The 144,179-nt window shown below is 43.2% G+C and overlaps 1 protein-coding gene across 2 annotated transcripts; it reads left to right on the top strand.

Moving 5' to 3' along the window:
* The first annotated feature begins 771 nt into the window (after nt 1-771).
* On the top strand, nt 772-75,415 carry LOC149464754 (V-set domain-containing T-cell activation inhibitor 1-like). Of its 2 annotated transcripts, XM_089674198.1 has the most exons (8): nt 777-873; nt 28,394-28,559; nt 44,163-44,258; nt 44,383-44,452; nt 55,689-55,771; nt 58,096-58,431; nt 61,166-61,291; nt 75,149-75,415. In XM_089674198.1, exons 3-8 carry the CDS (start codon nt 44,243-44,245, stop codon nt 75,151-75,153), a joined length of 636 nt encoding a protein of 211 aa, XP_089530324.1. In that variant the 5' UTR covers nt 777-873; nt 28,394-28,559; nt 44,163-44,242; the 3' UTR covers nt 75,154-75,415. The 2 variants fall into 2 exon arrangements, with proteins under 2 accessions (XP_089530323.1, XP_089530324.1); XM_089674197.1 differs by lacking the exon at nt 28,394-28,559 and having other exon boundaries at nt 772-873.
* Nucleotides 75,416-144,179: the final 68,764 nt, after the last annotated feature.

Genomic DNA, 144,179 nt, shown 5'->3' on the forward strand with positions numbered 1-144,179 from the left:
CTTCCACTGATACCAATGATGGGGCACTATTCCTCCCACTGACGCCAATGATGGGGCACTATTCCTCCCACTGACGCCAATGATGGGACACTATTCCTCCCACTGACGCCAATGATGGGGCACTATTCCTCCCACTGACGCCAATGATGGGGCACTATTCCTCCCACTGATGCCAATGATGGGGCACTATTCCTCCCACTGATACCAATGATGGGGCACTATTCCTCCCACTGATACCAATGATGGGGCACTATTCCTCCCACTGATACCAATGATGGGGCACTATTCCTCCCACTGATACCAATGATGGGGCACTATTCCTCCCACTGATACCAATGATGGGGCACTATTCTTTCCACTGACACCAATGATGGGACACTATTCCTCCCACTGATAGCAATGATGGGGCACTATTCCACCCACTGACACCAATGATGGGGCACTATTCCTCCCCCACAGACACCAATGATGGTACACTATTCCTCCCACTGATACCAACAATGGGACACTGTTCATCCCACTGACATCAGTGATGGGGCGCTAGTCCTCCCACTGCAAAATTACAGTTATGAAGTAGCAACGAAAATAATTTTATGGTTTGGGGGTCACCACAACATGAGGAACTGTATTAAGGGGTCGCGGCATTAGAAAGGTTGAGAACCACTGCTATAGAGACTCAGGTCTGAAGAAGGAACCAGCTCTGAAATGCAATACCTTCAGCTCCTACTCTGCTTTCCAAGCCTCGTTTTTGATACACAGACACTTCCTAGGTTTTACTTCCTCATCCTATAGACAGAGTTTGCTGCTGCACGGCTGGATGTCTCACCTGGATCTTATTATACCACAAGATGAGTCTTTTTAACTATTTATATTGTAAGTGCAATTTATCTATTGTTCACTAATACATTGTCTATACTGCACTTAGACGCGCCTTCCTCTCTTTTTCATGTTTAATGCATTAGAGCATTAAACATGAAATTCATTCTTGAAATGCATTCTTCCACTCTAAGAAGAGCTGCCTCAGTGTTACTGCTCCCATCCATCCCTGATATCCATCTGGCACCTTTATCCTACAACTACAGAGGTTGGTCTCTAACAAGCACGTCCTATAAAATATACACTTTCTGTTTGCAAAATACAACTTTCTTTGTACACCTGCTATGATAAATGCTATTTTACATATTACCTTTCTGGTTTAATGTTGTGTGCCTTTTAGACATTATTTGCAGATATGGGAGGTAGTCTGAAGATCTGCTGACTTATGTCGTTGGCATGAAAAACTGATTTAAAGAGCTAGTGGATCTTTATTAATTTAGAACAATATCCTTCTATAATATTGCCCGTGCCATGTATGAATGCTGATTCACCCCGCACGGCTACATGGTAATTGTCTGCGAGCGATATCCGTCTGTAATATCTCCCGTGCCATGTATGAATGCTGATTCACCCCGCACGGCTACATGGTAATTGTCTGCGAGCGATATCCGTCTGTAATATCTCCCGTGCCATGTATGAATGCTGATTCACCCCGCACGGCTACATGGTAAATGTCTGCGAGCGATATCCGTCTGTAATATCTCCCGTGCCATGTATGAATGCTGATTCACCCCGCACGGCTACATGGTAAATGTCTGCGAGCGATATCCGTCTGTAATATCTCCCGTGCCATGTATGAATGCTGATTCACCCCGCACTTCTACATGGTAATTGTCTGCGAGCGATATCCGTCTGTAATATCGCCCGTGCCATGTATGAATGCTGATTCACCCCGCACTTCTACATGGTAATTGTCTGCGAGCGATATCCGTCTGTAATATCGCCCGTGCCATGTATGAATGCTGATTCACCCCGCACGGCTACATGGTAATTGTCTGCGAGCGATATCCGTCTGTAATATCGCCCGTGCCATGTATGAATGCTGATTCACCCCGCACTTCTACATGGTAATTGTCTGCGAGCGATATCCGTCTGTAATATCGCCCGTGCCATGTATGAATGCTGATTCACCCCGCACGGCTACATGGTAATTGTCTGCGAGCGATATCCGTCTGTAATATCGCCCGTGCCATGTATGAATGCTGATTCACCCCCACTGCTACATGGTAAATGTCTGCGAGCGATATCTGTCTGTAATATCGCCCGTGCCATGTATGAATGCTGATTCACCCCGCACGGCTACATGGTAATTGTCTGCGAGCGATATCCGTCTGTAATATCGCCCGTGCCATGTATGAATGCTGATTCACCCCGCACTGCTACATGGTAATTGTCTGCGAACGATATCCGTCTGTAATATCTCCTGTGCCATGTATGAATGCTGATTCACCCCGCACTTCTACATGGTAATTGTCTGCGAGCGATATCCGTCTGTAATATCTCCCGTGCCATGTATGAATGCTGATTCACCCCGCACTTCTACATGGTAATTGTCTGCGAGCGATATCCGTCTGTAATATCACCCGTGCCATGTATGAATGCTGATTCACCCCGCACTTCTACATGGTAAATGTCTGCGAGCGATATCCGTCTGTAATATCTCCCGTGCCATGTATGAATGCTGATTCACCCCGCACTTCTACATGGTAATTGTCTGCGAGCGATATCCGTCTGTAATATCGCCCGTGCCATGTATGAATGCTGATTCACCCCGCACTTCTACATGGTAATTGTCTGCGAGCGATATCCGTCTGTAATATCTCCCGTGCCATGTATGAATGCTGATTCACCCCGCACGGCTACATGGTAATTGTCTGCGAGCGATATCCGTCTGTAATATCTCCCGTACCATGTATGAATGCTGATTCACCCCGCACTTCTACATGGTAATTGTCTGCGAGCGATATCCGTCTGTAATATCGCCCGTGCCATGTATGAATGCTGATTCACCCCGCACGGCTACATGGTAATTGTCTGCGAGCGATATCCGTCTGTAATATCGCCCGTGCCATGTATGAATGCTGATTCACCCCCACTGCTACATGGTAAATGTCTGCGAGCGATATCTGTCTGTAATATCGCCCGTGCCATGTATGAATGCTGATTCACCCCGCACGGCTACATGGTAATTGTCTGCGAGCGATATCCGTCTGTAATATCGCCCGTGCCATGTATGAATGCTGATTCACCCCGCACTGCTACATGGTAATTGTCTGCGAACGATATCCGTCTGTAATATCTCCCGTGCCATGTATGAATGCTGATTCACCCCGCACTGCTACATGGTAATTGTCTGCGAACGATATCCGTCTGTAATATCTCCTGTGCCATGTATGAATGCTGATTCACCCCGCACTTCTACATGGTAATTGTCTGCGAGCGATATCCGTCTGTAATATCTCCCGTGCCATGTATGAATGCTGATTCACCCCGCACTTCTACATGGTAATTGTCTGCGAGCGATATCCGTCTGTAATATCGCCCGTGCCATGTATGAATGCTGATTCACCCCGCACTTCTACATGGTAATTGTCTGCGAGCGATATCCGTCTGTAATATCGCCCGTGCCATGTATGAATGCTGATTCACCCCGCACTTCTACATGGTAATTGTCTGCGAGCGATATCCGTCTGTAATATCGCCCGTGCCATGTATGAATGCTGATTCACCTCGCACTGCTACATGGTAAATGTCTGCGAGCGATATCCATCTGTAATATCGCCCGTGCCATGTATGAATGCTGATTCACCCCGCACTTCTACATGGTAATTGTCTGCGAGCGATATCCATCTGTAATATCGCCCGTGCCATGTATGAATGCTGATTCACCCCGCACGGCTACATGGTAATTGTCTGCGAGCGATATCCGTCTGTAATATCGCCCGTGCCATGTATGAATGCTGATTCACCCCGCACTGCTACATGGTAAATGTCTGCGAGCGATATCCGTCTGTAATATTGCCCGTGCCATGTATGAATGCTGATTCACCCCGCACTGCTACATGGTAATTGTCTGCGAGCGATATCCGTCTGTAATATCGCCCGTGCCATGTATGAATGCTGATTCACCCCGCACGGCTACATGGTAATTGTCTGCGAGCGATATCCGTCTGTAATATCGCCCGTGCCATGTATGAATGCTGATTCACCCCGCACTTCTACATGGTAATTGTCTGCGAGCGATATCCGTCTGTAATATCTCCCGTGCCATGTATGAATGCTGATTCACCCCGCACTGCTACATGGTAATTGTCTGCGAGCGATATCCGTCTGTAATATCGCCCGTGCCATGTATGAATGCTGATTCACCCCGCATGGCTACATGGTAATTGTCTGCGAACGATATCCGTCTGTAATATCTCCCGTGCCATGTATGAATGCTGATTCACCCCGCACGGCTACATGGTAATTTTCTGCGAGCGATATCCGTCTGTAATATCTCCCGTGCCATGTATGAATGCTGATTCACCCCGCACTTCTACATGGTAATTGTCTGCGAGCGATATCCGTCTGTAATATCGCCCGTGCCATGTATGAATGCTGATTCACCCCGCACTTCTACATGGTAATTGTCTGCGAGCGATATCCGTCTGAAATATCGCCCGTGCCATGTATGAATGCTGATTTACCTCGCACTGCTACATGGTAAATGTCTGCGAGCGATATCCGTCTGTAATATCGCCCGTGCCATGTATGAATGCTGATTCACCCCGCACTTCTACATGGTAATTGTCTGCGAGCGATATCCGTCTGTAATATCGCCCGTGCCATGTATGAATGCTGATTCACCCCGCACGGCTACATGGTAATTGTCTGCGAGCGATATCCGTCTGTAATATCGCCCGTGCCATGTATGAATGCTGATTCACCCCGCACTGCTACATGGTAAATGTCTGCGAGCGATATCCGTCTGTAATATCGCCCGTGCCATGTATGAATGCTGATTCACCCCGCACTTCTACATGGTAATTGTCTGCGAGCGATATCCGTCTGTAATATCTCCCGTGCCATGTATGAATGCTGATTCACCCCGCACTTCTACATGGTAATTGTCTGCGAGCGATATCCGTCTGTAATATCGCCCGTGCCATGTATGAATGCTGATTCACCCCGCACTGCTACATGGTAATTGTCTGCGAACGATATCCGTCTGTAATATCTCCCGTGCCATGTATGAATGCTGATTCACCCCGCACGGCTACATGGTAATTGTCTGCGAGCGATATCCGTCTGTAATATCTCCCGTGCCATGTATGAATGCTGATTCACCCCGCACGGCTACATGGTAATTGTCTGCGAGCGATATCCGTCTGTAATATCTCCCGTGCCATGTATGAATGCTGATTCACCCCGCACTTCTACATGGTAATTGTCTGCGAGCGATATCCGTCTGTAATATCTCCCGTGCCATGTATGAATGCTGATTCACCCCGCACTTCTACATGGTAATTGTCTGCGAGCGATATCCGTCTGTAATATCGCCCGTGCCATGTATGAATGCTGATTCACCCCGCACGGCTACATGGTAATTGTCTGCGAGCGATATCCGTCTGTAATATCGCCCGTGCCATGTATGAATGCTGATTCACCCCCACTGCTACATGGTAAATGTCTGCGAGCGATATCTGTCTGTAATATCGCCCGTGCCATGTATGAATGCTGATTCACCCCGCACGGCTACATGGTAATTGTCTGCGAGCGATATCCGTCTGTAATATCGCCCGTGCCATGTATGAATGCTGATTCACCCCGCACTGCTACATGGTAATTGTCTGCGAACGATATCCGTCTGTAATATCTCCCGTGCCATGTATGAATGCTGATTCACCCCGCACTGCTACATGGTAATTGTCTGCGAACGATATCCGTCTGTAATATCTCCTGTGCCATGTATGAATGCTGATTCACCCCGCACTTCTACATGGTAATTGTCTGCGAGCGATATCCGTCTGTAATATCTCCCGTGCCATGTATGAATGCTGATTCACCCCGCACTTCTACATGGTAATTGTCTGCGAGCGATATCCGTCTGTAATATCGCCCGTGCCATGTATGAATGCTGATTCACCCCGCACTTCTACATGGTAATTGTCTGCGAGCGATATCCGTCTGTAATATCGCCCGTGCCATGTATGAATGCTGATTCACCCCGCACTTCTACATGGTAATTGTCTGCGAGCGATATCCGTCTGTAATATCGCCCGTGCCATGTATGAATGCTGATTCACCTCGCACTGCTACATGGTAAATGTCTGCGAGCGATATCCATCTGTAATATCGCCCGTGCCATGTATGAATGCTGATTCACCCCGCACTTCTACATGGTAATTGTCTGCGAGCGATATCCGTCTGTAATATCGCCCGTGCCATGTATGAATGCTGATTCACCCCGCACGGCTACATGGTAATTGTCTGCGAGCGATATCCGTCTGTAATATCGCCCGTGCCATGTATGAATGCTGATTCACCCCGCACTGCTACATGGTAAATGTCTGCGAGCGATATCCGTCTGTAATATTGCCCGTGCCATGTATGAATGCTGATTCACCCCGCACTGCTACATGGTAATTGTCTGCGAGCGATATCCGTCTGTAATATCGCCCGTGCCATGTATGAATGCTGATTCACCCCGCACGGCTACATGGTAATTGTCTGCGAGCGATATCCGTCTGTAATATCGCCCGTGCCATGTATGAATGCTGATTCACCCCGCACTTCTACATGGTAATTGTCTGCGAGCGATATCCGTCTGTAATATCTCCCGTGCCATGTATGAATGCTGATTCACCCCGCACTGCTACATGGTAATTGTCTGCGAGCGATATCCGTCTGTAATATCGCCCGTGCCATGTATGAATGCTGATTCACCCCGCATGGCTACATGGTAATTGTCTGCGAACGATATCCGTCTGTAATATCTCCCGTGCCATGTATGAATGCTGATTCACCCCGCACGGCTACATGGTAATTTTCTGCGAGCGATATCCGTCTGTAATATCTCCCGTGCCATGTATGAATGCTGATTCACCCCGCACTTCTACATGGTAATTGTCTGCGAGCGATATCCGTCTGTAATATCGCCCGTGCCATGTATGAATGCTGATTCACCCCGCACTTCTACATGGTAATTGTCTGCGAGCGATATCCGTCTGTAATATCGCCCGTGCCATGTATGAATGCTGATTTACCTCGCACTGCTACATGGTAAATGTCTGCGAGCGATATCCGTCTGTAATATCGCCCGTGCCATGTATGAATGCTGATTCACCCCGCACTTCTACATGGTAATTGTCTGCGAGCGATATCCGTCTGTAATATCGCCCGTGCCATGTATGAATGCTGATTCACCCCGCACGGCTACATGGTAATTGTCTGCGAGCGATATCCGTCTGTAATATCGCCCGTGCCATGTATGAATGCTGATTCACCCCGCACTGCTACATGGTAAATGTCTGCGAGCGATATCCGTCTGTAATATCGCCCGTGCCATGTATGAATGCTGATTCACCCCGCACTTCTACATGGTAATTGTCTGCGAGCGATATCCGTCTGTAATATCTCCCGTGCCATGTATGAATGCTGATTCACCCCGCACTTCTACATGGTAATTGTCTGCGAGCGATATCCGTCTGTAATATCGCCCGTGCCATGTATGAATGCTGATTCACCCCGCACTGCTACATGGTAATTGTCTGCGAACGATATCCGTCTGTAATATCTCCCGTGCCATGTATGAATGCTGATTCACCCCGCACGGCTACATGGTAATTGTCTGCGAGCGATATCCGTCTGTAATATCTCCCGTGCCATGTATGAATGCTGATTCACCCCGCACGGCTACATGGTAATTGTCTGCGAGCGATATCCGTCTGTAATATCTCCCGTGCCATGTATGAATGCTGATTCACCCCGCACTTCTACATGGTAATTGTCTGCGAGCGATATCCGTCTGTAATATCTCCCGTGCCATGTATGAATGCTGATTCACCCCGCACTTCTACATGGTAATTGTCTGCGAGCGATATCCGTCTGTAATATCGCCCGTGCCATGTATGAATGCTGATTCACCCCGCACTGCTACATGGTAAATGTCTGCGAGCGATATCCGTCTCTAATATCGCCCGTGCCATGTATGAATGCTGATTCACCCCGCACGGCTACATGGTAATTGTCTGCGAGCGATATCCGTCTGTAATATCGCCCGTGCCATGTATGAATGCTGATTCACCCCGCACGGCTACATGGTAATTGTCTGCGAGCGATATCCGTCTGTAATATCGCCCGTGCCATGTATGAATGCTGATTCACCTCGCACTGCTACATGGTAAATGTCTGCGAGCGATATCCGTCTGTAATATCGCCCGTGCCATGTATGAATGCTGATTCACCCCGCACGGCTACATGGTAATTGTCTGCGAGCGATATCCGTCTGTAATATCGCCCGTGCCATGTATGAATGCTGATTCACCCCGCACTTCTACATGGTAATTGTCTGCGAGCGATATCCGTCTGTAATATCGCCCGTGCCATGTATGAATGCTGATTCACCCCGCACGGCTACATGGTAATTGTCTGCGAGCGATATCCGTCTGTAATATCGCCCGTGCCATGTATGAATGCTGATTCACCCCGCACTGCTACATGGTAATTGTCTGCGAGCGATATCCGTCTGTAATATCGCCCGTGCCATGTATGAATGCTGATTCACCCCCACTGCTACATGGTAAATGTCTGCGAGCGATATCCGTCTGTAATATCGCCCGTGCCATGTATGAATGCTGATTCACCCCGCACGGCTACATGGTAATTGTCTGCGAGCGATATCCGTCTGTAATATCGCCCGTGCCATGTATGAATGCTGATTCACCCCGCACGGCTACATGGTAATTGTCTGCGAGCGATATCCGTCTGTAATATCGCCCGTGCCATGTATGAATGCTGATTCACCCCGCACAGCTACATGGTAATTGTCTGCGAGCGATATCCGTCTGTAATATCGCCCGTGCCATGTATGAATGCTGATTCACCCCGCACTGCTACATGGTAATTGTCTGCGAGCGATATCCGTCTGTAATATCGCCCGTGCCATGTATGAATGCTGATTCACCCCGCACTGCTACATGGTAATTGTCTGCGAGCGATATCCGTCTGTAATATCGCCCGTGCCATGTATGAATGCTGATTCACCCCGCACGGCTACATGGTAATTGTCTGCGAACGATATCCGTCTGTAATATCTCCCGTGCCATGTATGAATGCTGATTCACCCCGCACGGCTACATGGTAATTTTCTGCGAGCGATATCCGTCTGTAATATCTCCCGTGCCATGTATGAATGCTGATTCACCCCGCACTTCTACATGGTAATTGTCTGCGAGCGATATCCGTCTGTAATATCGCCCGTGCCATGTATGAATGCTGATTCACCCCGCACTGCTACATGGTAAATGTCTGCGAGCGATATCCGTCTGTAATATCGCCCGTGCCATGTATGAATGCTGATTCTCCCCGCACTTCTACATGGTAATTGTCTGCGAGCGATATCCGTCTGTAATATCGCCCGTGCCATGTATGAATGCTGATTCACCCCGCACGGCTACATGGTAATTGTCTGCAAGCGATATCCGTCTGTAATATCGCCCGTGCCATGTATGAATGTTGATTCACCCCGCACTGCTACATGGTAATTGTCTGCGAACGATATCCGTCTGTAATATCTTCCGTGCCATGTATGAATGCTGATTCACCCCGCACGGCTACATGGTAATTGTCTGCGAGCGATATCCGTCTGTAATATCTCCCGTGCCATGTATGAATGCTGATTCACCCCGCACTTCTACATGGTAATTGTCTGCGAGCGATATCCGTCTGTAATATCGCCCGTGCCATGTATGAATGCTGATTCACCCCGCACTGCTACATGGTAATTGTCTGCGAGCGATATCCGTCTGTAATATCGCCCGTGCCATGTATGAATGCTGATTCACCCCGCACGGCTACATGGTAATTGTCTGCGAGCGATATCCGTCTGTAATATCGCCCGTGCCATGTATGAATGCTGATTCACCCCGCACTTCTACATGGCAATTGTCAGCGAGCGATATCCGTCTGTAATATCGCCCATGCCATGTATGAATGCTGATTCACCCCGCACTTCTACATGGTAATTGTCTGCGAGCGATATCCGTCTGTAATATCGCCCGTGCCATGTATGAATGCTGATTAACCCTCACTGCTATATGGTAATCTATACTGTTTTTAAAAACCACCTCTAACTGAAGCTGATTCATAACTATCAATGTTCTTAATGGTCATTCTTACTGCTTCAAAAATCTTTAACTCTGGTCCATATTACTGTGATGTTTATTTTGCTGTTATTGTCTAACCCAAATTTATGAGCTGATCCTAATCTTTACAACTCTGCCCTCCTGCTCTAGTGTTGTCTCTTGTAATCCTCCTTTGGTGTAAGAAGTTTGCCCTGCTAGCCATGTGTCTCTGCTAAGCATTCCTAACTGATTAATTGGCAATTCTCCCACCCAACTCAGTATAAATTTAGGCCTTCCTTAGGGGAGGCACAGCCAGGGGCAGCATTGGCAACTATCATCTTTGGATAAAGTATTGATCTTGGATTAAGTATTACACTTCGGCTCTGCACTTCAGTGAATGCAGAAAGCAAGAAACAGCAGACAACTTCAAATACTAATCAGACTACATGTGACCTTTTTGCCCATCCAGCTATTTCAGCTCTTATCTAATCTGCTTCATCTCCACTCTGTAACATGCACTCCCTACTCCTCCTTTTCACAGTTGTGTCCTCTCTCTTCAAACTCTCTCTCCTTCACCCCTCTTTTCCACCCCACAGATTATATGTATCACCCTCACTCCTTTATTCACCTTATTACTGTACTCATCAACTCCTGCTAATTCTGAACCCACACACTAATAAAACCTCCAGGACACTTGAACCTGTCCCTCCATATAAGTGATACTCCCATATTACCGCCCTCACCTTTCTGCTTCTCCTAACATCTGGAGACATTTCCCCAAATCCTGGGCCGCCATCTTTTTCCTTTGATCAACATACCCGCACCCCCTATCCTCCAACAGCAGCCACAATCCACACAATCTACACAATCTAGTTACTATTCCTCTTCTTCCTAAGCCTCCCCTTTTCCTGTGCCCTCTGGAATGCCCGCTCTGTTTGTAACAAACTCACCTCTGTCCATGACCTTTTATCACAAACTCCTTTAACTTGCTTGCAATTACAGAAACCTGGCTTCATGAATCTGACTCACCCTCTCCCATGGTGGTGTCCTCTGAACTCACTCTCCCAGGCCTAGTGGATGGAAAGGAGGTAGAGTAGGAATCCTCATAATCCCTCAAACTTTTCAGGTCCTCCATTCACCTCCCTCTCCTCATTTGAACTTCACTGTATTTGTCTGTTCTCTCCAGTTTCTTTAAGAATTGCTGTGATCTGTCGTCCTCCTGGACCGGTATCAAGCTTCCTCGATGACTTCTCTGCTTGGCTACCTTACTTTCTCTCTTCTGAAATTCCCACTATCATTCTTGGTGTCTTCAACATCCCTGTTAATCTTAACACTCCTGCTGCCTCTAAACTTCTGAGCCTAACCACTTCTTTTGACCTAAAGCAATGGACGCATGCTTCTACTCGAATGGTAACTGCCTCGACCTTGTATTCTCCTACCTATGCACTCCTTGCAACCTCACCAACTTTCCTCTTCCTCTCTCTGATCACTCCCTTATTAGCTTCACTCTCTTCTTGGCTTCCTCCTCCTTGTCTTCTAACTACCAAACAGTTACCTGTAGAAACCTTCGTTATCTTAACCCTTCTCTTCTTTTTTCAGCAACAGATTGTCTCTATGACAAAATATCAGCCCTGTTCTGCCCCAACCTGGCCCCTTCTGTCTACAGTAGTTCACTGTCATCCACCCTGGACACATTGGCCCCCCTCACTACCCACAGAATTAGGCCCCGACTTCTGCAGTCCTGGCAAACAGACAATACCAGATGTCTCAAAAAGCATTGCCCTGCGCTTGAGCATTTATGGCGTAAGACTAAGACCCAGCAAGACTTCGACCAATATAAATCTGCCCTTCAAAAATACAATTCTTGTCTTCATACTGCCAAACAGACCTATTTTATAACTCTCATTTACACCCTCTCACGCAATCCCCATCAACTCTTTTCTACCTTTAACTCTCTACTTCGTCCTTCTCTACCTCCACCCACTAACTCACTCACTGCCCAGGAGATCGCTAATCACTTCAAAAATAAGATTGATACAATTCGTGCCGAGATCTCCACTGTACAGATATCTTCCTCACCCTACACTCCTTGTCCACCTGCGCAATCTGTACTTCCCTTGTTTAACCCAGCTACTATAGAGGAGGTTGGTTTCTAAAGCCCACCTAACCACCTGCCCCCTGGACCCTGTTCCCTCGCTAATACTACGGTCACCCTTTGGCTTTATCCTTCATTCTTTAACTCATATCATCAATCTCTCCCTTTCTACTGGCATCTTCCCCAACTCTCTAAAACATGCGCTAGTCACACCCATACTTAAGAAAGCCTCACTGGACCCCACCAATCTTGGCAACCTAAGACCCATCTCCTTACTCCCTTTTGCCTCCAAACTCCTTGAACGTCTAGTCTACAACTGGCTGAGCTGCCACCTTATAGAAAATAACCTTCTCGGTCCTCTTCAGCCTGGATTTCACCGACAACACTCCACAGAAACTGTTCTCCTAAAACTCACAAACGACTTACTAACCACTAATACCAATGGTCACTATTCCATACTCTTGCTCTTGGACCTCTCTGCTGCCTTTGACACAGTTGACCACCCCTTCCTCAAAAAAAAACCCTATTTACTTGGTCTCTGTGACTATACTCTCCATTGGTTTGAATCTTACCTATCTCACCGCACCTTCAGTGTCACTTGAAACTACTTCCTCCTCTCCTACTCCTCTTACTGTCGGGTCACCCAAGGTTCTGTCCTCGGACCTCTCCTATTCTCAATCTACACTTCTTCCTTGGGTCAGCTGATAGCTTTCTATGGTTTCCAATACAATTTCTATGCTGATGACACACAAATCTATTTCTCTAATCCTCAGCTCACCCCATCAGTTTCCACACGTATCACCGATTTACTAACAGACATATCAGACTGGATGTCACACCACTTCCTAAAACTCAATCTATCCAAAACTGAGTTCATAATATTTCCTCCCCCACGTGCCAATTCCCCTGATTTCTCAGTCAGGATCAATGATCAATAGCACCACTATCAACCCATCCCTGCATGCCAGGGTGCAGGGGTAATCCTGGATTCTGAACTATTCTTTCAGACCCACATCCAATCCCTGTCCAAATCATGCCTCCTCAACCTCCGCAACATCTCCAGAATACACCCCTTTTTAACCAATGATACCACAAAGCTCCTAATTCACTCCCTGGTAATCTCTTGCCTTGCCTGAAACTCCCTCCTCATTGGCTTACCTTTACATAGGCTATCCCCCCTCCAGTCCATCATGAATACTGCTGCCAGGCTCATCCACCTTACCAACCGATCAGTGTCTGCTACACCTCTCTGCCAATCCCTGCACTGGCTTCCACTCGCTCAACTAATAAAATTAAAAATACTAACAAAGCTGCCCCCAGCTACATCACCAACCTGGTCTCAAAATATCAACCAAACTGCTCTCTTCGATCCTCCCAAGACATTTTGCTCTCTAGTTCCCGTGTCTCCTTCTTCCATGCTCGCCTCCAGGACTTCTCCCATCCTATGGAACTCCCTACCCCAATCTGTCTGGCTGTCTCCTAATCTATCCACCTTTAGACGATCCCTGAAAACCTTTCTCTTTAAAGAAGTCTATCCTGCTTCTACCTAGTAAACCGCCATTTATTTCCTCCATCAGCTCATCCCCCCACAGCTATTATCTTTTGTATCATTCAACCCTTCCTCCTAGATTGTAAGCTCTAAGGAGCTGGGCCCTCTGTTTCCTCTGGGGACAGATGCAGTATGGAATCAATGCTGCATCCACCTAGATGTGTATAAAGTTTTTTAAATCCCCATACTTCTTTTTTACGTAAGAAAAAAATGTCTTCTTGATCCAACTTGATAACTAATTTGATAAAAACTGTACTATGGAATTGCAGATTATAAGCAGGGCCTCTGTTTCCTCTTGTACCAAATTGTATTGTAACTGTAATGTCTACCTTCATTTTGTAAAGCACTGTGCAAACTGTTGGCGCTATATAAATCCTGTATAATAATAAATAATTAATTTAGAGGTCACTGGATTGATAGTGAGTGCCCACTTTCCATGGGGGTTGGTGTGGTGGCACGGTTGAAAGATTATATATCGGCCCAATGAATATTCACTAGTTTGGGAGAGGCATTGTGAATTACAATTTTTTCACAACAATTTGAGATGTAATATGTATTATTGGTGGTAGCGCCATATTCCCATGTTTCTTTTTCTTTATATTAAGTGATTTATCTGCACTTAAAAGGGGGGGGGCAGCTACACTAGTTTGTATAAGAGCAGGCACTTTTATATTTGTCAACTGCCTCAAATCAAAGTCTTTTCAAAGCCATATTGTCCAAGCCATATTGATCTCATGTCCCAGTTGCATTAATATAGTTTTTTTCCAATATTACAGTCGCAAATAGTTGCGGCCACTGGCGATCTGTCATTATAGTGAATGGGGCATTGGGGCTGGCACCTAGCCACTCACAGCTGTAGCAGGAATCTGAAGATTACTACTATTGCAATTTGAAGCAGCCTTATTTGCTGGTGTAAATGCAGTCTTAGTATATAATCTTACTAGAGCACCCGCCTAGTTCCTAAACCTGATTTTTCCTAGAGTACTGGAATTTTGGTGGAAGGATACTAATTCAGGTGCTTGCACTAACTAAAATGACAAGTTTGCAAGACACAAAAGTCAAAAAATTTGATAGTTGTGTTAAGTTCTTTAAAACAGGGCTTAACATTTCTAAGTCTAGACCTACTAGCCAGGCACAAACCTTAGTCTCCACCAGTTGCCCCACCCAACCATGCCCAGGTCCGCCTCCAATCCCACCCCCAGCCCTGCCCCCAACCACACCCCCAGCCCTGCCCCCAACCATGCCCCCTTAAAGCTTAAAAGTAGAAAACATACACAGTGTGCATATCCGGACAGTCTGTAATAATTACAGACTGTCAGGATATGCACACCGTGTATATTTTCTACTTTTAAGTCATACATTGTTGTACTGCAGCTCAACCTCACTGAGTCTTTCGATTCTTTTTATCAAAAAATAATTTGTTGCAATAAACATTTATTGTTTTATACCTGTTACACACTTTTTTGCTTTTCAAAGTCCCAGGGGGATATTTCCATAGTTGTTGTCTGTTTCAATATTTGGGTGTTGGCAAAAACAGTGTAAATGGTGGGGCATTGTACCCAATTTCCTAGTCTTTGTAATCTCGCCAGACACAGACAACAGTAAAATACATAGGTTCTAGCCCTTTCTCTCTCTATTCAAAACTTCAAACAATTGAGTGGTGCTCCATTCTAACTGTGACAATGAGTAACGATCTGTAGTGTGCATGCAAGCAGCTCACCTTAAGCAGGCCATACACAAGTCATTTTTCCCCAAAGCGGTGGAGAGCGGGCCTCGTGTCCCCCGCGGCGGCGAAGAAGAAACCGGAAGTCGGAAACCGGCAGTCGGTTTCACAACAAGGCTTGGAGCACAAGTGGAACGCAAATCGATCCCTGGGTTCTGGGGATTGCATTGCAAGCCACCCACTTCATTGCAAGCCACCCGCTCTACCTGTGCTCGCCACAAAGGGATTTTCCCTCGCATTTTGCGAGCGGAAATTTCAAGCCCCTCTTTAAAACATATATGCATCTTCCTATACACCATGCTCTTAAACTATAATAAGTTTTGATTCTTCTTTCAATCTCAACACTGTGCATGACCACATGTGGGAAAAATGCTCACTCACCAGATTTCTATGGCCTGTACAAGCCTTAATAAGTAAAACCACCAAAGTAGACACACGGGATCCTATGGCATCATACGCTCCTGTATTATATATTTGTCATGGGTGACATATGACATAAGTTACAAAAATAATGTTCTCATAGTGTAGTATATTTATTAAAATAGAGACATCTTAAAAACAGATATAATGCACTCACATTTAAAGTGTTACTAAACCCAGAACAGTAAAATCCGTCTGTATATGCAGCAAAGCATGCTTGTTATACTCACTGTGGAACCTAAGGGGTCCTGCATTGTGTAAAAACACTGTTTGATCCTGACTTCTCTGATGCTCCCCTTCTTCCAGTGTCCCCCTCTTATCTCCTGATAAGACATATCATGTGGAGTCACTCTGTACATGCTCAGTTTGGTGTATATTGCTAGAGTTGTTTTTTTTTCCTTGGGAGAGTGCATGTGATCAGCAAAGGGCCAATCAGCACTGTCCAGACAGGTTTTCTGCATCCTCCTAGAGCAAAATGAAAACTCTTCCTACAAGCTTTAACCAATGCTCGGCTGAACATTGATAGAAGTCACAAAGCTGCTCCAACTGCTGATGAGAAAAGGTATTTAGCAGTTTATATTTACTAAAATAATTGCATTTCCATGTTCTGTGTACTGTGGGAGACCAGATATAGTGAATGCAGGGTCCTGGGTTTAGTAAGCCCTTAACTGTGCCTTTGAGGCACCAGCACAAGCAGCCTTCAATGGGAGAATCAGTCAGCAATGCCGCTTGCTGCCAGAGTCGAAGTTTGTTCCATAGACCTGAACTTTTTCCCCAGAAGTGACGTCACCATGACCCGGATATGACAGCAATGGCCACAGATTCAACGCATTTCGCAAAATGTGTGTCCTCAGGAAGCTTTATGTGTTTTGTAGTTTGATTTTGAGGCATTGTTTCTGAGGAAAAATTGCATGTATTCTTAGATTTTTTTCGGTTGGGTCAGTAATATTGGTTGTAAGGAGTAGCACCTACCTTTCATTCACTATTTTTGCACTTAAAATTGTGGGTTACACTTTAAAGGGGCAGCTACACCTGGCCACATCATGCATTGGATTGGCACTCTCTTATTACATATATTTTTTAAAATGACAAATTAGCTAATTACTTTTTTTTTTTAGCTTTGCCTAGTTTTTTATATTACTGTGTTGAGTAAGTTCAACATAAAATGTTTATTAGAAATAGATGACAAATCATACAACATTCACAGAAAACAAGTAAATGACAACAAACTGATCCTAACATTTTGACACTAGTGTAGTAGCTGTTGTTGTGGCCTTGTGCTTTTTGTGAATGACAGTGCTGCTCTCCAGTGAAATCATTCAAAATACAAGCTGACAGTTACAACTGTACTCTCTCCTCTGATCCAAAAAGCAGTTGGTCGATGGGCAGGCGAGTTTCACGATTCACAATTAGATGGTAGAGCTGCAAATGTGTAGACTGACAGCTTTCAGAATAGGAGAGGGCTAAGGTTGGGTGGACTCTGTGTGCACCAGGGGCGGACTGACAACTCATGGGGCCCCCAGGCAATAGAGAATCATGGGACCCCTGTGTCCTCACCCACACTCAAACCACACCCAAATAAGCCTATGAAAGATACCAGGGGCATCTCATGGGGCCCCTTATTGACCCCGGGCCATCGGGCAGTGCCCGAGTGCCCAAATGGTCAATCCACCCTTGGTGTGCACTGTCTGTACTGCCCCCACTCCTAATATTTCAGAGCTAATGATATTTCCTTATTATTGGTTGCATAGCAGTGGATGTGAGAAGGGGCTCTCTGACTACACTGTTCAGAAACTACTTCACAGATTTAAAGTGGCAGGTGCACTGGATCACATGGGGGATTCAACAATTGTTTTACATACAGTATCTGATGATACTTTGGTATGGAATGGTTTACATTGCATAGGTACATTCAGTTAGTGGTAATTAAACTGATTTTTTTTTTATGCCTAGCTTGAAAGATTTACCTCCACTTGCTGCCCCAATAGCCAAAACAGGACATGAGAAGAAATCCCTGCAAATTATTGGAGGTTTTTCCCTCTATTACTGTTCTGCTGACAACCCAAAACTTTCACTTTCAATGATAATGAATCCCCCTATCAGGGGAAGAGGTAGCAATAAAAACCTGATATATATTCTCTAATCCTTCTCCCTTCTGTCCAAAACTAAAAAAAAAGGTTTTGCCTTAAGTTATACTTTAAGGAAAGCCATAGTTTATAACATTTTCAGATGGAAGAAAAGATAATTGCTTGATCCTCCCAGTGTTGATGGGGAACATCTCTTGCGGTGCTATTGTATTCTGCTGGTGCAGAGCCTTCACAGCCGACACAACACAATGATCATTGCTGGAGCCTATAGCCACCGGCAATGATCACATGCAAAAAATCAGACCAGCTGGTTGTACTAATCGACTGATGGATCGACTTCAGTATAACCAGCCTGCCCATAGATGGATTGATATTCTGGTGGTCCCTGCTGAACTTGCCAAGATTTGACCCATCTATGGCTTTACAGCACATCTGAGTCTTACATCCTCCATGGATTATATAAGAGACCTGATTCAGTGACTTCGGAGACTTAGCTGAAATACTGTTTTGTGCACGGTTCAATTCTCCCTACTGTAGTCCCTGAAAGCTGTAAAGGGACAGTGAATCAAGTCCTCTTCTTCTGCACCACAAATAGAAAAGACTTTTTTTTTTTTTTAAATTCTACTTTAAACAAAATACATCTTAACTGCTTCACATCTGCCCCATAAAATGCTACAGGGCGGCAATTGTGCACAAAAGCACGTATATATATGTGATTTGGCATTTTCGGGTAGGGGGAAATTCGCAGCCGCAGCTGTCAATCACTGGGTCCCGGTGATTACTCGCTGGTGCCGTTGATTGACGAGGATTTACAACAGTTCTCCCTGTCAGCTCCTGCACACTGCTTTGCATGGCTGAACACAGCATACAGCACAGTTAACCCTTTGAGCACCCCACATGTTAACCCCTCCCTGCCCAGTGCGATTAGTACAGTGTCAGTGCTTTTTTATTAGCACTGATCACTGTATTGGTGTCACTGGGGATGTCAATGACACCAAGTCAGTTTCCCCCAGTGTCAGACTGCCCACTGCAGTCTCACAGTCCCGCTATAAGTCACTGAATGCCACCATTACTAGTGAAAATGGAAAAAACAAGCCCAGTATATACCGCCATTTGTAAACGTATAACTTTCACGTAAACCAATTAATTTACATGTTTTGTGATTTTTTTTTTTTATCAAAGACATGTCGAGACATACATGTTGGCTTAAATTTATGATGAAATTTGATCTCTTCAAAAATTTTTAACTGGACATATTTAACCATTTCAATACCGGGCAATTTTACACCTTCCTGCCCAGGCCATTTTCCAGGTTTCAGCGCTCTCACACTTTGAATGACAATTGCGCAGTCATACAACATTGTACCCAAACTAAAATTTTATCATTTTCTTCACACAACTAGAGCTTTCTTTTGGTGGTATTTAATCACCGCTGGGTTTTTATTTTTTGCTAAATTAACAAAAAAAGCACGTTTTTCTCTGTTTCTGTTATAAAAGTTTACAAATAAATAATTGTTCTTCAGAAATTTAGGCCAAGATGTATTCTGCTACATGTCTTTGTATTATTTAGTTTGTAGGAAAGTTATAGAGTGCACAAACTATGGTATAGATCTGAAAATTGATCAATCCTGAAGTACTGACAGCCAATCTAATTTCATGAGGTCCAAGAATGTCAGAACAGTACAGATATCCCCCAAATGACCCCTTTTTGCAGAGTAGACAGTCCGACGTACTTCATAAGAGGCATGGCGAGTTTTTTGAAGTTGTATTTTTTTTGTCATAATTTTTCGGAAAATGAAAAAAATTATTTTCACTTTTTTGTTTTTACATACTGTCACCAGTGCAGTACAGCATCATCATATAACTGGCATGGCGGTGAACAGGGACACTGACTGGTGACAGTATGAAAAAAAAAAAAATATATATATTTTTTTATTATTATTTTTTATTATTTTTAATTTTTAATTTTTTTTTTTTTTTTAAGATTTTTTTTTCATATTTTACTATGACCAAAGTAGTACAATGTTACCATAGTAACATTGTACTACTTTGGGGAAGTTTTCAGTATTTTTTTTTTTTTTTTTACACAATTTGCTTATAGCAAAGAATTACTTTGCTATAAGCAAGCATTTACCTGAATGACATCGATTCATTCAGGTTTTTTTTTTTTGTGCTTAGCTGTGATTTGGCCACAGCTAATCACATGACATGTGCATGTGACCTGCTGTGACCATTCACAGCTAGACAATAGTATACAATGGATGGCATGAATGAAGCCATCCATTGTATACAACTGTCATGTGACCTGCTGTGATTGGTCACAGCAGGTCACATGGTACCGGCGACAGGGGCCGGTACTCAGATCTGTCATCGGCATGACCGGTGACAGATCGCGCCGCTGCACGGCTCTGTAACCGCAAGAACTGCGCATGTGCGGGAGGACGCCAAATGGCATACACCCTGGAAAGCTAATGCATTTTTGCGGCCGCCAAATGGCTATAAGCCGGGAGACAAATGGTTAATAGCAAAGAGTCAAACATATTGTTTTTTTTTTCTTAAAATTGTGGGGCTTTTTTTTTTTTTTTTTATAGCGCAATAAATACAAAATGCACAGGCGAACAAATACAACTGAAAGAAAGTTCTATTAGTGGGAAATAAAGGATGTAAATTTCATTTGGGTGCAGCATTGCATGACCGCGCAATTGTCAGTTAAAATATCGCAGCACCATAACGCAAAAAGTGGCCTGGTCAGGAAGGGGGGTAAATCCTCTGGAGGGTAAGTGGTTAATGTTGGTTTATAAGCAGTACACATTGTACACATTGTGATGACAAGTGTGTCGCTTACAGTGATGCCACTATCTATTTGAAATAGTGTTTACAAGTGACCATATTTAAAATGACTACAGATTCCATTTAAAAGTTAGTTCTTATCTGCCCTACTGTATGTTATTTCTACAAGTTTATCTGAAGGATAGCTAAGCATATATATCATTCCTACAAGTTGGATTTCTGGACCAGAGCAAGTGAAATAAAAAAGACGGGATTTATTGAGACATACCCTGGAGTAAGCAATTAAATTAGCATTTTTAAAGAACTTGTCTTATATTAAAACATTTATTTTGTCTTTGTCAGCCACATGCCATACAGGTCACCCATACAGCTGGTACTATCAGCAACACTTAGGAATTCCCAGCTAATGCCAAACATGATCTTCCATCTGTTTCTATTTCCATCTGGCCCACTGAGACAAACGCTAAGTCTCTTTCCCAACAATAAAACCCAGACTATTACTTATTAATGTATCACATATGTTATCACAAAGTCTATGGACAGCAAGCAACTTCATTTGAACGTGCTTTTCATTTTAACAGAAACAGATACCCAGTATGCTTAAACCCTGATAGAAAACAAGAGTAATGATTTTTGTTTAGAATTTTTTTTTTTAAATCCCACATTGTAAAACATAACTATTGTCTGGCAGTGGAATGCTCAAAATTGGATTTAATAAAAAAAAAAATTGTATCTTTGGGCTTATTATCTGTTTTGCAAAAAGTCTTTGTTTTACCTTTCTGATATCAGAGGATAATGCAGTAACTAGTGTATTGATGATTTATTTCTGGTAGTTCTAACTAGAACAAAAAGAGTATTTAATTAGAATTCAATTGCCAGCTTGCATGCCAGGCTAATTGGCATTGAGATTATTCCCAAAACCTTGAAAAGCTATTAAAAATCATTTCACAAAACTCAACCAAGAGCTGTGCAACGTTTTATCTATAATGCTGGGAGAGATGGTAAGAGGAACACATCTGCCCAGAACTGGTGAATAGGGAAAAAGTTTGCAGACTTAAATCTAAGAAATCTAAACAGGACGGGTCTCTAAAATGTGTCAAGGGCAAATAAATGGGCGAGCAGAGCAGACAGTGTTCAAAGCTTCTGTGTGTGGCTGCAGGGGTGGATTGTTGAGGACACTAAACTAAAGGAGGTTGGACTGATTCATTGTGCAAGGCTGTGGCCATGTTCCTGTATCAGACAAAGGCTGAATATAGTGTGATACAGAGGGACCAACGGATAGAAGTAATATCTTGCAGTACAGTCAAACATGGAATGTGCAGTACATAACTCCCAACTTTATGAGACAGGAAAGAAGGACCGTATATAAGAAACAAAAAGAGGGCGCACGGGCCTAGTGCATTACCTTTACCTTCCCATCTGGCCCATATATATAAACAGCCAGACAGCAGCAGTGCAGGGGCGGGTGGCCGTTTATAAACGTCCTCCCTGGGAGCGCGCAGCACCACGGTACGGTGCCCGCTGTGTCACCAATCAGTGTACGGGACCTCTGTGTGATTGGCCAATCAGTGATCACATAAAGAGTAGTAAGCAAGATGTCACTTCTGACATCATTGCTTACTACGTGTGAAATCTGTGAATGATCACAGAGGTCACATGGTACAAGGCTATTCACAACAGTCTTGTACCATGTGACAAGCTGTGACCAATCACAGCTCACACAGTATTTCTCAATAGCTGCAAGAATGCAGCCAGAGAGAAGGAGAAATGATTGCTTTTATACCCATAAAGGCTGTAAAAGCAATCAGTGTAAAAAAAAAATAAAAAATAAAATCTTCATCACCCCCTACCATAGTGACACTGTACTGCTAGGGTGAGAGTATGCAAAAAAAAAACCATAAATAATAAAAAAAAAAAAGAATACAAATGTATAAAAATTTTTTGAAAAATTATAATTTTTAGTTATAAACTAATTTTGGGTTTTTCTTACTAAAAAGAGAATTGAATACATTTTGGCTACGATTTATGAAGAAAGATTGTTTATATGCAAAATTTTATAAGACAAAAGGCTTTTTTTAAAAATTTGTGGACTTTTTCATTTATATAGCAAAAAAAATAAAAATCCCAATGGTGAATAAATACCACCAAAATAAAGTTTTATCTGACTCAAAAAAATGCTAAAAAATTCAGGGTACAGTGTTGCATGACCGCGCAATTGTCATTCAAAGTGTGATAGCACTGAAAGCTGAAAATTGGCCTGGACAGGACGGGGGTAAAAGTGTCCGGACCTGAAGTGGTTAAAAATTCGATTTACAGTATTTATAAAAAGTAAAATACTCACAAGAGAAATAAAATCAAATGGAAAGCATGTCACAAGGGATGCAATGTGGTCCAAAACCCCTGAAGGTGGTCTGGTGGGGGATTGTAGACCCCTAGATAGCTAGTGGCTGACCTGTTTCGAGGTTGTACCTCTTCCTCAGAGCCAGTCTGAGTCTTAACTGGCTCTGAGGAAGAGGTACAACCTCGAAACGCGTCAGCCACAAGATATCTAGGGGTCTACAGTCCCCCACCAGACTACCTTCAGGGGTTTTGGACCACATTACATCCCTTGTGACATGCTTCCCATTAGATTTTATTTTTCTTGTATTTTACTTTTTATAAATAAATCTAATTTTTAAAGGTAATGCACTAGGCTGGGTGTCGGCAACCCGCGGCTCCAGAGCCGCATGCGGCTCTTTTTCACCTTTGCTGCGGCTCTGGAGCACACTGCCCACCAGTTGACAGGCAATAGGGTTGCCATAGCTCAGTGGTCGGCAAGCCGCGGCTCTTTTAACCTCCCTGGCGGTTTTCCCGAGTGTAGCTCGTGGTAGAATTTCTATACCACAAGCTACACTCGGGCTTACCATGCGGCGCTGCTCTGGGGGTCCCTGCAGCACTTACCTTGTCCTTCGTTCCCGCGATGTGTCCCCTGCAGCGTCCCCGGCCATCTCCTCCGGCCGATGCCGGCATCCGGCTTCTGTGTTCCGGTCCCCGTGACGTCGGGACGTACGGGCGCCGCCGGCGGCGGGAAATTTAAAAAATGTAAAAAATGTCTTTTTTTTTTTTTCAATTTTCCATAGTAAAACATTGCTGTTTCATCCCATTTCACATACATTTTGTCCCGAGTGCTTTGTCCGGCGCCCTGCCTGCATTTTGTCTGTTCTTTCTGCCTGGAAACTTAGAAAAGTCCATTACGTCCAAAAAGCGTCCCTTTAGGTCAAAAGCGGTTTTAGACCAGCTAGAGAACAGCGATAGTAAATCAGAACCACTTGCAGAATTGAGTGATAATGATTTGTGGGGAAATTTTCCTAAAAATTACAGCCTACAATAAAAAACTATTTCCATGCGAAAAAATGGTACCGCTTTCAGCACAAAAAATCGGAAGGAATCATACCGCCAGGGAGGTTAATGCAGCTCTTCTGTGTGCTGGGCGCCCGCTCCCCTCCCTCCTCTCGGGCGGCCGCCCCAAAAGTCAGGACTCTGCAGCTAGCCTAGCAATGGGCAAACTACGGCCCGGCGGACCTTATAATCCGGCCCGCGGAGCGTGGCAAACATTGGCTGTCAGGATGTAGGCGGGGCAGCGTGACGAACTCCTCTCCTCTCACAGTCCGCCCTGAAGACCAGAACTGCGCGGGAACACGGCGAGAGGAACGCGCGGAGTACAGGTAAGTGAATTGACACAATATGGGGAATGAATTACTATAGGGGGGATGAATTACTATAGGGGGGATGAATTACTATATGGGGGATGAATTACTATATGGGGGATGAATTACTATATGGGGGATGAATTACTATGGGGGATGAATTACTATATGGGGGATGAATTACTATAGGGGGGATGAATTACTATGGGGGATGAATTACTATATGGGGGATGTATTTTCAGTTTTAAAAATGTGGCTCTCAAAATACATTTTAATCGTGGTTTTGGCGAGATTTGGCTCAGTTGAAAAGGTTGCCCACCACTGACCTAAGGCTATGATTGTGATTATGACGATACACTGTGGCCCTGATTAACCCTTTGCTTACTGGGCCCTTAAACCCCCTTCATGACCAGAGCGCTTTTTGCAATATATGCAGTGTCGGATTTGTTTTAAATGTTGCAATGGTTTTGCGGCTCCCAGTCTTTTTTTCCCTCTTGGAAACGGGTCCAAGTGGCTCTTTATGTCTTAAAGGTTGCAGACCCCTGCACTAGGCCCTTGCGCCCTCTTTTTGTTTCTTATATACAGTTCTCTTTGGATTTCCCTGGTCCGTTGAGGGCAGCAAGGCTTGCATTCCTTTCATACACATGTGGGGATATTGACATTGTGGAGTCCACTGTTCAGTGCAGGAGCACAGGCATTGGCATTTGGTTGCTTTTTTCTTTCCAGGAAAGAGGGACACCCTTTAGGATAAAGTGTTTAAGCAAACAATACATCTCCTGCCACATCCCCAGTTACATGGCCCATAAAATTTTAATACGCAAAAAATCATTCACTAAATCCAAAAGTGCCTTTTGCACCACTATGTTTTCATTATACTTGATTTTTAAGCCAATTATGTGATAATTAAATGGGCTTGTGTGTAGACATGTGCAAAATGAAAAGAAATTTATTTTGGTTCATTATGTGTCTAATTTAGTTAGTTAAATTCATTTTTCGGAATTCGTTTTGTTTATTCAAATTCGACCGAATTCGAAAATATATCTAATGGATTCAAAAACAATTCTAATGGATTAGATAATAATTTAAACGGACCCGAAAATAATTCTAACGGATTTGATAATAATTCTAACGTTAAAATCCATAATCCAAAATCCATATGTGTTTTTGATGGTACATGAGCTATATGAAGAATTGCGTGACCATATTGGAAATTTCAGTAAAATATTCACAGTGCCTTTGTTGGTCACCATAGCGCACCTCACAATTTTTTGTAAAGTATTTTTAGTCTTTTTTAATCTATTCTATTCTTTCATATGCTATTCTAATGTATTCTGTTCAAATTCATTCTATTCAAAATTTGAATTTCAGACGCAGTTATATTATTTCTATTTTATTCTATTCTATTGTTTCTCTATACTATTCTGTTCTATTTTATTCTTTGATTCTCTATTCTAATCTTTTCTATTTTTTTTTATTTTACTATTTGATTTTCTATTCTATTCTAATTGATTCTATTCTGTTCCTTTTATTGTTTGTTCTATTTTGCTCTGTTTTACTCTATTATTTTCAATTCTATTCTTTGATATTCTATTCTAATTGATTCTTTTCTATTCTGATCTTTGATTTTCTAATCGTTTGTATTCTTTTCTAGTGGATTATATTCTTTTCTATTCCTTTATTTTCTATTTTGTTCTGTTTTATTCTGTTATTTTCTACTGTATTCTGTTCTATTCTCTTATGTTCTATTCTGTTCTTTTTTCCTCAATTTTCTATTTATTCTTTTCTATTTCTTTATTTTTCTGTTATATTTTATTGTATTCTTGTTTTCAAATTCGAATTTGTTTTCAAATTCAAATAGATTCGAATTTTGTACTAATGTCATTTTGTTATTTCAGATTTGTTTAAATTCCTTACTATTGTAACTCGGATACATTCGAATTTCCGAATAATGGAAAATTTGTCCGAATTTCGATTCGGAAAGAAATGAAATGCACATGTCTACTGTGTGAAAGGTTTAGTGTAGTAAAACACTTTGGGTAGTTAAGTATTGCATTTATTATAGATACTTACATATTTGTCCAAAATGAGGGACAACTGAGGAAGAAGGAGGAACAGAGGGATTTAGTTCCAAAAGGACAGTCCCTCCAAATGAAGGACAGCTGGAGGTATGTAAAGTGGTTATCACAGTGGATTGCAGATACAGTTTAATGTAGTAGGATTCCTAGATTTGAATCTAGATTTGGTGTGTAGAGTACATATTTTCTGTAATTTGATGCAGAATTACACACAGTGTAATGCAATGCAGATGTAGTAGGAAGTAAGACAGTACAGTTTTTTATAGAGTGTTGTAGTTCTATTAGGTGCTACTAGATGTCCCCACACATCTTTATTTCATCAGTGTAAAACCATTTTACAGATAGTCACTCCTGGATGGTTGCTGGGCTGGATGCCCTGTCCCAAAGCATTGTTCACTTATGGGCACTTAACCGGTTTATGGCCATCGTGTGTGTGTGTGTGTGTGTGTGTGTGTGTGTGTGTGTATATATATATATATATATATATAAGCACTGGGCAGCCAACTACTGGCCTCGGGCATCACAGTCCATTTAAATTGATGGCTGCTTCTGGCATAAAGTGGATAAACACAGGTGGGTAGAGCAGCAAGGTCAATTGACACAGAAGGAAACCCTTCTCATAAAGAGTGCATACTTATGGACTCTGTGTGAGTGCTTACAGCATTGGGTGGTGCACTGGGAAAATTCCCCTAAGAGTGGGGGGGGGGACTATATTCATTTAGTTGAAAAGAATAAGTTAATTAAATCCTGAGTTACTGTGTGGATACAGGTCTCTCCATTACAGCTAGCTTTTGGAAACGTTACAATAACATGTGACACAGAGGTAACAGAAGTGTTATTTATTACAGGTAATTATATAGCGCCGTCAATTTACACAGTTCTTTACATATATATTGTACATTCACATCAGTCCCTAACCCTCAAGGGGTGTACAATCTAAGGTCCCTAACTTACATTCATACATACACATACTAGGGCCAATTTAGACAGGAGCCAATGAACCTACCAGCCTGTCTTTGGAGTGTGGGAGGAAACTGGAGTGCCCAGAGGAAGCCTATGCAGGCACAGGGAGAACATGCAAACTCCAGGATGGTGGTGCCATGTTTGGGATTTCAACCAACTACCTTAGTACTGCCAGGCGAAATTGCTAACCATTTAGCCACTGTGCTGCCCGCACATGTGTAGATGTTGGAAATGGACAGTAAAGCAACCATCTTATTAATAGGTAATTCCGACCTGGACTGTCATTATTCCATTTGGGAAGGGGGGGGAATTTTCCTTGATCTGTGTGTGGTGACAGAGGGACTTATGCTGAGCTAGAGTGTGGGCTTAGTAGTGGGACTGTATCCTAGTTAGGTTCATCTGGGCCTTGTATTGAGTTCCCTAAAGAATGATGTGTGTTCTGGCTGTGTCAGACTCAAGAACTCTGGGAATCCCAGTGTAAAAAGGGCTACAGTGGGGCCACATTGTCTGCCCTGAGCCAAGAATAAAGGAGTTAAACCCCACATGATCCCACTATGTTACACAGAGAACAGTGACTGACTTATTTTAGGATATACATTTCTGTTATAGCCAAACTCTAAGCAAATAGCTAAGTGCACAAATGAAACACATATAAGGGTGCTTGTTTGCCTGCCAAAGGATTCTGTTTATCCAATACTGAGATTTACACAGCTCTGCCACACAGCACAGCCCTGTCTGGCAGAGGAGGAGATTTTTCTCTGCCATGGTTCAGTAATACTTAAAGATTTCCTCCTTCCCTACAGCTGGACAGTGATAGAAGCTGGAGACCAATGAGCTCATCTCTCTTTCTACTCAGCATGTTCCTTGCACTACAACACCACTGATTGGCTTCTTGTGCTGTTGCTCCCTCCCCTAACCTGAGCTCTGCTGTACAGTGATTGCAGGAGTCTGCTATCAAGTCAAAAGCAGGTACTAATGCTCTTTGCATTCAAACATAAATCATACATTTAAGTTTGAACTTCTGGGAAAACAAAAATGTTCCCTTACAGTGGAGCTGCTGCTGGTGCCCTTAAGGGTTAAATGCTGATCTAGTACAAACAAATAACAACTGCCCCAATCTATAACTGGTCTTTGCAGCAAGGAGCACATGGAAGGGCAATGCATATCAAACAACAAAATAGAGAAATTCCCAGCTCAACGTACCAACCAGCCTGCAACCAACCAAATAGTCCTGTCTAACAATTTACTTTAAAAACGGGTCTAGTTTGCACACATTTGCAAATACATGCGTAAGCTGCAGAGCCTCTTCACGGCACCCCAGTATTATCTGCAGTCCTAACTCTATTTTTTGCTGGGTGTCCAGTGTGCCTCATAAGGAGGGGTGGGCTCCTTCCAGGCTAACCTGCCTTTAGTCTATCCATTGTTATACATGAGCTTCTACTATGGAGGCTGTCGAAATGTGGAGTTTGGACTTCAGAAAATACTGGGGTGCTGTGAAGAGGCTTTTACTATGGAGGCTCTCAAAATTTAGAGTTAGGAACCGCAGAATATTGGGGTGCCGTGAAGGGGCTCTGCAGCTTATGCATGTATTTGCAAATGTGTGCAAACTAAACCCCTGTTTTTAACGCAAACTGCTAGACAGGATAATTTGGTTGGTTGTAGGCTGTTGGTAAGTTGAGCTGGACATTTTTTTTCTGTTTCTTTTTGTTGTTTTAAATACTGATCTAGGTCTGGGGGGGGCCACAAAAAATAACTTTTACTTATCTGATCCTCCTGAAGGCACCTTTGGGTTGCAAGACCAGTCCTCGCAGCCTCTTATCCTCTATGCTCCGGTTGTTGGATGCCCTCTGGTGTCATCAAGTTCAATGAAGAGCCCATAGCCCTGCATTGAATGTGAGGTTGCCAAAAGGCAGTACACTGCCAGAGTGTGGGCGAGTAGAGGAGTGCCAGCTGTTAGGTAGATGGAGGATCAGGTAAGTAAAATTGCTTTTCACAGTCTGCTTGACCTAAAAGAGCATTTAATCCTTGCAGTGAGGGGGGCAGTCCCACTGCAAGGAAGTATCTTTTCCTCCCTTGTGATGGACTATAATAATGTTTTAGCAACTGGTTCTGGATGGACAAGTTGAATTTTGATTCATCTATGGCCATTCTCTTTTGAGAGAAGTCGATCTCATGATCCACTCGTCTTAATTCAGATTGTTGGTAAATTTTCGTTTGATGAACGGGGAGGATTTCCCCTTCCACCTTGTACAGGTGAAACTCGAAAAATTAGAATATCGTGGTAAAGTTAATTTATTTCAGTAATGCAAAGTATAAGGTGAAAATAATATATGAGATAGACTCATTACATGCAAGGCAAGATAGTTCAAGCCATGATTTGTCATAAATGTGATGAATATGGCTTACAGCTCATGAAAACCCCAAATCCACAATCTCAGAAAATTAGAATATTGTGAAAAGGTGCAATATTCTAGGCTCAAAGTGTCCCACTCTAATCAGCTAATTAAGCCATAACACCTGCAAAGGGTTCCTGAGCCTTTAAGTGGTCTCTCAGTCTGGTTCAGTAGGAATCACAATCATGGGAAAGACTGCTGACCTGACAGTTGTGCAGAAAACCATCATTGACACCCTCCATAAGGAGGGAAAGCCTCAAAAGGTAATTGCAAAAGAAGTTGGATGTTCCTAAAGTGCTGTTTTAAAGCACATTAATAGAAAGTTGAGTGGAAGGGAAAAGTGTGGGAGAAAAAGGTGCAAAAGCAGCAGGGATGACTGCAACCTGGAGAGGATTGTCAGGAAAAGGCCATTTAAAAGTGTTGGGGACTTTCACAAGGAGTGGACTGAGGCTGGAGTCAGTGCATCAAGAGCCACCACACACAGACAGATCCTGGACATGGGCTTCAAATATTGTATTCCTCTTGTCAAGCCGCTTCTTACCTGGGCTAAAGAAAAACAGACCTGGTCTGTTGCTCAGTGGTCCAAAGTCCTCTTATCTGATGAGAGCAACTTTTGCATCTCATTTGGAAATCAAGGACCCAGAGTATGGAGGAAGAATGGAGATGCATACACTGCAAGATGCTTGAAGTCCAGTGTGAAGTTTCCACAGTCTGTGTTGATTTGGGGAGCCATGTCATCTGCTGGTGTTGGTCCACTGTGCTTCATTAAGTCCAGGGTCGACGCAGCTCTCTACCAGGAGATTTGAGGCAGTAATTGCTGCAAAAGGGGCCCAAACCAAGTACTGAGTACATATGCATGCTTATACTTTTCAGAGGTCCGATATTGTTCTATGTACAATCCTTGTTTTATTGATTGCATGTAATATTCTAATTTTCTGAGATTTTGGATTTGGGGTTTTCATGAGCTGTAAGCCATAATCATCACAATTTTGACAAATCACGGCTTGAACTATCTTTCTTTGCATGTAATGAGTCTATCTCATATATTAGTTTCACCTTTTAAGTTGCATTACTGAAATAAATGAACTTTTGCACGATATTCTAATTTTTTGAGTTTCACCTGTATATATTGTGACAGTATGAACGGCAAAGTGATGGATGGAAGATATGTGTCACCTCGCATGAGGTCATACTGTGAGGTGTAAGATGGAGTCCACTCCGGGTTTTCGGGGCCACAATGGCAGAGGTGGTTCTGAACCAGAGTTTGGACTCCACTAATGACCACCAACAGGTGATACAAAAAGGGCAGGGCTGGAGCAAGGAGTCGCTCGTGGCCTGGGACTCTGAGAGGTATTCTGAGAGAGCTGTGTGTATGGACTATACCTACAAGAAAAGGTTTGCTGTTATTTTGTTTTGGTGACAGGGAGAAGCCCTTCACCTCTGAGAGAGGAATCATCTTCTGTTTAGTTAGTGCCTGGATGGCAAGGGTTTATTTTGATGTTTTGTTTATTTTGATATTTCTTGCAAACCTTTTTAATAAAACTGACAACCAGTCAGATTTTGACGAAAGCCTGCTGTGCGGTCTACCTTTGTCCCAGGGAAGGAGATCCCCCCACCTGAGCTAACCCCACATATGGTGGAGAATGCGGGCACTTCCTGAGCAAGTGGGAAGATGGAGGAAATAATAAGAGCCTTGCTGCAGGCCAATGCAGCACAACGGGAGACAAATCGCCAGTTTGCGGAGGCCCAAGAAGCAGATCGACAGCTCCTTAAGCAGGTGGCCCAACACCTATTAGAATTAAAGAAGGAATCTGCAGATCCGCTGCCAGTGGAGCAGAAAATGGCGCGGGCCAGCTATGTTTTGCAGAAGATGACACCTGCGGATGATGTGGAGGCCTACCTCACAACTTTTGAAAGGGTTGCTGTTCGGGAAGGATGGAAAAAGGAACAATGGGCAGGACTGCTTGCACCATTTTTGACAGGTGAATCCCAAAAAGCCTATTATGACCTGGAACCAGGGGATGCCCAGGACTATGAGAAACTCAAGGCTGAGGTCCTTGCACGCCTGGGGGTCACCATTGCAGTCCGGGCTCAGCGGGTGCATCAGTGGCATTACAGGGCTGACAAACCACCCAGATCTCAGATGTTCGATTTGATACATCTCTCCAAAAAGTGGCTCCAGCCAGAGGTATTGTCAGGCCCTCAGATTGTGGAGCGTGTGGTCATGGACCAATATTTGCGTGCACTCCCTGCCGCTTTGAGGAAGTGGGTCGGCCGTGGAGACCCTAAATCTGCAAACGAGCTGGTGGACCTGGTGGAGAGATATGCAGCCGCTGAGGACTTTTTTCATTCACCTGGGCCGTACCCCAATGTCACTAGGGGTGGAAAACTATCCGGAAGATCCGGTAAGACTGTTCCATGGGCCAAAGGCTCAGAAAAAAACGATAAGACTATTGTGTCAGATAATGAGACTGTAGGCTTAGGACCTAGAGACTGGCCAAATAGGTCAGGAAGGTCCCCAAAGCCATTTAGAGGTTTAGGTACTGAACATATCAAATGTTATCGGTGTCATGCGTTGGGTCATATTGCTGCAAACTGTCCTTTAAATGATGAACCTATGCAATGTGAAAATGCTTATTTAGGAAAACGCATGTCTCTTTTTGCACAGGTGGTATGTACTGCAGCATGTCAGAAATGCATGGAAAAGCAAATGTGTGTGATTGCCATTGATGAAAAGCCAGTAACTGCTCTGCTAGACTCGGGTAGTGTTGTGACTTTAGTTAAAAGTGATTTGGTAAACCCTGCCAGCCTACACCCTAGCATGATTGGAGTTATTTGTATTCATGGTGATACACGTAATTACCAGACTGCTCTGGTGGAGATTGGTACTCCCTGGGGCCCTGTGACCCATTCTGTGGGGGTGGTGTCCTCTCTGCTTCATGAAGCCATAGTGGGGAGAGATTTTCCCCATTTCTGGAAGTTATGGGATAAGGAGGGGAGTCAGGAAGACCGAGCTCCCCCTGCTGGGGAAACGCCGGAAACTCCTGAACTCACTCCTGACCCCTTTGACTGCCGAGTGGAAGTTGAAACTGTGGGTGTGTCCGAGGAAGGCGTAGATCTTTTCCCTTTCTCTGTAATGGCTGGGGAGCAGGAGGAGTTGGATCCAACCCCAGACATTGAGGATATAGAACAAGAGATGATCGCTGGCTCTAGTGAGAGTGGACAGAATGTGGTGCCTGACCTAGAGGTCAGAAAAGAGGATTTTTGTACGGAACAACTGAAAGATTCCACACTTAATAGAGCCCGTGAAAACATTAAAATGATTGATGGGGAACCAGTGGAAAATGATGTAGCGGTGTCTTTTCCCTACATGGCTCTTAACAATAACTTGCTCTATCAAGTGGTAAAGCAAGGGGAGGAGGTGGTAGAACAGTTAGTGGTCCCCAAACCCTTTCGCCGGATGGTACTGGATTTAGCCCATGGGCATATAATGGGTGGACACCTGGGTGTAGAGAAAACAAAGGAGAGAATAACCCAGAGATTCTTCTGGCCAGGCTTACATGGAGACATCAAAGCGCATTGTGAATCGTGCCCGGAATGTCAATATTCTGCGCCCTCACCCCATTTTCGCAGTCCGCTAGTACCTCTACCCATAATTGAAGTACCGTTTGAAAGAGTGGGCATGGACCTAGTGGGTCCAGTAGTAAAGTCTGCCCGGGGCCATCAGCACATACTGGTTATACTTGACTATGCCACCCGGTATCCTGAAGCCATCCCCTTGCGTAATACCTCTGCTAAAAATATCGCCAAAGAGCTTGTCCGGGTGTTTAGTCGTGTAGGTATTCCAAAGGAGATACTAACGGATCAGGGCACGCCATTTATGTCTAGAGTTATGAAAGAGTTATGCAAATTGTTCAAAATCTCCCATCTCCGTACCTCGGTCTACCACCCCCAAACCGATGGGCTTGTGGAAAGGTTTAACAAGACCCTTAAGAATATGTTAAAAAAGGTGGTGGACAAAGATGGGAGAAATTGGGATTTTTTGCTACCATATCTCATGTTTGCTATACGGGAAGTACCTCAGGCATCTACAGGATATTCACCTTTTGAATTACTGTATGGTAGACATCCCAGGGGATTGCTAGATGTTGCAAAAGAAACCTGGGAGACAGAGTCCACGCCCTATAGAAGTGTCATCGAACATATCTCACAGATGCAGGATAGAATCGCAGCTGTCATGCCACTTGTTCGGGAACACATGGAGCAAGCCCAGGAGGTCCAGAGAAGGGTTTATAACCGGGGTGCCAGGATCCGTACCTTCAACCCTGGCGATAGAGTGCTGGTGCTAGTCCCCACCGTGGAAAGTAAATTCCTCGCAAAGTGGCAAGGTCCCTTTGAAATTAGGGAGAAAGTGGGGGAAGTAAATTATAAAGTTTACCAGCCAGGAAAAAGGAAACCCGAACAAATCTATCATGTTAATCTCTTAAAACCTTGGAAAGACAGGGAAAGTTTGTTGGCAGTACCAAGCCCCCAAAAGGACGTGGTTCCCGCGGCCCCTCAGGTACCTATAACGGAAACCTTATCAGTAGCCCAACAAAATGATGTTACGGAGTTTGTGAGGAAAAATGGAGATTTCTTCTCCCACCTACCTGGACTGACGACGGTCATACAGCATGACATAGTTACCCAGCCCGGGGTCCGCGTAAATGTCAAGCCTTATAGAATACCCGAGGCCAGGCGGGAAGCGGTGGCAAAGGAAATAAAGGACATGTTAGAGTTGGGAGTGATTGAGGAATCTCACAGTGAGTGGTCGAGTCCCATAGTGTTGGTCCCAAAACCCGATGGAACTATTCGTTTCTGTAATGATTTCAGAAAACTGAACAGTGTGTCTAAATTTGATGCGTACCCGATGCCTCGGGTGGATGAGCTCATTGACAGGTTGGGAACGGCTCGGTACATAACCACCTTAGATTTAACCAAAGGCTATTGGCAGATTCCTTTAACGGAAGCTGCAAAAGAAAAGACGGCATTCTCTACCCCCGAGGGGTCCTTTCAGTATAAGCGGATGCCGTTTGGTCTACATGGTGCTCCGGCATCATTCCAACGAATGATGGACAAAACGTTAAGACCACATCGCCAATATGCAGCCTATTTGGACGATGTTGTCATCCACAGTCCAGACTGGGAGTCTCATTTGTCCTGCCTGCAAATGGTAGTAGATTCACTGAGGGAAGCAGGTCTTACCGCCAACCCCAGAAAGTGTGCCATAGGCTTAGAGGAGGCCAAATATCTTGGCTACATCATTGGTCGAGGTCTCATTAGGCCTCAGATCAATAAAATTGAGGCGATTCAAAAGTGGCCCCAACCTGTAAATAAAAAGCAAGTCCGGGCATTTCTTGGGATCACAGGATACTACAGGCGGTTTATCCCCAATTTTGCCACCCTTGCAGCCCCACTGACAGATCTGACGAAAGGTAGGGGGTCGGTCATGATTAAGTGGAATCCTGAGGCGGAGACCGCATTTCAAAGGCTGAAACAAGCTCTCTGTGCCCAACCTGTGCTTGTGACTCCAGATTTCACAACAGAGTTTGCGGTACAGACTGATGCCTCTGACGTGGGACTAGGTGCGGTACTGTCCCAAATCAGAGATGGGGAGGAGCACCCTGTGGTCTACCTAAGTAGAAAACTCGACAAACATGAGAGAAACTATGCCATTGTGGAGAAGGAATGTTTGGCCATCAAATGGGCCTTGGAGGCCCTGAAATATTACCTGTTAGGAAGACCGTTCAAGTTGGTTACTGATCATGCCCCGCTCAAATGGATGTGTGATAATAAGGAGAAAAACAGTCGAGTGACACGGTGGTTTCTCGCGCTACAAGTGTTCAAATTCACAGTGGAACACAGAGCGGGGAAACTGCAAAGTAATGTAGATGCCCTTTCCCGGGTCCATTGCCTGGTTGGGACAGTTGCTCAGCCGCAGGGGCTTGAGCAGAGGGGGGGGATATGTGACAGTATGAACGGCAAAGTGATGGATGGAAGATATGTGTCACCTCGCATGAGGTCATACTGTGAGGTGTAAGGTGGAGTCCACTTCGGGTTTTCGGGGCCACAATGGCAGAGGTGGTTCCGAACCAGAGTTTGGACTCCACTAATGATCACCAACAGGTGATACAAAAAGGGCAGGGCTGGAGCAAGGAGTCGCTCGTGGCCTGGGACTCAGAGAGGTATTCTGAGAGAGCTGTGTGTATGGACTATACCTACAAGGAAAGGTTTGCTGTTATTTTGTTTTGGTGACAGGGAGAAGCCCTTCACCTCTGAGAGAGGAATCATCTTCTGTTTAGTTAGTGCCTGGATGGCAAGGGTTTATTTTGATGTTTTGTTTATTTTGATATTTCTTGCAAACCTTTTTAATAAAACTGACAACCAGTCAGATTTTGACGAAAGCCTGCTGTGCGGTCTACCTTTGTCCCAGGGAAGGAGATCCCCCCACCTGAGCTAACCCCACAATATGCATGGGGCAATCTGTTCAGTTTTTTTCAGTCATCTCGCAGACTGATCAAAATGCCAATGTATGGCCAGCTTAAGTGGCATGAAACCTTTATGCCTACAAATCTTGTTAGGGGAAAAACTGCTCTCAAACATATGTGTGGAAAATAGGCAGTTGGGTCAGGTTTCTTTTAACTGCTTTCACACTGCCCTATAGTAGATATACTGCTACAGGGTGGTAGGGGTGTGCAAAATCACGTGTGTGTATGTGTGTGTATATATATATACATATATATATATATATATACCGTATTTGCCGGCGTATAAGACGACTTTTTACCCCTTGAAAATCTTCTCAAAAGTCGGGGGTCGTCTTATACGCCGGTATACGGCATACTGACACTTTTTAGGGGGACGGCGCGTTGCCGCCGCCGCCCCCCCCTTCCCCCAATGGAAGGGACACTAAGTACAGGGGTGGGCAGCGGCTGTTTCTTACCTGGTTCCGGTCCCACGACGATCCGGTCCAGGAAGCGCGGCTGCGCCTTCAGTTCGGCCACTGGATGTTCGTGCGGCTGCTCGGCTCCGCCTCCTCACCAGTGATTGGCCGCCAGAACTGTAGCTCAGGAAAGGCACACAGGCGGCCAATCACCGGCGAGGTGGTGGAGCCGAGCGGCCCCGCGAAAATCGAGTGCAGGACCAGCAGGTAAGTGGTCAGTGTAGAGGTGCTGCTGCAACCACATATGCTGGCTGCAGCAGCACCATACGAGAACAGGGTCAGCAAGTGTCAGTGGGAGGAATAGTGCCCCATCATTGGTGTCACTGATACCAATGATGGAGCACTATTCCTCCCACTGATACCAATGATGGAGCACTATTCCTCCCACTGATACCAACGATGGGGCACTATTCCTCCCACTGACACCAACGATGGGGCACTATTCCTCCCACTGACACCAACGATGGGGCACTATTCCTCCCCCCCACTGACACCAACGATGGGGCACTATTCCTCCCCCCCACTGACACCAACGATGGGGCACTATTCCTCCCACTGATACTAATGATGGGGCACTATTCCTGCCACTAATGCCAATGATGGGGCACTATTCCTGCCACTGATACCAATGATGGGGCACTATTCCTGCCACTGATACCAATGATGGGGCACTATTCCTCCCACTGATACCAATGATGGGGCACTATTCCTGCCACTGATACCAATGATGGGGCACTATTCCTGCCACTGATACCAATGATGGGGCACTATTCCTGCCACTGATACCAATGATGGGGAACTATTCCTGCCACTGATACCAATGATGGGGCACTATTCCTCCCACTGATACCAATGATGGGGCACTATTCCTGCCACTAATGCCAATGATGGGGCACTATTCCTGCCACTGATACCAATGATGGGGCACTATTCCTGCCACTGATACCAATGATGGGGCACTATTCCTCCCACTGATACCAATGATGGGGCACTATTCCTGCCACTGATACCAATGATGGGGCACTATTCCTGCCACTGATACCAATGATGGGGCACTATTCCTGCCACTGGTGTGCATTGGAAGAGGGGTAGTCTTATACGGCGAGTATAGCTCAAACACTAAATTTTAGCAGGAAAAGTAGGGGGGTCGTCTTATACGCCCAGTCGTCTTATACGCCGGCAAATACGGTATATTCGTGATTTCGCATTTCTGGGTAGGGGCGTGCACGCACCCTACCACGCTGCTGTTCGCGGCCTTGGCTGTCGATCCTGGCTGGTGATTACTTGCCAGCACCCGATTACAGAGCATTACCGATGAAGGGAGGTAACTGTATTTAAACAATACTGTTCTCTTCCCTGTCAGCTCCTGCACACTGCTTTGCATGGCTCTGCATAGCGCAGCCATGCAAACAGTGTGCTTGCAGTTGAAAGCATTAACACAGCCCACAGTAAAACAGCACACAGCATACAGTTAACCCTTTGATCGCCCCAGATGTTAACCCCTTCCTGCCCAGTGCCATTAGTACAGTGTCAGTGCTTTTTATTAGCACTGATCACTGTATTGGTGTCACTGGGGATATCAGTGACGCCAAGTCAGTTCCCCCCAGTGTCAGAATGCCCACCTCAGTCCCCCAGTCCCGCTATAAGTCGCCACCATTACTAGTAAAAATTAAAAAAAAAAATCCCAGTATATATACTATCATTTAAAAACACTAACTTTCACGTAAACCAATTAATGTACATGTATTGGGATTTTTTTTTAGCAAAGACATGTCGCAGAATACATTTTGGCCTAAATTTATGATTAAATTAGATTTTTACATTTTTTTACTGGACATGTTTTATAGCAAAAAGTCCAAAATATTGTTTTTTTTCTCAAAATTGCCGGACTTTTTTTTTTTTAGCGCAAAAAATAAAAACCACCAAATACCACCAAAAGAAAGCTCAGTTCGTGGGGGAAAAAAGGACGTAAATTTAATTTTGGTGCAGCGTTGCATGACCGCACAATTGCCAATTAAAATAACGCAGCGCCGTAACACAAACCGCTTCTGTAACCTCTTCCTGACCACCCTATAACAGAAATACTGCTACAGGGTGGCAGAGAAGCACAAAAACACGTGTGTGTATATATACGTGATTCACACTCCCATGGTTTTCTAGCCCCTCCCAGATAGCATCAGATTGCCCGTCAGTACACCAGTCATCACATTTAACCCCCTGATTGCCAGGAACGCGCTCATACACAATAAACCTCCATTGCTAGTAAAGTGTCTGAATGGATCAATATCTTTGATCAGATCAGCACTATACCAGTTTTCACAGTATAGTGTCCCCAACAACGCTGCGTTAGCAGGATCAGCCCCAGCACCTGTATTTAGCCCCTACGCTTACCCCCCTTCTCCCCTAGCAAGTGCAGTGTCAGTAGGTCACTGTCACTTGATACATTGCACACAAAACCACAGTGTTCTCAGAATCAGGCCTGATCTCTGTTAGCACTTGCCGGTAAATTTTGATGACTCTCATATGCAGCCAGTACTAGTGCCGCGCTACCTTTTGGTGCACCAGCGGCCTAGTACATCCTGGTCCTTCACATACCAGCACTGCAGTATCACTTGGTGACGTGGCGAGTCCCATAAGTGCAGTACAAGCTGGTGCGGTGGTGAGCACAAGTATTGTCCTGCAACCACCAAAAAGGCCCGTAGAGCCCTTAGTATCTTTCCAGATGTGCTTGCAAATCCCGATTGGTAGCCCACAAATTCTGCAGCATCCGTACTTCCTCCCATTCACTGCCCAACCCGGAATTCAGGTGGAAACAGCAAATTTAACTACTCCTCTTGATTTTTTTTGGAGCTGTTTTTCACGGAATATCTGTATGCATTGATTGTGGATCAAATCAATTTATATGCACAACAATTTATCATCGCCAACCCAAATTCAAACCTTGCTAGTCCATTCGCATGGAAACCCAATACGGTTTCCGAATTTACATTTTTTTTGGGCCTAACCCTCAACATTGGCATTAATAAAAAAATGAATTGCGATTGTATTGGTCCACAGATCCGATTCATCATATGTCAGTGTTCTCTGCTGCCATGGCCAGGCATAGATATGAGAGTATAATGTGTTTTATGCATTTCAATGACAATACATTCTGTTGTCCTGGGGGTGATCCTGAATTTGACCGGCTCCACAAAATTCGGCCCCTCGTAAATCACCTTAACCAAAAATTTGCAGATGTCTATATTCCCCAGCAAAACATCTGCGTTGATGAGTCCCTCATTAATTTTTCTGGCCGCCTTGCATTCAAACAATTTCTCCCCAACAAGCATGCCAGATATGGGGTCAAGATGTATAAGACCTGTGACAGGGCAACAGGATATACATATAAGTTTTGGATTTACGAGGGAAAAGATAGTTACGTGGAGCCCCCGGATGCCCAGACTACTTGGGGAGTAGTGGCAAGATAGTTTGGGACTTGGTGTCATCCTTTTTCCATATGGGGTACCACTTATACGTGGACAATTTTTATTTAAGAGTGCCACTATTTAGACATTTGTACAATCTTGGAATTGCCTCATGTGGTACCGTGCGACCTAATGTGTGCCCACCATTAGAAGTGGGTGGATGCAGGGCGGTATATTCTAATGGTGGGCAGACATTTCTTCTCTTTTTTTTCATTCAGCCCACAGGCTGCATACAAAAAAAAAAAAAAGAACATAGCATATATACCCAACAAGGACCAGTGACGTACTGTTATACCAGGATGATGCCTACAGCTGCAGGCATCATCCTGGTATCCTTTTTTTTTTCAACATAAAAGCAATCCTAGTGGCTAATTAGCTGCAGGATTGCTTTTACAAGCAGCGGGAGATGATGCCCCCCTCCCCTTCTGCCTTCCACGGCCTTTTCGGGCAGTCCCATGCCATCGGGGGAACCTGAGAATGCAGCCGGTGTTTCTGCCAGCTGACCATGGAGCTGATTGGAGACCGGAATGGTGCCGATCATCTCAATAGTCTAAGAAATCAGAAGCTATGAGCATTTCATCACTTTAGTTTTGCAGGATAGCGTTTACCCTGTGCTGGTATGTAAACAGCTGTTGCACCATGCATGTGAGGTATCGCTGTGAACGTCAGATCAAGGGCAGTCATTCTAGCACTAGACCTCCTCTGTAAATCTAAAATGGAAGCTTGTAAAGGCTTTTAAAGTGTTGCCTATGGATATTAAAAACGTATGCAGGTTGTTGCCATTACACGATGCATGCGCAGTTTTAAAGCATGTCATGTTTGGTATCTATTTACTCAGCATACCATCACCTTTAATATGTTACCAAATAATTGGTCAATATATTGTGTTTTTGTGCATTAAAAGTTAAAAAAGTCTCACACATGTGGTATCCCCATACTCGGTAGAAGTAGCAGAATGTATTTTGGGGTTTAATTCCACATATACCCATGGCCCGTGTGAGCAATATATAATTTAAATGACAACTATGTGGGGAAAAAAAATGTTTTAGTCATTTTCCAGAAACTTGTGGAAAAAAGTAAAACTTCCATGCACTCAATATGCCTCTCAGCAGATAGCTTAGGGTGTCTACTTTCTGAAAAGGGGTCATTTGGGGTTGATTGTACTATCCTGGTATTTTAGCACCTCAAGAAATGTGATGGGCAATCAGAAAATAAAAGCTGTGTAAATTCCATTATCTATACCATAGTTTGTAGATGCTATAACTTTCACACAAAGCAATCAATATACACTTATTGGGATTTTTATAAACAAAAAACATGTAGCAGAATACATTTTGGCCTAAATTTATGACAAACGTTTAGGTTTTTTGGATATTTTTTATGACCAAAATGAGAATTTTTTTTTTTTTTTTTGTTTATAGCGCCAAAAATAAAGAGCACACAGGTGATCAAATACCACCAAAAGAAAGCTTTATTTGTGTGAAAAAAAATAAATTTAATTTATGTACCATATTGAATGACCACGCGATTGTCAGTTAAACTAGTGCAGGTCTGTATAGCAAATAAATTTCAGTATACAGTATCATAAATTGCAGTATATATACCATAGTTTGTAGACGCTATAACTTTCACACAAAGCAATCCATATACTCTTTATTTGTATTTTACCAAAAACATGTAGAAGAATACATTTTGGCCTAAATTTATAACTAACTTTGAGTTTACTATATATTTTTTATAGCCGAAAGTAAAAAATACAGTTTTTCTTCAAAATTTTCTGTCTTTTTTTGTTTATAGTGCAAAAAATAAAAATCACACAGGTGATCAAATACCGCCGAAAGAAAGCTTTATTTGTGTGAAAAAAAGACATAAATTTTGTTTGGGTGCAGCATTGCATGACTGTGCAATTATCAGTTGAATTGGTGCAGCGCCGAGTAGCAAAGAGGCCTGGTCATTAAGGGGGGTAAATCCTCTGGAGGGCAAGTGGTTACAAAAAATAGGGGAGAGATGCATGTCTACTACATTTTTTTTTGCATCATGCTGAGGCTAAAATAATGCTTTACAACTGTCTCCATTTACTTTTAGTGAAATGCACCACAAGTGCACCATAACCGTACTGACAACCTGTTCAATGGTTGCTAAGTGCCTTGAACATCAATGCAACATGTTCTAAATGCTCAGTAATAGTATAGGTGCATTAATGTAAACTAAATGCTGCTTTAAAATTAAATACCTGTGTGAAAGAGCCCTAAAAGGCAGCAAAATCGTATTATGGTTTGGAATTTCCACATGCAAACCTGGAAGGGGCGTGTAGGTATTTTACACACGGATAATAGACTGTCAGCTGTTCTCACCAACTAGAACTTGGGAGGCTAAAAGTGAAACTACGTCTGCAGAAGAATGAAGTACTAATAAATGGAGAGCAGAACGAGTGAGTATAAACCCTCTTCTATTCTGGTTTTTAATTGTTACCAACAGTGACAAAATTGTTTTAATAGTATTTTTTTTTTTCGCCCTTCTTTTTTTTTACAGCAAGCAAAAAAAAACAGACTGTATTTATGTCTAAACTAATGAAATTCATAAGGGAAAGGGTTTAGTTAGAACTTGTATAATATTACATGTATATTTTCTGCAGGAAAACAAATAAATTGCATCATTTAAAAATATTCCCTAAAAACATTTTGGGGTAGACTAAAACTGCAATATGTAATATCTTGCAAATCTGATATATTGTATGGTCTAAATTTAAAGCTGGATTCTGAGCAGATGGCAGCAATAAGCTTACCTTATGCATCATCTACTGCCCCATTTAGGTAGTAGAGGACAGAGAGAGTAATGCAGGCCATACATGGGTCGAATTCTTTACAATTTTTCATCCAAAAATCAAAAATGCTCGGTAATCTGATGGTGCCATCAATGATTTAGAAAATTGGCCGACCAAGTCATAAAGTTCACCCCGTATAACAAGGAAAACTTCTGTTCCTTCCAGATCACGGCTCATGTGCATATTCTTTTCGGAAAAACGATTGTACGATTTGACCATTTTCCAACGTGCCCGATCACCGAAAAGGGTATGAACCACAAAAATTGGCCGGTGCCATTGACCCACTAACAGGGCGAAAATCAGCTGATTATTCTTAGGTCCGATTTTTGGACGAAAAAAATCGGTCGAATTTTGACTCATGTACAGTATGGCCGGCATTACAGAGAGAAAAAAAGGTACAGAAGTGCTGAAAGAGAACGGAAAATTTAACTCAAAGAAATAAAGGTTTTGCAATCCTTAGCTGTAATGTACTCAGAATATCTGATGGCTGACTGCAATCTACTAGATCACTATATCTGCTCTATTTTGTTTATTATTATTATACAGGATTTATATGGCACCAACAGTTTGCGCAGTGCTTTACAATATAAGGGAGACATTACAGTTACAATACAATTTGGTACAAGAGGAAACAGAGGGCCCTGCTCCTTAGAGCTTACAATCTAAGATCATAGCTAGTCCCTCTCTCATCCTGGATCCACTTGCAAAATAGCACCTTGTGTGTGTGAAGGGTTAACTTGGGCTGCTGCAGTTGTCAAGAAACAAACATACATGACAATAAAACTAGGGAGAGGTAAATAGGTAGGCGTGCAATTGAAATCCTGTTATTTCCCATGAATCATTAAACCTAAAGAGACTAGTTCTAGAGATTTGAGTTTACTTCCTTAGCGTATTTACTTCTTTTTCTAGCATATTGCTGAGCAACTGTCAAAAAACACAGCACTTCTGACAGGGACACTCCACGGTATGGAGCATGAAAAGACTACGTGATGCAAGAAGAAAATTGTGAGTACAGGAAACACAGAGATGCAGTGCAGAGAAAGATACACAGAGCTGTTTTTTCAGCTGTTTGCATTGATATATCTCTAACCCCAATTAATAAGTAAATGATTTTGTATTTCTTTATCAGTGAAGAAGACACAAGCCACTGCAGAGGGGAGTAAAAGAACTTTTCTATTGATGGAATCTTCAGCTTTCAGGTATGAATCATTGGTTGACAGTGATACTAAATTCTGTTTTTAAAAAAAATATATATACAGTGGATATAAAAATTCTACACACCCCTGTTAACCACTTGCCCTCCAGGGGATTTATCCCCCTTCCTGACCAGGCCATTTTTTGCGATATGGCACAGCGTTACTTTAACTGACAATAGCGCGGTCATGCAACGCTGTACCCAAATGAAATTTACGTCCTTTTTATCCCACAAATAGAGCTTCCTTTCGGTGGTATTTGATTTCCTGTGCATTTTTTTTTTGTGCTATAAAAAAAAAAGACCAACAATTTTCAGAGAGAAAACAATATTTTAAATTTTTTGCAACTAAACATGTCCAGTAAAAACATGAAATCAAATTTTGTCATAAATTTAGGCCAAAATGTATTCTGCCACATGTCTTTGTAAAAAAAAAAAAATCCCAATACCTGTAAATTAATTGGTTTACATGAAATTTATAGCATTTACAAATTGCTTGATAGGCTCATTGGTCCTGAGGGGCCTGGGCAGGAAGGTGAGGGGGCACCCCAGACACTGAGGATTGGCACGAATTTGCTCACACCTGCATGAGGAGTGTTTTTTCCATTTTATGGACATTTATTGATTATCTGGCTGCCCATGGTGTTTCCGCATATTTTATCCTTTAATACACCTAGTTGCATGCTATTTATTCCCGGCAAGGGATACACACACTGATTGCACTTATTGATCCCTCAATTGAGGATCCTCTTCACAAGGGATCAGCTCTATGCAAGTGTATGTTTTTTTTTTTTCCTGTTGCACATTGATGTGTTATATTTGTGCTTTTCATGTTTATTGTTTTCATTTTGTTTATGTTCTGTAGCATTGCACTTATATCATATTGCATCCCCTATTGGTGCCGAGGTTGTGGCGTTTTAGTGCTAGCTGCTTATTAGCTCGTTATGCATAATAGCGCAGGAGGATTTTTACATTTTTTTTGATTGACAGCCGTGGCCGCAATTTTGCGCACCCAGGCCGCCCTGTAGCAGTACTTCTGGTATAGGGAGGACAGGAAACAGTTGAAATGTCAGGTTTCTGTGATGTAAAAATATAAGAAATATAAATCATTTTAGAACTTTTTCCACCTTTAATGTAACCTATAAACTATACAACTCAGTTGAACAACAAACTGAAATCTTTTAGGTGGAGGGAAGTAAAAATAAAAACTAAAATAATACGGTTGCATAAGTGTGTACACCCTTAAACTAATACTTTGTTGAAGCACCTTTTGATTTTATTCCAGCACTCAGTCTTTTTGGATATGAGTCTATCAGCATGGCACTTCTTGACTTGGCAATATTTGTCCACTCTTCTTTGCAAAAACACTCCAAATCTGTCAGATTTCGAGGGCATCTCCTGTGCACAGCCCTCTTCACAGCACCACACAGATTTTTCGACCGGATTCAAGTCTGGGCTCTGGCTGGGCCATTCCAAAACTTTCATCTTCTGGTGAAGCCATTCCTTTTGATTTGGATGTATGCTTTGGGCATTGTCATGCTGAAAGATGATGTTACTCTTCATGTTCAGCTTTCTAGCAGAAGCCTGAAGGTTTTCTGCCAATATTGACTAGTATTTGGAACTGTTCATAATTCCCTTTACCTTGACTAAGGTCCCAGTTCCAGCTGAAGAAAAACAGCCCCAAAGCATGATGCTGCCACCACCATGCTTCACTGTGGGTATGGTGTTCGTTTGGTGATGCGCAGTGTTGTTTTTGCGCCAAACATATCTTGGAATTATGGCCAAAAAATTAAACCTTGGTTTCATCAGACCATAACATTTTCCCACATGCTTATGGGAGACTTCAGATGTGTTTTTGCAAAATTTAGCCAGGCTTGGATGTTTTTCTTCATAAGAAAAGGCTTCCGTCTTGCCACTCTACCTCATAGCCCAGACATATGAAGAATACGGGAGATTGTTGTCACATGTTCCACACAGCCAGTACTTGCTAGATATTCCTGCAGCTCCTTTAATGTTGCTGTAGGCCTCTTGGCCGCCTCCCAGACCAGTTTTCTTCTTGTCTTTTCATCAATGTTGGAGGGACATCCAGTTCTTGGTAATATCACATATTTTCTCCACTTGATGATGACTGTCTTCACTGTGTTCCATGGTATATCTAACGCCTTAGAAATTCTTTTGTACCCTTCTCCTGACTGATACCGTTTAACAATGAGATCCCTCTGATGCTGTGGATGGTCTCTGCGGACCATGGCTTTTACTGTAGGATGCGATTAAGAAAATGTCAAGAAAGACCTACTAGAACAGCTGAACTTTATTTGGGGTTAATCAGAAGCACTTTAAATGATGGCAGGTGTGTACTGACTCCTACTTAACATGATTTTGAATGTGATTACTTAATTCTGAACACAGCCACATCCCCAGTTATAAGAGAGTGTGCACACATATGCAACCACATTGTTTTAGTTTTTTTATGTTTACTCCCCCCCCCCTAAAAGATTTCAGTTTGTTTTTGAATTGAGTTGTACAGTTTATAGGTCACATTAAAGTTGAAAAAAGTTTTTTATATCTAGTGTGTGTGTGTATACAGGTGTACCTCAGTTTACAAATTTAATGCATTCTCCAGGACGTTTTGTATTGTGAAAAATTCGTAAACCGAGGCATTATTTTAACTGAATTTTCATTGTAAACCAAAACGTTAACCGAGGCATTTGTAAACTGAGGTACACCTGTAAAGAAGACCGCAAACTGCCATTGTATGTCTCTTTTGCAATAAAGAGCCTGTCTGCTCCTAGTTTTTGAAAGTGTCACTTTAGTTCTCCTTTTTAATGTGCTACTAAACCCACAACAGTAAAATCGGTTTGTATATGCAGTATAGCACACTTGTTATACTCACTGTGGAACCTAAGGCATTAATCCTCTGCACTGTGTAAAAAGGCTGTTTGGTCCTGTCTTCTCTGATCCTCCCCTTCTTCCACTGTCCCCAATCCATCTACTGATAGAACAGAGCCTTGGGGGCAAGCTGCATATGCTCAGTTTGGTGAGTATTCCTAGAGTTTTTTTTTTTTCTTGGGAGGGTGCATGTGATCAGCACAGGGCCATTCAGTGCTGTCCAGACAAAGGATCAGAGGTTCTGCAGCCTCATAGGGCAGTCAGAGCAGAATGAAAACAACTCGATGAGAAAAGGTATTTAGCAGTTTATATGTACTAAAATAATTGCATTTCCATATTCTGTGTACTGTGGGAGATCAGATTTAGTGAATGCAGGGTCCTGGGTTTAGTAACAATTTAAGTAAGTAGTCTTAATGTCAAAAAGTACCTGCTATTTCTCTCCATCTCCTCCAGATTTTTATTTTTGCTGCTGTGAGCTGACTTCCTGTTAGAGGGTGGCTACGTTCATTCCCCATGGTCCCACTGTATGTAGGAACATAGCCAACCTGTTGCTTGCTCCCTAGGTGAACTAGTGTCTATGGACTATGGGGATTGTATTGTGCATACAACAGTGCACATGACCGCAGCTAACATGCTCTGCCCGTTCCAAACAAAATGTGAGGGAGAAAAAGAGAATGTGATAGAGGAATGGATGCTGCTCAGACCAGTCCTTGGAATATGGGATGGCCTCAACCACTGCTCCGGCCATGCCCTCTGATGCGTTTTGCCCCACCCACCGGGGCTTGATCATAATGCTTCTGTGATCAAGCCCCAGTGGGCTGGGCGAAACGCATTAGATAGCGTGGCTGAGGCCATCCCATATACACCAGACTCCAAGAACTGGTCTAAGCAGTGTCCATTCCTCTATCACACGCAGTTACTGGAGTAACTTGTGGATGCTGCTCCCACTTCCTATGTCGGCAGGGTGATTTCTTTCTGATTCCTGGCTTAGGGTAGCGCCATAAGCTTTGTCACATGGAAAAAGGAGAGGTTCAAGGGTGCACAGAGGAGGTTACAAGGAGGCAGAAAAATACAGTAAGAAACAAGTTCTTAAAAAATAAACTGCAGGGCTATTAAGTAGTGGAAGTGTATAGATTTTTTTTTTTTTTTGGGGGGGGGGGGGATATTGTTTAGTGTTTTACTAAATGTTTGTGTTTACATGAATGGTTAGTGGAGGAGAGGGCAATGACAGATGTTGCTGGTGCAGTTTGTCATAAGGGGGGCAGTAGCAATTAGAGCAGGCTTTCTAATTTACCTGGTTAATTGTTCCTACCAAGAGGTGCCTGTTACAAACATGTACATTATTAGAAACATTCAAACACATTATTTTATTGGTAGGCGTAATTTACAGCAGGGAAACTCTGGGAAGGAGAAGGAGTACAGCATGTTCATTTTGTAAAGTTAAGGAGGTTAAGCTGATTGAAAATTCACTTTGCAAAGAATACCCAATCATATACAAGGACACCACATGATTAGGTGTTTGAAATCAACACAACTTCACTTTATTCACTAAATTAAGTAAAAATTTTGAAGCGAAAAGCCTCAATTCCTTTAGCAAATCAATTCCACCATCAGAGAGCAGTGTACAGCTGCACCATCTGCCATCATTGTTTTCGGGAAAACCGTGGAGAAGCAGGAAGAATGATTGGAGAATGTACTGTAGACACTACACAAGGAGCTAAAACTGTTGCTGGAAAAATACCAGTTTTACCAAACTTTGGTCACTTATCTAAGGCATAATGTTTCTGCAGAAGGAATAGCTTGAAGGTTCTCCTTGGGTCTACATGGCTGTGTTTATCATGCAAAGCTGTTAGTACAGTCTCTCTGTTTGTTAGGCAAGAACAGCTGCCTTCAATCATTTGGACTATCCAAGAGGACCCTTTGGTGGACCACCTCATCTCTCAACTGTAGCCAATCCCACTCTCTGTAAACTAGACGTGTTTCATCTAAGGTACCTGTTAGTACTGGAAAGCAGAAAACTAGACTTGTTGTTTTCAGTATCAGTTGACAAAGGGTATCTTCTTGTTGATCTCTCTATAAACACTTTGACATCCGGGGTATTTCCTCACATTTGAGTTGGGTGAAATTACATTAATACCCGGGAACACCAGCAACAGCAACTCTGGGGCATGATGTCTTTGCTGAAGAAATAGCTACTGACCCCGAGAAGTTACAGGCTGTCACTTTGTGGCCTAGATCAACCAATGTCACTGAACTAAGATCATTCTTGAGTTTCTGTTCCTATTACTGATGCTTTGTTGACGGGTTTGCCAAGATCTCATGATCCCTGATGGAATTGTTAAAGGTAGAGGAATAAGAGATTGCAGTGACTCTGAAGTCTACTAAAGGGACTATAAAGCCTCAAGAATCTATCTGACATTAATGGACAGAACAGTGTGAACAGGTATTTAACCAGCTAAAGGAAAACCTGACCAATGCCCCAGTATTAGCTTATGTTGACCCTTACAAGCCATATGCATGTTGACGCCAGTTGAGATGGATTAGGTTGAGTGTTGTACCAAGAGAATGATGGCCACTTATGACCAGTTGCTTATGTCAGTAGAGGTCTAACTCCAGCTGAAAAAAACTACTCCACCCACAAGTTGAAGTTTCTGGCCATCAAATGGGCTGTGGTAGACAAGCTAAAAGACTACCCTTATGTAGTCGACTTTGTGGTCATGACCTTCTTACTCACTATCTCTCACTTCTCACTCCCACCAAGCTGGATGCCATTGGACACTGATGGTTGGCTGCCTTACCAGGATTCCAATTCAGTTTGAAAAACTGTCTTGGTGTGGGAAATATGGATGCTGATGCCCTCTCTAGAAGGCCTTATGACACCATTGCTCCATCAGACAGCTGGATGCAACTGACCTGAGAAAGGGTATGGGATTTATGCCAAAGGTCGGAACGCTATGTCAAGGAGGCTATAGGAGCTGAAGCCATTGGGGTTGCTGCTACTGTTGTTCCTGGGTATTACTGCAATCTCACCCAAAACTTAAAAGTGAAGGCCTACCCCATCTGTCAAAGAAGGGTCTATAGAGAGACCAACAAGAAGATCCCCTTTGTCAACTGACGCTGAAAGCACTGGGAAATGGAAAAACAGACTTGCTGTTAACAGATACCCCAAAGGAAGCTTGTCTAGTTTACAGGGAGTGGGAGCAGCTGCAGTTGAGAGATGGGGTGGTCTACCGAAGTGACCCCTCAGATAGTCCAGATGATTTATGGCAGCTGTTCTTACCTGACAAACACACAAACTGTAATCACAGGTGTACATGAACATCTACGACCAGGGAGAACCATCAAGCTAGTTCATGACACATCTATTGACTCTACATCAGGGGTGAAGTGAAGGGTTGCTTTCATCCATGTTTAAGATGCATCCAGCAGAAGACTTTCCCAATTAAAGATGCACTCATCGGACACCTGCAAAGTCAAAGGCCTATGGAATTGGTGTGCATTGACTTCCTGTGCTTGGAGCCCAACTTGAGTGGGCAGAGCAATGTTTTGGTAGTGTCTGATCAGTTCACCTGGTATGCTCAGGTGTTCCTGACCAAACAAGACTTAACAGTAGCCAAGGTCCTCATGGAAAATGTCTTCATTTTATTATGGCTTGCTCCAGTGTATTCATTCTGATCAGGGAAGAGGCTTAAAGAGTAGACCTATTAAAAGACTGCTAAATATATTGGGCATTCAAAAATCAAGGGCAACTCCCTATCATCCTCATGGAGACCCTACACCTGAATGCTTTAACTGCACCCTACTGGATATGCTCAGTACTCTCTTTGCAGAGAAGAAACAACAGTAGAGCAGGCACATTGTGGCAGTAGTCCATGCTTACAGTAGCACTGAAAACAATGTTTTTCCCCCGTATCTGCTGATGTTGGGAAGGAGGCTTGGTTGCCTGTTCACCTGGCCTTTGGCACTTCTTTAGATCAGACATCAATGACATTGCATCGGAGGTATGTAGATCATCTAAGAAAGAACTTAAAACCGCATATAAAAAGACCCTGAAAGACTTGGATGCTCGTGGCCAACAGAATAAAAAGAACTATGACCTTAAAGTAAGGGTACAATATTTGAAACCTGAAGACAGAATGCTACTAAAAAAACTGAGTATCCCAGGGAAACATACATTTTCTGACCACTGGAAATCTTAACCCTTTGTGGTCTGTAGGCAATTTTCAGGATCTCTCACCTATCAAATTCATCTAGAGAGGAATCAAGATCAATAAAGATATGACATCGCTACCACCTTATACCCATAACAGATGCACACCAGGTACCCCTACAAATGGACTCTGTCCCCTCTCGGGTAGTACCTAAAGACCTCAGCTCATCACTTGGGTCACAGAATGCTGCCCTAAGCTCTGGCTGTGAATATAGTGAGGAAGAAGGGGACTACATAGACTGGCTGTGGCCCACTCTACCTGAAAATACTGTTATTCCTCTTTCAACCCAAAATACAGGCCCAGAGGACCTTGGCTCTGAAATATCAGAACCTTTGTCTCCAAGCCAGTTGACAGAGGACCTCATAGACTCCTCAATGCCACCCACTGAAGAAGTAGAAACTGTCCAGGATCTCTCTGTGGCAGTCCCCGAATTCGATGATGTCTCAGGCTAAGAAGGTCATGCAACCATCAAAAAGACTAACATTTAATACTTTAGGGGAAAATTCAGAAGAAGTCATACATGCTACTCAAAGGACTAGCGCTAGGCGACCTCTCTCTCCTCCGATTTGGTAGAGGTGTACCTGCCCTCTGACACACCACAATAGGCTATGCCCAAATTAATGGACAGAACAACCTCCACCCGTTTCATGATCGGTGGGAGGTTCCTCTTTCCAATGCAAGTGTTTATGAGATTTATTTAAACCTGTATACTTGTCAATTAATTATCCCAGGGGGCTGCACTGCACTTGCAAGGGCAGCCAAAGGAAAGGTACAGCCACAAAAGGCATGTTGGGAGATGTAGTCCTGTGGAAGGACAGTTGTTTTGTGTGGAGCAGGAGAAAGATTACAGCTCCCAAGGTGCAATGGCACGTGAAAGAGGAGCGGACTGCCTGGGAAGATTCAGGGCAGTTGGCGCTGAAACAGTAGAGTGTTGACCTCCATGTAGCGCATCCAGCTGTTTGGGATCTCAGCCAAGTGGAAAACCAACGCCTTAACCATTGCCATCCGAGAGCAGTGTTCAGTGGTCTGTCATCGCTGCTCAATGTTCAGAAAGAAGACAGTAATACTGCTCATCATCATTTACAGTGCTGTTTGCCAGAGCTAGTAAGAGACCAATGAGGAGCTGCTCTTACCTCTGCAACTAATGCTGTGTCACAGGACAGGTCGAGGGTTGTTAACCCACCATCTGCACTTTTGACAGGAACTGATTTTTTTTTTTCTCAAGAAACCAGTTAATTGCCTTACTCTTCATGGATACACTTAGACCACCACAAACAGCATGCAGCAGGACCTCACATTGAATCCTTATTTAAAGTGTTACTAAACCCAGGACCCTGCATTCACTATATCTGGTCTCCCACAGTACACAGAACATGGAAATTCAATTATTTTAGTACATATAAACTGCTAAATACCTTTTCTCATCAGCAGTTAGAAAAGTCTTGTGACTTCTATCAGTGTCCAGCCAACCACATGTTAAAGCTTGTAGGAGGAGTTTTAATTCTGCTGTAGGAGGATGCAGAACCCCTGACCTCTGTCTGGAGAGTGCTGATTGACCTTGTGCTGATTACATGCACTCTCCCTAGAAAAAAAAAATCTCTTTAGCAATACACACCAAACTGAGCATGTACAGAATGTCTCCACACGATATGTCTTATCAGGAGATAAGATGGAGGCACTGGAAGAAGGGGAGGATTAGGGAAATCAGGATCAAACAGTCTTTTTACACATACAGAGGATTAACTCCTTCGGTTCCACAGTGAGTATAACAAGCATTCTTTACTGCATATACATACTGATTTGACTTTTGTGGGTTTAGTAACACTTTAAGATAACACATTTCCTTTAAACTTATTCTGCATATGACATGTCAACATTCCATTTTGTCTCTTTAACTAGTCTACTTCTACTGAGCCTAGGACCATACCCACCCTCTAACATAGTCTAACTGGATGCAGGCTCACTAAGCACTCTTAAAGTGCATCAATTCTTATATGGGGTCCAACACTACCCGGCAGAAGAAACAACGCAAAGACTGCCCCTTGTTTACTTAACTATTTACACACTATCTGCTGCAACCAACTTCGTCCTTCAGGGTGCCTTAAGCCAAACATAGTTGCCCCAGTGTATTTTAGGCACTATAGCGCCGGGGTTTAGACGTCTCTTATTCAATTGCTGCTCACTGCTGCAGGCTGGGTGAAAAAGTGTTAATGTTTTAGCTGACATGAGTGGCTGTTAAAATTGTAGACTACATGGTATTGTCATACCCTGTATATTAATTGCGCTGTCATCTTTGTCATTAATGCCTTTCCTATTACCACTCTCGTCGTATTGTCTAACCATTACAAAGTTTACTGTTATTGATTTAACTCCTTTGAAGGTAGTGCTACAACATTATTATTATTATTATTACATGCTATCCTCTCATCCCCAATAAGAGATTTTATTTGCATAATTGTGGAAAGTACATGCCACAATTTTGTTATCTTTTGGATTATAGCACTAACAGATTTTATTAATTTATATGAATACTTTTGTTTTTATTTTTTAATTAAATGGTATACACAGTATAAATATTTATTTGATTCTGGGGGGGGGGTGAAAGTACTTTTACTTTTTTAATAAACTACTGGGCAATTCTGGTCCTTCAGACTTACAATTATGATTAGGCAAATCAAAGCAACCTGCTTAATATACATTAATGTATACATATAAACATTTTGAACTGAAGAGATGGAATACAACAGCAGTAATACTAACATTGACAATAAGGTAAAAATACTAAATTTAGGAAGACATCAACAAATAGGGTCTGCAGGGCCAAGATCAATACACTCAGATGTGTCAGATGCCTGGTTCCCTGCCAAGTGCTGTAGTTCTTTGCCAACCCCTTCGTCCCCTATGCAGTGAGGTGACATTGGGGCCATTGGAAAGAACCATACATTGAAAATTGGTGGAGCAGAAGGCCAGACCAAATTGGTATAATATATTTTTTTTATTTATTACAGGTACCTTATATAGTACCGTCAACTTTATGCACATCAGTTCCTAACCCTCAAGGAGCTTACAATCTAAAGTCCCTACCTTACATTCATACATATACATACTAGGGCCAATTTAGACAGGACCTAATTAGCCTACCAGCATGTCTTTGGAGTGTGGGAGGAAATTGACGCAGGCAAAGGGAGAACATGCAAACTCCAGGCAGGTGGTGCCATGGTTGGGATTCGAACCAACAACCCCAATACTGCCAGGCCTCCCCTCTGATGTGCTTTAGCACAAAAGGCCTCAGGAGGAGCTGACAGCGTGTGACGTCATCGCTGCCGTGACCACGAGGAGGTCCGGCGGCCATCTTACTTTAGGGTCAGTGCTGCAGTACTCTGCTCTTATCACAAATTGGCACTTATATTCTACCTGCACCCTACTTTACAACTTTTTTACTACATTTATTCAATAAATATCAAGAATTTACTACACTATTGGCACTCCCTCTCTTTGGCTCCTATCTGGAGGAGCTATTAAACCCACAGAGCAATCCTGAATAACATCCAGTATCCAGAGGAGGGAGCCCTGTACCTAGGCTGAAAACCCACATATCCTTAAAGGAGACCTCTGGGCCTAACAGATTATGACTTCACATAAGTCTGACGACCATTTCTCCTGAGGGGAACTCACCATCTGCCTGCTGTTTATACTCCAGTTGGTGGATATTTATATGCGCATTTCCTATGCGCAGTCGGTGAGTGCGCATTTCTACCATTTTTCCTGTCACAACCTTGTGAGTTATCTGCTGTTGTGGAGATTACTATTTGTGTTATATACGAGATTCAGCCAACTGGACAAACTTTTTTGAACGAACGTTTATTTTATCTTATTTATTGCTTTTTAGCGTTGCACTTTATATATTTATTGCCATTTCTGAGGTTATTGTGATTTCCTTTTAGTGTTCTAGCTGCTATATGTACAGAGCGCTCGCTTAATTATCCTATAGAAGTTCTAACCATTTAGCCACTGTGCTGCCCAGTGACAATGCATTCCTTTACAATTATACTACATTGTTTTCTTTAGTTTTAACTTTTAACAGAAAATGTTTTTTTTACAAAATTTGCACTGATAGTTTTATAACATCTTTTTTAAATGTAGGTCTCTACAGAGAAGTATTGATATGGTTGCCTTGATGTATCTTCTTTCAAATATATTTGTTTTAACTTCGTCCTTGCCTTCAGGTAATAAAACATATACAAATAAAATATTTGGATGTACAACAATTTGATGCTGTTCTGCTGATAGTAAATAACACAATAGATTTAAATACTGTATATCATACACAACAGCGATGAGTATACTCTACCTAACTTTTTATTTTATTTGAAAATTCCAATAGTTTGTCAGGGCCGCCTTTAGGAAGGGGCAGCTGCCCTGGGCCCAGTCATTGTTGTGGGGCCCAAAGCAGCTGTCCTATACTTGCCAACTGTCCCAGTTTACATTCCTTTGTCCCTTCATTCTTCATCCTTTGCTGTGACCCAATATTTCAGTGTGGAATTCTGTCACTAACACTGCCCAGCTCTACCATATTGCCATAATTCACATGCAGACTGTGTCAGCATTCACATATAAATAACCGGCATTCATATGGAAATAGAAGTGGGCCAACAATATTGATATGTAAATAGCGGGGAATTCATATGTAAATACCATCAGCTTGTTCTGCAAAGGTAAGCAAAGTAATTACAGTTTGGGGTGTACAGGTGAGCAAAGAGGGGATGTACAGAGGTAAGCAAGGTGGGTACAAAGCAGAGGAAGCATGTGGAGTTAAGGTGGGGGGAGGTTAGAGTGAAGAGGATAGGGGAGGTTTTTAGTGCAGAGGTTAGCAGGGAAATTTAGGATGTAAAGGTATACTGACGACGGGGTGTATAAAGATGTAGGGCAGCCCATTCATTTCAATGGGCTGCTCTATGCTCTAGAAATGCGTATATAAAGTCTCTGACCTGTTTTCAAAATCATGCCGAGCCACAGCACCATGAATTATAGTGGCTGTGGAAACACAGGTCAGTAGATGCGTGAGAGTGTCATTAACAGCTAATGGCACTGCTGTGTATCTGCTAAAGGGCAGCATGTATCTGTGGTGTTAGGAAAGCGATTTTGCATGCGTTTCCAACACACAAAAAATGTGAACATAGGCTAAATGTTTCAGTTATATTGGTGGTCAGTGTATATCTTCTCATTACATTTACATAAAAATGTTTTGGTTATAAACTAATTTGGGTTATTTTTTTTTTACTAAAAAGATAACTGAATAAATTTTGGCCAAGATTTATGAAGAAAGATTATTTATTTGCAAAATTATATAAGAAAAACACTTTTTTTCAAAATGTTTGGACTTTTTCATTTATATAGCAAAAAATAAATAAAAATCCCAGTGGTGAATACATACCACCAAAATAAAGTTTTATATGTCTCAAAAACATGCTAAAAATTCATATGGGTACAGTGTTGCATGACTGCACAATTGTCATTCAAAGTGTGATAGCACTGAAAGCTGAAAATTGGCCTGGACAGTGTCCAGACTTGAAGTGGTTAAGCAACCAATCAGTGAGCAGTAATGAGGTGCTGTAACCTCTAGCAATCAATCAGTAAGTGGTAATAATGCACAGTAGCTAATAGAAACCAATCGGTGAGCAGTATTAATGTGCATTAACCTCTAGCAACCAGTGAATGGTAACGATGTGCAGTAATATCTAGAAACCAATCAGTGAACAGTAGTGATCTGTTGTAATCTCTAGCATTCAATCAGTGAGCAATAATGATGTGCAGTAACCTCTAGCAACAAATCGGTGAGCAGTACTGATGTGCAATAACCTCTAGCAGCAACCAATGGGTGAGTAGTAATGATGTGCAGTAACCTCTAGCAACCAATCAGCATGCAGAAATCATGTGCTGTAACCTTTAGCAACTAATCAGTGAGCCGTGATGTGTGGTGTAACCTCTACCAACCATTCAGTGACCTGTAATGATATGCTGTAACCTCCAGCAACCAATTTCATTTGCTGCCTGTTCTGCTAAATAAACTGATTTTGAGTCTAGCTGCTATTTATTGTATGTCTCAGAGCAGGTGGACATCAAAAGTGTGTGGGGGGGGCCCAAGAAAATGTTTGCTCGGGGTCCAATCAATATTGCCCTGCATTTTGTATTGGTATAAACTATTACTAGGGTGTTCACCTCATTTTTACTAAGCTAAGTGGAATTTCACATTACTGAATGTGCAGCCTATTCTTGTGCATGCATGTGCATTTTCCTGTGATTAAACTGAGCAGCACAAATAACAGCGAATCATAAATAGTCTGTCTACCAATCAGATTTCACCTTGCTGCTAAATAGTCAAAACAGGTAAAGATTATTGCGTATAGGTTATTATGATTAACAGCTCTTTGTAGAATATTCTTGGCCCTGATAAATGATATAATATGTCCAATGTGCAGCACATTCTAAAATATAAAGTACTTTCTTTCAATAAATCTTGCTCTAACGAACTGAAAACTTTGTCTTTCAGCTGATGTCAGCACAGTAATCTCCGGATTTGTAGATGAAGATGTGATCCTGCCCTGCTTCTTCCCTGCTAATGAGAGATATCCTCACTCAACAATTACTGTTTTCTGGAAATTTAAAAGTGAAAACATTCCTGTTCATTATGTCCTTGAAGGGGTATTTCAAAGTCAAATTCAGGATGAAAGATTTACTGAACGCACAAAGCTTTTTCATGAGGAGTTTTCTAAAGGAAATGTATCACTGTTATTAAAAAATATACAAGTATCAGACACTGGGATATATGAATGTTTTGTTTGGATTACCGAGGAAAAATCTATAAATATAAAGCTCATTGTTAAAGGTAAGTTAAACTAAAACAACTAAACAATACCTTATTTGTTTAACCGCTGTCCCGCCGCCCTATAGCGGAAATACTGCTACAGGGCGGCAGGGGTGCGCAAAATCACATATACATATGTAACTGCATTTCCGGGTAGGGAGCTGCCATTCGTGGCCTCAGCTGTCGATCACTGGGTCCTGGCTGGTAATTCACCGCCAGCGATCACCTTGTATCTTGGATGGGGGAGAGACCTATCTGTAAACAATACGGATCTCTCCCCTGTCAGCTCCTGCACACTGTTTTGTATGGCTCTGCATAGCAGAGCCATACAAAGCAGTGTGCTTACAGTGTAAAGCACACAGTGAAACAGCACACCGTTAACCCTTTGATCGCCCCAGATTTTAACCCCTTCCTGCCCAGTGTCATTAGTACAGTCAGTGCTTTTTATTAGCTAGCTATAACTTTCACATAAACCAATTAATTTACACGTATTGAGATTTTTTTTTTTTAGCAAATGTAGCAGAATGAATTTTGGCCTAAATTTATGATGAAATTTGATTTTTAAAATTTTTTTACGGGTCATGTTTCATAGAAAAAAATAAAAAATTATTTTCTCAAAAATAAAAAATGCAGAGGCGATCAAATACCACCAAAAAGCTCTATTTGTGAGGAAAAAAAGGACAATAAATTTAATTCGGGTGCAGCGTTGCATGATATGGCAATTGTCACTTAAAATAACACAGCACTGTTTTGCAAAAAATGGCCTGGTCAGGAAGGGGGGTAAATCCTCTGGAGGGCAAGTGGTAAAGCCAGCAAAGGCAAATTTATGAGGGTAAAGCAGATGCCACAGTGGCCACACAGAGGTTACAAATCAGGAAAGTCAGAAGTCTATAAGCATATATACCCTATGACTGCAGCATTTCTGCAATGGTTACCAAAACATTGATCCTACCTGCGCCGCCGTTGGTGGCTACAGCTGTTGATCATTGGGTCCCAGCCAGAGATTCCCTGCCGGGACCCAGCGAAACACTGATAGAGGAGAGGTCAGTATGTAAACAATACAGATCTCTCCCCTGTCAGCACCAGCATGCAGGTTTGTATTGCTCTGCATAGCAGAAAAATACAAAGCAGTGTGCTTACACAGTAAAACACACACACACACACACACAATGTGAAATACACACAGTTAACCTTTTGATCACCCCAGATGTTAAAATAAAGGCCCTATCAACAAAACAATATCAATATACCCCCAAATACCACCCTAAAACAAAAAATAAGGAAAATTGTGTAGCAAAAATAAAAGTTTGCTATGGATGAGACATCATCCAGTGACTGCTGACCTCAAATGAACAAAAAAAAAATTAAGACAAATAATCTCCTAATATTAAGTACAAAAAAAGGCATCACAGCTGTTGATTGCCCAAAAATCTAGCAAGCTGGATGACAGTACAGTTACCTAACTGATCCCTAAACTCTTCATGTGCAGTTTGCTAGCTTCCCCTACAAAAGCTTTCAAATCGCTGACACTGTGGGTGCCCTGTTCCCCCCAACTCCTTATAAAGAGGGGGCTGACTTAACTAAAAGTTCCAATCTTGGCCTTCTAAGCATGCCGATCATGGTTCAAAGACCATACAGTACATTATGGTTTAAACGTTCCCCTGGGCAAGTCTGCACATAGTATTGTCGGGATCACAAATTTCTAACTTGCAAGATTAGCCTCGAACCCATGGTAACAGCGAAACCCAAGCCTCATTCTTACTTGTAACATATTGAATCATTACTTTTTGAGTTCAGGTTCATTTGAACAGCTGTGAAAGACAGCAGAAGTGGTGAATGGGCATGTATTTTTCTGTGTGTTACATGGGTCTTGTGGACTTTAAGACTGTATTTTTTCCAAGGTCAGATTAATCATTTTTTCTGTTGACCTAAGTAATCAATTGTAATAAGAGCTAAAGCTCATGGAGCAAAAGAAGAACATCGCAAGGATAAACACAGGCTGGCATTTTCTTTTTGCACGAGAGCCTTTACTGCTTTATGAGCTCTTGAGGCACCAACCTGATACTTCTGGACATATGGGCTAGTATAAATGTAACTGTAAATTTATAAAAAAGGCTAACAGAAGGATATACCTCACCCATAAAAGGGAGATCTCAATGTGCTGGGGTAGGTCACCTGCTCACCATAAATTTAAGCTGTGGGGTCCTCCGAAGCCGGGGTCATGTTGGAAAAATAAACGTTGCAGACCAAGAGAGGCCACCTAGAAAGAGGCTTAAAGTAGAACCAACTGCCGTGTAACCAAACCAAAAACGTTATTGAAAACAAAATTAAGTAAAATTAGGCCAAGTGGCCAACAATCGTCCAATCACCATTAAAATAAGGTGATTGGAGGATTGTTGGCCACTTGGCCTAATTTTACTTAATTTTGTTCTCAATAAACATTAAGCCTCTTTCTAGGTGGCCTCTCCTAGTATGAATGTATGCAGTGGGTTAATATTCTGGCTGGCCTTCTTACTATAGGGATGCAAGCCCATGTGATGTTTTTTCATGTTTTATAAAATTACCATTGCCAGAACCCTTTCCTAGAATCAGATTTCTGGAACACAGCAGATGTTTTCATATTTGTTCATCTCTAGTTACAGCAAACAGTAATTTGATATGGTGTTTTCATTTGCAGTTCAGGAAAATGACTAGAAATGTTATGTGTTTGTAGGGAACTTTTCAAAATGAGTTCTCATTCCCTTCTGTATTTCAGAAAAATCATATGCATATACAAACAAAAGTTCAATATTCACTACTTCACTGCCTGTGCTAATTTTCAGCATCATAGCTGCATCATGCATTTTTCTAAGGCGAAGAAAGAGAAGCAGAGGAAAAACAGGTACATATACAGTACAGCATATTATAAAACGTTAGCGATGAACAGCATTTCCAGATATCAATTGTAGGAGACATTTTCAAAGGGTATATGTAATACTGCAATAAAAAATGTGGTGCATATAAGTAGAATGAGCATGATAAACAAACCAATTTTTTTTTAATCAGGAAAGTTTGCTAAATTTTAAAGCATATCTGCAGTTAAATTTTTTAAAAATTGCTGTAAACACCCCAAAAAGACGGTATTACAATTTTTTTATGTCACATAATATTTGAGCAGCTATTTATCAATTGCATATTTTCAGGAAAGAATACACTAAAATCAATTTTAGAGGGGCGCATGCGCGGAGGCTGAAGATGGCGATCACACATTAACACCGCTCCGCTTCACCATTCTCTTTTCCTGCTCCCCCCGGAGCAAACGATAGCTATTTGCAGCAGAGGAACACAAGTACCAGACTCAGTGTCATCTGCAGATCCCAATGGGTAAAATCAGGCACCAAAAATACCCTCTGTCGCCCGCCAAACATCAGCGGCCTACACATATGGATACATTTATATCCCGCACCGCATCCCTGGCCTCAAGTGATTACACTAACCCAGCGGCAGAGCCAGATGATCTGACAGGTAACACACCGCACTGCTTTATCTCCCTCTACCCCTGTCCCCTATCTTACTGCAGACATTCTGGATGATAGGTTACTTGATCTTCTGCAGAACTTATCTCATACAATTTCTGTGGCAGTGGGGAAAATAGCGCAAGAGCTTAGGGGGAGATGGCGCTGGTGGAAGAAAGAACAGATCATCTAGAAGCCAAATTTGATGACCTGGTGCAGTATGTGCATGTTCTAGAGGAAGACCACCATACTTTGAAGCAACAGATGTCTCAACTGCAATCCCTGCAAGAAGATTTGGAGAACAGGGAGAGAAAACAAAATCTCCGTATACTTGGCGTCCCTGAATTTATAGGGGATGCCAATCTGCAAGATTATTTACGTGGCTTATTCACCACTTTAGCTCCAGCAGTTTTGGAAATAGACTGGAGAATGGATAGAGCTCATCGTTCTCTCGCCCCAAAATCTCCATTGGTGGAGAGACCACGAGACATCATTGTCCAGTTCCATTGCTATGATAGTAAGGAGTCCCTGTTGAATTTTACACATAATACTGCATCGGTAGATTTCAGAGGGGAAAAAATTCAAATCTATAGCGATGTATCTCCCATCACATTATCTAAGAAGCATTTGCTTTGGCCGATTACCCTCCACCTCAAAAAATACAGCACTATATACAGATGGGGATTCCCTTTTCAAGTTGACCATAACTAAAGATGGAACTCAACATGTTATCAGGGATCTTCAGGAGGGAGAGGCGTTTCTGCGTAATCTTCGCCTGCCTCCCCTCCCTGATGAGGCCCTTAATGTTGCCTTTATCTAAGCCTAGAGTGACCAACACTCCTAGCAAGATGTGGACTACAGCAAAATCAAGGAACAGAACACGCCTACCGATTCCTCAGAGGTCTCCTGCTCCACGGATATCCTCTGCGACTTGATGACATCACTCACAAAGCAGCTGGTGATATCTAATGTCTATAGACATGATTTACCCGTTCTTTCTTTTCCTTTTTATATCCTTGCTAGGATATACCAGGCATCCTATTGGGATCTTTTCAGGTTCATTCTTGCTGATTATTTTTTATTTTGGAAGTGAGGCAGGAAGCTACTGCCCGGAACTCATTCTCCTTATGTCATCCGTAGAAATCTACAGCTACTGCTGTAGATGCCTGATTTACTCCAGTTACTCAGGCCTCCTCCATATTTTGGTTTATTTCTGCATGCGCAGATCTTTCTTTTTAGATTTAATTATCTTGTATTTGATGGTTTCTCTACAATACACTGAGTATGCACCTTTTAAGTCAGTGTTTTACTTGTTACACTTTGTTAGTACAGCATAGTCTATTTGTTATATTGCCCTGCATATGTCTACTTGATGTGCAAATTACTACAACATATCTTTACGAGTATATTCCTGTAATGTTAAAGGTTTGAATTCGATGAGGAAAAGGTGGATGGCCCCTAGGGAGTTTCGCCATTCTAAGGCTGATATTGTGCTTGTTCAAGAAACCCACTTTAAAAAAGGAAGCTCATTTAATTTTGCTCTCAAATATTATCCTATGACATACTCTTCTATGGATATCACAGGTAAAGCTGGTGTTGCTATTCCTATCAGGAAATTCTGCCTTATTCGAGTGTTGTCATCTATACTTAATGCCCAAGGCAGATTTATATTTCTGCAATGTCAATACAGCAGCACCTATATTACAGTTATAAATGTCTATGCCTCTAATGCCAATCAGTTAGGGTTTTTTAGAGACTCTGTTTCCCCCTGTTGTCATCTTCACATTCTTTCACGATTATTGGGGGAGATTTCAATTTATCTGTAGCTCCTACAAGAGACAGGAGGTGCTTTCTGGTTCAATCGTCCTTCAAAACATGTTTTGAAACAATCCAGTTCCTTTCGTCAATGGATTAGAGGACATAAGCTGTTTGATATTTGGAGAGTACAACATCCAAATACCAGGCAGTTTTCGTACTTTTCCCCGGTTCATCATATCTATACCAGACTAGATTACTTTTTACTATCATCCCCATTGCTTAAACAGACGGTTGACTCCGCTATTGTCACTAGCTTTTGGTCTGACCATTCTTTTTTTATTTACTTATCATTCAATCAAACTCACGCACGTGCCATTGGCATTTGAATGACACTCTATTGCGTCAGGCGGACGTCGCCACTTCTATTTCAACAGCTTTGCGTAAGTTTTTTTAACTCAATACTGGATCGGTGCCTAAGCCCTCAACTTTGTGGGAAGCTCAAAGCATTTATTAGAGGTTGTTTTATAATGGAAAGCTCCCATCCTAAGAAATCTTCACTCCATCAGAGAACCGATCTTATGCAACCATTGTCTCAGGCAGAAAAAAAGCTTGTAGCGTCGCCCACTACCTCTAAACTTCGGTTAGTTATACAACTTAAGGATCAACTTAAGGTACTTGAGACTAGTTCTGCAGCGAAGGAATTATTGTGATGAAGCAGAGGTTTTATCATTATGCTAATAAACCACATAGATTGTTAGTCAATACATTGAAGGCGCATTCGATTAATATGGCCCCTGAATTTTTGTTTCATACGGATGGCACTCCCACGTTTTGTCCTCAATAGATAGCCTAAGTTTTTGGTGACTTTTATCATAAGCTTTATAACTGTTTATTGCCAGACCAACACCCACTATTTAAAAAAGACTACTTTGATGCTTTCATTTCTGCTCTCCACCTTCCTAAACTTAAACAAGAAAACATACTTGTCTTGAAAGCCCCCATCACCATGGAGGAATTATGTGCAGTTGTTAAGGATTTGCTGACGCAGAAAGCGCCAGGTCTTGATGGGTTTTCTTATGCTTACTATAAGCAGTTTATTGCAGACTTAAGCCCCACCCTATTGGATTTATACTCTACCCTGCTGAGGGGGGAGGAGCCTCATCTGCACCTCCAACATTCCCGTATCACAGTCATTCCCAAGCCTGGTAAGAACTCAGCAGCCCCAGACAATTGTAGGCCCATAGCCTTATTGAATACGGATTATAAAAATTTTACGAAAATTCTAGCAAATCGTTGCTGCCCAAAATCATACACAACAACCAGGTTGTTCATTCTAGCAAGGCAAACAGGTGACAATACTAGACGCACAGTCAATTTAGTTGACATACTCAATGTTTCATGAGCCCTGGCCTTGCTGTTGAGTTTAGATGCTCAGAAGGCCTTTGACAGGCTGGGATGGCCCTATATGTTTGAATTATTATGACATGTGGGGGTACAGGGACCCTTTTTTAAAGCGGTGACAGCGTTATATTTGCGAACCACTGCACAAGTCAACCTTCCTTATGCCATGTCAGACACTTTCCCCATGTTTAACGGTACTAGACAGGAGTGCCCTTTGTCCCCGCTCCTATTTGTGTTATGTCTTGAGCCTTTGGCTGTAGCGATTAGGGCACACCCAGATATAACAGGAGTGACTGTGAGACGGAAGGAGTATAAGCTTTTACTATTTGCGAATGATGTATTATTGACGATTACCAAGCCTCACCTGTCTCTACCCGTCCTACACAAACTTTTACAAGCATTTAGTGATCTGTCAGGCTATAAAATAAACGCTTCAAAGATCAAAGCTATATCTCTTAATGTCCCATCCCAAGACCTCTTCTACTAAAAAATGACCCATATCATTGGTGTACCTCTTCTATTAAATATCTTGGTGCTCATATAACCTCAACTTATGCCCATTTAAATGAAGCTAACTTTCCTCCCTTGTTGCGAGAAATGTATGCCCTCTTAAACCAGTGGGACACTTATAATATTTCTTTTCTGGGCAGGGTGAATGTGCTGAAGATGTCGATTTTACCAAAGCTGCTCTACCTTGCAGCGAGCATTTCTTAGATTTATTTGGCATGCTAGGAGGCCCAGAATAGCAAATATGGTTTTAATTCCCAAAAAACAGAGGGAGTTTGGGGGTCCCAGATGTTATCAAATACTATCTGGCCACTGATTTAAGACAAATGCTGTCCTGATTTACTCAGATTCCTCATAACCGGAGGTCAGAGATAGAAATAAGCTACGGTATATATACCTGGTACATGCCTGTTCGTTATTATGCCCATCTACTTATGCATTTTCCTTACCCATTCTACCTCCTATGCTCAATTCTATGAAATTAACCCTTAAAATGTGTTCAGCTTGCGTGAAATCCCAGAAGTTGTTCTCTGCGTGCTCTCCTCTGTTAAATATTCTATACAACACAGAACTCCCAGATAGTTTATCTTATCCACAGATGAGTTCTTGGCCAGTTCAATCCTATTTTACGATCAATGTGGGTTCTGTATCCTCAGCTGTCTCCCTTTGGGATGCTCACAAAGCCACCATTAGGGGTCACCTGATTCAAATTGCTTCATCCAGGAAATATGCCAGAGAGAAGAGGATGCTGGAATGGACCTCTCAATTGGCAACAGTAGACACGACCTGGAAAGCCCGTCCGACTGTGGCCAATAAGAAAGCTTGAGATGCTGTGGCTGCTGAATTTGATCTTCTTTCAACTACACAGGCTGAGAAGGCTTTGCGATGGGCCGGACATAGGTTTTATACATGTGCCAAAAAACCAGGGTCAATGTTGACCAAGAAACTTAATTTGAATGGTTGCATGCATAAACCTGTTCAACTCCGAGTGATGTGCAGTGGCCTTACCTCGGATCCTGTGTAGATTACACACAGATTTGCAGATTTTTTTGTCCTCCCTTTACCAGAAACTGAATACCTTTGTTGCGGAACATGCTGATAGTTTTTTCGCTGAGCTGCTCCTACCCTCCTTATCCGATGCAGCAACGGATGTTCTGAACGTGGATATCTCCGAATCTGAACTCTACCAAGAAATCAAATCTTTGAAGGCCTCCAAGGCCGCAGGCCCAGATGGATTTTCTGGACTCTACTATAAAACATTTGCCACTGTTCTGGTTCCTCACTTGGCAGCCTTTTTCAATTATTTGAAGAAGGGTTCCCGGCTTTCTTTGGAACCTCTTCAGGCACATATTACTATGATCCCTAAGAAGTCTGGGGATGCCTTTGAACCGCAAGCTTTCAGACCGATCTTGCTGCTAAATGTCGACTTGAAGATTTTGGGAAAGGTTCTGAGCACCCGAATTAATAAGTATCAACTCTCACTTATCCACAGAGATCAGGTTGGTTTTGTTACGGGGCGACAAGCTGCTGATGACATACGTAAAGTCATTCATCTCATTCATATTTTACATCACCGCAGAATTCAATTATCCTCTGCGGGTTTCTATTATGCCTGGACATTTATAAGTCGTTCGATTTGCTTTCTTGGGAGTATTTGACATATACGCTGTCTAGATGGGGGTTTGGTGATGTATTCTTGGCATGGATCTCGGCTTTATATTCATCTCCCTCTGCCTCTGTCAAATATGCAGGCTTTTTTTCCTCATTTTCAGGGGCATGAGACTGATGCTCACTATAACCTGCTCTTTTTGTTCTCGCTATCGAACCTCTAGCTGCAGCCATTCGAAATCACCCAGATATTTCCGGTGTCCCCTATGCTGGCATTCAGTATAAGGCCAATTTTTATGCGGATGCTGCTCTATTGGTTTTAACTAATCCTCTCATCACTTTCCCCAATCTCCAGGTCATACTGGACCGATTTTCGGCTATATCTGGCCTTAGCATTAATTTGTCTAAAACCATGGTGTTGAATATTATGCTCTCTGCCGACCTGGTTGAACGGTTGCAGACACAATTTCCTTAATGTTGAGCATCCCATTCCCTGGCTTATCTTGGTGTTACACTGACTACCTCCTACTCTGCCTTATTTTCGGCTAATTATTACCCCTTATTGCAATCTGTGACTTCCCTGCTTCATTCCTAGCAGTTTCCTTCTTTATCATGGATTGGCCGGATACATGCTGTCAAGATGACTATCTTGCTGAAGATCCTGTACACTCTCCCTATTCAGGTCCCTGCGTTCTTTCTTGGTCTATTGCAAAGCTGGATTCTTTGTTTTATTTGAGCTCATAAGCATCCCAGAGTGTCTAGATCCACTCTGTATACCCATAGACTACAGGGAGGTTTGGGAGTCCCACATGTTTCATGCATTATGCCACAACGGATATCCCGTTATGGGTACTCTTGGAATTACCCAACTGTGCTCCGCTTTCCTTAACTACATTGCTTTGGCTCCCGTCTAAGTTGCGCCCTCCGGACCTGAGCCCCATCATGCTTTGCAGTCTACGAACCTGGGATTCTGTTAAATATTCAGGTAATTTGATATAATTTTTTCTACCTTTTGCCGATTACGCATAATCCTCTATTTCCACCAGGCTTAGAACATCCCCCTTCTTTCTCTTGGTGGACGCTCATTCATTTCCATCATGGGAGTCTCTTCGAGATACACGGGGGTCCGGCTGCGGGAATATTACCGTTATTTGCAATTGCGCCACTGAGTTATGTCCTTCCATCGTACCTCCACATATCCTTACCGCAAAACACCCTTTGAACATGTTTATCAACATTCCTCAGGGTCCCCTGGTCTCATTTCTGTAATTTATGCCTCTCTTAACAGTAGGTCCTCCTCACCACCCCTGTCTTATGTCTCTCAATGGGAGCGAGATCTAGCTTTCTTGATTGCGGCAGAGGAGTGGCATAAGGCCTGGAAGATGGTGGCGAAATGTTCCTTCAATACCGTCACTCTTGAGGCAGCCTACAAAGCTCTCCTGCAATAGTACTCGGTCCCGGCTCGGACTGCTCACTTTAATCCAATTGGCGGAGATAGGTGTTTCCAGAACTGTGGTCTACATGGGGACAGCCTGCATATCTAGTGGTCATGCCCACGATTGATATGCTTCTGGTCTAGGGTTTTTGGTTTTCTGCAAACGTTATTTCATATTACAGTCCGTAAGGATGCAAGAGTGGCCCTCCTGCATTGTCCAATTCTGGGTCTGTCTAGGTCTCAGCAGAAATTGGCATCCTACCTATTCATTTCAGCCAAACGTGCTATAGCTCAAGCTTGGAGAACCGCTCCAGTTGTCTTCCAGGGGGTGAAGACCTGGATGAATGCTATGATGATCAATGAACAGATGTCTAGCATTCTTCAAGATTCTCATCCTAGATTCCGTAAGGTTTGAGAGCCTTGGATACATTATTCCCTGTTGTCCTTGCCTCCTACTAGTCATGACCTCTTGTAGTCATTGCCTGTGCTGACCCTGGATCCGTGACTCTTCCAGTCTTCCTTTCTTCCTTGTTCTCTCCCTGAATTTTTCTCCCTTCCTTATTTCTTTCTATGCTCCTATACTTTCTTCTTTTTATCAATTTGGGCTAATTTCCCATTTGTTCTGAGCTGATACTTCTCTGTAGGGGTTTTTCCTCTTTGTTTTGTTTCAGTAAAATGATGGACTGCTGCTGCTACTGTTTGGTTCGGCTTTTTGCAGTCCCCCTTGGTGTCATTGGATGTTCCGTTATTTGGCTAATACACCCTGCTGATTTGTATCTGTTTATGTATGCTTTCGTTCCGCTCTGCCCCTGCATGGGCGTATCATGAGGCTGTGGTATTCCAAAAACAAAAACTTCTTTAATAAAAATATTGAAATAGAAGTTCAACTCGAACATTAGGTGTTTGCTGAACACATGACCATCACAGGCATTTGGCGGGCTGCGCTTTAGCAGTGCATTATGATTGGTCAAAGCATTGCACCTGAATCTTTTTATTAATTTCTTTTTTCAACAGCAGCAGCAAACATATTGAGGGCATAATTGCTGTTTTTCTGTTCTTCCTTCTGCATCACCATTTATTTTTTTTTTGGCTTTATTAATTTGTTTACATTTATTTATTTACTGCTGTGGCAAAAAAAATATTTGCTGTAGCCCTTATTTTGTGTGTGTGTGTGTGTGTGTGTGTGTATTTATAAAACGGTTTATAGTGCACCCAAGCACCAACATCCCATCCCATACTCAAAAATAAAAAGGTATAAAAATCCCCATCATGTCCGAAAAGCAAAGAAGGAGAGGAATACACTCACGGTCAGCTAAGGGGTGTAAAGCAGCCTCTGTGTCCACAGAGCTTGTGCTTTTTTTTTTTTTTTTTGGTGCTGGCCGTGTTATTGAGCCACAACATGCACAAAAGGTGGTGGAGTGGATAACTAAGCCATCCTCATCCTCTGTCACTTAGGCACATACTAGCTTGCCTTCCACTACCCCACCATCATGCACGGAGGAGTTACCGAAATTATTTAATCATAGTGTCAGTTACATGCTGCTGGAGGATGTGCAGCAATTTGAATGATTCCCAAGTTGAAGAAGGGAGTGATGTGAGCCTAGAGAGAAGGGGTGCCAATGAAGGAAAACAAATTGGCAGTCATGTTCCCCCAGCTGCAGCACACTGCCAAGTTGGCTTCAGTGACAAGGAGGGAGGGGATGATGAAGTCACTGACTGTACTTGGGTGACTGAAGAGAACAGAGGAGGAACATTAAGCAGAGGCACAACTCTAACTAGACAGGATGTCCACCCTATGACATCACACAACAGAGCTCCACAGTTGCTGACTTCTAAAAGTTCTATGGTTTGGGATTTTTTCATCACATGTGCAGCAGACTGCAGCATTGCTGTTTTCAGTCTCTGTCTGAAGCGGATCAAGCATTGCCAAAACACCAGTCACTTAGGCACCACATGCTTGACAAGGCATATAACAACCTGCCATGCAGCCTGAAAGACCCGCATCCTAAAAAAGTGCAGACTTCTCCTTTGTCCTCATCTGGGATCTCTACCCCTACCATAAAACCTCAAGTCTCCTCAACAGCCTCCACTGAGAGCAGTGATGCTATAGCAATGGTTACCACAGGTCCTTGCACCCAATCTGCTAGCAGTACACCACCTGTTGATTTCACCAAATTTCGCTATCCCAGTTGTTGATCAGTTGTAAAAAAAAAAAATACTGTCCCACCCATCCACATGCTCAGCATCTAAATGCTAGCTTGGCCAATCCAATTTGCTAGCATTACAACTGCTGCCTTTCCATCTGGTGGACTCTGCCCCCTTTGGTGAATTTACGGAATGTGCTGTACCACAGCAGCAGGCTCTGAAAATACATTTATTTTCATGTAAGGTCATTCCAGCACTGTACCATCACGTGGAAGGCAACATTTTGACCTTGTTGGACATGGCGGTCATTAGCAAGGTTCACATTAATGCTGAGGCGTAATCCAGCAGGCATGGTCAGGGACATTACATATCCTTCACAGCGCACTGCTGGCAGCCGGGAATGATGCAGGACAGGGTTCAGTGCTGGAGCTTGTCCGCCACGACGCTTCCAAAAAGCTTTTGGTGATTCTGTCACATCTGTCTACTCCACCCCCTCTCTTCCTCTATGGCCTCTTCTGCTTTATTGTCCTTTGAACCAGTAGTGCTCCGTAAGCGTTCAAGGGGCTACACAAGCAGTCAGGCTATAAGATGCCATGTGGTGCTTCAGCTGGTCTTACTAGGGGACAGAAGACACACCGGGCCAGAGAATCTGTCAGCCCTGCAGGGTCAGGCTCAGAGTTGGTTGACGCCACTGCAGCTTGAGCAAGGAATGGTTTTATGCAACCATGACATCAACCTTCTCTCCGTCCTCCAATAGGGATGCTTCACACATGTTCCATGCTTGGCATACATCTTGAATTTGGTGGTGCAGCATTTCTTGAAGAGGTACCCAGGCTTACAAGATCTTCTAAGGCAGGCCAGAAAAGTATGTGGCCATTTCTGGTGGTCATACATGGCCAGTGTTTGACTGGCTGACATTCAACAGGAATTTAACCTGCCCACCAACCGACTCATTTGTGACATGCACACTAAGTGAAATTCAACATTGACAGTGCTGCAGGGCCGGACATGCAGCAGATGGCCATCAATGAGTACTTGTGTAAATATGGCACAAGGACAGGTTCAGGAGAACTTGGCTTCTTTTCGCCACACCAGTGGATACTGATAGAAGGATGCATGCACTGTCCTGTCACCATTTGAGGAAGCCACAAGGATGGTGAGCCATGACAATGCATGCATCAGTGACACTATCCCTCTAGTCTTCTTGCTGAAGCACACGCTGCATAGAATCATGGACGTTGAGGCAGAACAGCGGGAGGAAGAGGAGGACTTCTTTTCCTCTCAAGGCTCCCTTTATGCAGATACCATTCCTGTGGGGTCGCAGAACAAACAGGAGGAGGACTGTGGCAGCATAGAAGTTGAGGATAACATACGGTAGTCTTCAAGGGATAGTTTTTAGTCCCTAGAAACCCAGCCAGGAGTAGTACTTGGCTGGGAGAAGGTAGTTCCTGACAGTGTCATCCTCAGTGACCCAGAGGACTCAGAATCTCATGTCTCCTCAAACTTACACTGCATGGTCTCCGTGATTCTGCAAAGCTTGCGAAAGGACCCGAAGATTTGTAGTATCAAGGAGAGGGATCAGTACTGGTTGGCAACCTTTCTTGATCCATGTTACAAGGGTAAAGTTGCGGAGCTCATCCTGCTTTCACAGAGGGAGCAGAGAATGAAACATCTTGAGGACGCCTTAAAGAAAAATTTGTAACACCTTTCCAGACACTGGGAGGTTACCATTTCCTGGAAAACGTGTTTTTGGGGCTTCATTTGTTCAAAGGAAGAGTGGTAGAGAAGGCAGTCAGCTGACAGATGCCTTTTAAACAATCCTTTAGCCCTCAGTGCCCAGGGCTGTTAGGTTTAAGCACCCATTGGCAGCGTCTGCATCATATGGTGCAGGATTATCTAGGGGCAAGAGCAGACTTGAGGATGGATCACTGGCCAGAATTTGCTCAATATACCATCGAGCTACTTGCCTGTCCTGCATCCAGTGTGCTTTCTGAATGGACATGCAGTGCTGCTGGAGGTTTGTTGACAGATAAAAGAATGCATCTGTCCACAGACTCTGTTGATCCAGGACTGATTCATTTTGATAAATGTCAGCCGGTCAACAGCAGCTATCAATCCCCTGATGCTGATGTAACTGATTAGATTTGTTAGGGAACTGGGATCCATTGAAGACTGCCTATGCTGCCTATCCTATTCCTGAATCCTGATTTTTCTAGCTTTTAATAATGTTGTTGGTTTATGGCACTACCAACATCCAAGGCCTAATTTTTCAGCACGTCTTTGACAGGTACATCTAATTTCAACTTTTTAAAATTTTTCTCTGATTGTTAACAATCTTTAACTGTGGGGCCCATTTCTGCACCCAGCAAGAGTAACCGTGAGGGATTACAGTGTTCAGGCACCACCAACACCCAAGGCCCAATTGTTATGCACCTGTTTGACCGGTGCATGTGATAAAAAAATGTTTACAGTTTCTTAATTTTTTAACAGCAGGGCCCATTCCTGCGCCTGGCAAGAGTAACTGTGAGGGGTTATATTGTTCAGGCACCACCTACACTCAAGGCCCAATTTTTCCGCACCTGTTCCACAGGTGCATATAATTCAAATTTTTAGACCAGGGTCCAATCTTGCAGTCGTTAAGAATAACTCTGAAAGGGTTACAGTGTGAAGGCACCACCAACTGTGCACCCGCCAAACACCCCACAATGCACTGCACTCTCACAGTGCACAGTCCCCACCACACACTATATAAGAAAGACGAGAAAATACTTTCCCCGAAAAAAAAAAAAGAAGAATACAAAAAAAAAATATAAACAAAATACATTTAAAAAAAAGGCCTGGTAGGACTTTTAAGGGAAACCCCACCTGCAAAAAATGGGGGGGGAAAAAAGCGTGGGGTCCCCCCTGAATTCCTACCAGACCCTTGATCTGAGCACAGGCCTGGCAGGCCAAGAAAGGGGAGGACGACCGAGCACCCCCCCTCCCTGTACTCTACTAGGCCACGTGCCCTCGGCATAGGGATGGTGTCTCCATGCCGATGGGGACAAGAGCCTCTTCCCCACAACCCTTGCAGTTGTGGGGGTCTGTGGGCAGGGGGGCTTATCAGCATCGGGGTACCACTTTAAATAAGGTGGCACCCTGATGCTGCCCCCCCCTTGTGAATGAGCAAGGGGTACCCCTACCCATTCATTAAAGGGTTAAAATTGTGAAAAAATAAAGCGACCAGATTTTTGATGAGTCCTTTATTTGAAAAAAAAAGCCCCCCAAAAAATGGTTCCAGCATTGTAATCCATCGTCAATCACTGTGTTCAAGGGTCTGGTAGGAATTCAGGGGGGACCCACGCTTCCCCCCCCCCCCCATTTTTGGGAGTGGGATTCTCCTTAAAAGTCCTGGCTGAACACCGTGATTGACTATGGACTGCAATGCTGGAACCATTTTTTAGTCCTAACAGGCCTAAAGGATCTGGTGTGGTTTTTAGGGGGAACCCCACACACTTTTTTCCCCCAATTTTGGGAGGTTGGGTTCCCCTTAAGGGCCTGGTAAGGCTTTTAGGGGGAACTGCACACACTTTTATTTTTAATTTCCTACTATAGGGGTCCCTTCTAACCTTCCTACCAGACCTAAAGGGTCTGCTATAGATTCGGTGGGACAAACATTGTATTTTTTGTGTGTTTTTTTTTTTTTCTTTTTATTGTCATTCCTGCTGCAGCAGGTTCCATACATTGTACAAATGTGCAACTTTGCATGTAGTTTAAAGGGACCCCCCCCCGCATGATATTTAAAGACATTTTTTTTTATATACTTTAAGCAATGAAAAATGACTTCCCCTTTTCAAAAATGGTACTTTTTGTAGAAAAATGTTTTCACTGATTCATGTCGTTCAGGGCAGTGCCCGAGTCCCCATACCCCTTATATGGCCAATAACTTGCATATAAGCCCTCAAAATGGGCACTTTTGAATTTACAAGTTCGAGTCCCATAGACTTGCATTATGTTCGAAGTTGGTGGTCATACTTTTGTTAGGTTTGAATGTTCAACGGAGAACCGAACAAAGGGGTGTTTGGCTCATCACTATTACAGATTATCACTTTAGAGACATAGGGGAACAACAAAGAGAAAAAGTCAAACCATACACCTTCAGTCACACAATCATTTGTTTTATGTGACAATAATTGTTTGGGCTTTCCTATGTGAAGGGCAACTGAAGGTGTATGATTTGACTTTTTTTTGTTTGTTTTTTTTTTTTTGTTCCCATATGTGTTCTAGGCAGGGCCAGAAAGTACCATGTAAAGCTGTTGATTTTGATACAAAACATTCTTGAATGTACAAATATATAGTTGTGCATGTACATTAAATCTTTATTTTTATTTTTTTACCTTTATGATGGCAGATTGAAGATCCAAAGTATGCGTCTAAGTTCTGATGAAGAGGTTCCTGTGAAATGCGTTGACGTAACACAGTTCTGTTAGGGTGCAGATTCATTAAAATTCACTGGATATGGGTTTTTGATTTTAATCATGCATTATGAGTTGAATGTATCTAGCTTTTCAATGTCTTTTGTATAATAATTAATTTTTAGATTGTACATATATATCTATCTGTATGATATTAGGATTATACCTCCAAGGCATTATATTAGAGTTATTTTTAAATTTCACTACTTCCTTTTTGGCTGATTGTAGCAGTTGCATTACCCTGGTGCTGAACTTCCAGACCTAATCTTGGATCTATATACTGTATATGTATGTATGTGTGTGTGTGTATGTGCATGTGTGTGTGTGTGTGTGTGTGTGTGTATGTGTGTATATATATATATATATATATATATATATATATATATATATGTGTGTGTGAGAGACCCAAGCAGGACAGGGATTAGGGGCTAGCCTTCTACCCACTGATTATGGCCCATGGAGAGAGCAGATCATTTTCTAATGACGGACAACAACATGATGAATACTGAGAGCGAGGCTTGGCGTAATTCTCTGCATAAAGACGATAACTCTTCACTTCTGGAATGGATGGAAAAGTGTAATATTAATTTTGTACAGGTGAATGGTCAGAGGAAATATGGTGGCCCTCATGCAGACTGGGTTGGAGAAGCTCCTCAACTTGGGACAGAAATATTTATCAATAATCTCCCTCAAGAAATCTATGAAGATAAATTAATTTCACTTTTTCAGACTGTTGGAATATTGTATGAGTTTTGTCTTATGATGGACAGACTATATGAGTGAAAGCAAACACCAGAAAGACAGCATGTGTAATAGACTTTGTGTATTCAGGGTGTGGGCTTATTGCCAGTCTGTCTGGAGTGGCTCCCTGACTAATCATTGTCCGAATGCCTGGCTGTTGATTAGCTTAATGTTAATTAGATCACTGTTAGCTGTTGGCTATACTGTTTACCATTTGCATTGTTTAGGATAATATAATGAAGCTTTTATCTAATCAGTGTGGCATGTTTATCCCAAAGTGTAATATTTGTTTTACTGTTCATGTGGGGACTGCCCCTATTTCTAAAGTATAAAAAAAATTGGGTTCCTGTTCAGTAAAGTAGGTCCAGTTTGTGCATCTAAGCTAATGGCGTCTAGTCTTGGGTACAATGCCCAGCTATAATACCTTGTTCCTGTGTCCCAGCGGTGAGGAAGCAGTTCTCTGACGGAATCACCCAATTGAGGCGGCGTTCTGTCACAATAAATATATATATATATATATATATATATACATACAGGTGAAATGCGAAAAATTAGAATATTGTGCAAAAGTTCATTTATTTCAGTAATGCAACTTAAAAGGTGAAACTAATATATGAGATAGACTCATTACATGCAAAGCAAGATAGTTCAAGCCGTGATTTGTCATAATTGTGATGATTATGGCTTACAGCTCATGAAAACCCCAAATCCACAATCTCAGAAAATTAGAATATTGTGAAAATGTGCAATATTCTAGGCTCAAAGTGTCCCACTCTAATCAGCTAATTAAGCCATAACACCTGCAAAGGGTTCCTGAGCCTTTACATGGTCTCTCAGTCTGGTTCAGTAGGAATCACAATCATGGGAAAGACTGCTGACCTGACAGTTGTGCAGAAAACCATCATTGACACCCTCCATAAGGAGGGAAAGCCTCAAAAGGTAATTGCAAAAGAAGTTGGATGTTCCCAAAGTGCTGTATCAAAGCACATTAATAGAAAGTTATGTGGAAGGGAAAAGTGTGGAAGAAAAAGGTGCACAAGCAGCAGGGATGACCGCAACCTGGATAGGATTGTCAGGAAAAGGCCATTCAAAAGTGTTGGGGACTTTCACAAGGAGTGGACTGAGGCTGGAGTCAGTGCATCAAGAGCCACCACACACAGACGGATCCTGGACATGGGCTTCAAATGTCGTATTTCTCTTGTCAAGCCGCTCCTGAAAAACAAACGTCAGAAGCGTCTTACCTGGGCTAAAGAAAAACAGACCTGGTCTGTTGCTCAGTGGTCCAAAGTCCTCTTTTCTGATGAGAGCAACTTTTGCATCTCATTTGGGAACCAAGGACCCAGAGTATGGAGGAAGAATGGAGAGGCACACACTGCAAGATGCTTGAAGTCCAGTGTGAAGTTTCCACAGTCTGTGTTGATTTGGGGAGCCATGTCATCTGCTGGTGTTGGTCCATTGTGCTTCATTAAGTCCAGGGTCACCGCAGCCGTCTACCAGGAGATTTTGGAACACTTCATGCTTCCTTCCGCAGACGAGCTTTATGGGGATGCTGACTTCATTTTCCAACAGGACTTGGCACCTGCCCACACTGCCAAAAGCACCAAAACCTGGTTCAATGACCGTGGGATTACTGTGCTTGATTGGCCAGCAAACTCACCTGACCTGAACCCAATAGAGAATCGATGGGGCATTGCCAAGAGAAAGATGAGAGACATGAGACCGAACAATGCAGAAGAGCTGAAGGCCGCTATTGAAGCATCCTGGTCTTCCATAACACCTCAACAGTGCCACAGGCTGATAGCTTCCATGCCACGCCACATTGAGGCAGTAATTGCTGCAAAAGGGGCCCAAACCAAGTACTGAGTACATATGCATGCTTATACTTTTCAGAGGTCCGATATTGTTCTATGTACAATCCTTGTTTTATTGATTGCATGTAATATTCTAATTTTCTGAGATTGTGGATTTGGGGTTTTCATGAGCTGTAAGCCATAATCATCACAATTATGACAAATCACGGCTTGAACTGTCTTGCTTTGCATGTAATGAGTCTATCTCATACATTAGTTTCACCTTTTAAGTTGCATTACTGAAATAAATTAACTTTTGCACGATATTCTAAGAGTGTGTGTGTGTGTGTGTGTTGGATTTTCTGTATCAGTTTGTTTGGATTTATGGTGATGGTTAATTAATTATTTAGGTCTTTTTTTGTATAGTTGGAATTACAGTATGTTGATTATAATATGCTGTAACATATGAGAAATGATTTGTTTTTTTTTGTTTTCATTTTGTTAAATAAAGGTATTTCCAAATATGAGAGTAAAGCTATAGTGGTGTAGATGAGATGCACCTGTGCAACCACACCCTGTGTTTAGGTATATAGAGTGATCTTATGATGTCTAGCATTAAACTGTAGCTTGATGAAGAGCAGTGTTATGCTTGAAACTGCGCAGTCGTGCTAATTTCTATATGAGGGTACACCTTGAAGTATAAGGATTTTTGCAACTCAGAGATCTTGTTCTCATTTTGTTTTTGGATATTTTATATGGATGGAATTATGGGATCCCATCGTTAATGAGATCCCCAACTGATACGATTTGCAACACAACAGAAGTTACCTGCTCCACTTTTTGTGATATATAAAATTTGAGTGCTATCCAGTGTTGACCCATCAACTTTTCTGGTGTATGATCAATATCAATGTGCCTTTCGTGCTAAAGCCTATATAGTCATGGAAGGTATAAACTTCAAGTGATCGCAAGCAAGTTTGTGAACATGTGGCCTTTGAAAAGGATTTCTTCAATAAGCCCATAAACACCTAGGTGAACCTATAATATCATACATCATCTCCTCCATGAAAGGGATTGTGGGGGGAGCATGATGGAACCCCTTTCATTCTGGATGAAGATAACTAGCAGGGAAAGCTCTTTCCCTTTACAAGTTTGATATCTACAAAATTAGAGAGAACCAAGCAGCAGAGGCCTCAAAGATACTAACTTATAGTCAAGCACCTCTTGGTCATGGCAGCTTCAGGACTGACTGATTGGAATGTTTTTAAAAAGCATTTTTTCAGATTTGGAAGTGGTATCACCTCGTTAATGTTAATGTTATAAAAACTTAATTTAGAATATTCCAATCCCAAGCTAATATTACCACACTTGAACAAATGTGTTTACTGAGCCATTGAGGAATTTAAATGAACTGTAAATTAGCCCACAGGCATACATAACAAGTTTGCATCAGCCTGCAAATCTCCTAGCAATTTTTCCCACCCCTCAACAACCAAGTTCAAGGGAAGGGGGCTAACCAGTATATCGGAATACAAATGTCCGTGGTCCTGGACAGGCAAGGTGCACTGCTGGTGCTGCTTGCCCCACGGCTAACCATATGCTACTCAGTCACTTACAAATAGGGCCAAATTTAGTTGATGTGCCCCCCTGGGCCATCATTATTCTGGTGCTTCATGTCACTAGATATTGTTTCTTGCACACAGTGCTGTGGAAGTCGTACAATATGATGATGTTTTTAACTAAATATACAAACAAATATATAACTAAAATAATAAAACAAACACAAATTTATTTTGCCCCTGTGCCTAAAAAATGCCCTCCTAGACCCTGACCTATGGTGACTGAACAGTATATGCTTGATTTATGTAAAGATTAATGGTAGTCATCTCTATAAATACATCAAGAACTGAAGTTGAAGCCTGCTCAGGAGTCAGGGCCATAATGGTGACCAAATAGACTGCTTTGATGATATTTCTGCCACTGCTATGGAATTTAGTGAAATACATTAGATGGCAATGAAACATTATTACTTTTCGTGCAGCAACTTGACAGGATCCAATTTCTATCAGTTTGATTTATGATAATTGTAATATCTGCATACCACCTTCACTCATGTACAGTATCATCACTAAGTGAATTATTTTGCTTAGTGCCACATGATACATGCTCTTGAGTTTATAGACAATTTAGAGGAAATTCTGTCATTTATATGTGGTTTTCTTATACAGTGAATCATGAAAAAAGCAATCATTAGCATATTTAATAAAGACGCAATGGGGCTTTTTATTTTATTTCAAAATTATTAAGTGACACTGTGCTGATGCTGTGCAATTTGCAAGTCATTAAGACATAAACCGAACTAGTTGTAGGAAAATAATTACTAAAATCATTTACATCCTGCAGGAGAAGGCTTGATATGCAACATTTATTGTGGTTAAAAAGCACTGTCATTGTATTGCTAAGGAAGGACTGTGAAATTTATACAGGAAATAATTGCATGTAAAGGAAACTTGTGTTAGAAAAAAAAGAAAATCTTCTATTTCAGATTTGCTTGTAAGTCCTCATGCACACTGGATGTTTTTACAGCTGCTGTTTTTGGCTTTTTTTTTTCTACAGCCAGTAAAATCGCCAGCATGTTATCCTATGTGTCCATACATACATAGGCTGTAATCAGCAATTTTTGACAGGGGCGTTTTTTGGCTGGAAAAAAAAACTCAGCGCTTGTGGGTTTCTAGGGTTTTTCAGCTGTAAAAATGCAATAAAACATGGCAAACCATGGCAAAATGTGGTAAAACGCAGCAAACCAGCATTTTCTTTGTTTTTTTGAGCAAAAAAAGTTTGTTTTTAGTTAAAAAAAATGCAAATGCGGCAAAACGCTAATGCAAAAACTGCTGAAAAACTTGCGTTTTTAACGTGGTTTTACCCGCCTCCTACCCGCCATATAAGGAAATGACGGGTGCAAGGCGGTTCTCTCATTATGGGAGGACATCATATGACGTCCTTCCACTCCAGCCACGCGTGCGCGGCTCCGGGGGCACGCAGCGCGGCGATTAGTGGTGCGCTGTGTCCCTTGGATCACCGTTCAACGGAAAGAGCCGTAGACGTCAGCTCATTCATGTGATCAGCTGTGTCCAATCACAGGTGATCGCATGTAAATAAGGAAATGCCGGTTATCGGCATTTCTCTCCTCACAAGCTGTCACGCTGACAGCTCGTGAGGAGAGGAGAGCCGGTAATTGGCGTTCCTCAGACAGGACATGTACAATGATCATCAGAGCACTGATGATCAGTGTGCCCTGATGATCAGTGTTGCCCCAGCAGTGCCATCTGTCAGTATCCATCAATGCCAGCTGTCAGTAGTGCTCATCAATGCCACCTACCAGTGCCCATCAGTGCCACGTCAATGCCACATATCAGTGCCTACCAGTGCACATCAATGCCACATATCAGTGCCCATCTGAGCTTCCTTTCAGTGCTACCTATCAATGCCAGTCAGTGCTGCCTCTCAGTGCCCATCAGTGATGCCTGTCAATGCCCATTGGTACCACCTACCAGTGCCTCCTCATCAGTGCCCATCACTGCAGCCTCATTAGCGCACATCAGTAAAGGAGAAAAATCACTTATTTACAAAATGTTATAACAAAAACTAAGAAAAATTATGGGGTGCTTGGCAAAGCTGACATATAGGTTCATCCTGTTCCTGGAAGCAGACTCCAGTAGGAGGGTCAACTCTATGGGTTATGAATATTTATCTAACCCAACTGATCACTGATAATCTGTATTTGAATTCTGACTGTAGGAGACAATTAATGTGTTGGAACACCTTTCTAGAGTTCTCCTTCTCTGGAGGCCTCTCCTTGGGAAAATGACTGTCTAAGGAGTGTTGATTGGTCCTTGCTTCAGTCCTTTGCTGAAAGCCCAAGAGTTTGAATTAAAGCTGGAATGATTTCCGAATGGATGTTGAGCTTACAAGGAATTTTCTTGCTGAAAGAGTGTTGCAGAGGAGCTGGGTAGAAGCTACTGCTGAACAGAAGGTCCAGAGCCAGATAGATTAGAGTCAAAAGGGTGAGAGGGTCAAGTTAGATTGATTAGATTGAGATTAACAGCAACTCAAGAAAGACTGTGACTGCTCTAAAAGAGTAATAGATCTGTCTGGCTTCTATTGTATTTACCAAGAACCTCATTCTAAAGGAGATAGAGCTGTTACTGTTGCTACTTCAGTGCACCCCTCCATTTTTATGCAATTTTTGGGTATCCTACACTACAAATCCTCTCTCCTGTCATTAAGTTCAGCAATAAAAGGTAAAAAGTCTAAAGTAAATGAACCTATTCATTAACATTATTATGTGGGTAGATGCCTGGTTACAGGTTAGGTTACATACAGGCACAGTGTTCCAGCATCTCAATAGGGGGCCAGTGCTATACTATCAAACTCATACATAAGTCTATATTTTAAATGTTTGGTGAAAAATCAGGGAATCAGAGATGGGATGAAGTTTTGGAGAAGGTGGAGTTGTGGTTTTGAAATGTTTTTGAACAGTTTGTTTTCACATTTTATTAAACTTTTAAGACAATACATTGTAGTACTGAGAAAAAAATACGTTCTCAAATAATACTATTAAATTGCTGTGTCACTGGCTAATTTGAACAAAGTTGAGGGCTTTAGCTTTATTTTTGATAGAAGACTTTTCTAATTTAAAAGAAAAATCTGTTGTAGCTATTGTACCTATTTCCACTATTCAATTCAGCCCTATTACCTCTCAATAAAAAAAATCAGGTGTCACAGCCAAAACTACATACAAAAATGCCTTTTCCAAGTTGTATTAAAACTGATTGGCTGTGCTGCTTATCTCCCTAGCATGTCACTTAGAGGACTGATGTTTTTCCTATGTTGCCTTCATAGTTATAATAAAAAGTGGCCCTCTCTCACTGTATGTTTTTTTTTTGTTTTTTTTTCATTTGTTCATGCCCCCCCATGTTAGTGACTAACATTTTATGTCCTTTTTGACAATCCTTTGCATATTAACCTTGAAAATGGGAAGAACGGATTTTAAATATTCATCCCCCATAAACTGCAAAAGGGTTTAGATTTAACTTTTTAACTGCAATTTTTGTACTTTTCTACGGATTTCGCGAACACCCTGTGAAATGAACCTAGACACATTCGCTCATCTTTACTCATCAACATTCTACTAAATTTTTTTACTGTTCTATTTTCATTGCATGCATTATTTTAGACCCAAAAATGTAATCACTGGGTCTTTCTGCTTATCTTTCTGATGTAGGAAGATCATGGTTGATATGAAGGGCAGGCAGGGTACTGTACATAGCTTGCTAATGCTTCACAGCATGCTGCCTCAGTTCCACTTTCAAGAACGCTGGGTCAGCTCCTGAAATGAGTTAAATATCAAAATGCCTTGATGACTGGGAGTCAGTCTGGAGGAATGAGAATACTATACGGACTGCTTTTGCATACAAACCACCCTTGGCAATGCCTGCATGTAATGCTGAGGCAAAGCCAATGAATGAAAGGAACAGGCTGGAGACAGTTTGGGGAGGAAAGCACTAGATGATGCTGGATGGTCTCCAGCCAGAAAATGAGTGACTGACATACCTGCTTTAATGCACTTTTAATATGCATTGAAATAAGCAGACTAAGCATTTTACATTGATGGAAATGTTGGAGCTCAGCTTAAGTGTAGCCATACAACAAACTACACATTAAAATGAACTTTTTTTGGAGGGTCCCTTCTGTTGCTGACCTTTCTCTTATAGCATATAGTTACCTAAACTGTGCAGTTCTGGCTAGGCTTACATTGTCCCTTCTGGTTCTGTAAAATGTTTTCAACATAATGTACATAGCCAGCCCCTCCCTACACCATATACCAGAATATCCAATTACAGTATCTTACTGGAAGATCTGTCTACAAATGTTGCAGGTTGCATAATGACCATTAATGTAAATCTACAGTTTCCCCTACAGGACTGATAAATAAAAAGTTTACATTGCAGACTTGCCTTTAAAAGAGCAGGCTCCAGGTTTTTTTTTCTTTTGATTAATTTTTACATTTAGTTGTATGCTTGCTTTTACCTTACATGATTCTTTGTTTCCTAAATTAAAATTCCTTACGTAATTATTTGCCCCAAAACATGTTTGGCTGCTTTAAGATCAAGATTATCTTACCCTTCAAACCGATCAATAAATGTTGCAGTTTTCATAAAGGAGACATTACTGATCCTCTCTCACTTCAAATTTGCTTTTCAAATATTCATGGCATTCCTACAACTTTAATTTACACAGAATTAATCTATCTGTACACATTCATTATACAAGAGCTGCCTCATAGATAATATTTAATTTGAGCATCACATTTCAGTTTACCTTCTATTAACCTTACCAAAATATATTGAGGACTGACCTTAGCCAACGTTTCTTCTGTCCCTAAGAAGATTACATTTCATGGTTTGTGTAGTACGGTACTGCATATTTCATAGGTACTTAGGTTATGCATAAAATATCTAAACAGATTAGAAATGCATGTCTTAGACTAATGAGCAGTCCTTGCCTATTAGTAATGAAAATTTACCAAACAGATCCTGGATATCGTTCCAACAACATTATAGCTTATATTCAGTTTAGAGATAACTGGTTATTTACAAATTAAAGTGTTACTAAACCCAGGACCCTGCATTCACTATATCTGGTTTCACACAGTACACAGAACATGGAAATACAATTATTTTGTTAAATATAAACTGCTAAACAGTTTTTCTCATCAGCAATTAGAGCAGTTTTGTGACTTCTATCACATGCACTCTCCCAAAGCATAAAGAAAACTCTAGCAATACACACCAAATTGAGCATGTGCAGCTTGCCACCTAGGCTCTGTTATATCAGCAGATGGATAGAGGACAGTAGAAGAAGGGTGGGATCAGAGAAGACAGGATCAAACAGCTTTTTTACACAATACAGAGGATTAACCACTTAGGTTCCACGGTGAGTATAACAAGCCACATTTTACTCATGTGGCTTTAGTAACACTTTAATTTAACTTTAAAGAGTCCCAAACATTAGAATTGTGGCCCCTTATTCACTTCTTACCCAGCTGCATGGAGTTCTTTGCATTCCTGTAAATTTTGCTGCTTTGGTTTACTCTTCGAATTCTAATATATAATGCAAATTTAATCTGTGTCTAATATGACTGCTACTAGAGTGTGTGCTTATCCAGTAGAAAGAAAAAGTCTACACGCCTGTAAAAATGGTTTTTGAGATGTAAAAAAATCAGACCAAGATAAATCCATTTAGAATTTTCTTCCACTGTTAATGTGACCTAGAATCTATACATTTCAATTAAAAACAAACTGAAATTGTTGTTTAATGGCAAACATAAATTATAAATGAAAAATAAAAATAAAACACTGTGGTTGCGTAAGTACATACCCACCCTTATAATAATGGATGTGGCTGTGTTCAGAATTAACCAATCACAAACTGATGTTAAATAGTAGTCAGTACCCACCTGCCATCAATGAAATTGACTCTGATCAAGCCTATATAAAGTTCAGCTGTTCTAGATAGATTTTCTTCTGACATATACTTAGTTGCATCTTACAACAAAAGTCATGGTCCTCAAAGAGCTTACAAAGCATCAAATAGATCTAATTGTTGTATCAGTCAGGAGAAAGTACAAACATTTTTTAAAGCATTAGATATACCATGGGACACAGCAAATGTGGTTATCAACAAGTGGAGAAAATATGACACAACAGTGATATTACCAAAAACTGGACATTCCTCCAAAAACAAAAGGAAGAAAACTGGACTGAAAGGCTGACAAGAGGCCTACAGAAACATGAAAGGAGCTGAAGAATTTTCTTTGCAGGTACTGGTTGTGTACTACATGTGACAGCAATCTCCCATATTCTTCATATGTCAGGGCTGTGGGGCAGAGGGGCTAGACAGAAGCCTTTTCTTACTAAGAAAAACATCCAAGCACAGTACATTTTGCAAAAGCCTACATTAGCCTGGCAGAAGCATGTGGAAAAACGTATTATGGTTTGATGAGACCAAAATTTAACTTTTTGACCATAATTCCTATGTTTGGCACAAAACCAACATTGTGTATCACCACAAAATACCACACTCACAGTGAAGCATAGTGGTGACAACACTATGTTTTGGGGCTTTTTTTCTTCAGCTGGATCTGGGGTTTTATTCAAGGTGAAGTGAATTATGAACAGTTCCAAATGTTAGTCAATTTTGGTACAAAACCTTCAGGACTCTGCTAAAAAGCAAAAGATGAAGAGGAATGTCACCTTTCAGCATGACAACGACCCAAAGCATACCTCCAAATCAACAAAAGAATGGCCTTCCTCACCAGAAGAAGATCAAAATTTTTGAATAGCCCAGCTGGAGCCTGAACCCGAATTCAACTGAAAATCTGTGAGTTGACCTGAAGAAGGCTGTGCACAGAAGAAGCCCTCAGAATCTGAATGATTTGGAGCACTTTTGCAAGGAAGAATTGGCAAAGATGCTTATAGACTCCTACCCCAAAAGACTGAATGCTAGAAAAAAAATCAAGAGGTGCTTCAACAAAGCATTATTTAGGCCTTTTCATATTTGTGCCACCACATTATTGTAAGTTTTTTTATTTTTCCCTTTAAACAGTTTGTTTTTAATTGAATTGCACTGAGTATAAGTCACATTAAATCAGAAGTGATTTATCTTGGTCTGATTTTTTTACATCTCAAAAACCTGGTATTTTTGCAGGGGTGTGTAGACTTTTTCTTTCCACTGTATGAGTGTGTTGTATATGTGTATAGTTGATGTGAGTTATATGAAGCTTGGCGCTCAGCATGTTGTACAGTTTCTGTATACAGCAAGTACTGTATGCCTGTAGGCCTAATGACTCACTTTTATGCTATTTTCTTCAAATTCAAATTTACGCAGAAAATATTGTTTCAGAACAATATATATATATATATATATATATATATATATATATATATATATAATTTTTTTTTTACAAGTGTGTATGAATGTAGTCAAGGCACATACTCAAAGGGTATCCTGAGAATGACTGCAAAAGTCTGGTATTCCCATATCCTTGTAATGATACAAATGTTGAAATCTTATCATGCATAGGTATTTTCCCACTGCTCACAGCAAAAAGTGTTTTGGGAAAATTACAAAGATATTCCATGCAGATTTAATAAGGTACCCACTGCTTCATAGATCAAACTCACTGTCATGCTATACAGAGGTTATACAAGGTAAATCACAGTTTAGAGATCCAGGTTATCTTGCTGGGAATAGAATTGCATCCATTACAGACACCATTAGTTTGTTTCATAACCCCAGCACAAAGAAGTTACATTGCAAACTACAAGAGAGCATTGGCATGGCATGACATAACAACATGACTGTTCTATTAGACTCAATACACCTACAAGTTCAGTAGATTACAAAATACAACACAAAATGTCCAAAGTGATTTCCATTGGACTAAGAAGATCATATCTAACTGTAGATATCTAAGCAGGGTTTCTTTCTAAAATACCTTGGTGAAAAAACATGGACATTTAAATTAGACAAGAGTATCACAAACAAACCCATTGCTTTGCATCTCTACATCTGCTTGGTGTATTCTCATTCATATATTTGCAATGACAGTGCACATGAAAGAATCCTGACCATTTTAAGAATAAGAAATCCTGGAACCATTTATGGTAAGGAACCTTAGAACTAACATTGTCTGTAGACTTAACTGTCTGTTTCTGTCTATGCGAGTGATTGCACTATTACATTGGTCTATCTAGAACTATTTCTGTCATTTGATGATAATTTCAAGCCTGATACTAGAGGTCAAGAAGTATAGCTAAGAGTATTATAAACTCCTAAAATGAATGACGCCTTCTGTGTATATATATAGATTTTTCACCCAAATCTCTTTGTAATAAAGAAGTTGGGCTGAGATCTGATCAGTAAAATACAGTTTTCCCAAATATAAATTAAAATATTTTATGGCTGCCACAATGGCACCAGATTTCACCGATTGGTGGTGATCTATTTATATGTAACTATTCTAGCGAAAGAGTAGCTTCATTCCCTGAAACCAGCACCCCCAATGTGTTTTTTTCCCTCTTTTTTAGTTTCCTGGGTTATCAGCAAAACACATATTTACCTGTCCATCAAATCCATTGTAGTTCTGCTGCAATGCTCCCAAGTACACCTCACACTGTGTCCTTTGATGCTATCTACTATGCAGGAGTCAGCTGCCTTTGCCAGGTTCTTGCAGCTGGCCCCATGTTGACACATGGACAGTGGGTTTAATATTCACACTGTGCTGAGCAAAAAAAAAAGAAAAAAGAGAGTTCCCCAGCTTTCTAATAATAATATAACTTAGTGAAGAAAATGGGAGTAAAGGTCTACTTTAGGGAATTCTGAAAACTTCTTAAATGGAATTTTGGTAAACTCTGAAAATAGCTGGCATGTAGCCTGTTTAATTCCTTGCTATTTCTGCACATACTTGAGATGCATATAAAATTCACTAAAGATTAGGCATTATTTTGAGTACAAAAGGGATCTTTCTGAGAATATTTTTCTTATATTCGTGGACATCTCCAAACAAATGTTGCTATACAGATCTATGTACTTTCCCATGAAAGATCACAAACGCCTTCATATACTGAGTCTCCAATCTCACTTTAAATAACTTTAAATTATTAGTATTATTATTAGAGATGAGCGAATCGAACATGACGAAGTGGAATTCGTTTCGAAGATTTGGAAAAATTCGATTCGCGACGAATCCGAAGATTAGCAAACTTCGGATGCACGAATCAAATTTTCCCAAAAATGGCGGCGACATGTGTGGCGACAGGAGAAAATGGACAGAGAAGATGGGGCGGGGATCTCTGGGAAGGCGCGCAGACAAGGCGCGCTGACCCATAATGCATTCATGAGTCATGAATCATGACATGTGATCGCATTAGCCAATCAGCAGCCAGCCAGCCAGCCAGCACTGTGTAATGGTGGAGCTATAAATCGCGGCCATCTTCGAATTCTCCATTAGCCTCCGGTCATTCAAGAGAGACAGACCTCTGTGTATTGAGGGACAGAGTTAGGGCCACAGAGACTTTAGGGCCACAGAATTGTTACTCAGGGACACAGAATTGTTACACAGGGACACAGAATTGTTACTCAGGGACACAGAATCGTTACTCAGGGACACAGAATCGTTACTTATTGTACGTTCAAAGAGTTAAATCCATTTAGACGCCGGCTGGCGGTAATATTTTTTGGGTGATTAGTGCATTCCAGTGACACAAACGTACAGTTTCCAGCCAATGGCAAGCTGCAATTGACCGATTGTGTACAATAAACTGACTTTCTGCTTCACAACCACTATTGTATGTTCAAAGAGTTAGATCCATTTACACGCCGGGTGGCGGTAATATTTTTTGGGTGATTAGCGCATTCCAGTGACATAAACGTACAGTTTCCAGCCAACGGCAAGCTGCAATTGACCGATTGTGCTAAATAAACTGACTTTCTGCTTCACAACCACTATTTTACGTTCAAAGAGTTAAATCCATTTAGACGCCGGCTGGCGGTAATATTTTTTGGGTGATTAGTGCATTCCAGTGACACAAACGTACAGTTTCCAGCCAACGGCAAGCTGCAATTGACCGATTGTGTACAATAAACTGACTTTCTGCTTCACAACCACTATTGTACGTTCAAAGAGTTAGATCCATTTACACGCCGGGTGGCGGTAATATTTTTTGGGTGATTAGTGCATTCCAGTGACATAAACGTACAGTTTCCAGCCTACGGCAAGCTGCAATTGACCGATTGTGCTAAATAAACTGACTTTCTGCTTCACAACCACTATTGTACGTTCAAAGAGTTAAATCCATTTAGACGCCGGCTGGAGGTAATATTTTTTGGGTGATTAGTGCATTCCAGTGACACAAACGTACAGTTTCCAGCCAACGGCAAGCTGCAATTGACCGATTGTGTACAATAAACTGACTTTCTGCTTCACAACCACTATTGTACGTTCAAAGAGTTAGATCCATTTACACGCCGGGTGGCGGTAATATTTTTTGGGTGATTAGTGCATTCCAGTGACATAAACGTACAGTTTCCAGCCAACGGCAAGCTGCAATTGACCGATTGTGCAAAATAAACTGACTTTCTGCTTCACAACCACTATTGTACGTTCAAAGAGTTAAATCCATTTACACGCCGGCTGGCGGTAATATTTTTTGGGTGATTAGTGCATTCCAGTGACACAAACGTACAGTTTCCAGCCAACGGCAAGCTGCAATTGACCGATTGTGCTAAATAAACTGACTTTCTGCTTCACAACCACTATTGTACGTTCAAAGAGTTAGATCCATTTACACGCCGGGTGGCGGTAATATTTTTTGGATGATTAGTGCATTCCAGTGACACAAACGTACAGTTTCCAGCCAACGGCAAGCTGCAATTGACCGATTGTGCTAAATAAACTGACTTTCTGCTTCACAACCACTATTGTACGTTCAAAGAGTTAAATCCATTTACACGCCGGGTGGCGGTAATATTTTTTGGGTGATTAGTGCATTCCAGTGACACAAACGTACAGTTTCCAGCCTACGGCAAGCTGCAATTGACCGATTGTGTACAATAAACTGACTTTCTGCTTCACAACCACTATTGTACGTTCAAAGAGTTAAATCCATTTACACGCCGGGTGGCGGTAATATTTTTTGGGTGATTAGTGCATTCCAGTGACACAAACGTACAGTTTCCAGCCAACGGCAAGCTGCAATTGACCGATTGTGCTAAATAAACTGACTTTCTGCTTCACAACCACTATTGTACGTTCAAAGAGTTAAATCCATTTAGACGCCGGCTGGCGGTAATATTTTTTGGGTGATTAGTGCATTCCAGTGACACAAACGTACAGTTTCCAGCCAACGGCAAGCTGCAATTGACCGATTGTGCTAAATAAACTGATTTTCTGCTTCACAACCACTATTGTACGTTCAAAGAGTTAGATCCATTTACACGCCGGATGGCGGTAATATTTTTTGGGTGATTAGTGCATTCCAGTGACATAAACGTACAGTTTCCAGCCAACGGCAAGCTGCAATTGACCGATTGTGCTAAATAAACTGACTTTCTGCTTCACAACCACTATTGTACGTTCAAAGAGTTAAATCCATATACACGCCGGGTGGCGGTAATATTTTTTGGGTGATTAGTGCATTCCAGTGACATAAACGTACAGTTTCCAGCCAACGGCAAGCTGCAATTGACCGATTGTGCTAAATAAACTGACTTTCTGCTTCACAACCACTATTGTACGTTCAAAGAGTTAAATCCATATACACGCCGGGTGGCGGTAATATTTTTTGGGTGATTAGTGCATTCCAGTGACATAAACGTACAGTTTCCAGCCAACGGCAAGCTGCAATTGACCGATTGTGCTAAATAAACTGACTTTCTGCTTCACAGCCACTATTGTACGTTCAAAGAGTTAAATCCATATACACGCCGGGTGGCGGTAATATTTTTTGGGTGATTAGTGCATTCCAGTGACATAAACATACAGTTTCCAGCCAACGGCAAGCTGCAATTGACCGACTGTGCTAAATAAACTGACTTTCTGCTTCACAACCACTATTGTACGTTCAAAGAGTTAAATCCATATACACGCCGGGTGGCGGTAATATTTTTTGGGTGATTAGTGCATTCCAGTGACATAAACGTACAGTTTCCAGCCAACGGCAAGCTGCAATTGACCGATTGTGCTAAATAAACTGACTTTCTGCTTCACAACCACTATTGTACGTTCAAAGAGTTAAATCCATATACACGCCGGGTGGCGGTAATATTTTTTGGGTGATTAGTGCATTCCAGTGACATAAACGTACAGTTTCCAGCCAACGGCAAACTGCAATTGACCGATTGTGCTAAATAAACTGACTTTCTGCTTCACAACCACTATTGTACGTTCAAAGAGTTAAATCCATATACACGCCGGGTGGCGGTAATATTTTTTGGGTGATTAGTGCATTCCAGTGACATAAACGTACAGTTTCCAGCCAACGGCAAGCTGCAATTGACCGATTGTGCTAAATAAACTGACTTTCTGCTTCACAACCACTATTGTACGTTCAAAGAGTTAAATCCATATACACGCCGGGTGACGGTAATATTTTTTGGGTGATTAGTGCATTCCAGTGACATAAATGTACAGTTTCCAGCCAACGGCAAGCTGCAATTGACCGATTGTGCTAAATAAACTGACTTTCTGCTTCACAACCACTATTGTACGTTCAAAGAGTTAAATCCGGTTTTATTTTTGGGGTGCTTATTGAATTAAAGAGTATGTCAGACAACACGCAGAGGAGTGGCAGAGGAGGCAATGTTTCAGGAGCGAGCAGACGTGGCAGCAGAGGAAGGGGTCGAGGCAGCACTAGTCGCAGCCAGAGGCCAGTGCTCCCGGTGTCATCCAGCGGTCGTGTCTCCACCGACAACCCTGCCGTCATCGATTGGTTGACTCGGTCGTCTTCCTCTTCCCAGGTCACCTCTGACACCTACAGCCAACGGTCGGTGGGTACGTCAGACACAACCGTTAGTTGGCATGGCCCGGGAGCAAGCCCACTGAAATCACGTGTCCTCGACCTGCCCCTGTCCTTTGCTGTTCCCTCACCAAGCGAAGTATCGCATGCTGTGGGCTCAGCCCCACTGTACAGTGAGGAAGAGCTAACAGAGGGTGGTCAGGAACGGGGGGAGACATCCGCCTCTTCAGCAGCCAGGCGAAGAAGTACTGGCGAGGAGAGTGGCTCGGTAGCCGGTCTAGAGACAGGTCTGTCTCCTGACCCACACGCAGCCGAGGGGGCTAGTAGTGACACGGAGACCCTAATTGATGATGATGAGGCTGATCGCACTTGGCAGCCTCGTCGTCATCAGGCTATTGCTTCCGCATCATCAGGAGAAGAGGGTGCCAGCTTGGCAGCGAGCAAAACAGTCGGTGGGTTGCCCAGGAGGCAGCAGGGTCGCAGCAGTGTCAGTGGAGGCAAACGGCCACGGAGTAGAGCACCAGCTCCACTGCAGCCTACCACCACGGCCAGTAGTGGTGCCGGTGTGCACGGAGGAAGTAGCAGTCAGCCAGTGAGGAGTATCGGGGGCAAAGTTTCCTACTCGGCGGTGTGGCAATTTTTCGTCAAGCCGCCCGAGGAAGTAAACGTAGCCGTATGTCGACTATGTGGCCAGAAAGTCAAGCGTGGCCAGGGGGCCCATGTTGGGACTACAGCGTTGCATCAGCATATGCAGCGTCGCCATTCGGTGGCCTGGGAAAACCGTGATAAAGATACGGCGGTTCTGCCTGCCCCAGCCCACGCTCCATCACCCGCTCCGTTACTTGCTCCGTCACCCGACGTCAATCGCCCTCTATCAGCCAGTCAAGGCTCCAACACCTCTGCTGAGGGGAGTTGTCGCTCGTTGGCATCTTCCGCTCGTTCAGATGCTCCTTCTCCTGCTACTCCTCTTCACGGATTCCGTCAGCAGTCTTTCTTGGAATCCGTTTCCAAGAGACAACAGTTTGCGAGCACGCACCCGACGGTGCAGAAGCTGAACGTCCTCCTGTCCAAGTTGCTGGTGCTGCAGTCCCTCCCTTTCCAAGTGGTGGACTCAGCACCTTTCCGAGAAATGATGGCTTGTGCCGAGCCGCGGTGGAGAGTGCCAAGCTGGCATTTCTTCGCCAAAAAGGCAGTGCCAGCCCTGCATTCACATGTAGAAGAGATGGTGGGCCAGTCTTTGAGCATGTCGGTCTCTGCCAAAGTGCACGGCAGCGCCGACGTGTGGAGCTGTAACTACGGTCAGGGACAGTACATGTCATTTACGGCCCACTGGGTGAACGTGGTGCCGGCACAGCCGCACCAGCAACTTGGACAGGTCACGCCGCTTTTGCCTCCACGTTTGCACGTCCTTGGTCCAGCAAAGATGTCCGCCTCTACCACCTCTTCTTCCGCCGTGTCCTCAGCCGCCACCCCCGTGCCAAGTCCCATTACCCGACCGGCATATCACATGTGCAGGGCGCAACGGTGTCACGCTGTGCTGCACCTGGTATGCCTTGGCGAACGTAGTCACACAGGGGAGGAACTTCTGAGTGTAATGAACAGAGAAATCGACAGATGGCTGTCTCCGCGCAAACTGAAAATCGGAACCATGTTGACCGACAACGGAAAGAACATGGTGTCTGCTCTGCGTCAAGGAAGGTTGTGCCATGCGCCATGCATGGCTCACGTGTTCAATCTGGTTGTCAAGCGGTTCCTAAAATCCACCATCCCACTGCAAGACATCCTTAAAATGTCACGTAAACTTTGCATGCATTTCAGCCATTCCTACACCGCAAAGCACACCCTCCTTGAGCTGCAGCGGCAGAACGGAATTCCACAGCATCGCCTGATCTGCGACGTTGCAACAAGGTGGAATTCAACCCTACATATGTTAGACCGCCTTTACGAACAGCGAAAGGCCATCACCGATTTCCTGATGTTACAAGCGGATAAAGGTACTCCCCTGTGTAACTTAGATGTCAGCCATTGGCAGCTCATGCGTGACACCTGCCGCTTTCTCAGGCCCTTTGAGGAGGCCACACTATTCGTGAGTCGGCAGGACTATGGGATGAACGACGTCATTCCTCTGTTGCACGTCCTGGAACAAATGCTGTTAACAATGGCTGGTCAGGGTGCGGTAGACGTGGCGCACAGATCTCAATGCCACATGACCCCTGTGGGGGCAGGACAGGAAGAAGAGGAGGAGGTAGAGGAGGACATTGGTGCTCAGGAATTATTGAGTGAAATGGGTGGTTTTTCCACTTAGCGGACAGGAGTGGAGGAGCAGGAGCATCTGGTAGAGGAGGAGGAGGAGACAGAGGACCCAGACGCACCGTGGCAGTATGCTGTGGAGATGGAGGCAGGGAGTCCCTCGCATTCCTTGGCACAAATGGCCCATAGCATGCTCGGTTGCTTGCGTAACGACAGCCGAATAATAACCATCAGACAGAGGGATGACTTTTGGCTGTCCACCTTGTTGGACCCTCGCTACCGTTCAAAAATGGTGGCCTTTTTCACACCTGCTGAGAGGGAGGCCAAAATAAAGTACTATAAAAACCACCTATGTAGTCAGTTGGTCTCTGCCTTTCTGCGCCAACGTCCATCCTCAGACACTGTGGGCCCTGTGCGCTCACGTTCCGCTGCCATGGCAGCAGGGGAGGGGTGGGGTGGTAGGAGCAGTGGCAGCTCCACCAGCAGCGGCTGCCTCAGTCTGCAGTCGATGATGAGTAGCTTTCTTCACCAGCGCAGTGAGGAAACTACTAACCAGCCGCAGCAGCAGCAGCATCAGGTGGACCTGGAGCAGGACCTCAAACAACAGGCTTGGGCCTACTTGGACAGCACCCTGCCAACCGAGGTAGACAATCCCCTTGACTACTGGGCAACGAAACTTGACCTTTGGCCCCAACTAGCTGAATTTGCCCTTGAAAGGCTGTCATGCCCGGCCAGTAGCGTGGCATCGGAGCGCGTGTTTAGTGCGGCAGGAGGTATTGTAACTCCGCGGAGGACACGACTGTCCACCCAAAGTGTGGAGAGACTCACGTTTGTGAAAATGAATCAGGCGTGGATTAGTCTGGATTTCAAACCACCAGTTCCTGACACAACTGACTAAATCCGCCATGAATCATGCCCCAAATATGTTATTAGGGACAAATAGGCCGCTGTCTTTACAACTTTATAATTCCATGCAGTATATAGCCCTATCGGCCACTTTCTGGCATCCAGTTGCTGTAGCCCCCATCACCACACTGTGCCACGAGCCCCTGTACCGCCTTCTCATACTGCTGCCAGATCCATCCTCTGCCATGTGCGTCTTTGTCGTCTGCTCACGCTGCTGGGTTCCAGTTTTAAACCTAGGCCTGTGTATGGCTTCCGAATACTGCTGCATCCACCGCCACCCTGCGCCATGTGTCCCTGTCGTCTGCTCACGCTGCTGACGGCTTCCGCTTTTTAACCGAGGCCTGTGTTTGGCTTCCGAATACTGCTGCATCCACCGCCACCCTGCGCCATGTGTCTCTGTCGTCTGCTCACGCTGCTGACGGCTTCCGCTTTTTAACCGAGGCCTGTGTTTGCTTCCGAATACTGCTGCCTCCACCGCCACCCTGCGCCATGTGCCACTTTCAGGTCTCCTTACACTGTTGGTGGGTTCCATTTTGTGATAGGGTGCTGTATGGCCTTCCATTGCTGCTGCCTCCACCGCCACCCTGCGCCATGTGCCTCTGTCGTCTGCTCACGCTGCTGACGGCTTCCGCTTTTTAACCGAGGCCTGTGTTTGGCTTCCGAATACTGCTGCATCCATCGCCACCCTGCGCCATGTGCCTCTGTCGTCTGCTCACGCTGCTGACGGCTTCCGCTTTTTAACCCGAGGCCTGTGTTTGGCTTCCGAATACTGCTGCATCCACCGCCACCCTGCGCCATGTGTCTCTGTCGTCTGCTCACGCTGCTGACGGCTTCCGCTTTTTAACCGAGGCCTGTGTTTGGCTTCCGAATACTGCTGCATCCACCGCCACCCTGCGCCATGTGTCTCTGTCGTCTGCTCACGCTGCTGACGGCTTCCGCTTTTTAACCGAGGCCTGTGTTTGCTTCCGAATACTGCTGCCTCCACCGCCACCCTGCGCCATGTGCCACTTTCAGGTCTCCTTACACTGTTGGTGGGTTCCATTTTGTGATAGGGTGCTGTATGGCCTTCCATTGCTGCTGCCTCCACCGCCACCCTGCGCCATGTGCCTCTGTCGTCTGCTCACGCTGCTGACGGCTTCCGCTTTTTAACCGAGGCCTGTGTTTGGCTTCCGAATACTGCTGCATCCATCGCCACCCTGCGCCATGTGCCTCTGTCGTCTGCTCACGCTGCTGACGGCTTCCGCTTTTTAACCGAGGCCTGTGTTTGGCTTCCGAATACTGCTGCATCCACCGCCACCCTGCGCCATGTGTCTCTGTCGTCTGCTCACGCTGCTGACGGCTTCCGCTTTTTAACCGAGGCCTGTGTTTGGCTTCCGAATACTGCTGCATCCACCGCCACCCTGCGCCATGTGTCTCTGTCGTCTGCTCACGCTGCTGACGGCTTCCGCTTTTTAACCGAGGCCTGTGTTTGGCTTCCGAATACTGCTGCATCCACCGCCACCCTGCACCATGTGTCTCTGTCGTCTGCTCACGCTGCTGACGGCTTCCGCTTTTTAACCGAGGCCTGTGTTTGGCTTCCGAATACTGCTGCCTCCACCGCCACCCTGCGCCATGTGCCACTTTCAGGTCTCCTTACACTGTTGGTGGGTTCCATTTTGTGATAGGGTGCTGTATGGCCTTCCATTGCTGCTGCCTCCACCGCCACCCTGCGCCATGTGCCTCTGTCGTCTGCTCACGCTGCTGACGGCTTCCGCTTTTTAACCGAGGCCTGTGTTTGGCTTCCGAATACTGCTGCATCCACCGCCACCCTGCGCCATGTGCCTCTGTCGTCTGCTCACGCTGCTGACGGCTTCCGCTTTTTAACCGAGGCCTGTGTTTGGCTTCCGAATACTGCTGCATCCACCGCCACCCTGCGCCATGTGTCTCTGTCGTCTGCTCACGCTGCTGACGGCTTCCGCTTTTTAACCGAGGCCTGTGTTTGGCTTCCGAATACTGCTGCATCCACCGCCACCCTGCGCCATGTGTCTCTGTCGTCTGCTCACGCTGCTGACGGCTTCCGCTTTTTAACCGAGGCCTGTGTTTGGCTTCCGAATACTGCTGCATCCACCGCCACCCTGCACCATGTGTCTCTGTCGTCTGCTCACGCTGCTGACGGCTTCCGCTTTTTAACCGAGGCCTGTGTTTGGCTTCCGAATACTGCTGCCTCCACCGCCACCCTGCGCCATGTGCCACTTTCAGGTCTCCTTACACTGTTGGTGGGTTCCATTTTGTGATAGGGTGCTGTATGGCCTTCCATTGCTGCTGCCTCCACCGCCACCCTGCGCCATGTGCCTCTGTCGTCTGCTCACGCTGCTGACGGCTTCCGCTTTTTAACCGAGGCCTGTGTTTGGCTTCCGAATACTGCTGCATCCACCGCCACCCTGCGCCATGTGCCTCTGTCGTCTGCTCACGCTGCTGATGGCTTCCGCTTTTTAACCCGAGGCCTGTGTTTGGCTTCCGAATACTGCTGCATCCACTGCCACCCTGCGCCATGTGTCTCTGTCGTCTGCTCACGCTGCTGACAGCTTCCGCTTTTTAACCGAGGCCTGTGTTTGGCTTCCGAATACTGCTGCATCCACCGCCACCCTGCGCCATGTGTCTCTGTCGTCTGCTCACGCTGCTGACGGCTTCCGCTTTTTAACCGAGGCCTGTGTTTGGCTTCCGAATACTGCTGCATCCACCGTCACCCTGCACCATGTGTCTCTGTCGTCTGCTCACGCTGCTGACGGCTTCCGCTTTTTAACCGAGGCCTGTGTTTGGCTTCCGAATACTGCTGCCTCCACCGCCACCCTGCGCCATGTGCCACTTTCAGGTCTCCTTACACTGTTGGTGGGTTCCATTTTGTGATAGGGTGCTGTATGGCCTTCCATTGCTGCTGCCTCCACCGCCACCCTGCGCCATGTGCCTCTGTCGTCTGCTCACGCTGCTGACGGCTTCCGCTTTTTAACCGAGGCCTGTGTTTGGCTTCCGAATACTGCTGCATCCACCGCCACCCTGCGCCATGTGTCTCTGTCGTCTGCTCACGCTGCTGACGGCTTCCGCTTTTTAACCGAGGCCTGTGTTTGGCTTCCGAATACTGCTGCATCCACCGCCACCCTGCGCCATGTGTCTCTGTCGTCTGCTCACGCTGCTGACGGCTTCCGCTTTTTAACCGAGGCCTGTGTTTGGCTTCCGAATACTGCTGCATCCACTGCCACCCTGCGCCATGTGTCTCTGTCGTCTGCTCACGCTGCTGACGGCTTCCGCTTTTTAACCGAGGCCTGTGTTTGGCTTCCGAATACTGCTGCATCCACCGCCACCCTGCGCCATGTGTCTCTGTCGTCTGCTCACGCTGCTGATGGCTTCCGCTTTTTAACCTAGGCCTGTGTATGGCCTTCAATTGAAGCTGCTTCTGCTCCGCCACTCTGCCATTGGACTCTTGATAGTCGTCTCCCCACGCTGCTGCTGGGGGGACTTTTTAACATAGGCCTCTGTATGGCCTTCAATTTTAGCTGCTTACGCTCCGCCACTCTGCCATGGGCCCCTGTACCGCCTCCTCATGCTGCTTCCAGGCCCGTAATCTGCCATGGGCCCCCGTACCGACTCCTCATGCTGCTGCCAGGCCCGTAATCTGTCATGGGCCCCTGTACCGCCTCCTCATGCTGCTGCCAGGTCCAGAGTGTGTCATGGGTCCCTGTACGGCCTCCCATTGCTGCTGTCTCCATCGCCACACTCTGCCATGTGCCACTTTCAGGTCTCCTCACACTGCTGGTGGGTTCCATTTTGTCATAGGGTGCTGTATGGCCTCCCATTGCTGCTGCCTCCACCGCCACACTGTGGCTCCACACTCTGGTTTTGGCCCCGTGACTGCCCAAATGAGTGAAGTGTGCGGTGATTCTAAGATCGACGGCACTCATCTGCATGTCATACTGACTGACAGTATTATTTCTCTTCCCCAGCAGACTCCAAGGGCATTTAAATTAAAGGTACAGTGTTCTGCACTAATATAAAGGCTCTCTGAAGCCTAGAAACACCCTTTTTATAAGTTAAATTCGCAGCGAATATATTCGCCTCGAATCAAATTTATTCCGCGAATTCGGCGAATCAGCCGAATCGAATATTTGAATAATTCGCTCATCTCTAATTATTATATTATACAGGATTTATACAGCGCTAACAGTTTGCGCAGCACTTTACAAAATGAAGGTAGACGTTACAGTTACAATACAATTTGGTACAAGAGGAAAGAGAAGGCCCTGCTCCTTAGAGTTTACAATCTAGGAGGAATAACTTTCTCTTTATTATGTCTATAATAAAACAAAAGAGGAAAGACATAAAGGGGCTGATTTACTAAGAATAAGGTGAAGCAATAGAAGTTAAACACCAAACTTCACCTAATTGAAACCGTTAAGACCTTGATGTGGTAAACAGAAAAACGTCTTCATAAAGGAAAATGTCTATTAGTAAATGTGGATTAAAATGTCGCAATCCAACACATCAAACAGCGTGTTTGAGAAATACATGTTCAATGACAGTATGTGGTATGTGTAACATTGAACCAAGGGATAGCCAACAGAGGAAATTAAGAACAATCCAGCAATGAATGTAGGCATAATAAGGGTTTCAAGCAAATAACCTTACATATATCAGTCCAGTAATCAAGAGTAGATGGATATAAAAGCAGTTTGTGTAGGAATATACAAACATATAGTGAAAGGCTGAAATGCCTATTGCAGTTTGCAATGTGCAACGTCTTCCCATGTATAAAGACAGAAAAATACGACCTGTAGAGAAGGGAGATCCAAACTCACTTTAAAGTGGACTTTTATTCCTTCTTTTCTTCATTAAGGAATATTACTTCTTTACCCGCCTTTCAGGAGACCGCAAATACAACATTTTCAGGAGTAGAAATATCTTCTTTTAGGCAGTGCACCCCATGCTTCTACCCTTCTTGCATTAATTAGAATGAAGTTCCCAGCTGCCTGATGTCAATTTGGTCTCATGTCAAGCATTTCAGGAGGCTTCAGGGGGAATCATGAACACACTTTTCATGCACTGCTGTCCATCATCAGGGGGCAACCAAAATGAACTTGGAAGAGGCAGTTAGCTCCTGATGTGGTCAGCAAAGAAGATGGTTGTACAGGACCTGACATGCAGTGGGCTTCAGTGTATTGCAGCAAGACAGTGCTGAAATTGTTGGAAATGTATGTTTTGATGCTAACAAACCCGGGAATCCATGTAAGAGTGGAGAGAAAAAAATCACATATGGAGTGAAGTTCCTCTTGAAATTGGGCCACGGGTGCTACATTCAGCAGCTCTCACAATGAAAGCTTACTTTTCCCGTGGTACACAATAAAGGTAAGATAATGCATTCTGCTATGGAACCATAGCTCCGGCAGCCTTTTGTGCTCCGTGTTTACTGAGAATCACTCAATTTTATCCGTGTGGATCTACCTATATTTTCAAAATATATATGGTATTTGTGAGCGTATTATTGTGTAAGATCCAAGAAACCGGTCAGGACAGAAAAATGGGAGCTGTCATTGCTAATACGTTTTTGAAGATGAAAGCACCACAGCTATTGTTTTTACCTTTACTATGATACTTAGTGGCTTACTGACATTACTTGACAAAATAAGCATGCATCCAGAAGCTATCTTGGTTGTACTTCTCCTAGAGATCACATGAGTACAGTTCCTTCTGCACTCCTGTGATCTGTCACTCAGCTGGTCCAGGCTCAGGAAAGATCCCGACTTTGGAGTCGGGATCCATCCATATACTTGGACCAAAAGCTGACTCAGCCTTGCAGCAAGTGAGTGCTAGGGGGCAGAGCAAGACTGACAATTACCAGCTCTCTGCAAACTGAAGACCGGTCCGGGAGCTAAACGATCTGTGTTTTTTGATTGCTCAGTTCTCGGTCTTAGAGCTAGTGGGGAACCGATTGGAGTGATGCTATATCCAGCTAGGTGAGTAGAAATGTTTTTTTTAAAACCAACACTTCTCTTTTAATACCATGTTTAAAAACATAGCTAATCATGGTAAAATAACAGAACTTTACCTGTGGCGAAAAAGGAGAACACAAGGTATTAAGGCTTAACAGTAGTCTCCCACTGTTCTTCCCTTTCTATAATCCTCTACCCCTACAAGCTACTATTTTTAACTGATGTTATCTTGGAAATGCATTAAAGTGACTTTATTAAAAGATACAAGCAACTTATAAAGGTAACCAGTAACACAGTATTTTAGAGTTAGAAATAAACAAAGAATTGTTAAAAGTAAGAACAGGACAAAGAGGTCGACAAAATGAACCACAGAGGACAGTAGAGGGTGGTTGTAAAGATTCTTCCAGCGGTTTTCTGTGCAACAGAACAGAGATTTAAGGAATGGGCAGTGGCATAGGGAAGTACTAAGTAAGTATTACATCTCCTTTCTTTTAATTTTTAATTCTGCTACAAAACTATTTTAAAACACCATTTTCTTTTATTTTAAATGCACATTATGCCTGCACATAGCAGTGCTTTCCATATATTCACTATATGTTCTCTGTTACTTCCAAAAAGTCAAATTAGAAACGCACATGTGCTTTTTCTGAGTATGGTAGATGAACTCTCCATAGTCAGTTACTTGCAGAAGTAGGAGAAAGTCATAATGAATTATGTAAAATATTTCAGCATACTGGACCTCCCTGATATGCACTGTGGGTCTCTTGAGAGTCTTCTGTTGGAGTCATTAGCATAACCTATCAGCAGTTTAACTCAAATCTGCCAAGTCCGTATGTATAATGACATCACTACACCATCATTCCCCCATTGGGACACTGTTAATTTTTCACATCTAGAACCAACAAACATATCGCTGCAATTGAAGGGGACTTTGAGCACAAATTCCCTACATTTTGCACACATATCCTACAATCTGGCATTTTGTGACAATCTCTCTATTTATTGCCCCAATATTGTCTACATGTATTTTATTAAAATATTTATTACTCTGCAACACTGCGAGAAAAAAAACACCTAAGGAAATATTATTTCTATCATCTGTAACATGTAGCACGGGACTGCCCCTGTACCTTTCTGACTGATTGATATTCAGTACAATTTATATACATCATGCATAATAAGTGATAATAATGGTAAAAGCATAAATCTTCAGTTGGGATTACATCCTAGAATATCATTTCCAGTGTTTACAGAGTCGTAAATCTGTGAGATGCAAACAACTTTCTCAGTTCTTCAAGCAGAACAACAGGATCCAGACCTGAGGATCATATAATTTTATATGCATAAAGAAAATTCATTATGCTCTGACACTTCTTCCCTGGCTTCGAAATTAACATTCGTGCCCCTGGCTATCAAACATCAGTGCACAAAATTATTCACAAAGGGTTTAAGGTTCAAGTGGTAAATCCAGTCATCTGCAAAATGTTGACCCACGTGAGTCAGAACAGAGAGCTTGATCTTTCAATATGATGAAAATGTAATTTTATAGATGCCAAGGCGAAGTTCAAAAGTGACACACAGTGTCATCCAGATAAGCAGTTTTGCCGAAAGCAATGCCACACTTCATAAGCATTTTTTTTGCTGGTGCTACCTATTATGCTTACAGAACTGCTAAACCATGGGAAATGTTTTAATGAGTGACACTTCCTAATGACACTCTTGTTTGTTTTTGATTGCTATGCACTACACCCATCTGTCAACAGCAATACTTGCATGTTTAAAAGTTTTCAATAGGTTGTAACAAATGGCCTTCCCTGAATAATGAATATAGCGTTATGCAGTATTGTAAAGTTGTCATTAGAAAATAAAATAGAACTAAAAAATGACTTAAGGGCAAAGGGACCTAAGGGACTTTTATGTGCTTCATGAAGTTGAGGACCAGCAAGGGATAAGGAAAAACTGTGATCAAGACAAAAGTCATCTCTAAAGTTACATAAGATCAGATCCACCTGGTATTTCTTTAGAGGGAATCTTTTCTCTAGCATTTAATGTGTTCTAAGTTATTACTTCATTGGCTAGAAATTATGGGACTGAATTCTGCATTTTAAATGTTTGCCCTGTTATATTTTTGTTAATCTAATCTCCTGTTAGTGAATGATTAGGGGAACCAAACTACTTTAGCTGGGGTTTTAAGAGGCCCAACACCAATTTTGTCCTTTTCTCTTTAAACACTGGGCCAGTACTGAAGAAGTATGGGCTGGTATCAGTGTTGCAAAATACAGCACTCTAAACTTTCCTGTTTCTATATGAATATCAGCCATATGAGTGTGCCTGGTAGCTGATATCAAAGACCAAATTTACTCTATATGTAAAAAAAAGCACAATTTGTATTACAAATATTCACTTAAAAATTCCTCCCCATGTTCTTGCTGTATAACATGGCCAGTTGGCCAGTATCAGAAAAGAAAAGCACACTTGACCTGACAGTAGATGCTGCACCCAAACAACCATTCTGGTTTATGGATACAAAAGCTGCTTGTCCCTGTCAAAGTCCTACCTTTCCTCAGGGCTTGTGCTGCTCCATGTGCTGGCATCCATTTTAGGTGTCTGCAAAGCATTGTGGGATCCTTTATGCTTTCAGCCCCCTGCGGCTCCTCCCTCAGGAGATGGCGGCTTATCACATATAAGTCTGCTGTCCATTGCATTCGTGTCCTGTCTGTTTCACAGCAGCAAGCTCCTGTTTAGTTTCTCATTGCTCTCCTGGATACCGACTCGGCTTTGGCAAGACTCCTTCCTGGCTTCTGACACCGGCTCTGGCGACCATCCTTCCTGGCTTCTGACCCCGGCTCTGGCGACTATCCTTCCTGGCTTCTGACCCCGGCTCTGGCGACCATCCTTCCTGGCTTCTGGCCCCAGCTCTGGCGACCATCCTTCTTGGCTTCTGACCCCGGCTCTGGCGACCATCCTTCCTGGCTACTGTTCTACCAAGTCATCCGCTGTTGCTGTTGGACTTGCATAGACTCTGTCTTGTTGTTGTATAATAAACCTACCTTTAATTGCACCTCCTTGTGTGTCTGGCTCCTCGCTCCCTGACAGTCCCCTCATAGCTGCATGGGAACAACTTCTGCCTCATCTTTCAGTCTCCCAGACATGATGTTAAAGTGGGGCTTATGTGGGCTAAATTGCACCACAATAATGTTTTGTGTTCCACTGCAAACAAAGAGCAGCTTTTGTAGGATCACCAACAACTTCATGCTACTGTTGTTGCAGCAGACCCCATAAAAATAAATAAAACACCTTAACAAAACTAAGCAAAAATTAAATAGAGATGAAGGACAAGAGTAAAGTAACTAAAAAAACAACAACAATCGTAAAACACTAAAAAAAGGGATATAAATACTAACTAAAATTAAAAAACAAAAAAGCAATGAAATCCCCCCCAAAAAATGAAATAGGGGGAATAGTAGCAACACAGCAAGGGAACCTGCTGCTGACACAATCACACACATACACACTATAAATATATCCAAAATAGTGGCACACAGTATAATGATAAAACATTACTCAATTATAACATATGTAAAAATAAACAAATCAAAAACTAGTATGCAAATATAATTACATATCCCTAAATAAATGATAAATAATAATAATAAACCAGTCCCAAATGTCCTTATTATCTTACAATAATTTATATTATGCTATAATGTTCATTTATTAATACGTTTTATTAATGTGCCATTAAAATCAATCTTTCACCACATGTAAGTTTCCCTTCACCAACAAATGGATGCTCTCACCTTGAATTCTGATCTAATAACAGGTCTTGTGCATTTTCCCCTTAACCACTTGTGCTCCTGAGGATTTACCCCCCGTCCTGACCAGGCCATTTTTTGCGTTACAGCGCTGCGTTATTTAACTGACAATTGTGTGGTCATGCAATGCTGCAACCAAATGAAATTTATGGACTTTTTTTTCCCACAAATTGAGCTTTCTTTCAGTGGTATTTGATTGTCTGTGCATTATTTATTTTTTGCACTATATATAAAAAATATAAAAAAGACCAACAATTTTGAGAAAAAAAACAATATTTTTGACTTTTTGCTGTTAAACGTGTCCAGTAAAAAAATTAAACAAATCAAATTTCATCATAAATTTAGGCCAAAATGTATTCTGCTACATGGCTTTGCTGAAAAAAAAACCCAATACGTGTAAATTAATTGGTTTACGTGAAAGTTATAGCGTTTACAAATGGTGGTATAGATACTGGATTTTTTTTTCTTTTACTAGTAATGGCAGTGATCAGCGACTTATAATGGGACTGCAGGGCTGCGTCGGACATTTTGACACTGGGGGGAACTGACTTGGTGTCATTGACATCCCCAGTGACACCAATACAGTGATCATTGCTAAAAAAAAGCACTAACACTGTATTAATGGCACTGGGCAGGAAGGAGTTAACATAAGGGGCAATCAAAGGGTTAACTGTGTGCTGTTTCACAGTAAGCTCTGTGTGTGTCCTTCACTGTAATCACACTGCTTTGGATGGATGGCTGTGCTGTGCACACCCATCCAAAGCAGTGTGCACGAGCTGACAGGGAGGAGAACTGTATTGTTTATATACAGTTCTCCTCCCCATCAGAGATCCTCGGCAATCACCTGGCGCCGGTGAGTAATCACCGGCCAGGACCCACATACGATGCTTACCCAGAACTGCAAAATCGTGTATATATACGTGATTTTGCGCACCTGTGCTGCCCTGTAGCAGTATATCTGCTATAGGGCGGTCGGCAAGCGGTTTAGTAGGATCTCCTATGCCACGATTGCTGTGCCTTTCTTCACTTTGCTGGTGTTCTCAATCCACTTCCATCCTCAGTATTCATACGGTAAACAGGAATAGTTCTCTCAAAAACAATAGAATATATACAGCTCTCCTTATATAAAACTCTTTTTTTATTAAGAATTGTATTATACTCAAAATAGATTGTGCATTCACACTGGTGCACATCAGTATCCATGTTTCTAACCAATTAAAACTCCAACAAAATGGATGACCGCACACTTCCTGTTTTGCGGCATGACATCACCTGCTCCTCCCAATGCGTTGCATCATTAGGTTGCGTGACTTCATCAGGGGATGCTATTAATAAATGAACGTTATAACATAATATGTGTGATTGAAAGATAATGAGAACATTTGGTGACTGGTTATCATTTATTTATGAATACATAATAATATTCGGATACTGGGTTTTGATTTGTTTATTTTCATATATGGTATAATTGAGTAGCGCATTATTATTATACTGTGCTACACTATTTTGGAGATATATATATCTTGTACACTTTTTTGTATTGCACTCTCCTATGTGATTGCACTGAAGTATGGCTGTGGTAGAACACTACACTACACTCTCCCGGCAATACTGTCAGCTGTTCCTCACTGAACTCCAAAACACTGACAAGGGGCTTCTGGGAGTGTGTGTGTGCTGAAACCTTGGACAAACCCATCGCTGGCAAAGGTTGACGTCTGATCAGGTGCAAGATTTTGGCCAATGATGTTTGTTTGCAATGCATTTTGGATGTTCAGGCAAGTAAATGATCGTGAACATTCCATAAATTCAGATTTAATACCAGCTTTTGAACAGTGAATTCTTGTTCTGAATTTATGTTGGGGCCGAACACACAGCTCATCCCTATTGATATATGATTTGATAACATGCTCCTTGCTGCCTTTACCTATCTCTGTGTATATGAAACAAATGCTGTAAGGTCACGGTATTTCTAGTTTGTAAATGTCACTCATCAAGAAATTCTTTTGTTTGAAGTCATACATCAGTAGGAATACTAGGGAGATTATTCCTAACCTCTGTTTCATTGATTATTCCAAATGAAAGTCATATTGAAATAGGTTAAATTTCATGCATTTTAATAGAAGGATATTTGCATAAATGGACCTGCCATGTTCTATTACTTTCTTTGCTTCAAGGTATCTACCTGGTTTCCAGGATATTTTTATGAGTAAAATTGCAATAGATAAAAATACACTTTCAAACTACAAATACCATTTGAGCTTAGAATTTAATTCTGAACTTGAAAACACCACATTATGCCAGTATTTTAATGGAAATTTATTGCCTTTTCTTATACCATTGTGATCAGTTAATCCTTCTTTATTTTTTTATATGTTCTATACAATTTAGTTGTATATGTGCAGTGTTAGCAGACATATTTTCTATAATGCTGTGCTTTATTCTGTATTCTTTTTTTGCTTTTCAACAAGGGTTAAGTATCAAGGGTTTCATTTAGGGGTTTTTTTTTAGTTTAGGTTTTGAGGTGAGGTTTTCATTAAGCTCAAGCCTTAGATGTAGTGGCTGCATTAGTTTTCCTTTTTCTTCAGGATTTTTCCCTTTTTTCACCTGATTATCTTGCCAGTATCTTTCCAGTAACGCGCTTTTTGTCCAAGGATGATGAAGCTCACTCACTACACTGTGTCTATGAAGGCACAGCATTGTCAGCCTAAGCTTCTCTCCTGATTTGGGCTGTAACACTTCCTCCTCTCTTGATCTCTATTATATAGTTGAGAGGTGAGTTTGTAATGTAGAGCTGACAATATTGTTTGAGATTTCAGCTCAATGCAGAAAACGGTTTAAGGATTCAGGATTTCTGTAATGGCGGTGGTTGGTGGGTTTTATAACGCTTTCCTCTATCTCCCAGCCCAGAGATGTACACTTTCTCCCACTTCCCCTAGGAACACATACAGTACAATGTCAGGAATAAGCAGCAGAGATGGCCAGATCTGCGTGGCTTCACTTTGAAACTGAGACCAGGCTATATATTGTAAGGAAAATGTATTAATAGTGAAACAAAAGACATCTACCCACCACCAAACATAAAAATACAAGTAAACCATAAACATATGACCAAGATGTCTAACTAAGTAACAGAAGGCCTAATTACAGCTATCTATATAGAATATGTACAAAAATGGGGAGCATGGATTACCAGAGTAAACTGGAGATGCAGGGAACAGATGGGAAGAGGGAACCAGGACTAGGATCAGGTACAAGGGGAGCAGAAAAAATGCAGCAGGGTCAGGGGCAGACTGACCATTTGGAAACTCGGGCACTGCCCGAGGGCCCGGGGTCAGTAGGGGGCCCCATGAGATGCCCCTGGTACCTTTTTTATAGGCTTTTCTGAGTTTGGGCAAGGACACAGGGGCCCCATGATCCCCTATTGCCCAGGGTCCCATGAGTTGTCAGTCCGCCCCTGAGCAGGGTACAGGATGCAGGACAAGAGCAAGAACAAGGTCAGGATAAATGGCACTCAGTATCTGGCAGCAAGCAAAGCAACAACAAAATGTTGACACAAAGTGTAATAGTAGAGGAGGGACTAAATACCCTCCCAGCAACCCAAATCAGATGAGGATTACTGAAATCTGCAGACTGCTGCGACACACCCACTGGTGAACACTGGCTTGAACTGAACCCTCCCATTCTGGAAAGCACAGTGCCAACAGCAGTTGATGTAGGTCCTGACACACAATGTGCACAGTGCCCCGCTCCCAGAGACAGCAAATCTGGCTGTCTAACAACAGAGGTCTTGTTGTCAAGTATGTAACCCGGGAAGACATCCGATTTTGAGGTCTCCATGCAGATAAAGAAATATTTTGAGCTCTAGGAGATGATCTACATCTACAGCCTGCACTGGTGATGTCACCAGAATAATAAAAAAGTGGCTGGAGGCAAATGCAGAGTGGGCAGAGAATCCAGAAACTTTAGGCTTAGCCTCACCCCTTCTCTGCATGTTCCTGCAAATGTGACAAGGGGGAGCATGGACAGGGGGTTAGCAGCGACAGAGGGAGCAGTGGTGCAGTGCATATATGTGCAAGTATGCAGTGGGGTTCTGGTGTTCTAGGGGGCGCTGGCTGACAGAACGATGCAGTAGATTATAGAGAAACACAGGTATAATTGCCCATAGTGTAAACAGCATTTTCTGAACACCCTCCCCCCCCTTCCTTATTGTGCTAACCTAAACCACCATCCTTTTCCTTCATTGATGTTCCATTGCAATGTTTATCTGTGGGCCAAGGAGACTCATTTTTTCCCTGGCCCCATAAAAGCCTATGGGGTTCTACTGTGCATGAGCAGGCAGAGTTTCCTAGATGCAGCATTTAGTAACAGTGATGCTGATCTACTTTATCCTGCAGTGATCTCTGCAAATATCAGCAATCTGTTTTCTGTCACTAATAATGTATTTTAAGAACTGCAGTAGGTAATGTGACATGTATAAGCCATGACAAAGTTTATTAGTGACTGCAGATGTGAGATGGGGAAACAGCTCTCATTGTTTGAACACTGTTTGTGTGGAAGTAAATTATTGTGTGGAGTAAATTAAATGTTTTGACTGACATTCTGCGGTTTAGCCACAAGATGTCACTGTTTTTCTAACACAGCCTTAGACTGCATAGATATTTGTATATTCATGAAGAGGTGGGGTTTTCACACAGAGTGGAGAGAGAACAGGAAGGAGAGAGAAAAGCCATGTTTTGGAGCATGGTGAATAAGGGACCCTGTGAGATGAGAATCTGATGACATCCAGGTGTGAAAGCATCCCTCAGTAACCAGAGCTGCAGCTAAGTCAAGCTGATTGTGTCCAAGACGCTGATCCTGTTCAGAGAAAGGAAGATTTCTGCCAGGAATGCTGATGAGAGCAGAGGAACTAAGCAGCATATACTGCGATACCACATGCTTGTTGGAGAGACATTTGTTCTGTTCAGAGTCACCAGCGGATGCAAAGCAGACACGGGTCGGTAAGATCGTGCACGCACCTCATTTTAGTGTTGTCGTCTTGAGACTGAGTCCAGGCCTATAGTTAGTTAGGGTCCCTGTTTGTGTCAGGCCACAAGTGTTGTTACTGATTATTGGAAAGACTACACAACTTAAAGTGACATTTCACATTGGAGAGCTGATAAAATCCCACAAACTCAAGACTTTTGCTCAGAAGGAATACTCAGGCATGTGCTGCAGGACCAGTTATGGGAGGGAGAATACTGTAAATTTGTGTAAGATTGTAAGCTGTTGTGCTGCACCGCAGGCTAGCCCATACCATACACCCATACACGGATTCCTGCTCTTTTAGGGTAATAACAAGTAAGGTGTGGCAGCTTAGTTGTGCCCGCCAGTAGGTAAATTACTTGACTTTCTACCTTCATCCATCAGAAGGCGCCGTGCTGTGCAGCACAAGGGTCTCAGCCTTTGGGCTGGGTAAATGTAAATTTATTGTATGTTTCCAGAATTTGTGGTTGTGTTTATTTGCCACATCTAAGTAAAATTCTGTTGTGGCAAAAGCTGGTGTTGGGGTTGCTTTCCTCGTTCGTGACATCACTGTATCCTGGGGAGCCCACCCCGGTACACGGCTTACACAGACATCCGGTGCTGGTATGTGATTGCTGATATCTGCCTGAGCTTGTTGCAGGTTACAGGAGATTATCAGCACTGTTGCTGAATGTCGTGTCCACTCTAATGGTAATGTAGCGCTTTTAACATTGTTTCATTACCATGCATGCACCAGGTATTGACGCCATTTTTGGTTATGCCAAAGAGCATACCACACATGCATGGTGATACTGACATTTAAAAGTAGATCAGCGCTAAAATAGTCATGTCTAGCAGGAAGCACAATGGGAAGGAGGGGCAGCTGTCCCAAATTCAGTGTTTTCATGTGGAACACCCTGCTCATCACATGCTGGAGAAACTCTCACAAATCTCCCTGGCTGTCTGTAAACGTGCTTCAGCCAATAGCAACAATCTCTGTCTTCCCCCAGCAGTCTCCATAGCTCACCCTAGGTCAACATAACATTGTCAAAGGATGAAAGAAAGGCTGTCTTGCTCCATCTCCCAAACTCTGGCATGCTGTGCTGTAAACTTGTCCTGCACTTAGCGGCATGGGTTTACTGACTGTGGAAATCAGTGAAGCGGCTAGAGCAGGCATCACTAAATGGAAGACCGCTGTCTTGATGCGGACTGAGTCACAGTCCCACCCAGACCACCACAGTCATGCCACTTAGAAGTCTGGGGGTCTTTCTTGCCAGTTGCCCTGTAGGTTCCGCTCCTGTTTCTTTTCCCCATCTGCCTCACTGTCATCCTCACAGCATGGCAGAGGAAAGAAGAGGCGGCAGGCTGGGTGGTCCAAGGGGAGGAGCTGCAGGCAGGTGATTGGTTGCTAGGACACTGGGTAGTCTTAGCAACCAATCACCAGCTAACAAGAAAAGCTTGTCAGCTCCCACCCTTTATTATTATTATACAGTATTTATAATAGCGCCAATAGTTTGCTCAGCGCTGTACATTACAAAGGGAGACAGAACATGCGACAGTACAATAACAATACAATGTGATACACGAGGGGTTCGAGGGCCCTGCTCTTTCGAGCTTACAATCTAGGAGGGAGGGAATAGTGGTACAGGAGGAGATAGCTGTGGGGGATGGAGTGGTTGGAAGAGTGGAGGAGATCGGCAATTAGCAGGGGGTGGGGCTTCCCTGAAGAGGTGGGTTTTCAGGGTGCGCCTAAATGAGAGGAGAGTAGATGATAGTCTGATGGATTGGGGTAGGGAGTTCCAGAGTATGGGTGATGCCCTGGAGAAATCCTGGAGGTGGGCATGGGAGGAGGAGACTAGAGAGAAGGAGGTCTTGAGAGGAGTGGAGTGTGCGTGATGGGTGGAACTTGGCTATTAGGTTGGTGATGTAGCTTGGGGCAGTATGATGGACAGCTTTGTACGTCAGTGTTAGGATTTTGAATTTGATCCGTTGTGCAATCGGAAGCCAGTGGAGGGATTGGCAGAGGGGGGTGGCGGAAACGGAGCGGTTGGTAAGGTGGATGAGTCTGGCTGCCGTATTCAGGATCGACTAAAGCGGGGATAGCCAGCGGCGAGGCAGGCCAGTGAGGAGGGAGTTGCAGTAGTTGAGTCGTGATATGATAAGGGAGTGGATGAGCTGTTTAGTGGTTTCTGGGGTTAGGAAACTGCGGATTTTGGCGATGTTGCGGAGGTGGAGTCTGCATGAGTAAGTTAGTGATTGGACTAGGGGCTGGAAGGATAGGTTGGAGTCTAGAATGACCCCAAGTACTCTGGCCTACGGGGCGGGCCTGATAGTGGCATTGTTGGACGTGATGGAGAAGTCAGTGGGGGGTTGTGTGTGGGCTGGGGGGAAGACTAGGAGCTCAGTTCAGACTTGTCCTGTGTAAGGTATGACTGAGTATGCAGCTGCGAAACTGCTGTAAAAGGGAAGGAGGAGTGAGAAAACTGTTATGTAGAGGAGGTGAATGAGGATAAGGACATTGTTATAAAGGGGGGTGAAGCAGATAAGGACAGTGTTATGGGGGGGGTGAAGGTGGTAAGGACACTGCTATGAAGGGGGTTGAAGGGGGCTAAGGACACTGTTGTGAAGGGGACTAAGGACACTGCTATGAAGGCGGGGGGGTAAAGAGGGCTAATGACACTGCTATGAAAGGGAGGTGAAGGGGCTAAGGACACTATTATGAAGGGGGGTGAAGGGGGCTAAGGACACTGCTATGAAGGGGGGTGAAGGGGTCTAAGGACACTGCTATGAAGGCGGGGGGGTTAAGAGGGCTAATGACACTGCTATGAAGGGAAGGTGAAGGGGGCTAAGAACACTGCTATGAAAAGGGGCTAAGTACACGGCTATGAAGGCGGGGGGGCATGAAGGGGGCTAATGACACTGCTATGAAGGGGAGGTGAAGGGGGCTAAGAACACTGCTATGAAAGGGGGTTAACGACATGGCTATGAAGGCAGGGGGAATGAAGGAAGCTAATCACACTGCTATGAATGGGAGGTGAAGGGGGCTAAGAACACTGCTATGAAACATGTTATGAAACAATGTTATGAAGCATGAAACTGTGACGTAAAGGGGGGGGGGGCTCTGGGCTAGGGTAAGCCAGGTCTGGAGAATGAATAATTCTATGTACATGTATAGGAAAAACCTGCGCTCGGAACTTAAACCTCAAAATGATAAAGCAGCTTGCACATTAAATAGGTCAACAGTTACATACAGTACATAAAACAATTGCAGCGCTAATTGTACATATAACTTAAAGATCCAAAATATTAATAATAATTATACACAGATGATAGCAAGGTCTTTGCAAGATTCCCATATATAGATAAAAATTGGTGCATAAGAAAGAGAATTCCAGTCCAGAAAGAAGACCGTCACCTTCCACCCAAATAAATTGGCCTCTTACCAGAAGGTCTGACCTCCCAAACGGTCGACCAGCATAAGCAGTGTAATATATCCAGCTGATACAGCAACCAGTCTTAAATAGATATCACTTCCAGAGCAATCAAAGATGCTTCTCCAAATTAAAATTCTGAGTAGCAAACTTTTTTTCCTAATCGATATACAGCCATCACATGACCCAGCTCTCCCAGCATGTCTTCAGGGAAACAGTGGCAGGAGGATCTTCTAGTCCTCCACTTTCAGCTCTCCAGACAAGACTTGTCGTGAGTGTCAGTATGTGTGTGTGTGCACACATGTGGGTGTTTGTATGTGTGTGGGCGTGTGTGTCTTTTAAATGAACATGGGGGTAGTTCACTAGGGTGTACATATATCTGACCCCTGCACTCTGGTCACTGGGCTGTATGTTACTTTTATTTCTAACTCCTTCACTCTGTACACTACAGACTGCTAAACCCTGCACTTTGTAAGTGTTATGCTCCTGACCTCTGCAATCTGTATGTTACATATTCCTGATCCCTGGTCCCTGCACTCTGTAGGCTGCATACTCCTAATCCCTGTACTTTGTTACATGCTCTGAACACCTGCAAGGACACTGCTATGAAGGGGAGTAAGGACACTGCCATGAGGGGGGTGAAGGGGGCTAAGGGCACTGCTATTACGGGGGTGAAGGGGGCTAAGAACACTGCTATGAAAGGAGAAAACTGTGCCATAAAGGGTGGGGGGACTCTAATGTGGGGGGACTGTGACATAAAGGGGGAAATGTGATGTAAAGTGGAAACTCTGATGTGGGGGGAACTGTGACCTAAAGGGGGGTGGACTGTGATTTGAGAGGGAACTATGATGTAAAGGGAGGCTTTGATGTAAAGAGGAGACTGAGGACATTAATGTAAAGGTGGTGGCTGTGATGTAAAGTGGGGGGACTGTGATGTGCAGGGATGACTGAGGACACTGATGTAAGAAGGAGATATAGGGATGTGAAAGATCTGAGTCACACAAACATGTGATTTGTACCTCTGCTGGAAGAACATTTTACTGACCGGACCTCTGTAAATTTTAATTGAATATCTCTATGTATGTATGTGAGTGTTTGTGTACAGTATGTATGATAGTCTGTATATATATGTAAGTGTCTCTATGTGTGTGTTCGCACATGTGGGTGTTTGTATGTGTGAGGGCATGCATGTCTTGTAAATTAACATGGCAGTAGTCTACATATATCTGACCCCTGCACTCTGGTCACTGGGCTGTATGTGACTTTTACTTCTAACTCCTTCACTCTGTACTGCTAAGCCCTGCACTTTGTAAGTGTCATGCTCCTGACCTCTGACCCATATGTTACATACTTCTGATCCCTGCACTCTGTAGGCTGCATACTCCTAATCCCTGTACTTTGTTACATGACTCTGAACACCTGCAATCTATATGTTACATATTTCTGCACTCTGTATGTTTTATACTTCTGACCCCTGCACTCGGCAAGTTTCTTTTACGCCTGATCCTCTATGTAGGTATGAGGATCAGGCATGCACATCAAGTGTGTGTAAGATGATGGACCTTTAGCACAATTTGGCATCTTCACCTTTGGTGCTGGATGACCTTGTTCCAGCACTGAGTCCCTGCAGAAAGTTAGTTGATAGACTTATGTTCCAGGCACTATGGGCACAAATTTGTATATGAAAATTGAAATAGATACACAAGCAATTGATATATGCTAGTCACATAAAAACAGTGGTTTACTCCTTACACTATACCTTATTATACTGTAGCTTCTCGAATTATATACATTTAATGTGGTAATTTGTCATTATCTGCTGTAATCCTCCACTAACATATAGAGTACATTGCTTGGACTATGTATATAGAGCAAATACATTTAGTAATGAACAAATTATATATTTGGTGGGTCAGAGATCAATTTTGCAAGTTCAGTATTGATTTTATGATATATGGAACAATGCATTGCATACCACATAGCAATCTATGAAGTGCAAATACAGCTTTTCATTATTCTGTTCTAGATATACAACAATTACTGCTCTCTGTAGGGAGGAAAATGAAAGCATTCAAACTAGGGATGGCCATTTTGAAACAATATCCCTTCATATTAATGTGAATTTTCAAGCATGTGGCTGGGGAAATAGCATTTATACCAGGTATAGCCCAGAGATGAGAAAGAAAATTGAAAACGTAATTCTAACCTGTGCTGTAAAAACTTGAGAATGAGGAAATCTCAATTTTTGGAATACAAAATTCTCATACAGAAACTATTTGCTTAACTTACAAGGCTATAACACATTGTAGCTTAGTAAATTGAACCTTATAGATTCATATTTCACTTGCATATTACTAAAGAAGAGATAAATAGTCAGCCTCTTTCGAAAATCAAGACATCACCCACTCAACACACACAGAAACATTAAATGTCTAATAATGAAAAAATAAATCAATTATTATTATTATTATTATACAGTATTTATAAAGCGCCAATAGTTCACTCAGCGCTGTACATTACAAAGGGGGACAGAACATATGACAGAACAATACCAATACAATGCAAAACATGAGGGGATCGAGGGCCCTGCTCTTTCGAGCTTACAATCTAGAAGGGATGGGATAGTGGTACAGGAGGAGATAGCTGTGGGGGATGGAGTGGTAGGAAGAGTGGAGGAGGTCGGCAGGTTAGCAGGGGGTGGGGTAGGCTTCCCTGAAGAGATGGGTTTTCAGGGTGCGCCTAAAGGAGAGGAGAGTAGGTGATAATCTGATGGGTTGGGGAAGGGAGTTCCAGAGGATGGGTGACACCCTGGAGAAGTCCTGGAGGCGGGCATGGGAGGAGGAGACCAGGGAACTAGAGAGAAGGAGGTCTTGTGAGGAGCGGAGTGTGCGTGCTGGGCGGTACTTGGATATTAGGTCAGTGATGTAGTTCGGGGCAGTATGGTGGACAGCTTTGTACGTCAGTGTTAGGATTTTGAATTTGATCCGTTGCGCAATCGGAAGCCAGTGGAGGGATTGGCAGAGGGGGGTGGCGGAAATGGAGCGGTTGGAAAGGTGAATGAGTCTGGCAGCCGTATTCAGGATCGACTGAAGCGGGGATAGCCAGCGGCGAGGCAGGCCAGTGAGGAGGGAGTTGCAGTAGTCGAGTCGTGATATGATGAGGGAGTGGATGAGCTGCTTAATGGTTTCTGGGGTTAGGAACGTGCGGATTTTGGCAATGTTGCGGAGGTGGAGTCTGCACGAGTTTGTTAAAGATTGGACTTGGGGCTGGAAGGATAGGTTGGAGTCCAGAATGACACCAAGTACTCTGGCCTGCAGAGCGGGTTTGATATTGGCGTTGTTGGATGTGATGTAGAAGTCAATGGGGGGTGGGGTTCGGGCTGGGGGGAAGACAAGGAGCTCGGTTTTGGAGAGATTCGGTTTAAGGAAGTGGAGCGACATCCAATCTGATATGTCGCTCAGTAGGTGTGTGATTTGGGCAGAGACCGAGGGGGTGAGGTGGGGGGTTGAGAGATAGATTTGTGTGTCGTCGGCATAGAGGTGGTAGTTGAAGCCGTGAGAGTGTATGAGTTGGCCAAGGGAAGAGGTGTAGATGGAGAAGAGAAGGGGCCCAAGGACAGAGCCTTGAGGGATGGGTTCCAATCGTCACTATCACACAATATATTTCTTGCGATGCAGAAAACACCATTATTACTGAGTTTTGAAAGAGTCTAGTACTCAAATTTGTTGATGTTTTTGTTCAATGTATTTCGTCTAAAATGTTTGAAAACAATGTTTCTATGACAGACTACTTTAAAGAGCTCTTCACACTTTCCATTTACTATAATAAACCTCTTAGATATTTTCTTACAGATAGAGTAGACCAGGGGTTCCGGAGTCTTGCAAAGCCTCATCGGACTTGCAGTTCCTCAACACCTGGAGGGCTATAGTTTGGAGACCACTGGAGTAGACCCTCTGGGGTTAATTTACTAAAACTGGCGAGTGCAAAATCTGGTGCAGCTGTGCATGATAGCCAATCAGCTTCTAACATCAGCTTGTTTAACTAAGCTTTGACAATAAAAGCTGGAAGCTGATTGGTTTCTATGCTGAGGCTGCACCAGATTTTTCACTCTCCAGTTTTAATAAATCATCTCCTCTGTGTCACCACCAGCTGGAGGAAGACTTTAACTGAGATGCTGGCTTTAGAAGTATCAGCTCTACACTACTGGTCCTGATACTGAAGATGAATTTTCTGTTGGGAAATCTCTAGCTCTAGGATTGTCTAGGGGGTGAAAGATGACAGTACCTGATGGAATACCAGAAATGAGTAGTTGCTACCAGAATAAATCAGAAGGTGCAGAAGATGCAGACCTAGCATGGCAAATATAGAACAAAAATGGCAGAGGATGTTGGATGGCTCTTGCTAAGAGTGCTTACCCTAGGGATTCCAGGTCTTCACCAAAGACTCCTATAGTGTTGTTAAAGCTACTGCTTAATTTAAGGATGGCTTTTCTGGTGCAGGTCACAAAACACTGCAGACTATTTAAGACCTACCAAGGGCTCAAACAAGCAAAGCAAAGTACCAGGAAAGAAATTAAGGCTAGATAAAAGACGAGGCAGCGGTCAGGGCAGATGGTTGTCAGGCAAGAATCAGGGTCTGCTCGGAAGGATAGGTCAGCAGTGGAGGTCAATTCACGACAGCCAGAGCATATGTGCAAAGTAGACTTTCACACAAATAAAATCAATCTGGTACTCACTAAAAGATAAAAAACACAGTATATCTCAATACTCCAATTATTAATTTAAAAACATGAAAAATATATTAATAGCTATGAAAGGCTGATAATCAATTAATCATTGAATATTAAAACTTGACTAAACGTTGATTAAAACTGTTAAGTACATTGAAATGCCACAATGCCACCAAAATAATTGATATAGGTCACTTTCAACATATTAAAAAACAAAACAGATCCATATCTTGTGTATAAACTACTTTTAAAATATATTCAGTCTAAAAAGTACTGCACTCACTTATAAATAAGAAAAAGGATCCAGTAAGGATGACTGGAAACATCTATGGAGTTGCAATAATATCTTCCTACCCTGGCCACCTATAGGAAAATAAGAATGATCAACATAGCACTCAAGAGTAGGGTCAAGCTGCTGATAGTGGAGTTTTATGCTTTATCCAAGGACACTGCATCTAACAGCAACATATTTCAGGGTGTTCACTCCTTTTTCCATGCATGCATTTTTTAGACTAAATATATTTGAAAGGTTTCATATAAAGGATGCCTTGGATTCAAGGCTAGACATGCAATAGTGGGTTGTGTTTCCAAATCTCAATATCAAGACACCTAAGTATTATACGCACATACAGGCCAGCTGGAAGTGGCCAAGGCAGCTGTGGGTAGAAGAAGCATTTACATTTTTCAAGAAACCAAAAAAAAAGATGCAAGAGCACACAGTGGTTTTAGGATTTTTAAAGCTGCATTAATTTCGGGCCCCTAAAAAGATCTTTCTTTCCCAAATAACTCTTTACATGGTTTATTACAGTGCTCATAGGTGGAACCCAACATTTTAATATTTCAGTTTATGTGGTTTTAAGATGATAACTGATTTTTTTCTTTTCTTTACAATCTACCTAAAATATTTCCTTAACAAAATAATGCAAACTACACCATGGAACAGGATTCCCAGAACAACACAAATAAGTTATTCACTTTGCAAGGGAAGTTGTACTTTGCAAAGGGGCTTTGCCCCAAAGCTTGGTGAATCCAGTGAAACTCTGCTGACTTCTATCATCCAATCATGTGTAAGCAAAAGTGCTGTTTTATTTAATTTTCACCACATTTTATAAAAAAAAGACAGGAATTGACAAAAAATATAAATTTTTAGGAGACTAAAGCTCCACCTGCTGGCTGAAAATTAGAATACTAAATAACAACAGTATGCATAAAAATGAAAACTCCAACATATACCAAAACCAACGCTCATATGTTCATGCTACAAAGGAGATACGGAATCTGTCACTCGCTGAGGTGCAGCTCTCAATAGAAATCTTGATACTAGCAAAAAAGAATAAAACAGGGTGCATTCTCCTCGTGCATTACCATGATATATAGGAATTATATATAAAATCACAAATGCATACACACAAACCAAAAAGGTCATAAAAACAGAGACAAGGAGCCAAAGATGATGGTTTCAGACTGTGGGGGTCCTTTGGTGGAGAATACTAACGCGTTTTTGGAGTCAAACTCCCTTCCTCAGAGCTGACCTTTTTGGTTTGTGAGTATGCATTTGTGATTTTATAATAAATTTCTATATATCACGGTAATGCACGAGAAGCGTGCCCCGTTTTATTCTTTTATGCATAAAAACTATATTGACTGGGAAAACATAGAAATAACATCTTTGCATTTTGTAGCCCTGATCATAATAAACAAAATCACCACACATTACCTTTAACACTTACAGTTCTGATAATGTACGGATATAAGAAGGAAGGGGTAAAGCATAAAATTCTGAATAATTCCTGTGGGACAAATTGAACTTTGTACATGGTCATTGCATGTGCAACATATTATTAACCATTAGCCGCCCGGCCAATAGCCGTTTGGCGGCCGGAAAAATGCTGTAGATTTCCGGGTGGACGCCATATGGCGTACTCCCGGGCATGCGCAGCTTGCACGCTTGCAGAGCCACGCATCGGTGCGATCTGTCACCGGCCGTGTACCTCGGACACGGCCGATGACAGATCTGAGTACCGGCCCCCGTTGCCGATACCATGTGACTTGATGTGACCAATCACAGCAGGTCACATGGCAGTTGTATACAATGGATGGCTTCATTCATGCCATCCATTGTATACTAGTGTCTAGCTGTGAATGGTCACAGCGATCACATGCACATGTCATGTGATTAGCTGTGGCCAAATCACAGCTAAGCACAAAAAAAAACCAAAAAACCCTGAATGAATCGATGTCATTCAGGTAAATGCTTGCTTATAGCAAAGTAATTCTTTGCTATAAGCAAATTGTGTTAAAAAAAAAAAAATACTGATCACTTCCCCAAAGTAGTACAATGTTACTATGGTGACATTGTACTACTTTGGTCATAGTTGAAATATGAAAAAAAAATCTTAAAAAAAAAGAAAAAAAATGTAATAAAAAATTAAAAATAATAATAATAATAAAAAAAAAAAATATATATATATATATATATATTTTTTTTTTTTTTTTCATACTGTCACCAGTCAGTGTCCCTGATCACCACCATGCCAGTTATATGATGATGCTGTACTGATGACAGCATGCAAAAACAAAAAATAGTGAAAATAATTTTTTTTCATTTTTTCATTTTCCGAAAAATTATGACAAAAAAAATACAACTTCAAAAAATTCGCCATTCCTCTTATGAAGTACATCGACTGTCTACTCTGCAAAAAGGGGTCATTTGGGGGATATCTGTACTGTTCTGACATTCTTGGACCTCAAGAAATTAGATTGGCTGTCAGTACTTAAGGATTGATCAATATTCAGATCTATACCATAGTTTGTGAACTCTATAACTTTCCTACAAACTAAAAAATACATCCTAATTTGGGTTATTTTCACCAAAGACATGTAGCAGAATACATCTTGGCCTAAATTTATGAAGAACAATTATTTATTTGCAAACTTTTATAACAGAAACAAAGAAAAACGTGTTTGTTTTTTTTTAATTTTTGGTCTTTTTTTTGTTAATTTAGCAAAAAATTAAATCACGGCGGTGATTAAATACCACCAAAAGAAAGCTCTAGTTGTGTAAAGAAAATGATAAAATTTTAGTTTGGGTACAATGTTGTATGACCGCGCAATTGTCATTCAAAATGTGAGAGCGCTGAAACCTGAAAAATGGCCTGGGCAGCAATGGGGTAAAATGCTCGGTATGGAAGTGGTTAAACAGGCCAGTTAAATCTATCTGAAAGACCATTTTTTAAGATTTGGGCTGTAAAATGTTTGTTTTACAATTTAGTCAGGGTTGTTGTAAAGGACCCAATCCTGTCCATGAGTTGACATTTGGAAGGGATTGGTCTGTTTAGGGGTACCCTAGGGCCAATAATGAACCTTATTGGTTTTTGGAAATGCATGTTATACACAGAGAGATTTCCAAAGGAAAAAAGTAATTTGCAGTGAGGCCAATCCCTCCCTGTTCACACTGAGAAAAGGTACGAAAGCAAATAGCACCTTTGTCCAGATCACAGTAAACTTTGCAACAACTTTGTGGATGCACATCATTCTTAGGGAGACATATGTCCATACATAAAGCAGCAGCACAGTGGCTAAATGGTTAACACTTCCGCCTGGCCGTACTAGAGTTCTTGGTTCGAATCCCAACCACAGCACCATCTGCCTGGAGTTTGCATGTTCTCCCTGTGCCTGCGTTGGTTTCCTCCCACACTCCAAAGACATGCTGGTAGATTAATTGGCTCCTGTCTAACTTGGCCCTAGTATGTATATGTATGAATGTAAGTTAGGGACCTTAGATCGTACACCCCTTGAGGGTTTGGGACTGATGTGAATGTACAATATATATGTACAGTGCTATATAAGTACCTATAATAAATAATATGCAAACTTTGCATATATATAGGTCTTTAATTCACTCCACCTAGAGAAATACAGTGGTGGATTTACTAAACCTGGAGCATTCAGAATTTGGTGCAGTTGTGCATGGTAGCCAATCAGCTTGTTCAATTAAGTGTTGGCAATAAAACCTGGAAGCTGATTGGTTTATATGCAGAGTTGCATGGGTTTTTGCACTCTCCAGTTTTAATAAATAAACCCCACAGAGTAATTGTGTAGACTTTCAGAAGGGTGCAAGAATAAAGATCACATTTTACAGCATGTTTTGTTTTGTTATTTATCAAAGGAGCCACTGCCTTTAATATCATCTTTTTGACTCTGATAGTACACAGTTTGTCCTCACCATAGCAGTGCATCGAAGACAATACTTTACCGTGATGCTAACAAAAACAAATGTAATAACACTCTTAATTATCCAGCATGCAAAAGACTGGGAATAAATCTACTTTTTCATATGGAAATGATATTTTTCAGCAGTTGAAAATATCTAAAGAATAATAAAATCATAATACCTTGCATATCAAAAAGATCTTCAGCATTTATGGTGCAGATGAAGTGTAAATGGAATGCATAAATATTACAGTATCAGCCAAGGACAACTTAACAATTGGAATGCTGTAATTCCAGAAAACAGCAGACAGGAAGCTGCTTCTTTCTTATTAGCAACAATTGTATTCGGGAAGGGCCACAAGCAACAGTGCAGACCAATTGAAAGCAAAATTGGGTTGATTTACTAAAACTGGAGAGTGCATAATGTGGTACAGCTCTACATAGAAACCAATCAGCTTTCAGGTTTTTTTGTCAAAGCTTACCTGAACAAGCTGAAGTTAGAAGCTGATTGGCTATCATGCACCAATTTCTGAGTGCTCCTGTTTTAGTAAATCAACCCCAATAAATGCCTATGCTGTTATTTTCCAAGTCCAAGATAAAATAAAATGATTAGCATGTAGCTGAAATGGAGATCAATTATAAATGTAAATGAGAACAATGAAATAAGTCTTTAAGAGAGTATTTTGTTTTATCTTTTTCTGAATAAACATCTCAAAAACAATACAACAGATAACTGCATATATAGTATATATTCAGATTTTACTGTGTAGTCTGGAGATAATTATGTGCTTTGGGAGGGAAGAAGTCTCCAACCCCAATGTCCAGATCTTGCAAGTGTGTACAGCCATTATAATGATAGGCTTGGGCATAGTTCAAAGCTCCCATTTGGAGACAGATATGTGTGCCTGTTTGTAGAGGTGATCTACTCAAGAGACAGCACTCCATGCTGGAAGTGAGAGTCCATGTCCATCAGGCTAAGAGAATTGAGGTGGGTAAGCATTTTCTGGGATGCCAGAAGATACCCTATTGAGAGGCCAGGAGTGGACCCCTTCAGCAGGAAGCCGTAACCATAGGTTAAGTGAGCAAGGAAGGCCCAGGGAGCAAGGAAAGCTTGGTGAGATAGTCTGAGGGACCAGTGACAAGAGCAGCAGTGCTGCTGAAGAGAGAGCCAGGTGGCTTGGTATTTTTCATTACTTGTTTTGTTGCTGGTGAACATTCCCTGTATGGGCAACAGCTTTGTGAACTTTTACTTTTCATATTATATGCCAGTGGGCTGCAGGCAAGCCCTGAACCACAGCTTGGACTGGGGTGGACTTACTGAAAAATGCTTCTACCACTGAGTTAATGATCCCTCAAATAACAGTAGAAATTCAATATTATAGTTCATGCGTTGTGTCTGAATTTATTCTCAGATCACTTTTAGGACAATTAATAAATAGGAATAAGAAAATTATATCTGTAAAAATAATATGAAGGGTAGATATGAGTAAACATCATCTCACCAAATCACCATATCCACTTGACTTGACTTAAAGGATAAGTTCACCTTTCATAACATGTTACATGTTCCACCCATATTCAGTGTGTATATGTGATCCCCCGATTTGGTAGCTAGCGAGGGATCTTCTCCCCTCCCCCCCAGTCAAATTTTTTAAAAAAAGTGCCCGTGGCTGTGGAGCGCCGTGGTAGTTAATTGAATCTTCCTGTCAGTATATCTGCTTGTTCATACATCCAGTATGGACAAGCTGATATACTGACAGATTTGCAGGAGACCTGCATGGCACCAGTGATCTGCTGATCCCTGGTGCAATGCTTTACAGGCTCCTGCAGCACAAAATAATAAATGTACATTTTTTTACCTGCAAAAAAATGTGCATTTATTATTTTTTACCAAAAGGTGAACATATCCTTCTTTGATCTGCTGGTATTTGCATTGTTATTTTTTTTTATTATTTTTGAAAGCTCCTTTGAAATCTACTACATTATTGGATCTATTTATAAATGTTTTCACAAACTTTCAAATTTTCATACAACTTTCAACCAAGATACACAATATTTTCTAAGTTTTATTCAACTGGAGGGCGGCACAGTGGCTTAGTGGTTAGCACATCTGCCATACAGTAAATGGGTTATGGGTTCAATTCCCAACCATGGCACCTCCTGCATGAAGTTTGCATGTTCTCTCTGTGCCTGCATGGGATTTCTCCAGGTACTCTGGTTTCCTCCCACACTCCAAAGACAAGCTGGTAGGTTAATTGGCTCCTGTCTAAATTGTCCTAGTTTCATCCCTGGCCATGAAGGATCTCCAGCATGGTAGGGGTTGGAGAAAGACCTGGCAACCTACCCTGTAAAATAATTGCTAAGAGAATTCATGGAAAAAGTCACAAGTGACAGTCCATGCAATCACCAAAGGTCAGATACAACTGAATGAATAGATAGATACAACTGGAAGAATGTATTAATCTTGGGTGAATCTTGTGTGAAACAAAATATATATGTAGATCCCTATGTATGCCATTGTTCCTATTTCTATAGCTACACCAATGTTTATTTTTTTCTGTGGGACACTATGAAGTATATTTCCACATAGCTTCCAGCACATTTAAATGGAATATTGAAGGTCTAGTGACTGCCTTTTGGCAAGAAATAAGAAAATGCATTGATCATGGTGACATATTGCTTACAATTTGGATGATATGGCTTCTAGGAGAAAGCTTATCGTTAAAAGCATCTTGGGCATGTATTTCACTATCCAGAAATCACCAGATAGTTAATGTGGGTAAATGATTTAAAGCTCTCCAATGAAGAACACAATCATTGTTGAGCCTAGACTTTTTCATTTATTGCACTGGGAAAGGACATTTTGGAAACAACTGTTCTGTGAAGCAGCAAAACACTTCAGACCTACCAAGAGCATCTATCACTCCTGGTCCGTCACAGCTGCTGGTCTCATTCCAGCATCCTGGCTTTGGCTATGATGCACTCTCCCTGTCTGTCCATCTGCAAGGTTACTTATGTAGCCATTGAGTGGAGACCAAACCTGATTTAAGCCAGCCAAGCCTGCAGTCTTATGCTTGTGATATTGTGTTAGTAACACATGCTGCAAGTTCCCTATCTGTCCTGCTCTGCTGTTTGTATTCCCTTGTTGACGACCTTGGATCAGATATTGACTACTCTCTGAACTCTGCCTGCCTTTTGACTACGGATCTGACTTGACTATCCTGAACCTTGACTGCCTTGTACCTGAACTGTCTTTGAACCACTCTGCCTGTCTTCCAATAGCAAGTACCTGTTTGCTGTGCTCTGTTTGCTCAGTTTGCGCCTGCCCCAGTATGGTGGCCAGGCACTACAGCATTATGCGTAAGTCCTGGGTGCAACCAGGTACCGGTAGGCCTGCTTGCCTTTTGGGAAAAACACAGAAGCCAGCCTGACCACCTGAGTTATAGGTAAGCGTGACAAGACCTTGGGATGACACAGAGAACATTCCCCTGGTTTTGCATCTCTATTTCTACCAAGAAAAGTTAAATTCACTTTTTGATTTAACAACCGCTTAACTACAATACTGATTTACTGATCAAGTGTCTAAAAACAGATATCTCTGCTCCCATTGAAGATACACTTCTGATATTAGAGTGTCAATTAGAGTGCAGTTTTGGTACAACAATTACACAAATGAACCATCTACCAATGCAGTCTATGCTAACCATCCACTACTATGATCAGAGACTATACACGCAGTTCTAAAGCCCTATTGTTACAAGAAGGGAGATAAAAAGGTAGCATCCTACTCTGTAGTTTGCCCTGATGTTGAGGCTTGCTATGAAAAACTCTATTGTAGTATTAATCTACTACTATTAACCTACACTAGTAGCAAGTGTTTTAACTGCTGCTTTTGATTCCCTGCTAATGTACAAGTGTTGTTTTTTAGTAGAACCACTATTAACTGCTATTATTAGCTAATGCTTCTTTCTATTATAAGATTTCAAGATGAGAACCTTGTATGGAAACCAATACCTTTTTTTAAGTTTAGGATAGAATAGGAAGTGGCTTAGATCTCTTCTCTTTTGTCACATTGAGTACACTTTCATTTATTTCTTGTTCCAAAGACACAACATGAAGCGTGCCTCCTTAGATATTGGCCATTGGAACAGGTGTCCCCATTGGCGGATATCAGCTCATCTACTATTTCAGGGAAAACACTAACAATTTGTTTAGTGAAACACATTAGATTTTTATGCTATAAGTGTCTGAATAAAAGAAAATCTGGACTTCATGAGTTCTGATTTTGTCATCTTCCTCCTAGCACACCCAGCTTTAAACACCTGACAATTTCCTTCCATACTCCATGCAAAAACTAAAAAAAGGATTGGGGCTTACATATACTTTAATCTCTTTCAAGTGAACCGCTTGTTTTTTTACAAAAATAAAATAAATAGGGTCTGTTTATGTTAGAGTCTAAGAGGGGAAGTAGTTATGTTAATTACAACGTTTAACCATGCCTTATGATAAGTTTCTTATGAAAACATTCAATTTAAAAACATAAATATCACATCGGTGTGGAGTCAGATACTTATCCACTTTTTTCATGAACTACCATTATGCCCAGGCAAAATGTAGCAATATTTTATAGAGCAATAACATGTGTGGTTAGCTTTTGTGAGTTAACTATTTATATTTTCCCCAATTTTTTTCCCCAAAATATGAAAAAAATCTGACAAAAATACCCTATTTAAATCTGTGCATTGCACTGGCGTGTGGTTTACTGTGCAATATGGTAATGTACTAAATGAAGCTAATACGTTTTGCTTTGATTGGCACCCCAATGCACCTAACTAGAGATGAGCGAAGTATTCAAAAATTCGATTCGACTGATTCAGCGAATTCGTGGAAAAATTTTGATTCGAGTCGAATATATTCGCTGCGAATTTAACTTATAAAAGGGTGTTTCTAGGCTTCAGAGAGCCTTTATATTAGTGCAGAACACTGTACCTTTAATTTAAATGCCCTTGGAGTCTGCTGGGGAAGAGAAATAATACTGACAGTCAGTATGACATGCAGATGAGTGCCGTCGATCTTAGAATCACCGCACACTTCACTCATTTGGGCAGTCACGGGGCCAAAACCAGAGTGTGGAGCCACAGTGTGGCGGTGGAGGCAGCAGCAATGGGAGGCCATACAGCACCCTATGACAAAATGGAACCCACCAGCAGTGTGAGGAGACCTGAAAGTGGCACATGGCAGAGTGTGGTGATGGAGACAGCAGCAATGGGAGGCCGTACAGGGACACATGACACACTCTGGACCTGGCAGCAGCATGAGGAGGCGGTACAGGGGCCCATGACAGATTACGGGCCTGGCAGCAGCATGAGGAGTCGGTACGGGGGCCCATGGCAGATTAGGGGCCTGGCAGCAGCTATGGGAGGCCCATAATCTGCCAGCACCCTATGACAAAAAATGGAACACACCAGCAGTGTGAGGAGACCTGAAAGTGGCACATGGCAGAGTGTGGCGATGGAGACAGCAGCAATGGGAGGCCGTACAGGGACCCATGAGAGACTCTGGACCTGGCAGCAGCATGAAGAGGCGGTATAGGGGCCCATGGCAGATTAGGGGCCTGGCAGCAGCTATGGGAGGCCCGTAATCTGCCAGCACCCTATGACAAAAAATGGAACACACCAGCAGTGTGAGGAGACCTGAAAGTGGCACATGGCAGAGTGTGGCGATGGAGACAGCAGCAATGGGAGGCCGTACAGGGACCCATGAGAGACTCTGGACTTGGCAGCAGCATGAGGAGGCGGTATAGGGGCCCATGGCAGATTAGGGGCCTGGCAGCAGCTATGGGAGGCCCGTACTCTGCCAGCACCCTATGACAAAAAATGGAACACACCAGCAGTGTGAGGAGACCTGAAAGTGGCACATGTTTGGGGCATGATTCATGGCGGATTTAGTCAGTTGTGTCAGGAACTGGTGGTTTGAAATCCAGACTAATCCACGCCTGATTCATTTTCACAAACGTGAGTCTCTCCACACTTTGGGTGGATAGTCGTGTCCTCCGCGGAGTTACAATACCTCCTGCCGCACTAAACACGCGCTCCGATGCCACGCTACTGGCCGGGCATGACAGCCTTTCAAGGGCAAATTCAGCTACTTGGGGCCAAAGGTCAAGTTTCGTTGCCCAGTAGTCAAGGGGATTGTCTACCTCGGTTGGCAGGGTGCTGTCCAAGTAGGCCTAAGCCTGTTGTTTGAGGTCCTGCTCCAGGTCCACCTGATGCTGCTGCTGCTGCTGCTGCGGCTGGTTAGTAGTTTCCTCACTGTGCTGGTGAAGAAAGCTACTCATCATCGACTGCAGACTGAGGCAGCTGCTGCTGGTGGAGCTGCCACTGCTCCTACCACCCCACCCCTCCCCTGCTGCCATGGCAGCGGAACGCGAGCGCACAGGGCCCACAGTGTCTGAGGATGGACGTTGGCGCAGAAAGGCAGAGACCAGCTGACTACATAGGTGGTTTTTATAGTACGTTATTTTGGCCTCCCTCTCAGCAGGTGTGAAAAAGGCCACCATTTTGGAACGGTAGCGAGGGTCCAACAAGGTGGACAGCCAAAAGTCATCCCTCTGTCTGATGGTTATTATTCGGCTGTCGGTACGCAAGCAAGCGAGCATGCTATGGGCCATTTGTGCCAAGGAATGCGAGGGACTCCCTGCCTCCATCTCCACAGCATACTGCCACGGTGCGTCTGGGTCCTCTGTCTCCTCTTCCTCCTCCTCTACCAGATGCTCCTGCTCCTCCACTCCTGTCCGCTGAGTGGAAAAACCACCCATTTCACTCAATAATTCCTGAGCACCAATGTCCTCCTCTACCTCCTCCTCTTCTTCCTGTCCTGCCCCCACAGGGGTCATGTGGCGTTGAGATCTGTGCGCCACGTCTACCGCACCCTGACCAGCCATTGTTAACAGCATTTGTTCCAGGACGTGCAACAGAGGAATGACGTCGTTCATCCCATAGTCCTGCCGACTCACGAATAGCGTGGCCTCCTCAAAGGGCCTGAGCAAGCGCAGGTGTCACGCATGAGCTGCCAATGGCTGACATCTAAGTTACACAGGGAGTACCTTTATCCGCTTTTAACATCAGGAAATCTGTGATGGCTTTTCGCTGTTCGTAAAGGCGGTCTAACATATGTAGGGTTGAATTCCACCTTGTTGCAACGTCACAGCATGAGGAGTCGGTACGGGGGCCCATGGCAGATTACGGGCCTGGCAGCAGCAATGGGAGGCTCGTAATCTGCCAGCACCCTATGACAAAAAATGTAACACACCAGCAGTGTGAGGAGATCTGAAAGTGGCACATGGCAGAGTGTGGCGATGGAGACAGCAGCAATGGGAGGCCGTACAGGGACCCATGAGAGACTCTGGACCTGGCAGCAGCATGAGGAGGCGGTATAGGGGCCCATGGCAGATTAGGGGCCTGGCAGCAGCTATGGGAGGCCCGTAATCTGCCAGCACCCTATGACAAAAAATGGAACACACCAGCAGTGTGAGGAGACCTGAAAGTGGCACATGGCATGAGACACTGTGGACCTGGCAGCAGCATGAGGAGGCGGTACAGGGGCCCATGGCAGATTAGGGGCCTGGCAGCAGCTATGGGAGGCCCGTAATCTGCCAGCACCCTATGTCAAAAAATTGAACACACCAGCAGTGTGTGAGGAGACCTGAAAGTGGCACATGGCAGAGTGTGGCGATGGAGACAGCAGCAATGGGACGCCGTACAGGGACCCATGAGAGACTCTGGACTTGGCAGCCGCATGAGGAGGCGGTATAGGGGCCCATGGCAGATTAGGGGCCTGGCAGCAGCTATGGGAGGCCCGTAATCTGCCAGCACCCTATGTCAAAAAATTGAACACACCAGCAGTGTGAGGAGACCTGAAAGTGGCACATGGCATGAGACACTGTGGACCTGGCAGCAGCATGAGGAGGCGGTACAGGGGCCCAGGGCAGATTAGGGGCCTGGCAGCAGCTATGGGAGGCCCGTAATCTGCCAGCACCCTATGTCAAAAAATTGAACACACCAGCAGTGTGTGAGGAGACCTGAAAGTGGCACATGGCAGAGTGTGGCGATGGAGACAGCAGCAATGGGAGGCCGTACAGGGACCCATGAGAGACTCTGGACTTGGCAGCAGCATGAGGAGGCGGTATAGGGGCCCATGGCAGATTAGGGGCCTGGCAGCAGCTATGGGAGGCCCGTAATCTGCCAGCACCCTATGTCAAAAAATTGAACACACCAGCAGTGTGAGGAGACCTGAAAGTGGCACATGGCATGAGACACTGTGGACCTGGCAGCAGCATGAGGAGGCGGTACAGGGGCCCATGGCAGATTAGGGGCCTGGCAGCAGCTATGGGAGGCCCATAATCTGCCAGCACCCTTTGTCAAAAAATTGAACACACCAGCAGTGTGTGAGGAGACCTGAAAGTGGCACATGGCAGAGTGTGGCGATGGAGACAGCAGCAATGGGAGGCCGTACAGGGACCCATGAGAGACTCTGGACCTGGCAGCCGCATGAGGAGGCGGTATAGGGGCCCATGGCAGATTAGGGGCCTGGCAGCAGCTATGGGAGGCCCGTAATCTGCCAGCACCCTATGACAAAAAATGGAACACACCAGCAGTGTGAGGAGACCTGAAAGTGGCACATGGCATGAGACACTGTGGACCTGGCAGCAGCCAAGGGTTGAATTCCACCTTGTTGCAACGTCGCAGATCAGGCGATGCTGTGGAATTCCGTTCTGCCGCTGCAGCTCAAGGAGGGTGTGCTTTGCGGTGTAGGAATGGCTGAAATGCATGCAAAGTTTACGTGACATTTTAAGGATGTCTTGCAGTGGGATGGTGGATTTTAGGAACCGCTTGACAACCAGATTGAACACGTGAGCCATGCATGGCGCATGGCACAACCTTACTTGACGCAGAGCAGACACCATGTTCTTTCCGTTGTCGGTCAACATGGTTCCGATTTTGAGTTTGCGCGGAGACAGCCATCTGTCGATTTCTCTGTTCATTACACTGAGAAGTTCCTCCCCTGTGTGACTATGTTCGCCAAGGCATACCAGGTGCAGCACAGCGTGACACCGTTGCGCCCTGCACATGTGATATGCCGGTCGGGTAATGGGACTTGGCACGGGGGTGGCGGCTGAGGACACGAAGGAAGAAGAGGTGGTAGAGGCGGACATCTTTTGTGGACCAAGGACGTGCAAACGTGGAGGAAAAAGCGGCGTGACCTGTCCAAGTTGCTGGTGCGGCTGTGACGGCACCACGTTCACCCAGTGGGCCGTAAATGACATGTACTGTCCCTGACCGTAGTTACAGCTCCACACGTCGGCGCTGCCGTGCACTTTGGCAGAGACCGACATGCTCAAAGACTGGCCCACCATCTCTTCTACATGTGAATGCAGGGCTGGCACTGCCTTTTTGGCGAAGAAATGACGGCTTGGCACTCTCCACCGCGGCGCGGCACAAGCCATCATTTCTCGGAAAGGTGCTGAGTCCACCACTTGGAAAGGGAGGGACTGCAGCACCAGCAACTTGGACAGGAGGACGTTCAGCTTTTGCACCGTCGGGTGCGTGCTCGCAAACTGTTGTCTCTTGGAAACGGATTCCAAGAAAGACTGCTGACGGAATCCGTGAAGAGGAGTAGCAGGAGAAGGAGCATCTGAACGAGCGGAAGATGGCAACGAGCGACAACTCCCCTCAGCAGAGGTGTTGGAGCCTTGACTGGCTGATAGAGGGCGATTGACGTCGGGTGACGGAGCAAGTAACAGAGCGGGTGATGGAGCGGGGGCTGGGGCGGGCAGAACCGCCGTATCTTTATCACGGTTTTCCCAGGCCACCAAATGGCGACGCTGCATATGCTGCCGCAACGCTGTAGTCCCAACATGGGCCCCCTGGCCACGCTTGACTTTCTGGCCACATAGTCGACATACGGCTACGTTTACTTCCTCGGGCGGCTTGACGAAAAATTGCCACACCGCCGAGTAGGAAACTTTGCCCCCGATACTCCTCACTGGCTGACTGCTGCTTCCTCCGTGCACACCGGCACCACTACTGGCCGTGGTGGTAGGCTGCAGTGGAGCTGGTGCTGTACTCCGTGGCCGTTTGCCTCCACTGACACTGCTGCGACCCTGCTGCCTCCTGGGCAACCCACCGACTGTTTTGCTCGCTGCCAAGCTGCCACCCTCTTCTCCTGATGATGCGGAAGCAATAGCCTGATGATGACGAGGCTGCCAAGTGCGATCAGCCTCATCATCATCAATTAGGGTCTCCGCCTCACTACTAGCCCCCTCGGCTGCGTGTGGGTCAGGAGACAGACCTGTCTCTAGACCGGCTACCGAGCCACTCTCCTCGCCACTACTTCTTCGCCTGGCTGCTGAAGAGGCGGATGTCTCCCCCCGTTCCTGACCGCCCTCTGTTAGCTCTTCCTCACTGTACAGTGGGGATGAGCCCACAGCATGCGATACTTCGCTTGGTGAGGGAACACCAAAGGACAGGGGCAGGTAGAGGACACGTGATTTCAGTGGGCTTGCTCCCGGGCCATGCCAACTAACGGTTGTGTCTGACGTACCCACCGACCGTTGGCTGTAGGTGTCAGAGGTGACCTGGGAAGAGGAAGACGACCGAGCCAACCAATCGATGACGGCAGGGTTGTCGGTGGAGACACGACCGCTGGATGACACCGGGAGCACTGGCCTCTGGCTGCGAATAGTGCTGCCGCGACCCCTTCCTCTGCTGCCACGTCTGCTCGCTCCTAAAACATTGCCTCCTCTGCCACTCCTCTGCATGTTGTCTGACATACTCTTTAATTAAACGATTCTGTGTCCCTGAGTAACAATTCTGTGTCTGTCCCTGAGTAACAATTCTGTGTCCCTGAGTAACGTTTCTGTGGCCCTAAGTAACAGTTCTGTGGCCCTCAGTAACAATTCTGTGTCCCTCAGTAACAATTCTGTGTCTGTCCCTGAGTAACAATTCTGTGTCTGTCCCTGAGTAACAATTCTGTGTCCCTGAGTAACGTTTCTCTGGCCCTAAGTAACAGTTCTGTGGCCCTCAGTAACAATTCTGTGTCCCTCAGTAACAATTCTGTGTCTGTCCCTGAGTAACAATTCTGTGTCTGTCCCTGAGTAACAATTCTGTGTCCCTGAGTAACAATTCTGTGTCCCTCAGTAACAATTCTGTGTCCCTCAGTAACAATTCTGTGTCCCTGAGTAACAATTCTGTGTCCCTGAGTAACAATTCTGTGTCCCTCAGTAACAATTCTGTGTCCCTCAGTAACAATTCTGTGTCCCTGAGTAACAATTCTGTGTCTGTCCATGAGTAACAATTCTGTGTCTGTCCCTGAGTAACAATTCTGTGTCCCTAAGTAACGTTTCTGTGGCCCTAAGTAATGGTTCTGTGGCCCTCAGTAACAAATCTGTGTCCCTCAGTAACAATTCTGTGTCTGTCCCTGAGTAACAATTCTGTGTCCCTAAGTAACGTTTCTGTGGCCCTAAGTAACGTTTCTGTGGCCCTAAGTAACAGTTCTGTGGCCCTCAGTAACAGTTCTGTGGCCCTCAGTAACAATTCTGTGTCCCTCAGTAACAATTCTGTGTCTGTCCCTGAGTAACAATTCTGTGTCCCTAAGTAACGTTTCTGTGGCCCTAAGTAACGATTCTGTGGCCCTAAGTAACGATTCTGTGGCCCTATGTAATGTTTCTGTAGCCCTAAGTAACGTTTCTGTGGCCCTAAGTAACGTTTCTGTGGCCCTAAGTAACAGTTCTGTGGCCCTCAGTAACAGTTCTGTGGCCCTCAGTAACAATTCTGTGTCCCTCAGTAACAATTCTGTGTCTGTCCCTGAGTAACAATTCTGTGTCCCTAAGTAACGTTTCTGTGGCCCTAAGTAACGGTTCTGTGGCCCTCAGTAACAATTCTGTGTCTGTCCCTAAGTAACAATTCTGTGGCGCTAAGTAACGTTTCTGTGGCCCTAAGTAACGTTTCTGTGTCCCTCAGTAACAATTCTGTATCCCTCAGTAACAATTCTGTGTCTGTCCCTGAGTAACAATTCTGTGTCCCTCAGTAACAATTCTGTGGCCCTAAGTAAAGTTTCTGTGGCCCTAAGTAACGTTTCTGTGGCCCTAAGTAACGATTCTGTGTCCCTAAGTAACGTTTCTGTGGCCCTAAGTAACGGTTCTGTGGCCCTCAGTAACAATTCTGTGTCCCTGAGTAACAATTCTGTGTCTGTCCCTGAGTAACAATTCTGTGTCCCTGAGTAACGTTTCTCTGGCCCTAAGTAACAGTTCTGTGGCCCTCAGTAACAATTCTGTGTCCCTCAGTAACAATTCTGTGTCTGTCCCTGAGTAACAATTCTGTGTCCCTGAGTAACAATTCTGTGTCCCTCAGTAACAATTCTGTGTCCCTGAGTAACAATTCTGTGTCCCTGAGTAACAATTCTGTGTCCCTCAGTAACAATTCTGTGTCCCTGAGTAACAATTCTGTGTCTGTCCCTGAGTAACAATTCTGTGTCTGTCCCTGAGTAACAATTCTGTGTCCCTAATTAACGTTTCTGTGGCCCTAAGTAATGGTTCTGTGGCCCTCAGTAACAAATCTGTGTCCCTCAGTAACAATTCTGTGTCTGTCCCTGAGTAACAATTCTGTGTCCCTAAGTAACGTTTCTGTGGCCCTAAGTAACGTTTCTGTGGCCCTAAGTAACGATTCTGTGGCCCTAAGTAACGATTCTGTGGCCCTAAGTAACGTTTCTGTGGCCCTAAGTAACAGTTCTGTGGCCCTCAGTAACAGTTCTGTGGCCCTCAGTAACAGTTCTGTGGCCCTCAGTAACAATTCTGTGTCCCTCAGTAACAATTCTGTGTCTGTCCCTGAGTAACAATTCTGTGTCCCTAAGTAACGTTTCTGTGTCCCTAAGTAACATTTCTGTGGCCCTAAGTAACGATTCTGTGGCCCTAAGTAATGATTCTGTGGCCCTAAGTAACGTTTCTGTAGCCCTAAGTAACGTTTCTGTGGCCCTAAGTAACGTTTCTGTGGCCCTAAGTAACAGTTCTGTGGCCCTCAGTAACAATTCTGTGTCCCTCAGTAACAATTCTGTGTCTGTCCCTGAGTTACAATTCTGTGTCCCTAAGTAACGTTTCTGTGGCCCTAAGTAACGGTTCTGTGGCCCTCAGTAACAATTCTGTGTCCCTCAGTAACAATTCCTTGTCTGTCCCTAAGTAACAATTCTGTGGCCCTAAGTAACGTTTCTGTGGCCCTAAGTAACATTTCTGTGGCCCTAAGTAACGTTTCTGTGTCCCTCAGTAACAATTCTGTATCCCTCAGTAACAATTCTGTGTCTGTCCCTGAGTAACAATTCTGTGTCCCTCAGTAACAATTCTGTGGCCCTAAGTAAAGTTTCTGTGGCCCTAAGTAACGTTTCTGTGGCCCTAAGTAACGATTCTGTGGCCCTAAGTAACGATTCTGTGTCCCTAAGTAACGTTTCTGTGGCCCTAAGTAACGGTTCTGTGGCCCTCAGTAACAATTCTGTGTCCCTCAGTAACAATTCTGTGTCTGTCCCTAAGTAACAATTCTGTGGCCCTAAGTAATGTTTCTGTGGCCCTAAGTAACGTTTCTGTGGCCTTAAGTAACGTTTCTGTGTCCCTCAGTAACAATTCTGTATCCCTCAGTAACAATTCTGTGTCTGTCCCTGAGTAACAATTCTGTGTCCCTAAGTAACGTTTCTGTGGCCCTAAGTAACGGTTCTGTGGCCCTCAGTAACAATTCTGTGTCCCTCAGTAACAATTCTGTGTCTGTCCCTAAGTAACAATTCTGTGGCCCTAAGTAAAGTTTCTGTGGCCCTAAGTAACGTTTCTGTGGCCCTAAGTAACGATTCTGTGGCCCTAAGTAACTTTTCTGTGGCCGTAAGTAACGTTTCTGTGGCCCTAAGTAACAAATCTGTGTCCCTCAGTAACAATTCTGTGTCTGTCCCTAAGTAACAATTCTGTGGCCCTAAGTAACGTTTCTGTGGCCCTAAGTAACGGTTCTGTGTCCCTCAGTAACAATTCTGTATCCGTCAGTAACAATTCTGTGTCTGTCCCTGAGTAACAATTCTGTGGCCCTAAGTAACGTTTCTGTGGCCCTAAGTAATGTTTCTGTGGCCCTAAGTAACGATTCTGTGGCCCTAAGTAACGTTTCTGTGGCCCTAAGTAACGTTTCTGTGGCCCTCAGTAACAAATCTGTGTCCCTCAGTAACAATTCTGTGTCTGTCCCTAAGTAACAATTCTGTGGCCCTAAGTAACGTTTCTGTGGCCCTAAGTAACGTTTCTGTGGCCCTAAGTAACGTTTCTGTGTCCCTCAGTAACAATTCTGTATCCCTCAGTAACAATTCTGTGTCTGTCCCTGAGTAACAATTCTGTGTCCCTAAGTAACGTTTCTGTGGCCCTAAGTAACGGTTCTGTGGCCCTCAGTAACAATTCTGTGTCCCTCAGTAACAATTCTGTGTCTTTCCCTAAGTAACAATTCTGTGGCCCTAAGTAACGTTTCTGTGGCCCTAAGTAACAATTCTGTGGCCCTAAGTAAAGTTTCTGTGGCCCTAAGTAACGTTTCTGTGGCCCTAAGTAACGATTCTGTGGCCCTAAGTAACGTTTCTGTGGCCGTAAGTAACGTTTCTGTGGCCCTCAGTAACAAATCTGTGTCCCTCAGTAACAATTCTGTGTCTGTCCCTAAGTAACAATTCTGTGGCCCTAAGTAACGTTTCTGTGGCCCTAAGTAACGGTTCTGTGTCCCTCAGTAACAATTCTGTATCCCTCAGTAACAATTCTGTGTCTGTCCCTGAGTAACAATTCTGTGGCCCTAAGTAACGTTTCTATGGCCCTAAGTAACGTTTCTGTGGCCCTAAGTAACGTTTCTGTGGCCCTCAGTAACAAATCTGTGTCCCTCAGTAACAATTCTGTGTCTGTCCCTAAGTAACAATTCTGTGGCCCTAAGTAACGTTTCTGTGGCCCTAAGTAACGGTTCTGTGGCCCTCAGTAACAATTCTGTGTCCCTCAATAACAATTCTGTGTCTTTCCCTAAGTAACAATTCTGTGGCCCTAAGTAACGTTTCTGTGGCCCTAAGTAACGTTTCTGTGGCCCTAAGTAACGATTCTGTGGCCCTCAGTAACAATTCTGTATCCCTCAGTAACAATTCTGTGTCTGTCCCTGAGTAACAATTCTGTGTCCCTATGTAACGTTTCTGTGGCCCTAACTAACGATTCTGTGGCCCTAAGTAAGTTTTCTGTTGCCCTAAGTAACGTTTCTGTGGCCCTCAGTAACAAATCTGTGTCCCTCAGTAACAATTCTGAGTCTGTCCCTAAGTAACAATTCTGTGGCCCTAAGTAACGTTTCTGTGGCCCTAAGTAACGGTTCTGTGGTCCTCAGTAACAATTCTGTGTCCCTCAATAACAATTCTGTGTCTGTCCCTAAGTAACAATTCTGTGGCCCTAAGTAACGTTTCTGTGGCCCTAAGTAACGTTTCTGTGGCCCTATGTAACGATTCTGTGGCCCTCAGTAACAAATCTGTGTCCCTCAGTAACAATTCTGTGTCTGTCCCTAAGTAACAATTCTGTGGCCCTAAGTAACGATTCTGTGGCCCTCAGTAACAAATCTGTGTCCCTCAGTAACAATTCTGTGTCTGTCCCTAAGTAACAATTCTGTGGCCCTAAGTAACGTTTCTGTGGCCCTAAGTAACGGTTCTGTGGCCCTCAGTAACAATTCTGTGTCCCTCAATAACAATTCTGTGTCTGTCCCTAAGTAACAATTCTGTGGCCCTAAGTAACGTTTCTGTGGCCCTAAGTAACGATTCTGTGGCCCTCAGTAACAAATCTGTGTCCCTCAGTAACAATTCTGTGTCTGTCCCTAAGTAACAATTCTGTGGCCCTAAGTAACGATTCTGTGGCCCTCAGTAACAAATCTGTGTCCCTCAGTAACAATTCTGTGTCCCTCAGTAACAATTCTGTGTCTGTCCCTAAGTAACAATTCTGTGGCAATTCCACTTCGCCTACTTCGATTCGCTCATCTCTACACCTAACCAACACACCACAATGCTGTAATAAAGAAATTGCTGCAGGTTCGTGTTTTGTTGGTAGTTCATTCAAATAGAAGAGGCTGTTTTATTTCAATGCAAGCTACATAGTTAATAAGGCTTGAAAAAGACTGATGTTTATCAAGCTTATTGGAATATACTTGGACAACACAGAACGTAGGAAAATAGTTCTCTATAAACCTAGTAGAAGCAACAAATGTCAAGTAGATGTTGTAAAAGAAAACAAAACTTTAGAATTTATAAAGAAAATGAGATAAAGAAAATGAGCTTAATATCATGCTATAGTAAGCAATGCTTTCTCCTTGCTTAGATGGTATGCTAAACTATTTCATTTGCTTAGGTGCATACAGTAACCTTACAGGCCATAAATATGCAATTCTACTTATGTTTTAACTGCCCATGTCATCAAGATTCTTCTCCAAAATTTCACTATCTTTCCAATATTTAAAACATAGTTTTGTATGATCAGTAAAAAGGCAGAGTTGCTATTAAATGCATTCCGCAGATCATTAGTAAATTGATTGAAAAGTATGTTTGCTTATTTTTTTTGCTAATTATTACAGCGACTCTATCCGCTAGTTATTGATCATAATTTAATAGAGAGTTTCAGACACCTGTGTCCTTCAACTGAGATTTGGATTTACTCCCAAATCTCTTAGCAAGTCTTTGATTATAACAGAATTTAATTAATGGTAGGAAATTACTCATATCAATGAATTAGCAATTAGCTTTCAGTGGATAAATGTAGTCAGGATAATAAAATCTTAATTATGGATTATTTAGAACCAGATCGGGATCTGCTTCATAAAGTACCAATCGTACATTTCCACAAATAGGTGTACCTAGCAGTAAAAACACATTCAAATATATATTTTACCCAGTGTAAAGCATAAATGGTTGTACTTTCAGTCTTGCAGATAGGTTTGCTTTAAAGTGTTTAATCAAAAAATATCACATGCAATAAATAAAATCTACCAAATTCTGAAAACTAATAAAAACTAACAAAAGCAGCTGACATGTGCATCAATACAAAACATAAAAATACAGTGCAGCGTTTCTTCAAATAAATAAATGTGAACCCAAATATCACAAAAAACACTAATAAATTTTTTTCAGTGAACATCATTCCATATAAGTGAACATGCATTATTTGAAACATAAAGTCTCTAAATAGTGATCTTGTCAACTTGAATAACTCTCAAAGCCATTATCTTCATATATCTAAATCTTGCACCTGGAGTATTTGACCTCACGTTAAGGTTGGTCAAAACACGCATGCGTCCCTTGAATTGGACATGTACCGGCAGGTGTATCCCAGATTAAGATTCCTCCTCCAGAGTTGAATACTTCCTTAATCTCTCCTCTTCCACTCAGTGTATATGTTAAAAAGATAGGAAACACAATAGTGCTTTATCCTTAAAAGCATCATATCCCCCTGAGGAAGCCACATGACCCTGTGGTGCAACGCGTAGGGTAGGGGCTTGATGACGTCACAACGCTGTTCACATACTGATCTATGGACTGTCATTTCAGATGAGTGAAGGAGTTTTCTCTGTATTCCGGTTTCACGGCACTATTTTGTTTTATAAAAAGCGCTATACATCTGGCACGATACAGAGCCTCGAAAGTGTGAGTGGCCACTTATACATTTTAATAAAGCTTTACGTTTTTAAGGATAAAGCATTATTGTGTTTCCTATCGTTTTAACATATACACTGAGTGGAAGAGGAGAGATTAAGGAAGTATTCAACTCTGGAGGAGGAATCTTAATCTGGGATACACCTGCCGGTTCATGTCCAATTCAAGGGACGCATGCGTTTTTTGACCAAACTTAACATGAGGTCAAGTACTCCAGGTGAGGGCACATCTGGTGATTCATGGTAGAGAGTTTAAATATATGAAGATAATGGCTTTGAGAGTTATTCAAGTTGAAGATGTCACTATTTAGAGACTTTATGTTTCAAATAATGCACGTTTACTTATATAGACTGATGTTCACTGAAAAACATTTTATTAGTGCTTTTTGTGATATTTGGGTTTACATTTATTTATTTGAAGAAGCACTACACTGTATTTTTATGTTCTGCTTTAAAGTGTTACTAAACCCAGGACCCTGCATTCACTATATCTGGTCTCCCACAGTACACACAACATGGAAGTGCAATTATTTTAGTAAATACAAACTGCTAAATACCTTTTCTCATCAGCAGTTGGAGCAGTCTTATGACTTCTATCAGTGTCCAGCCGAGCACATGTTAAAGCTTGTAGAAGGAGTTTTCATTCTGCTTTAGGAAGATGCAGGACCCCTGACCTCTGTCTGGACAGTGCTGATTGGCCCTGTGCTGATCACATACACCCTCTCTTGCAATACACACCAAACTCAGCATGTGCAGAGTGACTCCACACAAAGTGTTTTATCAGGAGATGAGAGAGGGACACTGGAAGAAGGGTAGGATCAGAGAAATCAGGATCAAATAGCATTTTTAAACAATGCAGAGGATTAACCCCTTAGGTTCCACAGTGAAAATAATGAGCATGCCTTACTGGGTAAACAGACTGATTATACTGTTGTGGGTTTAATAACAGTTTAATAGCAATGGTGAAATTAAATACGATATGTCCATTTTTACATTCTCAAAATACCTGAACTTTAGTTAATAGCTGTCTTCCTATTCAAAGTACAAATCTAATTCCAAAAAATGCCAAGGGATCTTTATAATTTTTTATTTAACATATGCAGACTTACACATAATGTTTTTACCCTAACAGGGTTTCTATTACCATTCATGGCTCAGAATAACATTATTGCTTTTATTAAATAGCTTAAGGTTGCATGTGAAATGCAATTAACCTGTTTAAGTTAGTACAATGAAAGTGGCATATTTTACTCAGGACATGGACTGAACTAATACTAGTCTTCAGATCAAGAAATATTTTCATGAAATGTTAGATAAGCTTGACCTTAACCACTTGCCCTCCTGAGGATTTACCCCCCTTAATGACCAGGCCTCTTTTTGCTACTCAGCGCTGCACTAATACAACTGATAATTGCGCGGTCATGCAATGTTGCACCCAAATGAAATATACGTCCTTTCTTTCACACAAATAGAGCTTTCTTTCGGTGGTATTTGATCACCTGTGCGCTTTTTATTTTTCACGCTATAAACAAAAAAAGACCAAAAATTTTGAAGAAAAACTATATTTCTTACTTTCAGCTATAATAAAATATATAGTAAACTCAAAGTTGGTTATAAATTTAGGCCAAAATGTATTCTGCTACATGTTTTTGGTAAACAAAATCCCCATAAGTGTATATTGATTGCTTTGTGTGAAAGTTATAGCGTCTACAAACTATGGTATAGATACTGCAATTTACGCCATTGTTTTGGCTATACAGTTTTGGCTATGCGCTAGTTAAACGGACAATTGACAATTGTCATGCAATACAGTACATAAATGAAATTTACATCCTTTTTTTCCCACAAATTGAGCTTTCTTTCGGATGTATTTGATCGCCTGTGCGTTTTTTTTTTTTTTTGCGCTATAAAAAAAAAAAGGCTGACAATTTTGAGGAAAAAAAACAATATTTTGGACTTTTTGCTATAAAACATGTCCAGCACACTTGTCCAGTATTCACGGAAAGGTCCTGATCTCCTCTTTCGATCGGGACCTTTCCCGATCATGTGACTGCTGTGACAGCGAATCACGGCGGTCACATGACCCTAAAACCCCACCCTGCCTCCCGGCTTCTGAAACCCCTGAAGGGCCGGGAGGCGCCGGCGCCAAGAGTTTAATATATATTTAACTGTCCTATCATATATTAGAATGACACTCCATATATAGTGTAATACATATGTATGTGTTTCAGGACCATAGATAATTGTTTTTCGTGGGGGGGTTCAGCCTTAAGTACTCAGAGGACAATAATAAGCATGCCTGCCACGCTGTGACAAATTGTTCGTGTGCCACAAATGAACTATTTCCTTAACTAGTAGATGCACTTGCTGTCAGAGCTTGATAAACTGTATGTAGCATGCGCTGCATACATTATACAGCACTGTGTTCCAGCAGCAGTATGGGGACTTCCCACCCTGCTTCCGGAACAAAACTGAGTTGGGCTGAGCGCTTAGCCATTCACAAGACACTTTGTATTTTATCAGCGAATACAAGGCTTCCTCTGATTAGCTGAAGTGGAAATTGTGACATTATCCACCCACCCAGTGTGTCATGGGATGGGTGGAATGCTGCGCAGTGCCATGAGATGGGTGGAATGTTCTGCATAGTCCTGGAATGGGTGAAATACTCTGCAGTGTGTCATGGGATGAGTGAAATGCTCTGCAGTGCCATAGGATGAGTAAAATGCTCTTCAGTGCCATGGGATGGGTGGAATTCTCTACAGTGCCATGGGATGGGTGGAATGCTGTGCAGTGCCATGGGATGGGTGGAATGTTCTGCATAGTCCTGGGATGGGTGAAATGCTATGCAGTGTATCATGGGATGAGTGAAATGCTCTGCAGTGCCATGGGATGAGTGAAATGCTCGGCAGTGTGTTATGGGATGAGTGAAATGCTCTACAGCGCCATGGGATGAGTGAAATGCTCTACAGTGCGATGGGATGAGTGAAATGCTCTGCAGTGTGTCATGGGATGAGTGAAATGCTCTGCAGTGTGTCATGGGATGAGTGAAATGCTCTGCAGTGCCATCGGATGGGTAGAATGCTCTGCAGTGCCATGGGATGAGTGGAATGCTCTATAGTACCATGGGATGGGTGGAATGCTGTGCAGTGCCATGGGATGGGTGGAATGCTCGGAAGTGCCATCAGATGAGTGCAATGCTATTCAGTGCCATGGGATGGGTGGAATGCTATGCAGTGCCATGGGATAGGTGAAATGCTATGCAGTGCCATGGGATGGGTGGAACATTCTGCAGTGCTATGGGAAGGGTGGAACGCTATGCAGTGCCATGCAATAGGTGGAATGCTATGCAGTGCTATGGGATGAGTGGAATGTTTTGCAGTACCATGAGATGGGTGGAATGCTCTGCAGTGCTATGGGATGGGTGGAATGTTCTGTAGTGCCATGGGATGGGTGGAACGTAGGGTAGGAGGATCCAGATGAGTAGTTCAGATTCAGAGCATTTGTAATGCTATGGCGAACTGATCCAAGCGGGTAGTCCTGCTCATCCAATCTGGTAAAAATATTGTAACTAGCTGAACACTTAAAGCGGAACTTCCCCTTTTGGGTGGATATATTGGATGTTATATAACTTTTTTGCATGCTATGATGAAGGCTCTGGCCAACATGCATTAGCATTTTATGGAATATGTATGTATCTTTATATTAAAAAAGTGCAGTGCTAAAATAAATAAATAAAAAACAAAATGCATATGAATATGTCAAAATAAGTTAAAATAATGTATAAAATAGTCCCAATAAAGATGACTTGAATTAAGAAATGCACACTAACCAGATGTGCA

The sequence above is a fragment of the Staurois parvus genome, unplaced genomic scaffold, assembly GCF_062004578.1.
Source record: "Staurois parvus isolate SC_StPar_1 unplaced genomic scaffold, SC_StPar_1.0 ptg000147l, whole genome shotgun sequence".
NCBI lineage: Eukaryota > Metazoa > Chordata > Amphibia > Anura > Ranidae > Staurois > Staurois parvus.

What these genes read in the sequence shown, in the direction of transcription:
- LOC149464754 (XM_089674197.1), top strand. An exon ending in AACTTCGTCCTTGCCTTCAG is followed by an intron (nt 55,772 to 58,095) that starts GTAATAAAACAT and finishes TTTGTCTTTCAG; the next exon opens with CTGATGTCAGCACAGTAATC. An exon ending in TATAAAGCTCATTGTTAAAG is followed by an intron (nt 58,432 to 61,165) that starts GTAAGTTAAACT and finishes TCTGTATTTCAG; the next exon opens with AAAAATCATATGCATATACA.